Below are 144179 nucleotides of genomic sequence, written 5' to 3'. Positions count from 1 at the left end.
AACACATTTTTTAAAACAGGGTTTCTCTGTGTAGCTCTGGCTGTCCTGATACTCACTCTGTAGACTAGGCTTCCCATCTTATTTCAAGCTCACAGGCTGTCTGTCTGTCTTCTGTCCCGGGCCACATGCTGACTGTATGTTCTATGCCCAGGGCCAGTTGGCAAAGTGGCATGTGACTGCAGCCAAATTCTCCAAATGTCCTTTTCCTTCTTGATTCCCCACCCTGTTTGTGTATGACCATCCTAGGTGATGGGACTTCCTCGAAGATCCCTCACTACTATAGCTCCTGTCCCACTCTATGGCTGCTCTAGCTCTGCCTTCCTTCCAAAAATTCTCCGTGTCTTGTGGAAAGAATTTTGCCTTAGAACTCAAAGTTATAAAAAAAAAAAAAAAAAACCCAAACATTAAGTAATCCAATTAATGAGATGAATAGGTTTCACAAATGAACAAATGACAATAAATACAGGGAAAATGTTTACTGGGATTCAGTCTCAATCTGGTCAGAGTGGCTATCCTCGGAGAAACAAGTGACAACAAATTCTGGCAAGGATGTGGGAGAAATGAGACCAGAGGGTGAGATTGGTACGGTCATCCCAGAAACCGGTATGAAGATGCTGCAAAGATCTGAAAACAGAACTCCCACATGGCCCAGCTAAACCAACAACTCCTGGCAGTGGTCGCCTGAAGCAACCTAAGTCAGCATTCCACGCCTTTTTGCTGTCATAGTTAAATGTTTATTTCATGTATTTATTGATTTGTTTGCATGTGTGTATGTGTATGTGTGTGTGTGTGTGGTGCATTCACAGTGGTATCTGCATAGATGCCAGCAAATCAGCTCTTGAGAATCATTTCTCCTTTCCAACCAGGTCTGCCTCAGGAATGGAACACAGGCCTTCAGAGTGGCAGCAAGTGCCTTCTCACACCGAGCCACCTTGCTAGCCCCACATCTATGTCTTTACAGCATCTCCTACAACAGCCAAGTACCAGAGAGCCTAGAACCCCATCAACAGATGATCAATGAAGAAAATGGAACATGATTCATCCACCAAGAATCCATTATGCCATCTGCAAGATAGTAGGTGGATCTGAACACCATCGTGTTAAACAAACTAGACAAGATTCAGAAGGGCAAGTGTTCTCAGATGTGGAATCTAGATTTTTTTTTCAGTTATAAAAATAGAAAGGAGGGGCTGCAGAGAAAATGACATGGGCCATTGAGAGGGGAGGGAGAGGAGAGGGTGATGGAGACTGAAATACAGTCAAGTGTCATGCACATAGGGCAATGTCACAGGCTAACTAATACCCTGTTTATGAACATACACTCACACAGATGAAAACTGGATGACTCTGTGCTAGCTTAAGTAAGGCCTATAGTCTGGAAAGACATTAAAAACTTTGTCATAGCTCTTGCTGTACAGCCAGAACAAACCAGGGTGACAGGCCAATTCATTTTTGAGCTAAATAGCCTTAAAAAAAAAAAAAACCACAGGTAAGAATTAAGAGCAGGTGAGAGCTAGGGGTGAGCAAGGATTTACTCTGTGCCTGCCTCATTTGGCCCTTTGGCAAGCTCTGAGCTCCACAGGGGAAATTGCTGGTATCTCCACTCACAGCAATGAAAACTGGTGCTGGGTGAGGCACAGTGACTTGCCCACATGGTGGGCCTGTGAGCTGAGAACCAGGCTTGAACTTCAAAGGTACATGGCACAGCCTGCGTATTCAGTCTGACTAGTTCACGGATGATGAAACCTTGAGGACAGTGTCATGCTCCTTCTGTAGAACCTTAAGTGGGGCAAAGGCAAAGCTGCTGGCACAAGAGACTTCTGCAAGCACGGTGCTTTAAGTTGCACATTACTGCATTGCCTGGGTGACAACAAGAAGCGATTGCTCCGGGTCACTGGTATCCCTCCTCTGTACGATCATCCAGAAACCCAGGCTTCTCCATCCTAGTCCTCTTACCCCTAAGGGCCCTGTGCTCTGTGCGGCTGAGGATAGATAACCCTGGGTTCAGGCTCCATCTGGAAGGATGGCGCCACGTTCACTGTGTTAAGCACCCATCTGCATTCTCACTATGTTAAGCACCCATCTCTGGGGAGAACTTGGTCACCTAGCCATATTTAATTGCAGGGATTTAAGTCTCCCTGGGCAGTCCTGAACTCAGCCACAAGTCCATTTTAAAGTACGGCAAGGGAGAGCAAGAAGAAAGGGCTAGTGATAGAGCTCAGTAGGAGAGAGCTGACCAAGCACACAAAAGGCCCTGGGTCTCATCATTCCTACTGCAAAAACAAAAAAGTAAATACAATAAAGCAAATGGGAATTTGGGTGGGGAGTCACCTGCCAACCTTCTACTCATCTGTGCTAGTCAGTATTCTCTTCAGCACTTTGATGGGATGTGTGTCATTTGGTCATCATATTAGAGAAAGGTACCCTATAAAGAAAACATGAAAATATCTTAGAGGATCAAGGGAACTTTTATTTTTTAACTCATCACTCCAGGCAATGGCTTCTTCTAGATAGGATACCAAATATATAAGCTACAAGAGAAAAATCAGGCACAACTGAGCCACACTCAAACTGTGTGTGTTCCCAAGGGTATCATCAAAAAGAAAAGAAAAGGGATGGGGGAGTTAAGTTGCATAAGGGCAGGGGATTTTTATATGTAAGATAAGTGGCTCGTTAGCAAATGGCTTAATTTTCAAGTGGGTATAGCCTGTCTGCAACAGCCGTTTCTCTCTTGCTGTGACCTGACAAGAAGCAAATTAAGGGAAGGAGGATTTACTTGGCTCACAGTTTAAGCGACTACAGTCAGTCCTTCATGGCAGAGAAAACATGGTAGAGAAGGGAGTGTGTGACCGGGATGTCTCACATCTCCTTGGGCCAGAAGACAGAGATGAGGACCTGCTAGTCTCCTGTCTCTCTTTTTATTCTTTCAGAGAACCTAGACCTTGTGATGGTGCTACCCATATTCATTGTAGGTCTGATCCACTTGTTTAATCTGACCTTGAAAACGAACCCAAGATGTGCCTCACTCACAGCCTATGTGTATCTAATCAGGGTGGCTATCTAAACTAATCCCTATGCTGTCTGAATAGATCTCTAAAGCTTACATTCAAATGGCCAATCCTGGAAGATGCTCATCATCATTAGCCATGCAGAAATACAGATGAGGGAGCCCTTCACACCAATGGTGGTGAGGGCCTATTAAGAAAAGAGTTAAAGGATACTGGGGAGTTAAAGAGTTAAAAAGGAATTCAATGGGACAAGCACTTGCTGTACAAGTATGCTGTGATAAACACCTGTGATCCCAGGAGACTCCTGAGGCCTGTTCACAAACTAGTCCAGCCAATCAGAGAGCTCCTGGTCCAAGAAGAGAAAGTGTTTCAAAAACTAAAGTGGGGAATAATAGCAGAAGGGAAATACTCAACCTCTAACTTGAACACACACATACATGCATGCACGCACTCACTCACACACACGATGAATAAGTAATTATAGTATTCTGGAGGCTAAAGGAGTAGTTTGAGGCCAACCTGATCTACTTGGGAAAGCCTTGTCCCAGAAGAAGAGAAGAAGATGGGTAGAGGGAGAGGAGGTTATGTCATAAGAGGTGTTGGATATAGAAAAATTGGAACCTCACACACTGACAATGAGATCAAAATGGTGCAGGTCTTTAGAAAAAGTTTAACAGAGATTTCTCATGTTCTATACTTTAATTTGCACCCCTAAAATGCATTGTGCTGGCTAGTCTTATGTCAACTTGACACACAAGCTAGAGTTATCTGAGAGGGGGGAATCTTAACTGAGATAATGCCTCCATAAGAATTAACTGTAACTTGACAGCAACAGGATAGCCAAGACCAACTCTAGTGAGAGCCCATTACCAGTGGTGTAGCAGAAGCCAGACCAATGACTTGTGGTAATGAATGCAAGTAAACTAAAGGGTAAACTATGGGACTCAACAGGCCACAGTACAGCTTCCAAGTGAGATTCTTCTCTTCTTTGGTTTTGTTTTGGTTTTGGTTTTCCTTCTATATTTTGTTTTGCTTTGTGTTGGCAGGGGCAGGGAGGTTCGGAGGGCAGAGCTCAGATATGAGGGGACAGGGAAATAAGTGGGATCAGAATGCACAATATGAAATCCACAAAGAATCAATAAAAGTTTAAAAAAAAAGATTCAGCCATAAGGCATTTTCTTAATTAGACGGGGGAGGACCTAGCCCATTTCCCGTGGTACCATCCCCAGGCTAGTGGGCCTGGGTTCTATATGAGAGCAGGTTGAGAAGCCATGTGAAGCAAGGCAGCAAGCAGCTCTGCTTCATGTCCTCTGCATCAGCTCCTGCTTCCATGGTCCTGCCCTGTTTGAGTTCCTGTCCTGATTTGCTTCAATGATGAACAGTGCTGTGGACTCGTAAGCAAATCAAGCCCTTTCCTCTCCAACTTTCTTTTTGGTCATGGTGTTTTGACACAACAATAGAAACCCTACCTAAGTTGCACGTGTTCACATAAAAACATATACAAATATATTCAATAGTATTATTTCTGTAAAAAGAGAGAAACGGCTCAGTATTTAGTTGTGGGTGTCAGCTTCTGTTTCCATCAGCTACTAGATGAGAGCTCCATGATGGTGGATAAGTTAGTCATTGATCTCATTATCAGGGAATGGCATTTATGGTAGCCTTTCCACTGTTGCTCAAATTGTTAGCTGGGGTCAGTCTTGTAGGTCTCTGGACATTTCTCTAGGTTCAGTTTTCTCTTCAAACCTATAATGGCTCCCTCTTTTATTCTCTCTCTCTCTCTCTCTCTCTCTCTCTCTTTCGCTTGTCTATTCCTCCCTGACTTAATCTTCCTAGTCCCACATACTTTCCTCTCCTCCCTTTCTCTTTTTCCTCCACTCCACTCACTGCCCCCTCCCAATCCCAATATGCTCAGGAGATCTTGTTCCTTTCACCTTCTGTGAGGGACTTTGTACAAATCTCTTAGGTTCCTCCTTGTATCTTAGTTTCTCTGGCGATGTGAATTAGTTTCTCTGGCTGATGATCCTTTGCTCTATGTCGAAAATCCATATATGAGTGAGTATATAACATGTTCCTCTTTTTGTGACTGGGTTACCTCATTCAGGATGATTTCTTCAAGTTCCATCCACTTGCCTTCGAATTTCAAGATCCCATTGTTTTTTTTTTCCCACAGAGTAGTATTCCATTGTGTAAATGTGCCACATCTTCTTTATTCATTCTTCAGTTGAGGGTCATCTAGGTTGCTTCCAGGTTCTTGCTATTACAAATAATGCTGCTATGAACATAGTTGAATACATGTCTTTGTTGCATGATGTGAATCATTTGGGTATATATCTAAGAGGGGAATTGCTGGGTCCTGTGGTAGACTGATTCCCATTTTCCTAAGGAACCACCATAGTGATCTCCAAAATGGATGTACAAGTTTTCACTCCCACCAGCAGTGTAGGAGTGTTCCCCTTTCTCCACATCCTCTCCAGCATAAGTTGTCATTGGTGTTTCTAATTTTAGCCATTCTGGCAGAAGTAAGATGGTATCACAAAGTTGTTTTGATTTGCATTTCCCTGATAGCTAAGGATGTTGATGACTTTGTTAAGTGTTTTTCAGCCTTTGTGATTTCCTCTATTGAGAGTTCTCTACTCAGTTTTGTACCCTATTTTTTAATAGTGTTATTTGGTGTTTTGTTGACTAGTTTCTTGAGTTCTTTGTATATTTTGGAGATAAGCCCTCTGTCAGATATAGGATTGCTGAAGATCTTTTCACAGTCTGTGGGCTTCCATTTGGTCTTGTCCACTGTGTCCTTTCCCTTACAGAAGCTTCTCAGTTTGAGGAAGTCCCATTTATTAATTATCGATCTTAGTGTCTGTGCTACTGGAGTTATGTTCAGGAAGGGGTCTCCTGTACCAATTTGTTCAAGGGTACCTCTCACTTCCTCTTCTAAGAGGTTCAGTGTGGCTGGATTCGTGTTGAGGTCTTTGATCCATTTGGACTTGAGTTTTATGCATGGCGACAGACATGGGTCTATCTGCAGTCTTCTACACACCATCATCCAGTTGTGCCAGCAACATTTGTTGAAGATGCTTTCCTCTTCCCATTGTATATTTTTAGCTGTTTTGTCAAAAATCAGGTGTTTGTAGGTGTGTGGGTTAATGTCAGGATTTTCAATTTGATTCCATTGGTCTACTTGTCTATTTTTGTGCCAATACCAGGCTGTTTTCAGGACTATAGCTCTGTAGAAGAGCTTAAAGTCAGGAATAGTGATGCCTCCTGAAGTTCCTTTATTGTACAGGAATGTTTTGGCTATCCTTGGTCTTTTGTTTTTCCATAAAGTTTATTATTATCCTTTCAAGGTCAGTGAAGAATTGTGGTGGGATTTTAATGGGGATTGCATTGAATCTGTAGATTGCTTTTTGGCAAGATTGCCATTTTTACTGTGTTTATCCTACCTATCCAAGAGCATGGGAGATCTTTCCATTTTCTGGTATCATCTTTAATTTCTTTCCTTAAAGAGAGGAGGACAAGACCAGGCTACAGAAACACATAGAGACAGCTGACCTGAACAAAGAGGAGCTAATGGGCCCTCAGACTGATAGTTGGGAGTCCAGAATGGGACTGACTCAGACCCCCTGAACATGTATCTCAGCTAGAAGGCCTTGGCAGTCTAAATGGAACCAGGATGTATCCCTGGTGCACAAAAGGACTTTGGGAGCACATTCCCCATGGAGGGATACTCCCTTAACCTAGAGACAGGAGAGAAGGTCTAGTCCCTACTCCAAATGACTTGACAGATTTATATGACCTCTCCTGGAAGGCATCATCCTCCCTGTGGAGTGTGGGAAGGGGGAATGGGAGAGGAGGGTGGTGGGGGGCATGAGAGAATGGGAGAGAGGGGAAAAGGGAGGGAGGGAGGGAAAGGGAACTGGGATCATTATGTAAAATAAAAAGAAAAAAGAAAGAAAGAAAAAAAAGAAAGAAAAATAATCTCACATGAAGAGATTATTTGGCAAAGAAAAAAACAAATCATGTAATGACACTTTCGAGGTTGGATAAGATTAAGTGAAAGGAGCCCGTCATATAGAGACATACTGCATGGGTCCATTGACATGAACTCCCAGCATAGGTCCAGAGAAAATAGAGGCATATTTGCCTGAAAATAGGAGTGGTGGCCTCTGGGAATGGAGTCAAGAATTACAGGGTGTCACTGGGGATGGTGAGATAGTGTTAAAAAAAAAAAAAAGATTGTAAAGGATTGTAGATGGCTAGAGTGTGTAGTGAGTATGCTAAACACACTAAATGCCCTCGTCTGGTTTTGCAGTTTTAGATGGGCTGATTGTCTGATTGGCCTCAGTCCTGTGACTGAATGCAGCATATCAGGTCTGGCTGACTCCTATTCTTGGGAGACCCCATAACGATCACTGATGCCAAGTAGAGCACTGTTGGCTGTGAAGGGAATCTGCTGTAGCAGTTATTTATATGGCAGCTGTGTGGACAAAATTACAAGAGAGGAAATGAGTGGAGACAGCGGGGGAGAAAGTGGGTTTGAGAAGAAGAAAACCTGAACAGTGCAGAAACGGTGGTTCTGAGAAGCTGTTCATGGTGCTTTGCTGTCAGTCAGTCAGTCCAGCAATACCCATGAACCCTGCTTCCTTTTCCCCTTTTTGTTTCCAAAAATAACTCAAGAGCAGCATGAAAACCAGAGTCAGGGTTTAAATTACCTAATTTCTGACATCTCAATGGACGGCAACAACAGCAGAAAACCAGCAACTGTGCATCTTCTTGCAGGTCTCCATGGGACCGCATCTGACACAAAGGAAATGGGTATCCATCTTCTGGAAACTAGTAAGGAAGCAACACATGTGAAATAATTTAAATGTGAATGGCAAATGTCAATGTTGATATGGAAAGCACTGAGGCCTTCATCTTACCTTAATTGAATAGGAGTTCCAGAAGGAGAGTACCACAATTGGAAATAAATAGAGTCAGAGCTATGGCCTGGAGGTGGCCCTTCTCAAGACTTCTGCCCAGGCTGCTCCATAAAGAGGGCTCAGAGTGTATGCCACCCAAGCAAGGCTGGTATGGTGCCAACAAGGCCAGAGGCAGACACAGACAGGAAACTGGCCTCATTATAGGACAGCCATCCCCCACAACAGATGCAGCCCCACCCAAACAAGAGTTTGGGGACAAAGGAGAGCTAAATCCCTCAGCCACTCCCAACCCCCTACCCTTCCCCAGCATGGCTGGGGCCTCAAAGGGGCCAGGTGGCACCCAGGACAGTGATGCCATCCGCCCCTGGGAACAGGCATCTTCAATCTGCTCAATCAGGAAAGTGAGGACTTCTTGTTCCCCTTTGCCAGCCTTCCTTTTGGTGGGGGGAAGGTACAGACAGAGCATGCGTCTGTGAGAACTTGACACAGCTGAAAGGAACGATGATCTCTGACTGGGAAACCTTCAAGGTGCCAAGCTCTTCTTCCTGACCCTTCCGTGGGTCAGTCCTACAGGTCCGTCTATGCATCTATTTCCTTCAACACTAAATGAGATTAATAATAAATAGCATCGACTTTTGAAGAGTTAGCCAATGTGTGTCTAGTGCTTATTCTTGGTGTCTGACATGTGGAAGGACCTGTGTTACCAGTGATGACAATGACCTGGCTGATAGTATTTCAATCTCTCTACTTGGGATTTCTAGTCTTCCACTCCTTAAAGCAACATCTAGGTGTCTCTCATTGTAGTCTGGACTTGAGATGTCCCCCTAAGGCATGTGTGATAAAGACTTGGTGCCTAAGGAAGTGCTTTTGGAGATGTGGACCCACTAAGAGATGGCATCTAGTGGAAGGAAATTTGGTCATTAGGGAGCCACAGCCAGTTGAGAAGTCTCCTCTGTCACACACCCTGACACAGTACTCAAGCCACCACCTGCCCAAAGCAGTGGGTTGAAACAACCATGAACTGAGGCTCCTGAGGTCATGTCGCAGTGCATGCCATAGTGTCATTAAGCTGTCAGAACACATCTCTTTTGGAATTTAAAGTAGGAAAAGCTCAAATACACATGCGGAGAAACACTCCACACACCACTGAACCTTTCTGGAAGTTCAGTGTCTAGTCCCATCACTTATACTCCACCTTACCAAGGAGAAGCAGAAGGCTGAGGGAGCTATTTGTACCACCCTGCAGCTCAGCCTCCTATTCCCACTGGCAGCCAGAGCCTTCTCCCACTTCTGCAGCTCAAGACTGACCGGCAAACCATTTGTAGCCAAGAGTTATGTTTAGAATAATGCCCTCCTAACATGTGCTTAGCTAATCCACTGCCATGTGAATGGGCTAGGTCAAAAGGGGGAATTAAGGGTGCTGACAGAACACAAGTTGCTAATCAGCTCAACACAATATGGGGCATTTCCTGTGTGTTGCTGGCACACTATGCAGGGGTCTTAGATTGGAAAAGGGCAGTCAGAAGGATGTGCTGTCACTAGTTTTGGAGACAGAAGAGAGTCTATTTTAATTTCTTTCTATTGCTGCAATAACATGCCTCAAACTGAGTTATTTGTAATGGAAAAATAGTTTCTCACAGTTCTGGAGATGTGAAATTCAAGATCAAGGCATGAGCCGACTGGGTATGGATCACTGGGTTTCTGAGATAATGCCTATTTGTTGTGTCCTTACAAGGTAGAAGAGTAGGTTTAAATGCTCTGTCTTCATCTCATGTCTTTCATTTCCGTTTAGCTTTGGCCCGGGAAGTGATAGCAGGGTTCACTGTGAGCGATAGCAATCCTAAACTTAAGCACAGAGGTTTCCCTTGGACTTGCTAATGGAAGGAATTGACTAAACACGAGTGTCTTAGAACTCCTTTCAGGGGCCTTGTGTTTCTGATCCAAATAGTACCCATGCTTCCTGCTCAGGGGAGAGTAAACTTGAGAACTACTTTGGGAAACACACTGGCATTAGAATGGCTGGTGCTTAGATTATGCTCATGTTGTGATCCAGAATTCACACTCCTAGGTCCACACTGAAAAAGCTCTGGATGTGTGTACCCATTGAGGTGGGCAAAAATACTCACACCACATCTATAGCAGTCTGAACTGGAAACATCACTTTTCTTTCTGAGATGTCATCATCTCCTTCTGGGACCAAAGGGAGTGAAGTCCATGATTATCACCAGGGTGTAGGCGTGGGTGGACAATTGTTGTCTTTGATAGATTATGCCCTTCACCCAAACTTTCTCACAGTACTGCTTAAATCAAATAGTAAAAGAAATCTAGAAAGAATTAATATGCCCTTAAGATACAGTAAGACTGTCCTCAGAAACTCCCTCACACTGAACAAACACACAGCCAGGAGGCTGACAGAGTAGAATAAGCACAAACCCTGGTCAGGAAGTATGAGAAGGCAAAATCCCTTTGCTTTAGCAGGTGACCAATGGTTTGAAGGGCTCTATGTGCTTTGCGCCAGCAGACTTTACCTTCAGCACCAAGGCCAGCGCACCTGGCTAGCAAGGCGTGTTCCCCCCTCACTCAAGACTACTTCGGAAGTTCTATAAAACCTTGGCTTTTTGCCAAAGAAACGCACTTTGCTAACTTACAAAGCGGGCTGCACCAATTAATCTTCCCAACGTTGATGCCAGCAGGATATGTCTGCTACTAAAGATGAAATGATCGATTTATTGGTGAGCCCCCTTGCATGTGTGCACACAGACACACCAAATCAATGGACTGAACTCTTCTGAGGCCACTCCTCTGGGCCACCCCTCCTTGCACAAAGAGAGAGATAAGAGCGCCTCTTGCTTCCAGGCCTGTTAAGGAGTGATTTCTGTATAGAGCCAGGGAAGTAGGAACCCAAATGTTTGGGGCTTTGATTTTCTGGGATGTCTTTTTCCCAAAGAGCTTATACTTATGGTTTGTGTATCACTTCTGATTCTAACAAATGATGAGGTTCTACCACAAAGATTGACATTCCTAGAGAAGATATCAAAAGTTCCATGAAGAGACAGATCAGACATTAGTTATCTCTTTGTAGATTAAGACACTGGCCCCCAAAGATTGTTGGTGGCCCTGAAAGTACAGCGAGTCACTGACCATGATAAACCCAACTGCCAGATTTCCAGAGAATGCCCACCCCCGAATAAAACCAGTGCTTTTTTGGCAAAGTACATAGATGTACTACTGTCGCTGGGGGCCACAGTTTTTCACCCCTTGTTTCAGTCCAATTGCTTGAGAAGAGTTAGAAAATGGCAAATCAGATGGGTGTCAGCTGGGAAGTAAGACTATAGATTCCTGCTTTTGAACACCCATTTTTACAAGTGGAAACCCACCCTGTGATGGCTGGATGGCATCCCCTAGCCTTCATCACAGCCCTGGGCCTCGGCGGGGGTCCACGTAATCTCAGTGCAAGCAGCTGCCCCCTTTCGTTACAGGATCTCCTGCCTCAGAACTCGGACCAAACTTAGAAGAACAAGGGTAGTCGCGGTGGCAGAACCCGTGCCAGAGACTCCCTGCACAGAAAGAGGACACTTCACACTGGCGGGCTGCTGCTGCCGCCAGTCTCAGGAAGCACGGGCAGCCATAGAGCTCTGGGGCCCAACTCCAAGTCCAGAGCCTGGACAGTACAGGGAGAGGGACATGGTTGCCTAACCCCTCCCGAAGTGCGTCCGGGCGTGCATCGATCTCGTGAGACTGTTTCTTCCTCTGGTTAGAATGACAGACAGTATCTTTCCAGTCACTCACTAGGAGAAAAAAAAAATTAGTCTTCAAAGGAAGAGAGAGAGAGAGAGAGAGAGAGAGAGAGAGAGAGAGAGAGAGAGAGAGAGAGAGAGAGTCGCACTGTAATTGTGAGTTGTAACAAATGTGGACTTCTGGTGCCTTCCTCCGCAGCATGTAAGACAGTAAAAAATGTGTCTGGTCTAAGCGCACCCCCTCCCCAGGCCCATTGTGAAGTCAATCGCTAACAAAGGGGATTTGTGAATATTCAACACCGAGTCCTTCAGTTGTATTTTTCCGGAATCCTTGACTTGGCTTTTTTTTTTTTTTTTAATTTAATGGGCAAATACCTGTTTTAAGTTTTTAAAGAACATGGAAATCGCCCGCGAGCGACCATATAATTTGATTTGCCAGGCAATCTGCAGAGCGATCGCACATCATTTATAATGTTCATTGAGCATTTTGCCTAATTGTGTCTGTCTCTGAAAGGGCAGCGCACCCCCTCCCGACCACGAGCGGCACAAGTGGCGACATTCCCATGGAGCGGCCGCGCCGCAGCTTGCTGTATTCAGCACGGCTGCCTGGACGTGTGCTGCTGGCCCCAGCGACCGAGAGCTTGACAGTAATAGCTCGCGGCTCAGGTACGTGCGGGCGCCACATTCAATTCACAACCGGCCACGCTTGCAGGTGTCGCCTTTTGAAACTGCCTTTCAGGCGGCCGCTGTTCACTTCTGGCTGCGCCGCGGGTTTTGTGGCAGCACAAGAATGGGTCTGATTATTCCTGTGCCCACATGCAGCCCCCCACACGTCCACACCCCCGGCAGACTTCGGCCTTCCCTGAGCCAAAAAGCCATTTAATTAGTTCTGGGACAGCGGAGAGCCTGTGTGGGCGACAAAGCCTGGCTCCCCAGGTAACCCCGGTTCCCTGCGGCCCCGGGAGGGGGCGCACGGAGCTAGAGCCTAGCCCAGGACGCTCACTCTGTTCCTCCTAGCCTGGGTACTTCTGCCCTCTAGACAACTCGCTCCAGCTCATGGCTTGCTTGCCGAGCTTGGTGGTTTCAGCCTGTGTGCCAAAAATCCCCAAAGCTGCCAGATCTCGGACGCTGAGTGTCCTTCCCACTTGTCTCTGAAGCCCTGACAGCCTGGGAGACCTGAGCGCTTGATGCACTTTCTCTTGCTCTTGTGACTCCTGTGTCCTAGAGACACTGGGACACTTTTCACTCTATCGCCTCTGTGTTTCAGCCAGTGTCTCCTGCTCTAAGTCCGGGGACACTGTTGGGCCCAATGGGTGGCCTAAGGCCAACTGTAACTACTGCTAGCCATGCCCACTTGGCAACTGTGGCTCAAGAGCCAGTGCTTGCTCGGAACACACTCATTTATTAATAGACTGGACTAGACAACATGAGCCAGAATCCGGGCTGCCTCCAGTGGACATCGCGCCCCACCCTTTTGCTGCGTTGGGGTCCAACACGCCCAGGAGCGAAGGGGACAGTGGAGGTGTAGTGCTACTGGGCCAGGTGCGGGAGATGTACCTTTGGGGAAGAGAGGGAGTTGGCCACAGAGGGTCCCGCCCCGCCTGATCGCCTGATTTCCGCGAGCGCCTGAACACCGTGGCACCCCATTCGTTCCACTCGCTGCGCTCTGTGAACCGACGTCGAGCGGGCAGGAGGCCGGGCTGGGGGAGGGCCGGGTGGTCCCCACTCCCCGCCCCCCGCCCCGCCGGCCTCGCCCCAGCACATGTGTTGTGATTCCCACGGACTGGCGTGCTCTGCGGCTGGAGGCCCGGGTGCCCGGGGCCCCGGAGACGTGGGGGGACACAGAGGGGTTTGTACACACGGTGACCTCCGCGCTCCGACTCTGAAAGGGCCTGAAAGGAGCCGTTTATGGTGCATTACCAGTCAAGGGCTCAGGTACCAGCGCCTTGTGTCGGGAAGCCCGGGCGGCCGCCTGTGCTGCAGGTGCCTGCCGCTCGCCGCTCGCCGAGGGGGTGGGGAGAAGAGCGGCTCGCCTCACCGCTCGCTCTACAGCTTCAGCTTCTCTGAAGCCAGGACTGCAGCCTGAGGCTGGGAGGAGGAGAGAAAGCCTAGGCAGCAGGAGAAAACAGTGGGAGGGGATTTGAGCTTCTGCCTAGCTGGGTTGAGAGGAGAGGAACACCAGGGGCAGAACGTTAGTGATCAGCTTGGGAAGAGACACCTTTGACCTTGCTTAGACCCCTGGTTGCCTGTCTGGACTAAACTTGAACTCTTGCTCATCTTTCTCGCTGTGCTAAAATGGGCCCCTTCCCTGTGCGGTGTGTTTGACAGCTGTACTTAAGTAGTCCAGGAGTCCTTTCTGCAGTGTCAGTCTTTCTCTGTCCAGAGAAAACTAAAGGAGGTTCAGGAACTGAAGCAAAGGTTGTAGTGACTCATGGTGAGTCGCTCTTGTGTCCTTTGGTGCCCTCAACAACCAACGACCTCAAAAGTCACGAACCCATTCCTTAGATTTGACTTCTAAAGCAAACCTCAAAATGCATTCTTCTCTTAGCAAGGGGATTATAGATGGTGTTTATTTCCTAGGTCACAACATTCCTCCCTCCAAAAAGAAAAAGCTTTTACGAGATTCCATAATTTTTAAAAATTACACACAAAAGTACTGCTATGGCGACATGACACTATAATAAAAGAATGAAATGTTTAACTGCTTTTAGGTCTAGTGTGCAAAAAGGAAAAGGAGAGAGCAAATGTTAGGTGTCTAAAGGAAACCTCCAAAGATTCTAGAAGGTTCCATACTGTGTTTGTTTATCTCTGGAGATGTCAACACCATCATTCCTTTCATGTGTTTTAGAGTTATATTATGACTGAGTAGAACTGAGTAATTTTCTTGACACGCTGCAAGTGAACCCCTTTCTGGGAAAGATGATTGTGTGTATGGAAGGGTTGTCTGAGAGGGAAATGAAGGGATAGAGTAGAATCTCTACAGGATGTAAGGCTGTCTTTAAAGGGCAAAGAACGGTATCATGCCTCATCTTATCACAAAGATTTGTCTTAAATACATTCCCAGAAGCAGCTCTTCCTGTTTTTGTATTACCAGTATCCTCAGTACTACATTGTGAACTAACACTCTTTGATTGAAACTTTGGCTAATCCCTTTCATGAATGACTTCCTTGTCCCCAAATGCAAGCACAATTCACAAACTGTATCCTTCCTAAAATTGCAGAAGCAGGTCTGCTATTCATTCCCACAGGGAAGGCAGAATCTTCATTCCCATCTTCCTTTCCTTTCTCATCTCCCAAGTTCCAAGTTCAGTAAGTCACAGACTCAACTCTCCCCCCAGGAATATGGCTCGAGTCTACCTGGGCACACAACTGGCCTCAGAAACAAATTCATAGTTTCTTGGCTCCTTTGTTTCAGTCTCCATGGTGTTATCATTTTGTTTCTATTGATTCTCCACATTGCAGCCTAAGTGTGCATACTCAACCATGCTGATCTCTTACTTGGATGCTCTCTTTCCCTTGTCTACTCTCTTTGGTTCTGCCATGATACTGGGGATGATACCCAGGGCCTCCCCCATAGTAGGTAAGCACTCTACCACTGAGTTACTTCCCCGACTGACCTGATTCCCTTGTGACTTCTACATTATAAACACATGCCCCTTGGTGCTACTGGCCTAACAAATTGCATACCCCATGAAGAATGCATGAGCAAATTTTAAAAAGAATGAGATAAAAAATATGGATGAGAGATCTCATATTTTCTTCCAACTGGGGTTTATTGGCTCTAGAAATGGCTAGCTGATATGATTCTAACCTTCATAGGGATTTCCTTGCCCTAGACTAAGGGTGTTCCTTCTTTCCTCCCTTCATCCTTAATAAAGTTCTGTCTGCCTTCAATTGTCATGATAATTAATGCCTGTCTGTTCCACATTTATCTCTACCTCTTCTTTCTGTTCCCAGGAGACTGTAAACTCTACGGGAAAAGGCTGCTTAGTTTATTGCTCTGTTATAGATGTTCATCACAGTTGTCAACACAGAACAGTCATTCAGTAAATGTGTTTTCTGTAAAAAGGCTGGAAAGGAGATAGATCTGGTCCATAGGGAAGAAAAAGAATTAAAGACATATAAGGCAATAAAAGGAGATGCAGGAGAAGTAGAGAGGGTGGAGTGACCTTTCAGACATGGAATGCTAACTGGAACACCCATGTGACTATTATGGGAAACAGCTTTTCAAAATCAAGATAGCAATGTATCTCTTACAAAGGCTGAACAAAACTGGGTAGGGATTAAAGGCTTGGAAGCTGAATAATACTGGACACACCAGTTTCTTCTGTGTAATAATGCTCATCTGTCTTCTAACTTTCAACTGTTGGTTCACAATGACCACCCCAATTCCTTCCCTTGCCTTAGCACCAACAATGAAAAAGGAAAAATAGACAATAGAGGGTTTGCCCTTCTTCAAAGGTTGACCCAAATGTACCCCTCGTATCTGCTCTGTGAGTTTCCCAGCTCCTTTAAATTATAAGCGTGGCTTAGTAAGTGTGGCTTTTATTCTGGGTGGCTATGTGCTGAACTAAAACTTCTATTACTGAAGGAAGGAGAGAGTGGAGGCCAGGGCTGAGTGTTTATTTTTTTGCCACACTTAACACCTTTTTCCTTTCCAAGGCCTCCATGTACTTGACTCTGATTCCAATCTGTGTCTCATGACATAGTCCCTTTTGAACATTTAAGAACTTCATGTTTGCATCCTCTAGAAGATTTCAAACTAGCATGCATAGTGCAATGACAACCAGGAACAGAATTCCATTTGCAACACACAGATATGCCAGGTCAGGAGATTCTGTAGTGACTGTCTCTAAACCTCAGTGGCTTAACACAGTTTTCATATAGTCCAGTCTGCCTGCCTATTTTGGGAAATTTTGAGGAAGACCTCTGACCATCACAGTTGCCTGAGGTCCCCAAAGTGACAGCTGTATTTCCACAACCATTTCAAAAGAGAGACTCAAAGGAGGCCAACTGTGTACAAGCTTCCTCCCAAAGTGGCATGCCATTTCCACTCATTTTTAAAATTAGTCTGAGTGACATTTTCCTGTGGAAGAAGTATCTCAACCACACTGCCTTCCACAATCCTGTGAAAGCCTAGGAGCTTTGGGCTAACTTCCAGTAACATTTTGAAGCATCCACAAAGTAAATGCCTAACCTGTTCAGCTCCAGAGGGAAAGCACCCCCTGCAGACTGGAAACACCAAAGCCAATGGCAGCATCAGTCCTCTTCTTAGACTGGGGAGGGAAATCTGCAGTAGATGAAGCATTTGCTCCATTTAGAGAGTCTCACATCACACTTGGGAGTCTTCATGGCTGTTCCTTGTTCTTTTTTTTTTTTTTTTCAGTGCATTTGTATTCACGTGTGGGGGAATGTCAGACTTCTGAGGGTAAAAATACCCCAAGGATTAGGAAAATGTAAGAATACAGAAAGAATCCCCCCACTGTTACTTTTTTCTGTTGAGACAGTCTTGTAGTGTAGCCCAGTCTAGGTTCAAACTCATGATTGCCCCTGTTTCAGTCTCCTAAGATCTGGGATTACTGGCATATGTCACAGAAGTATCTTTTCCTATGAGATAATTCTAAGGAAATAGCCTGATGAAGGATAACTAAGGCTTAAGATTCAGGGCACACTAGAGATCACATACCTGACAACCCCCAGACACTGTCAATCAAATTCAGTAAATTTTAAAAGGCTCCGTTTTAAAATTTGACTCCCTGATTTACAGCATCACCCAGTATGCAAACACTGGGCTGGGGCCAGGCCGCTGGGCTGCTGTGTGCTGCTGTACCTTACAGTGCAGCTGTTTCCTCACTGCCTCTTGCTGAGATCAATGGCCCCGAAGTAATTGGCCTTTGAAGAGGGCAAAAAGGACAGTTTTGAGCACCGGGCCTTCTTTGAGGACATGGGTCTTGGTGGGTTATCCATGTGGTCATCACCAGGCCACTTTGCTCTTGGGAGGGGGTGGAGGGTGAAAAGGCTTATGGCAGAGCCTTGAGCTTTGCTTGGAGTGAAGGCTTCACTAGCCTGTGGATTTGCTTTTGCTTTCTCCTAAATTGTGTGTTTGTTTGTGTGTGTGTGTATGTGTGGGGGTTCTGTGAGTCATGTCGCACCACTGTGCTTGTTATACATCGTCACTTTGCTAGGAACACATTTCAGCCCCTCTCCTCCATGCTCAGGCTTGTTTGTATGTATATGTGCTGGAAAGTGAACTCAGGGCCTATACATGCTCCTGAACCACACCCAGGTAAACATCTCTCGCTGTAGGAAGCCTCCTATACCCTCATTCTTGTATAGACAGAGCCCCGGTTTCTCACCAGTATCTCCTACTGTACTACACCCTAATTAATTGACCTCTTTCCTGAGTCTCTAAGAATGTATTAAGAAATGCGTCTCAGAGAAGGAGACTGAATCTTCTCCGTTTCCTCTCTTTTAACACAGGGTCTCAAATAGAGTTGGTGCTAAAAATGTGTTTCTTAATAAAATAACTTAATAATTAAGTCTTTAAACACTGAGTATGTGTATGTGTGCATATGCATACACACATAGACACGTGGAAGCTAGACAACCTTAGAGTTTTTGTTTTTGTTTTTGTTTTTTTTTTTTTTTTTTTTTTTGAGATAGTATTTTTCAATGGGACTTACTGACTAGTCTGAATGGCTGGCAGAGGAGCCCAGGGATCTTCCCGACTCTGCCTCCCCAGTATTGGTATTGCAAGAATGTACCACTATCTTCTGTTTTTCAAACTTGGGTCCCCATACTTGTGTAATAAGCACTTTACCACTTGAGACATTTCCCAACCCTCAAATGTGTTTTTAAAACATATGTTTGGTGTATCTGTATGACTTTCAGTTTTGTATATAATGATAAAAGACAGTCATTTTAGATTTTAAAAGATCTTTATAAAGAATAAGGTCCTAACTAAAAAAGTTGTTCTATTGGAGTACAGAAAAAAAGGATAGAATTTCTATCACTTTGTTTCTCCTTTTCTTAAAATTTTCCCTTTGTGAATGTTTAAAATATATCCAATGAGAGGCTAAGGAGATGGCTAGGGAGTTAAGTGCACTAGATGCTCTTCCAGGACCCAAGTTCAATTCCCAGAAACAATTGGTAGCTCACAACTATCTGTAACTCCAGTCCTACGGGCTCCAGTGTGCTCCTTAGTGGGCACTGGAACACATGCTCTACAGACATATATACAGGCACAAACATTCTTACACATAAAATAAAATATAAACAAATACATAACACATACCCATGGATTAGTAGTTACATATACACATATACAGCACAGATTTACAAGATTACATATTTTACAAATGGCAATGATTTTTTTCTCTCCCTCTTTTGATAATATCCAATGTTTTAACCAGGAATCTGGCAACCAAACTTAAAACTAAGTCTGATGCTTCCCTTGCAGCTAGATGTGGTCATGTATTAGCTTAAACACATTGCTGCCACTGCTTGTCACCTGAATTCTACTCTATGTGCATTACACTCTAAACTAACAATATAACAATGCAACCATCTACAGACCAAAGAGAGCCTGTGTTTTAATCAGTCATAACTTCAGATATTTGCTATTTCATCCAAAAATAACAAAAGGTTGGGAGACAACTAACCTATGTTTTAGACATAATTTTGCTATGGAGCATAGGCTAGCTTCAATTTCTCAGTCCTCCTGCCTCAGAGTCCCAAGTGCTGAGGTTATAGGCATGTATATCCATACTTGATAGAAAACAACAGCTTCTTAAAGTGACCCCCTTGCATAGTCATGGCTCAAGGTGAAGCACATCAATGAGAAAGAACAATAGCTCTTTGCATACTTGTAGATTCACTCCTTCCCCCTCTTTTTCTTCTGTGCCAGACAGGCATTTAATAAACACTGAGTGAGGGAATCAGGGTGGATTCCTGCAGTGAGTGGCTGCTCCTGGAAACCAGACATGTCACATTTACAAGTCTACTCAGAACTCCTCAAGGCAACTGTTAGTTTTTCTGTCCATTGTTCTAGTCAGTAAACTGTAAAGTCAGCAATATTCATTTTTCCAGAATAAACTACAAATGCTAGAGCAGATACTGAATGTGAATTTTTGGTGTATGAGTCACGTGTGTTTTTCTCCCCTCTTCTGGTGTGTGTGTGTGTGTGTGTGTGTGTGTGTGTGTGTGTGTAAGTTACCTAGTTTCTAACCTTTCCTCTTGACTCTTCTTTTCTTATTTGCTTTAGTTTTTGATCCTCATTTTTTCCTTGATAATCCTGAAAACAAGCAAATGCTCCTGGAATTGTATTTCTTTAAAATATTTATTTTTTATTTATGTGTATGCATTTGTATGTAGTATGTACACATGAGGGGAGGTATCCACAAAAGTTAGAAGAGGGCATCAAATCCCCTGGAGGGGGAGCAACAGTTGAGAGCTGCCTGATGTGGGTGCTAGGAACCAAACTCTAGTCCTCTGTGAGAGCAGTGTGCACTCATAGCTGTTGAGCCATTGCATAAACTCTACTCTCAATATGTTTATATACTGTTAAACATGATAGATACATGTTTTATACATAGGCACAAATAATATCTATATGTACATTTAGGTAAAATAGCCATCTTTTCATAGAAAATGAAACAATCACCAATGTAAACCTTTCATGGAGCTGAGAATGCAGCTCAGTGGTAGGGAACTTGCAAAGTGTGCCCAAAGCTCCAGGTTCAACCCTCAGTCTTGAAAAATTAATATTTGTAGGCTTTTAATATGGTGTTAAAATATTATTAATGTGGATTATTTAAATATTTGCAAATAAAAAGTTCAAATCCCCTTTTTATTTATTTGTGTGTGTGTGTGTGCGCGCGCGTGTGCGCGTGCGCTCATGTGTGTATGAGGACTCATGTCAGAAGTCAGAAGACAACTTTTGAGAATAAATTTTCTCCTTCTACCATATGGGTCTCAGAGATCAAACTCAGATCATCAGTCTCAGTAGCTGTCTTCTTTGCCCACTGAACTATTCCACCGGCCCCCAAAAGAAATTCTTCATATGTGTTGCTCTCAGGTAACTGAAAAAAATACTTTTCAATACAAAAATCTGAAAATCCATAAAATTCAAATTAAGTTATGTAATATGATAGATAATATAGTATTGGTGGTCTCTGTCTTCCATCCACATTCAGTTCAGTTAGACCATCACTGCTTCCTACATGTTGAGTCATTTAGTCTTTTGTTGACATCAGCATAGGATCAGTGACTTTCTGTAGCCTGAAGTGATTACAATGGTTTGGACTACACAACCACAATCTTAAACATGAGCCTACTTAAGATTCAGGCTCCAAGTTCCATGTTGGGACCAGGTTATAAGGTTCCATCTAGTTGTTTTAAAAGATGTTCATCACTAAATTATACAATAAAATTGAAAAGCTGTCCTGAATCAATGGAAAGAAAAGCAGAGGTGCTTGGAACTGACACATTGAAAGATATGCCCCATCAGAAAATTAAACATAGTTGCAAGAATTCAAATACAGAGAAATTGCTGTGAACACAGTTGCTGACTGCGGAGGAATGAGTGGGTTGTGAGGCCTGCAGTCAACCTGGCTTCTTTTCCCTTCTAGGTGAGAAACACATACTAAACTTCTATGAGGCTAGTGGAAATGGCTGTGTGAAAGGGAAGATGGCAGCTTCCAATCAGCCTTGAACATGTGGTTAAGGAATTCCCAGGAGAGGGAAACTGCAGAGAAGTAGGGAAGGATGCTCTATCTGGGTATCCGATGAGTGATGCCATCTTGCTCTGCCCCTGCATAACTTTCTGTTGAGGAGCTACATTGAAGGCCACTTTTCTAGCTCCCACTTTGGAGACATGAGCAGTAGCAAAAAGCCAGAAGTGGATAGAATCTTGACTGTTTCAAGTCATGAGAATGGCTGAAAAGTACGCTGTGTTCAGCATCAATGGTGACTTAGGTTCAGTGTTGCTGATGTATCTATTCATATCTATCCACCACAAACCTAGGGAGTGGGCTGGGTGGCCAATGACAAAGGGAATGACTCCTGTCTGTTCACTTCCTGCCTGGGATGCACACTCATCCATGGTGACTCATGGCCCGCCTACCACTACTAAACAACCAGCAAGTCCTACTATGTGTCTGGCACTGGTTTTACGCTTTATAGCTGTTGATTAAGTCTGTTAAGTAACCAAATGAAATATCACAGATCTTAGTATCTACAGGAGTGGAGTCACAGAAGTAAAAAATCCTGAGTTATTTGACAGAGGACATGCAAGGGGGCTTATTTGTTAGAAAGCTCAAGTATGGGGTCAGAGAGATAGGGCACTTGCTGCTAAGCGTGATAATCTGAGTTCAATATCCATAATCCATAGTAGATTGAGAAAACATTTATGAAAGTTGTACTTTGACCTCTACTCCCTATGGCATATGTGTGACCTATGTGTAAAGAAATTGTTATATGATTAATACTTTTTTTTTGTTTTGTATATCTGTGCATTTTGCCTGCACAGATGTCCATATACCACATATGTGCCTGATATCTGCAGAGGCTGGAAGTGACATCAGATCATCTGGAACTAGAGTTATAGATGATTATGAGACACAAGGTGGAAGCTGGGAATCACCCCTAGGTACTCTACAAGAGCAGCAAGTGGTCTGAACTACTGAGTCATCTCTCTAGCTGCTTAAAATTTGTACCATTTTTAGGAAAATATCCTTCACAGAAGCTAATGGTTCTTCCCTATCATTGGACACATCCATGCTTGAGCCAGACATGGTATACTGGGTGCTTTGTGTGAGGGACGGAAGGTGAGGGTCACAGAATCTTAGAATCTTAGGTGTCCTGAATACTTGGGTGTGTCATGCCCAGTAGATGCTGGGATAAACCCTGGGCTTTGTGCATGCTTGGCAAGAACTTTAACACCTGAGCTACAAACCTAGTCCTGTTATACATTTCTTAAAGTGCAGAAGAAGCCAGCTAAGGTAACTCTAGGCAGAGTTTAAGGGAGCCTTAATAACAATGCTACTGCCAAGCCCAAATGTCTTAGGATCTCTGATTGGATCAAAAAATATTATGTAAAGTAGGAAAAGGTCTGAGGAATAAGAATCTTGACCTTGGCTAGAAATAAGGTCAGACTATGAGCAGAATACAAAGGCAGGAAGTGTGACGTGAACTGAGCTCCCATATGGAATGAGTGGTGATTTTGGTAAAGAACCTTCTAATCACCATTGAAGCCTATCAATAAACACTAGGGGAAAGCAGGATGACATGCTGCCACATGACAATTATGGAACACAGGACAAGCACAGGAGGGAAATACAGCAAAAGCTCAATGGGCATCACTTTCAGTCTGTGGAGCTGTAGAAAATACGTGCTGTTCATGAGCATTAATAGTTTGAGTATTATTTTAATTTTTTCTTTTTTATTTAAATTTGAAACAAAGTTGTTTTACATGTCAATTTCTATTCCCTCACCCTCAAATCCTCCCCTATAACTCCCACCAAATTCCAGCCTATCCCCTTTCTTCTCCCTAGGGAGGGTGAGGTCTTCCATGGGGAGTCTTCAAAATCTGTCATATTATTTGGGGCAGGGCCTAAGCCCTCCCCCACCTGTCTAGGCTGAGAAAGTATCCCCTATGTGGGATATTAAACTTCTGTATGTGCATGTACACATTGTTATGGAACACTTGTGGAGGTCAGAGAACAACTAGTGGGAGAAAATTCTCTTTCCAGGAATGGAACTCAGGTTGTGAGTTTTAGTGGTAAGTGCCTTCAACCATTAAGCTAGCTCACTGGCTCAATTTGAATATTCTTTTAATTAACTAAATCCCTCTAAAGTTTATCCAATATCAGTTTTATAGAGAAAGTATCATTTCTTCCAATGCTATCCCAGTTTAATTGTACAACATGAAAGAACTTGTCACTGAAGGGACTCAAAGCTTTCCCAGAGACCCAAGATCATACATTCTATTTTTTTAAAAAATGCTTATTAAATTATATCTATCTATCTACATATATATATATTCTAAAATTCAAGAGGCACAGTAGAGTTTACAATAAGAAAGCCTACACACTTACTTCCTAGTTTCTTTCTTGATATAGTTCATGTCTTTAGTATCTTGCATATCTACCCAGAGCTATTTGATTTCTACAAAAATATACCGATATGTTTAATATTCAGTATCTCTCTCCCATTTTGTGTCTCAAAATGCTGAGGGTTGAACCCAGGATCCTGTTTCTAATAGACAAGAACTGTACCAATAAGGCCTACACAAACTCTGTTGTCCTCTCCAAATGCAAGTTGAACAAGTTAGTCACTCTAGCTTCTTTCACTTAACAAAGTATCTTAGCAATCATTTTAGTATCTGTGTCCCATTCCTGCTGAATATCTCATGCCATGAATGCATCACAGGGCACCAGAGCCTCAGCTATAAACACACAATGAGAAAATGCATAAAGCTTTGGCAGGAAGCAGAAGAATAAAGCTTGCTCTTGTTTCTATCAATTCTTTCCTCTTCCTGTGGCTCAGTAGAGAGGCTGAGACAGACAAGTCTGGTATTAATGATTAGCCATGTTTGCATGACTAAAGTTCAAACATCTTCCAGAAAAATGAGTCTGAAGGATAGTGCTCAAAAGCTTTGCCATTTTCCAAACAGACCTTGGCATGACAGAAAACATTTATTTGGATACTTATTTAGGTGTTTCCTTCTTCAAAGATTAATGTTTAACAACAAGAAATGCAAAGCAGGAAAGAAGATTATGTGTCATGGCAGCCTCGTATCTCCTCCCCAAATCCCCACAGGATAAGGTCTGGCTTCACTTATGATTTTTGAAATATTTGTATGCATTCTTTGAAAATTTCATACTTGTTATACAATGTATTTTAATTATATCTACTTCCAACCCCTTAGACCCTTCTAACACATATTTTTTTACCATCTCTTCTCTCTCTCATGTGTGTGCGTGCGTGTGTGCGTGCGTGCGTGCGTGCGTGTGTGTGTGTGTGTGTGTGTGTGTGTGTGTGTGTAATCCACTCAGCCTGATTAGTGCTGTAAATGTGGGGCTTCCACTGGAGCATAGGCAATCTACCAATAGCCACATTCCCCAGGAAAAGTGTTTCTTTGTCTCCCAAATGAGCATCCTCAGAGAAGGAAGTATCTCCCAGGAAACCTTCCCATGGTGCTGAGACTTCCACCCCACTGCGTTGGAAATCTATTCATTTCTTGTCATGGACCCAAAATGTCAGCTATGTCACTTGGACCCAGGTAGTTAGCCACTGGGAATCTTTTAATTTGGAAATGATGTTCTAAAATTTAAAGGGAGACAGATCAGTGAATGAAACATTGTGTGCAAACATGAGGGCCAGAGTTCAGATCTCCAGCACCCATGTAAATGTCAGGTGGGTATGGCAGACCAACTTGTAATCCCACAGGAAACAGAGAAGAGTAAATCCCCAAAGCCACGTGGCTGGCAAGACTGACCCAATTGGTGAGCTCTGGGTTCAAGTGAGTTGTCTCAATCTAAGATGGTGAGTGACTTAAGAAGGCAGTCAATGTTGGTCTCTGGCCTGCACGGACGTATGCACTTGTGTGTATGCACACTGCACACACATGTGCCACTACATATGAGAAGACATGCAGTTGCACATGCACCCAAGTATATCACATATACATACACATGCAAAAGCAAAGAGCTATATTAGGAGTAGATAAGCCGATCTATGTGAAAATTAGCTGCAATAAGATAGAAACAAAGAATGGGCAGAACAATATATGGAACACTCATATGATTGTTGGATTCGGGTTCCTTTTACTGGAGTCAAAGCTTTGGATAGAAGGCCCACTCTCATGTAGTCATTTGTAGAACAAATAGGAGCTCCCTTTAGTTTGAAGAATTATGAAGATGATTGAAAACTGTATTTGAAAATCCTCTGTAATAAGGTCTTTAAGTGAAACAGGACCTCACAGCCATTTGAGAGAAGAGTCAAGGGGTTCTCAGAGGTCAAGGCACAGTATTATGGCATCTGAAGGCATAGCCCTACTCAGAAGATGATGGTCCAGGGTGGGGAGCACAGTGAGGTACTGTTGTGAGAAGTTAAGGATGAAGTTGGGAGGCTGCATTCATTTAAAGCACAAGGCCCCAGGTTGTAGCATGAATTCTAATTGGTATTAATAATAAAAATCCAGAGACAGATATTGGGGTTAAAGCCAAAGATCAGAGAAACAAAGTGGCCAGCCAGTAGAGAATTTTCACCTCTACCAATGCTCAGACCAAAGGGGCAATCCTGTCCTTAGATTGCTTCTTCAGACTGCACCGCTCTCCACCAAATCTCAGACTGCTATGAGCTCCTGTGTCCTCCCACCTTATAGTCCTCTCTGCCAGCCAAATCACTGGGATCTCCACTTCCCTAGTGCTGGGATTAAAGGTGTGTTATCCCAAGTGCTGGGATCAAAGGTGTGAGCTGTTTTGCTTTTAGACTGATTCACTCTCATGTGGTCCAGGGTGGCCTTGAACTCACAGAGAGATCCATCTGCCTCTGTCTCCTGAGTACTGGGATTAAGGGTGTGTGCCACCACTGCCTGGGTGGCAAACTAGTGTGGCTAGCTTTGCACTCTGATCTTCAGGCAAGCTTTATTTATTATATCATAACCAAAATATCCTCACATCGGGTTCTATTCCCAACACCAACATAAGTAGTTCAACATCCCTAAGGGCTTTCATGGAAAGAGGTGTTACATCAACAGGGTGAGTCTTCTCTAGATGAAAATTCCCCTAAGCTACAGAGTGTGGCACCAGTGGTCAGAGATTTTTGCTGGTTCCAAAATTGGTTTTAGCATCCTATACTATGAGCTGGGAGTGGCACCATTGGGATTTCTTCTTCAGATGTCACTTATAAGATCAGCAGTGATCCAGATAGCAAATACAGGGTGGGTTGGAGCTTGGTGAGTACTGATCACTTGAGCTGCTTTAGAAGTAGCCTGACTGGGACAGCATTGCACATCAGTACCAATGCCCCTGGTGGAGTGAAGCCAGGAGAGTTGGTACTTGTTCTTACAGCCAGTGGATCTGACATCAACCTTAGGGAAGTCAATGACCCTCACTGAACCTTAGGAGGCTTTCATCATCAGCTCTGATTCTACTTTCAAATCCTAGTTTAGGGGTGTAAGGATTTTTAAAAAGCAGACACTCCAGTAAAGAAAAGAAAGTCACTTGAGATTAGGGATCTGGGTGTGGCAAAAAGAAGGAAAGGGTCACAGGAGAGAACAACCACACACCTGCTTTTACCCTGACATGAGGTGGTCAAAGGGACAGTTTAAACTACAGGAATAATTGGGACAATTTTAGAGGCTGGAGGTACACTGAGCCCCACCTGCAGGAGCCCCATCCACAGGCACTTGCTTGCAGGCACTATAGAGGCATATGGGATATGGTGGACAGAAAGGTTGGATCTGGTTTCTGCATTTTTAGGTCACAGAAGGGCACCTGTTGGCATCCTGTGTGGCTCCAAAAACAAAGTAGGAAGCCCAAAACTCCATCCTTACTAACATCTCTTACCCAATTCTTTCCGGGGAGAGTCAGAGACCTTTCTGTCTTGCTCTGCAAGACACGGGGAAATGACTGGGAATGTCTGATAGGAAACCAATGAAGAATTCAGATCCAAGCCTCTGGGAGGAAATGAGAACTGAAGGGATGAGGAGGAGACCCAGGCTCAAGTTCAGTGGCCTTTGCCAGTGCTTTTGGAACTGAAAACCCAGGAGATGGGCTGAGGCCTGTGAGTAGTGCCAGGTTAGGAGGCCCTGTTGAAAGATCTGAGAGTCCAGAGACTTCATAAGAACTTGGCAGTGGGCTAGCTAGGGCTCATTCCACTGTCCTCCATAGTATGCAATTTTCTAGTGAGATGGAGGTCCGTCCCTTGTAGGGTTGGGAAACATTTCCTATTAAAACAGAGTGGGGAAAAAGGCAAGTTCATCAGAGAATAGTGTGACCAGCATTCTCTCTATAGCAACTGCCTGTGTATTTTGATAGTAGGTGTGTGCATGTTCACTCAGTGTCTAGGGGATTATGAATTATGGAGAAAGGATTGGAATATGGATAGGGGCATCTCACCTGCCAGGACAAGGTTCTATTTCAGCCTTCTCATTGAGCTTGTAGCTTTGAATGGCAGAAGGCAGCCATCCACACAGTTGTGACCTCTAGTGACTCAGAGAAAATTCTCTCTGTTCCTAGAAAAGTCTCTCTCTCTCTCTCTCTCTCTCTCTCTCTCTCTCTCTCTCTCTCGTGTGTGTGTGTGTGTGTGTGTGTGTGTGTGTGTGTGTGTGTGTGTGTAAGCCTCATCTCTAATTCCTGACAAGACCACTCTGTAGCCAGCCAGCAATTCCTTAAGAGGAAAAATGAAGACAGAGTAGGATGAACAGGATGGACAGAGGGTTATCTACAAAACAAGTGAGTGCTTTTTCTTCTGATCCTACTCTCCTTGCTTGCTTTGCTGGCCTCCTAGACAGTAAGGCCTCTCCCAGGAGTGGAGTTCCATCCACTTACTTGGCTGCCAAAGGTGCATTTCTGAAACTTTTCACAAACACGACACTAATTAGGAATGGTTTCCCAAAAGGAAGCAGATTTATTAGCAATCTCATTGAATACAAAGATACTCATATACACTCACTCTCAGATCTCTGAGCATCCCTCTAAAGTATCAAGGAGTCAAATACAATTTCTCAAGCATCACTTGATATTTGTAGGTTCAAATCCAGTATTCCCTGCTCTGATTGGACATCAGTATTTTGGATAAGGTTTGAAACCTGGTTATTTATCCTTCTGGTAAGTCCTCGGGTTGATCTACTTTATTTTATTCCAATTAAGTAAGGTAAAGAGAACATTTTGCTCCCTCGTTCATCCTTGTTTAAGACAAGATCAGCTTTGAATTCACAATCCTCCTACCTTGGCCTCTGGAGTCCTGAGATAACAGGCATGTACCACCATGTCCAGGCACCGAGTGTTTTTCAATGTAAGAAAGTTGGGTGTGTGTTTTCCTCCCTGTGAAATCACACAAATATCTAAATGAGAAAATATTCCAAGGCATCCCCCTCCATCGCAGGGAACCTGTCCACTTTTGCACACTCTTATTGACGATCACCTCAGTGTGAAGGAAGCACAGGAGGAAAACCTAACACATGAAAGAACCCACAGTGAAACAGTGACCTCTGGGTTAAAATGTCTGGAGCTTTCAACAAGTCCAGGAGGCTCAGTTTCTGATCTAATAGTATATATTGTTTGGCCCTAATGCCTAGACCTTGGAATTCTGTTTTGACTACAGTGAAATGCCCGAAATGAAATGAAACATGTTTAACTTGTGGACATGAAGGAAGTCTTAATAACGCAGGACTGTTCTGCAGGACAGCTGTCCGAAAAGAGAAGTGCCAGCCCCGGGAAAATGACAAGTCCAGCTCTCTGTTGAGAGATTGCTGAACTGGTCCTGGTAGTTTACTCTCAAAGCGAGGAACTGCCCCGACCTTGAACAATGTTTCTTTGTTGCCCTTCAGTCTGTGAGAAAGTGTGTCTTGGGGCTGGTTGATGTCTGAAAATAGGAAGTAAGGTCGAAAGGGCGAGGAAGGGGGGGGGGACCACTCAAAGATGGTCCGGTGGCCAGTCAGAAAGGTGAAACCCGGGCTTTGAAAATCATTTACACTGCCCTTTAACTACAATGGCACCTCCCAACCCCCACTCCTGACTGCTCCATACTGGACAATTCAATTGACTCCTTTTGTAGCGGGTTTATTGCTCAGAACCCCTAGGGTCTGGGTTTGCTTGTGGCGCTGCTCTGGAGCCTGCCCCTCCTGGCTCATCTCCTTTTCTTGGGCCTGGACAAGGCAGCTGGAGGCAGACCAACTCCGTGTGGCGCCCTTGGACATGCACCTACTCCCTGCGCTGCATCTGGAACTCTTAGGGAGTAGGACTAGGTCACTACCGGCCCACTGCACAACCTTCCCTAACTTTTAAGAGTCCTGAAGGGTCTGATGATGCCATGGAAGCCCCAAATCTGATCCAGGCTAGAGCACACATTCTATGTCCCGAGTATAAAGAGACATTTCCAACTTTGGATTGCTGGCTAGAGGCTGGTTGGCTAGAACTCCAGTCCCTCACGCCTAAGACCTTCTGTAACTGTTCCAGGCCATCGGAGGAAACTCGGAGCTCATCACTGAGGACCAGAAGAGAGCATCGCAGGCTGTAGGTAACCCCGGGAGCTGAACGCTGGGCAGGTACCAAAGAAAGCCGGAGCGGGAGGAGCTACACCTCACTTAGCCGCGGGAGCTGGGAACTGAGGACAGCGCCCCCGCCGATGCTTGTCCTGCGGGTCCCCTCCCCGCCCGCTTCCCGCGCACTGATTGGCTGGCGCGCGGGGTCCCTGGCACGCGCCTGTGGATGTAGTTATAAGAATCCTCGCGTGCCGGCCCTCAGCTCCAAAAAGCGGGTCCCAGCCCTCCCCAGTGCAGACCCAGCGCCAGCCAGAGCCAGCAGCCTCGCGCTTTTCAGGGAGGCCCTGGGGCGGGGACCCGTGGCCGCCTAGCCTTCTCCAGAGCCAGCCCCACGAGGGAGGGGCTCGGGACCTGCCCGAACTGCCACGGATTATTCACAAAGCCTCACCCGGAGCAGTCCAACAGTCCCTCTGGGCCTCAGTGGTGGCCGTTATGGACGCCGTGCTGCTGGAGCACTTCCCCGGGGGCCTGGACACATTCCCCTCTACTTACTTCGATGAGGAAGACTTCTTCACAGATCAGTCTTCTCGGGACCCGCTGGAGGATGGCGACGAACTGCTGGGGGACGAGCAGGCAGAGGTGGAGTTCCTCAGCCACCAACTCCATGAATACTGCTACCGCGACGGGGCGTGCCTTCTGCTGCAGCCCGCGCCCTCGGCCGCTCCGCACGCCCCTCATGCGCTTGCCCCGCCGCCTTTGGGGGATCCCGGAGAGCCCGAGGACGGCGGCGGCTACTGCTGCGAGGCAAGAGCGCCTCTAAGCGGCTTCCCCTACTCGCCTGGTTCGCCGCCCTCGTGCCTTGCCTACCCATGTTCTGCGGTGCTGTCCCCCGAGGCGCGGCTCCGTGGTCTGAACCGGGCAGCGGCAGCAGCGGCTGCACGACGACGGCGACGCGTGCGCTCTGAGGCGGAGCTGCAGCAGCTACGACAAGCGGCCAATGTGCGCGAGCGGCGCCGTATGCAGTCCATCAACGATGCCTTCGAGGGGCTGCGTTCGCACATCCCCACGCTGCCCTACGAAAAGCGCCTCTCCAAGGTAGACACGCTGCGCTTGGCCATCGGCTACATCAACTTCCTCAGCGAGCTGGTGCAGGCGGACCTGCCACTGCGCGGTGGTGGCACAGGTGGTTGCGGGGGCCCAGGTGGCAGCCGGCTACTGGGTGGTGACATCCCGGGTAACCAGGCCCAGAAGGTCATCATTTGCCACCGAGGCACCCGTAAGTGCATCTGTGTCTTAGCATCAGCTGAGGGGGACAGGGACAGAGACAGGATGCTAGGAAGTCTGGCACATGGGGTGATTGATGAGGATGGGCCGTGGGTGGGCACTAGGAACCTTGAGGCATGACCTTTCAATTCTATTTTCTGATACTTGACCCAGGCTTGGAGGACGTGGGTCCTCGCCAGACTTGTGCCTCCTTTGGTTCCGGACAGAGGGCGCAGAGAGTTTAAGATGTAGAGTAGAGAAGTGTCTCAGTTGCTTCAGAGGGGACCTGAAAGGACCATGGGTGATTTCTGGGAACACAGTTGGGTGTTCACAATCTATTTTCTCTTTTCTCCCTCCCAGGCTCCCCCTCCCCCAGTGACCCGGATTATGGCCTCCCTCCTCTTGCTGGACACTCTCTCTCATGGACTGATGAAAAACAGCTCAAAGAACAAAATATTATCCGTACAGCTAAAGTGTGGACCCCAGAGGACCCCAGAAAACTCAACAGTAAATCTTTCGACAACATAGAGAATGAACCACCCTTTGAGTTTGTGTCCTGAGAAAGCTCACACGGGAGCCGACTGTGTCTCTGTACATATTGTACGGTGTACATACCTATAATGTAAATGTAATTTAAAGATCACATCTTTCTAATGGCAATCAACTGTTTGTTATTTATCTATTTATTGTTCTGTTGGTTTAATGACATAGATTGTCTCTTTTTAAATATATAATTTATATAATTTATCATGATGTTCTATAATATGCAACAGAGGGTGATTTTCCCCAGCACCTTTGAATTATTGGAAGAACTCTGGCCAGAAATTTCCATGCTTATTTAATGCCAGATTTGGCTTATTTCTAAGCGTTGTTAATAAATGCTTTTGGCTCGTGTTTCTATAAACTATTTGTTTAGTCAATCATAGGAGTAACAGTATCTTCAAAAGTATTAACGTGCCTAAAAGTGACAGAAACAGGCTCAAATCCTAATCATCTAGGAGTAAACTAATTTTCATGTAGGTTTGGTCTGAAGGAGAGTGGGTATAGGTGGGAGTATAAATCCCAGCTCTCTGACAGACACTAATCTGTCACCCTGGTTCTCAACAGTAACAACTTGCCTGAATTTGTATCCTAACTACAAGACACCCCACAAGATAACTAGGCCATGGGTAATTTATTATTTCCATTTTCCAGAGCGGGAAAGCTGAGGTTTAGGAACAATGTTTGGCATGCCTCAAGTGACTGCCACAGTGCCTAAACAGAGTCTAGATTCCTGGCTAGGCAGGGGAGATCCCCGGAAAGGAACTGCAGTAGTTGACCTAGTCAGAAATCCCCGCACAACCCTGTATAAGGCGGAAACAAGCTTACTTCCCACTCCCACCTGGCCAGTTGCGTAATTTTTTAAAACAGTGCGGGAGTCTTCCTGTGCCCACAACAGGAGAGAGACCCGCCTGAGGCTGAAGTAGCGGGATCGCCCTCTAGCGAACCGAAAGAAAAGGGGTGGAGGAGTCTAGGCCCTCAGTCAGAAAGCCCAGGAAGGATGGGCTGGAATTGTCTCCCCTGGGCCACGGTGGACTCTCAACCCCCCACCCCCGACGCCCAGTGGTGTCTAAGCTCTTGGTGGCTACTAGAGGGGCCGGCGCGTGGGGGGCAGGGCAGGAGACGCTCCCTCACTTTGGCTTGGAACCTTTGACTCAGAGCTAACGCTTGCCGGTCAAGGTGAGTTGCTTCTCCCAGCAGCAGAAGCCTGAGGAGTCAAGGTGCTATCGCCAATCTCCCCTTTGCACCCCCCTTCTTCCCCGCTGCCCCGCGCGCCTGGCCAGAGGACAGCGTACAGACAGCATGCTAATCGCTTTAACCTAGTTTCAGACCCACCGAGGGGTTCCCCCGCGCGCGCCGCGGGTGCCATGGACTTCATCCAAGAGTAATTAAAGCGAGGCTAGGAGCTGGACCGACCCCGCAGAGCAGCCTAGCCAGACACGCTAAGATTCTGGGTCGCGACGCTCCCCAGGAGGCCTTGAGCCTTGGACCCCCTCATCTCCTCCAGCCTTCTTTTCTCACACCTCCTCTCCTTCTAAAAGTTGGTTTTGCTCTGGAGATGTTTGAGAAGGAAAAAGAAAAACAAAAACAATTCGATTTTGCCCTGTATTAGGGCCTCATTAAACACGAAAGTTGCTTTTGTACAAATGCTCCCATCAGGCATGTAATCTCATTACACTCATTAGAAAGTCAAATGTTAGACTTCAACTTCCTTATAAGTTATGAAAGTGTATCTTTTTCCCCCTTCTGTGCAGACCTGCCTTCCGATTGGATGGGGCAGTGTGGCACTTCACAGTTCAAACACTACAATCATTGTGGTGTGGCACCTTTTATTTCGAATGCCACTTTTTTGTGATTCAATGCATCAACACATCCTTTAGTACTGTGCAGATGAAGCGGAAGAGCCCAGTTAAGCCTGCAAAGCACCGAGGTCTCTATCTTGTCACTCTTGTGTCCTGACTTGGCAAGTCCCTTTAAGCACAATCTTCAAAGAGACTGACAGTTTCTTTTTATTTACTCATAATCTATTCATTCCAGTGTAGCAATTCTTTTTCTTAAAATATACAGCAGTAAAAGCAGAACAAACGTATCATTTCAGAGTCTCATTTCAGGACCTCCTTTGGCACCATGAAGCCCGAGCTGTGCTGGGCGCAGGGGAGCCGGGCCGGGGAGTCTCTGGCCTGAATCATCTCTGGCCCATAAATACAGCCTGGCACTGGGAAGACCATGTGGGGACAACTTGAATGATGGGTATTCAGCAATCCTAAGTCAATACTCCTCTACCCCACCCCAATTTAGGAAAAAAAAAAAAAAGGCTTATGAAAGTAAATGAGGTAGCCAGATTGCTGGGTGGCTATGGACAGGCTTTGCCAGACGTTGCTTTTCTGACTCATCAGCCCTTGCCCTGAACCCCAGCCTGCCACCACTACAGGGAAAAGACTTTAAAGTTCACCCTGGTGGCCCTCATCATTTAGCATAATAAAGAAGCTGTGAACCCAGCCAGGATGTTATGTATTTTATGATCTTTACTTCAGAGCTGGCAAAATCTTTCCTCAGTGGTCCAGATTCCAGTGCTGGCCATGGGGGTGGGGTAGGGAAGTGCTGCAAGCCATGCAATGCTTTACTCAAAGTGGGGTGTGCAGTGGCATGCCCTTCTCTTTCCAATTCCAGTCTACCCTGCTCTCTCCACTCCAGAATTCTGAACTGTTCTGTCTTCCAGGTTGAGCACTAAGGACAATATTTAGTCAAAGCTCCTTTTCTCCACCCCTCTTGTTCCCTCACTCTTCAAGTGGGAGAGCCATGGGGTCTTCTTGTCATGTTGTTAAGAGATAAATGCCACCCTGCTTCCAAGAAAAAAGGTGGCTTCCCATTATCAAGGCCTAGAAAACACAGCCATCATGTCCTTTTAATCCTCTTGATGGAACTTCCAGTTTTGAGATGAACACGGGGTAGGGTGACTCTTAAAGTGAGGAAGGCTTAAGGTCCAAGGAAGACAGGGGAACCACTTCTGCAACCTGGGCTAAGCTACTTCGGGAATGGAGCCCCCTGCTGGAGCCTCTTCCTGTCCATGGAGGATACACTGTGGCTTAACTAAAAACTCTGGGAAGGAGCTGAATTCTGTGGGTCTGAAAAGCAGAAAAATTAGATGGGGATGAGAGTGAGTCTTCCACCCCAGGCTGGGAGCAGAGGGCATAAAAGGCCTTGTTGGAGCTCCTGTGAAACAGTCTGCCAGCCATTCCCAGGACTGCTCATCTGCCAGTACCAGGATTAACGCCCCTCCATGGAGAGGGTGTGAAGCTCTTTAAATCCACAAACTCATCCTATTTCCATTAATGGGCCTTTGCGATGGCACCGAGTACCAGCTGCGAGGTTGAACAAACACCAGTTGAGTACTCCCTGGCGAATCTCTCTGGGAAGAGCCTTTTCCCCTCCCTCTCTCACTCACCCTCCCCTCCCACAGCCTTTCCAAAGCCTTCTGCAGCCTGTGGGAATGGTCCTAAATAATTCCACAACCAATTGCATGTTTTGAGATCTGGAATCACTGGTAGGAAAGGATTCCCACGACAGGATGTGAGGTCTGGCCAACAGGTGTTCAGATTTGGCCCAGGGAGATGGAGAAACCCAGGGAGAGAGACAGGGCTGCCAGAAAGCAGACAGTTCAGGGCCTCACAGCTTTACAGGCCGTGGAAGCCGCAGACAATCGAAATGATATCTTTATTGCTAGGTTCATGTCCTGGGCTATAACATATCAATCCCTGTCGTGGTTCTCTGGGATGCACCTGGTATTTCAAACTTGTTCTTTTTGTGCTTCTGGGTCCTGGACTGCAGCTGCCTAAAACAAGCAAAGAGAGAGGCCCTTACAATGTCTCCAAGACGTGTTGGCATGGCCTGCCTGTCTTTAATGTACCATTAACCATTGTCTTTACACAATATGGGAACTGTAAAGCATGACATGTGTTATAATAAAACACATTTTCAATGATACACTTGGACTTGAGGCTGGGGTGTAGCAAACAAACAGGCCCAAATCTTGTTTTGTCTCCCTTGCTAAGCCCACTGGCAATTAAACTTAAGACCACTGTTTCCCCCACTCCTCACCAGCCAATTAAGTTTTATGTCTCCTAATTTTTCACATAGAAAAAAAAAGTCTCAGTGCTGGCCCCTAAAGACATTGATTTTCTTGCTATCACCTGGCGCTCAGACCTTAGTTCCATTTATCAAGAAGGGAACGTCAGGCGGTACATAAAGTGACTCTGTTACCATAAGGCTCTCACCATCCCGGCCCATTGTTTTCCCTTGTTAATAACTCATTACCAGGATTTAACAAATCAACCATTACATATGTTTTGTGTCTCCATATTTTGATCCGTACGATTAAGCAGATGTTACGATTGAAAATTGAAAAGTCCAAGGCTACTCCAGTCTGAAAGAAAGAGGGCAGCCTCAAACAACGAGCTAACAATGAGATTCAGAAGATCTTCAGAAAAACATTTACCACCAATAAACAGACTCCAACCTGCTCCATTTCAACCATTGTGTGCTTTGGGGGAATAATTAAGTTTAATAGGAATAGGTCTGGAGGGTTTTCAATGCCAAGACCACAGGTGCGGGGTGGCATGATGAATGATTTGCCTGATTTTTGCCAAGCTCAAGGGCTCTTCGCTTGGACTTTCAAGCAGATAGAAAATATTGTCATTTCTTTTAATTCACAGCATTACTTTCAAACCGAACAAAGGCCGGGGCCGGGGGGAGGCGGGGGAACGGCTCGGCTGTGCTGAAGCGCTTCGGAGGCGGAGGTGCAGCGGAGGAGGCTGAGGCGGCGGCTGAGCGCGCTGCTGCGTTTGTGCGCAAGTGACACTCCTGTGCCACACACAAAAGGCCTTCTTCTCCCCACCTTCTGCTGCTTTTCAGCTCTCGGTCCCTTGCCAAACCGGCTCCTGGGACTCCGGGGGGGCTCCTGGCCTCCTATCCAGGGCAACCCAGCCTTTGGGACATCCGTCGCTGCCAAGGCAAACCTCGCCAAACTTTCCCCAAACTCGGCCGGCTGGGGAGGGACCCTGGTCGTGGGCGCGCATGCGCCCCGTCTGCTCTTGCCTGTTGCCAGGGTTCCGGAGAGCCAGGATAAAGTCGGTGGTGTAGCCCAGGAGGCCCGCCTAGCTCCGGCTACCCGAAAAGTCGGGGTTCAGATGTGGTCTGTCCGTCCAGGAGGCTGGAAGCTGCTGTCCCGCACCAGCTCTCCTCCGTTGTGCTATCTTTGCGCATGGAAGTCTCCAAGAAGGGATGCCGGAAGCGGCGAGTCGAACTGGGTCCAGCCGCCGGGAGGAGGCCCTTAATGGGGACCCCAGGCTTCCTCTAAGGAGGTCCTAGGTCACTGTCGCCCTCTGGCTCGGCGGGGAGCCTCGGGTAGCCTGGCTGCCAAGAGCTGGGTGGCCAGGAGCGCAGATTGCTGGCGGGCTGGTTTTGCTTGGTGGTCCCAGCGTCCGCGCTAGCGGCGACAGTGGTCGGGGCACAAGCTTCTAACTGGCCCCACTTTCGGACTCTTGGGGGTCTACTATTGCTTCTCAGAGAGGTTTGGCCCCTGGATGATCCCTGCAGATTAGTGCCAGCAGGTTTCCTGGCGTGTCTGCATTAGTTCCAAACAACCTGTTGCATTGGCATTGTTTTGGAGAGGCTCAGGCACTTTGCTCCGGGGAGGCAGGCTGTGTGGCGGCCCCCCACCCCCTGTCTTCCAGGATAGGCTTTCGTGTTCTCTGCTGAGAGGCACCTCTTTCCTCCTGTGACACCTGGAAAGCTTCACCCCTGCCTGTGTCCTAGCAACCCAAGGTGCCCTGGGTACCCTTGTACCTTGCCTCCTCTAGGGTCTGTCTCCTCGTCTGATTCTTTATACTTTGGGTAGTAAGATTAGACAAAGATCCGGATTAGAGAGACACCCCCTCACTTCCGCAGCTCGCTTCCCTCAATCCTTCCCTCCCCCTCCCCCCTGCAGACAGATAGAACTCTTTGGTGTATACGCGCAGAGAAAACAAAGTTAGTGTTTTATTCGCGCTCCTGTCTTAGAAGGACTGATTCGTGAGGGGGTTCTCCTCAAGATTTTTTTTGTTTCTATTTGCAGTTTCCAGCGGCTGTGTAGGCTTCCCTTTGCCTTCTTTTATGCTGAGTACCAGGTCCTCTCCCCAAGAACTAGTAACCTACAGCTGGAATATAAGAAAGACATTGGAAACCTACTACTGGTCTACCTAGGAGATGTCTCTAGAAGTTTTATTATGAAATCCATGTGAGCAAGCTTTTACATTAAAAGAAAAACAAAACTAGGCATGCTCTTGCTCTGGATGAACTCAGAAGAAATTCCTGGCTAACTGATCTGAAATAAGAATTGAAAATTTTAAAACGAGCCACTTCCAAATGAAGGACGTTTGGCTGTAAACCTACAAAGAGCACAAGTGCATACAATTAAATATTAGGGCTCACCAATTAGCATTTGTGGCAATAGCAAATGTGTGACTCCTCACAGTAATTATTTGGAAGTTTTTCCATACTTTTGAAAACATACTTGACGCCTCATTTCTTTGATGACTGCTCAATAGATACCCTGAAGCAGTAGCAGAGCTGCCCCCTCCCCAGCGCTCCTCTAGCTTGCAGGGCTTTCATCCAGGGCTTGAATTGTGTTGTCAAAGTTTAGTAGACAGAGGAGGGGGCATGAGAATGGGAGGGTGTCTTGAAAAGTCTTGGAAATTGGTATATTTTGCAGGTGTAGAATGTGCCTAATAGCCATGGCTAGTGTGTGCTCCCCAATGGTGAGGGTATGACAGGGACAGCTGGCTAGTTTTCAGTGTGAAAACACCCCCTCGGTGGACCAAACACAACGACACTGACCTTTCTGCAGGGGGAATCAGAGATGTGCCTTTGACTGAATTAGCCACAAAGACGTCTTGCTATGACTTTTGTTCACCACGAAAGCAAAGAAATATTGCGTTTAATATGAAAAGTACTGTTCACAGCTTTTCTGTGCCTTGTAAGAAGTATTACAGTGCTGATTTACTAGCCCCTTCTCCAGAGCTGGCTGGCCACAAGGCGTGCTGGGGGTGGAGGGGATGGGACAAGGGAGAGCAAGCAGGAGGAGGCGGAGTTGGTAAGTTAAATTGCCTGGTTCTGTTTCCAAGTTCTCTCTTTGCAGCAGCAAATTTATCAATCTTTTCATCTGACAATACTTTGAAATATATCATTGTCATCCCGAGTTGTTTGATAGATTATCTGTAGGCACACAGCCTTTTCAAGGTCAAGTTGAAGATTCTTGTTTGCAGTTTAACTGGGTTGTTTAAAAGCTCAGAACAATGCCTGCCTGTTAAATTTTCACTTGTTCTCATGGGACATTGGAAAGCAAGCTTTCCTATTGACTGGGTCTATGGATAGATACTTCATCTTTTTGAGTTAAGTTCAGCAAACAGGCAATAAGATCAACAGTAGGAAAAATGAGATTTAACCTTACCCCTTGCAGATCAGAGGAGATTAAGCAGTCTTTCATCTCTTGTCACAGTGTGCACTAATTTTTATGTGTGTTAGAGGCTGGTTACAGCCACACACATCATGTTCAACTTTATCATTTTATTCTAGTGAGAAGGTACAAATACACTCAAGAGCAGAAAGGCACAGAAATTGTAGCCACTCCTGTGGGGTTTGTTGTTGTTTGTTTGACAGAGCATAACCTGTTGCTTTAAGGCTGCTGTAAAAATTAAAGTCAATTCAAAATCACCATGTTTCTGGAATAGTTATTTCTGGTTTTAATCTCAAGATTGTTTTCCCAGTTTCCTCTATATCTGCAATGATTGATTTTTTTTTATTCAACTAACTTTTATTTACCTTGCAATAATGTTCTGGACCAATGTGATAAATTACAGATATGCAAATTTCTTTGAATGGTGTTGTAAGTGTGTCTAGCTGGAGCTGAATGACTCCTTGCAAGTCAGTCTGTGCGCGCTCAGGACCCCAGGGAGCTGATCAAAGCACCCATTCTCTTTCATCCCCAGTATTCTCCTCCAAACTATTTCGATACAATATGTTTCCATGATGCACTTAATGTGCCAGGGACATAGAACTCATTACAACCTAGCTAGTTCTGCCGACCTCTTTGTTCCTCAGCAGAAAGTCAAAGAAAAAAGGAAAAGCCCTGCCAGTTGCCAGCTTTCTGAAATGCTAAAGCGTGCGTCATTTTTCACCAGGTCTGGTCTTGATATCCTCAAAAGACAAACTATGAAACCGGCCTCAGCCCTTTCTGGCATTAATTACACTGCTGTCCAACCGATCTGTTTTTCCTATTATATGCATTTCTCAGCGGGGATTTTTTTTTTTAAGACTAATGCAGCTGCGAGTTAAACTATGAATGCATTTTTATCACTATGGAAAAAATTTAGTGAAAAGGCTGCAAAGCATACAGCAAAAACTTTTGAAAGCATTCTGTTGGGTAACAGATTTAGGGCGGCCCTTAGGAGGGGGTTGCAAGGTCTCTAAATCCAAAGTTAACCGGACTCTGAAGTCTCCAACTCACTTAGCCTCTGTGGTGACACTTGAAATTCCATTTTGGTACCCAGATAAATCTTAAAGGTTAAGAATGTCCAGTAAAAGTCTGAAATGGAAGGTCTTAACTACATCCAATCAGAAGGCAACTCCCGTGGAATTTTGGTACAGGATAATGGCACAGAGAATCTAAATTTTATGTGATCTCCTTCATTTCTTGGAGGGTTGATTGGTTGGTGGGAATGGCTGGCAGCCAGTTCTGGGAAAGATTCCAGACCTGACTCCGATTAACCCTCTCTGGTGAAACTCTGCTGGAAACCAACTCACCAGCAATTGCCATTAATCTACTTACTAATTAAGCCAATTCATTTCTAAAGGAGAAAAATTCCTTTCTTTAGCCAAACTGATGGGAGGAAATTTGAAAGAAGCGCCAAACTGTGTAACTGTAATTCAGCCAAGGACTGCTAAAACAAGGTGTTGATATATAGCAGCAGATTTAAAACAAGTTTCTAGGGCAACACTCCTTTGGAGGCGGTGGCATATAGTGCACAGTAGATGAAGCTCGAATAATGCTCCACCGCGCCATGCCATCCTATGTACTAGCATTCGAAATAACAAGTCTCTTTCCAATTAAATCTTGTTCCTTTTACGCACAAATAAATCGCCTCTCCAGCTTTCTTTTGGACCAGTCTGTGCCAGCTTTATGTGACAGCTACTCCAAATATATCACTTGTGTCCTGGTAAGTAGCCTTAGAAATTTGTTGCCTAGAGCCTAGGATCAGGTACGAGGCAGAGAGCATTGAAGTTCAGGGACTAGCATAGACAAATTTGAACCTTATGCATGAGAGAGAAGCAGACTAGCTCTGTGGTAAGTGGCACCTGGGCTTGTAGACAGAGCGATTATACATTAACCTTGGTCTCCATCCTTACCAAGAATCAAACTCCAAAGAGTTTCTTCACTTACTAAAGAATCATGTATTGCCTTTAGGATGTCTCTAAAGGTCCCTGTGAGGAAATGAGGGCAAAGTGCACTTCCCCACAGGAAATGCAAATCCTTTTGCCTCTTTCTGATTCATGTTCATAACAGACATTAGACATGGGTCCAGGAGGAAGCAAGATGACTTGACTTTGAATAAGAGGCAGAGGGTGATGGTGACTTAAAGAAATGTAGGGTCTCAACTTTTATTTTGTTATTATTGAAATCTATTCGTGTCCACCCTTAGGCACCAGGACAGGGCTCTGAACCCCAGAAAGGATGCCCTGGAATTTTACCCTGGAGGGTTTCACCTGGGCTTGAGAAAGCGCGCAAAGGCGCACTCAAGGCACAGCACACACAAACACAGGTCCACCAAAGGTGGGATTCGCTCCTCTTAATTGATGAGAAGAAGCTGAATGGCAAGTTTAGAAACGTCTTGGAGTCAGTATCACTGCCAGGAGTGGGCAAGTCTCACACCAGCCAGGATGTGGAGCATCTTCATCTGAGGCTGGCTCTGTGGTATCCAGGTTACTGTGCCTTTAATTACGTGGGTCTGCTCGTCTCACAGGGATGTGGTGGGCCATGAGTTCTTTCTCCAAACCCTCTTTTTGTGAAGCAAATGACCTCACTAGAAACAAGGAAAGAGAACAGACATGAACTTTTCTTTTGCCAGCCTCATTCCACCTTACCAACAACCCACTCCCCCTGCACAACATTTTAAAATGCCCCTTGCCCAGCTGGGGGCTTTTTAAGTCACCAGGAAGGTAAATTGTCAGTGGGTAAGTAGGTTAGGGGGATCAGATCATTCTTGGGCTTCAAAATAGGCTGTGTCAGCCAAATTTTCCTCTGTAACAGCTTTCCTGCAGCCTCAGGCTCTAGAGATAGATGGTCTTAGCTGTATGTGACAAGGCCAGTACTTCTGCTTAGAATTATGAGCCATTATAAGAGAACGGAAAACCGGGGTAGGGTAGTGGAGACAGTTCCCTGGATCTGGAGATTCAGCACAGAAATTTACCTAAAGTAATTCCAATTCCCTTCTGTGTGAGATAGAAAGTTAGGAATGGGAAACTAAAGTTAGGAAAGAAAACTAAAGAAGGGCCACTGAGGCAGGCAGGCTGGAATCTAGTCTCCCTTAGGTGAGATTTTGTCCTCTAGGGAGGGTTTTTTACCTGGTGTGTAAATTATGAGTCAGGTTCTGAGTCAGGAAAGCCACAACATAAGATGTGACATTACAGCTTTGAAGGAGGACAAAGGTCTGGAACTGAGCTCAGTGAAAACCAGGAGCATGGAGAAGGCAACAAAGACTTTCAGCCTATAGTCACCAGTAAGTGTCAATGTGGACACTTGCAGACTGGGCAGTAGGCGAGGGGAACAGAGAGCCAGGCTGTCACTTCCAGGTTCAACATGAACAAAGATAAAAACATGACAACCTTTATTTTCAATAGTGGCAAGGTTCAAAGTGGAGTGCTTCCGAGTCTGTGTAGGTCAAGTCTTTTCTGAAAAAGGCCTTTTTTTTTTTCTTGCCAACTACTAAGGAGAGTAGCCCTAAGGGCCTTTGTTAAGGTAACTTTTCTGTCTCAAAGATTTCTTCAAAGCAATTGCACACTCCAAGATGCAAAGATGGTACTCTCTAGATTTGTGAGGACAGTGTAAAAAGTACCAGGTTCTGCACCCAGAAGCCTCAGGGGGCTGCAACAGTGTTTATGAGCTTGAACAACCTACCTAATTTTTTCTTAGCATATTCTTTCACACAGATTACCTTTTGTCAAACTATATATAGAAGATGAGGATGAATCTACATGTCTACATCCATGGGTACCATAGTTTTTAAAATAGCCACCTCACGAAAAGACTTAAAATGTTAACATATTACTGGGAATTGGGTAGAGCTAAGAAAGCCAGAGATTTCAGTATCTCTGTTAGACATCAGCAAGCAAGGATTTGCCCACATAATCTCTCTCACTTTCTATGAAAGATAATTAGGGATTTTCTAATGCATCTCATTAGCAAAGATTATGTCCTGGGATTAGTAAATGGGCATGATAAGAAGTTCTGTTTTCCCTAAGAACTCCAACACAGATGCATTCCCCCCATAAATTCCATGTGTAAGACAAAATATAAGTCAAGAAAACCCATAGTATTCTGAAATTCTAGTTTTCCTTAATCAAAGCAGGTCTCTCAAATAATAAAAAAAGAGATGTAAATATCCTTAAAAGACTAATGACATTTCACAGGTAATGCAATTTAGAAAGAAACACTTCCATGTTTTCTTTTCCAACAATGTGCATTTTTGTAAACTGCTATAAATTGCAATTCAAAAGCAGTGATCTCACCATCCCCAATCATTTTTTATACTGATCAAATGAATGCAGATACTCCCATTTGGGAGGGGCGACATGACATTTCACTTGGCAGTTCTAAACAGGTCACAGACCTTTCACAGACCCTAAGGCAGTGGGAGGGAGCTCTTTACTAAACCGTGTAACCAAATCAAACCAATGGTTACCCCTTTTCAAAACCATTGGAATGGTTTGCACAATGCTATTCACATAGCAGCACAGAAACTGAAAGGATGGTCATCCAATGGAGATTTCTTTCCTTTTGTTTAAACTTGCAGAGCTCAAAAAGTAATACTCAGCAGACAATTACATTTGCCATGATTAAAAAAAAGTCATATACAGTCCACATGCATTCTTGCTGGCACTGCACAGCATAGCTGTAACTAACTGTTCATATGTATGTGTATATATGCACACATATGTATATGTATGTCTATTTATGGGGGATGTTGCTTTGTTCGAAACCATAGGCACAAAGACACAACATGGCTGCCCTGGAGATGACCTATTGCTTTCAAGTTGCTTGAACACATCAGAATTTCCATTGTTAAGGTTGATTAATTGAAACTGATAAGTTACCATGGATAAAGATTGTTTTTCTGTTTAATGTGGTGGGCCTGATTTGGTAAATGCCTCATTCATGTAGCTTTGCAGTGGAGCATATGGGCAAGAGTCATTCAGTATCACAAACATATACAATTTATTATGCTTGTATGGACACAACTAAAAGGCCTTTCTGTTTTAATGACAAAGATTCAATAAGAAATTCCATTTAAAGAGTCACTAGTAACATGAAACATGATTTTATAATTTATTCTTAGAGTTTCTGTGGATAATTTAAAAGATAATATTTAAATTCACACACATATACACACAAATTATACCTTAGCATTAGTTATTGGGGATAAAGCATCACTTATCTTAAATGTGAACAGACACATTCAGAGATTTGAAAATGTTGCAGTATCATGGTACTTTACCTACATACTGTTGTTAGGGTTACCAAGGATATGCCCCCAGGGAGAGTTCATGCACCCCAGTTACCAGTAGGAAGGGAAATGGTTTGATGAATAATAAGCCCATTTCAGGAAGCCTGTTTTTCTTAATGAAAGAACAGAAGACATTTTAAAAGTCATCCAGAGAGTGGCACATTGAACAGTGAATATATCCATATTTTTATAAGCTAATTCCTTCTTGTACTTGAAAGCACTTTAAAAAAGCATTAACTATATAAAAACTGAATATTTACCACTAAATATAAGATTGCTATTATTTTTAAACTATTATACATAAACTTCTTTTGTTTTTGCCTTTACATTTAGGTTGCTATGCAATCACCAGAGAAGAGTAATAGCAGACTTATGAAAGACATGTTAATGAACTAAAGAACTGACATATCAAACCATCAAAGAGACAGTTCCCATATTTAGCCTTTAATGTCTCTTCAAATAAATTCTCTGGTCATTCATGTCCAAGAAGCAGTTCAAGTTCACCCAACATTCCTCATTTACATTAGATGGGTAGTCACAGTTCAGTTCAGGGAGTAATAAACCACATTTGTCACAGCTGACCACCGCTAGTATGTATGTTTTTTTTTTTTTTTTTTTATAAAGGGTTGGATGTCCATTGCAAAGCTAGTCCACACACCATCACTTGTAAAATCTCCTCCTGCATTTTGAAGTGATAATCTGTATCTAATTTTAAAGAAAAATGTACTTTCCTTTCAGGTTTTGAAGACCAGTTTCTTTGCAGGACCTGAATAAAGACCATGGGCAAAGCAGTGCCAAACAGCTCTGGTGTGTGTGTAACAAAACCCCACCTCTTTGTAGAACATAACAAATTATGCAGTGCTCACAGATGCAGTTCACATTGCCCCTTTTGTGAGAAAATGAAGCCCCACTCTGTCCCCCTTCCCCCCAAGAGAGGCTGGACTCCTAATGTGATCTTTCCTCGTAGCAGAGAACAAGAAATTCCCTTAATATGAAAACTTTTCATGAGTTCTTTTGAAAAGCTTTTCATTTGGACTTTTGATCTACATAATTTTTGCAAGTATGAATTCAAAGTTATAAGAAGCTATTTCTATAAACAAGTGAACAGTTTGGGGTCTCCAGGATTACACTGTTGCCATTCCCATTGTGGGGAGGGGGCTCAGGATAACACTGTTGCCATTCCCATTGTGGGGAAGGGGCTCAGGATTACACTGTTGCCATTCCCATTGTGGGGAAGGGGCTCAGGATTATATTGTTGCCATTCTCAGAAGGGCTCAGGATCATATTGTTGCTATTCTCACTGGGGGGGGGGAGGGGCTCAGGATTATATGTTGCTATCCCTACCTGGTGCCTATCTTTGACTTTTAGATATTTATATGAGCAAACAAACGTGATTATTTTCCTAATGACAATGGTAAAAATATATTCTTAAAAACTGACTCTTTTTTCTTCTTCATTTCAGTTCTGGGTTGCTCTTATGGGGAAGAAGCTATTGATAGGCAATCCTAGGTAGCCAGGGATGTTGATAAGCAACCCTGAGTAACCAGAAAGCAACTTCTGTGGAAATGATGTTGAATACAGAGAATCCTATACTACCTCCTGGGACCTTTGTAAACCTGATTTCTACTGAATGTGCTGGTCTTGGTGACTGTCTCACAATATCAATCCCAAGCTCTGGAAAATTCTCTGTGCCCTTAGTGCCTAGTCCCTGGCTTTGATTATAGTAGATGCCCCTAAAGACTATGGGGTGAATGGATAGATGAATGAATGAATGAATGGAAAAGGTGAAAGTAGAAGATAATGTGGCCCCTTAGAATCTACAGCATTTGTGACTTTCACCCACATTGATCCTAGTCTTGGACACATCAAGAGAGTAAAGGGTGAAGCCAATAGAAATTTGAACAAGCCTTACACATGGGTTTGCTCTCTTCTGTTCTTGAGAACCCAAAGTCCATCCTGAACAAGCCTGAATTGGCCTATTGAGGATGAGAGACAAGAATCTTATTGCTCAGTAGTTCTGTAGACTGCCCCTGTGAGGCTGCTCATGGTCAGGTGAATACTAATGAACTCAGCAGCATTGTAGAAGACCATAATTAGATAATAACATCTACAGAAGCCCAGAAGCCCAGCACAGCACGAAAACTGCAAGGTATTTGCTAGGACCAGCTGCAGAGCTCATGCAGAGGAGAAGCAGGAGCTGTGAATAGCTCTCCTTGCTTAACTGGAACTTGACTTCTGCCTGAAAGCCATAGAGATCTATTAAAGGAACAAATGAGAAATAACAAAGCATGAGGTTGGGGAAGCCAGAGAGTGAAGTCCTTGATGAGCCTGACACCCAATGCTCATAGCAAGGACAATTCAGAAGGTAACAGGAGATCCAGAGCCTGTATGCATATAAATACCGGACAGAGAAGAGACAGAGGTTTAGTTTTTCTCCTAGGTTGGTTTCCATAGAGAGATGAAAGGATGATAGGAGCAGGGGCTTGATGAGGGGGAAGGAGGGAAAGGTGCTTGCACTTGCTTTCAGGAGGAATCCACCGTGAATGTTCTCTTTAGTAAAAGGACAGTTAGAGATATTGAGAGAACATAACCTTGCTATATCAAATAGAAACTCAAGGTAATGAACTTGAGACTCATTTTTTGGGGGGTATGTGTTTGGCCTTGTGGGTACACAGGCAAACAAGTATATACTTGTGTTGTTTTTAGTAATGCTACCCACCTCCTTTGAGATGGGTCTGTTATGGAGCTCACCAAGTAGGCTGGGCCGTTTGGCCGCTGAGTCCTGAGATCCTCCTGTCTCCATTTCCTCAGCTCTGGGATGGCAAGTGAAAGCCACAGTGCTGAACCTTTTTATGAGTTCTGGATTTAAATTTGGGTGCTCCTGCTTGCTAGGCAAGCATTACTAACTGAGCCAACTCCCCAGCCACTGCAGTTCAGTTCTGTCAAACATTTGTTAGTTTACTAGCTGCCTGGGATTCAGCAAACACATTCACGTCAGAGCCGTATCCCATTTTAATTCTTATTATCAAAGAAAGTCTTGAAGCTGGGGAGCAGTAGTGTTCTAAATACACAAGAGGCAATGGCAGCATCATGGCAGGTACCATGTGGTGGGACTTCTTGCCATCTCTTGTGAGGTAAAATGGGAATATTAGATCCTTCAACTTGGTTGGTAGAATATAATCTAACTATCTAACGTGGGTGTTTCACATTGTTACAATGTTATCCTGGGTTTGATTCATGCATTTGTTACTTTCCTGTTGTTGTAATACATTCTAATAAAGCAACTGAAGGAGGAAAGAGTTTATTTTTGCTTAGAGTTTCAGAGGGAGAGAGTCCATCTTGGTGGGGAACACATGGCATTTTCATTCACACACAGAAAACAGAGATAGAGATAGAGAGAGAGAGACTGCAAGCCTCAAAACTCACCCCCTCATTATTTAATTCCTCCATCAACTCTACCTAGTTTCTGCAACCTCTCCAATAAACAACTCCAATGGGGTTGAAAAATACATTTAATCCAACTCCAAAGTTTCCACAGTTTTTAACAGTCCCAATACTGTTCGAAAGCTTCTTCTAAGTTTCTTCTAAGACTGAAGGTAATTTCTTAACTATGCCCCCTCCCCCCCCCCAGTGAAATAGGGCAATTTATACATCCCCAGCACAGTGACATGTTAGATACATTACCCATCCACAGGAGAGGAATGGAAGTGTAGTGGGGAAAGAGGTGGCAACAGGAAGGCAGGCAAATACCAAACCCTGCAGCTCTATGTCCAGTATCTAGGGCTTTGGTTTCTGGGGCTTAGGTGGGTCTGTTTCCCAGCTTTGCTGCCTGAGCTACAAACCTCTCTATATTGGACCATTCCACACCCTGTGTGTCACTTTCTTTGGTAGATGGTGTCTTATGATTCTGGCAGCTCCAATGTATACCACAACTATATCAGCTTTGTTCAATGGCCTCTCAGGACATCTTTGAAGGAACTGTGACCCTGTCACTTGTTTACTGGCCCTGGTAGCTTCCTGAAACTTCACAGGAAGAATGCAGAACTCCCTCAGTCTTGCATTTTTCTTGTATCCAAAACCAGTACCTCATGGATGGTACTGTGAGTTTGGCTGCCGGCATGGGGTGTAGCCAGGCCTCGTAGACCATAGCTGCACCAACATGGAGATACTGAAACAACTGTTTCCTATGAATAAACAGCCCCTTAGCTCTCATCTCTTTCACAAGATGGAGACTTAGTCAGGTGTGGTTTTGTCTTGAGGGTACTTTCTTATCTTTCCAATGAAGAGCAGCAGGAGGCTTCTCTTTGATAGTGCTAATCTCCTTAATAATCATAGTCTCTCTCTCTCTCTCTTTTTTTTAAACACAACTGAGTTGGATTTTCTTTGGATCACCAACCAGTTCCCAAATAAAGATACAGAGACTTATTATAAATTCTCAACCTTAGCTTAGGCTTGTCCCACTAGATCTTTTAAACTTAATTTAACCAGGTTCTATTCATCTACATTTTGCCCCAGGGCTTTTTACCTTTCTTATTCTGCTGTCCTACACTCCTGCCTCCCTCATGTCTTTCTGGCTGGCCCCTGGAAGTTCTTTTCTCTTCTTCCCTTCCCTAAACTAAATTCCTCCTTCTACTTATTCTCCCTGCCCAGAAGTCCTGCATAAACCCCCTCCCTTTGGATATTGCCATTCAGCTTTTTTCTTAGAACAATCTGCTGCCTTAGGCAGGCAAGGTAAAAAAATAATGCATCTATACACAGTTAAACAAATTCAACAATCATAAACAAATATTTCACAATGCTCAACTATGGCTGTAATGCTTCCTAATGCTCTTTTCTTCTTCAAACTGCAGTTTTCATTTATTTTTGTCTGCTTGTTGTTCGTTTTCATTGTACATCTGCATAAGGCAATCAGTAACAACCACATCAGAGACTCAATGCTATGCTGTTGTAAAATTTCTTCTACCAAATACATTAGCTCGTTGTTTTTAAATTTGGCTTCAGGTAACTTTTCAGGACATGGGCAGATGATAGCCAGACTCTTTGCCAAAATACTACGTGAATAGCCTCTATCCCAGTTGCTAATAGAGTTCTTGTTCTCTTATGAAACCTCGGCGTATCTGGGGTTTCACTTTTCACATAGCTCTCAAAGTTGTGAGTCTTCCAGGCTCCAATGAGAATGGCCAGGTAAGCTCTGCTTACAACATTCAGTGCTTTTTCTAGTCCAACATTATAAAATCTTCCTTGTCTCTAAAGTCTTCCTCGTCCCTCTTAAAACCAAATTGGTCAGATTCTTCACAGTAACAACTTCACTTTCTTGGTTCCAATGTCTGTCTAAGTCACTTTTCTGTTGAGACAAAATATTCTGACAAGAGCAATGTGAGGAAGAGTTTATTTTGTCTCATGAGTCTAGAGGAAAGGAGTCCATCATGGTGGGGAAGGCATGGCAGCAGGGACAGAAAGCTGGTCTATCACAGTTTTATCCACATACGGGAAGGAGGGAGGTGGAGCACAAACAGGAAGGGGTGAGGCTACAAACCCACAATGCCCCCCCCTGCAGTGTTGTACTTTCTCCATTAGGGCTTCTCCTTCCAAAGACTTTATAACCTCCCCAAACTGCCACCAAAAGGAGTACAAAGTGCTCAAAACACAGTGAAGGATAGTTATTCAGATCACCACATTTCCCAAGCTGGATGGCTTAATACATATGTATTCTTTCATAGTTCTGTAGTCTGTAAGTCTAAAACCCAATCATCCCAAGTCAGAGAGCCATGCTTTCTTTGAGACTTGGTGCATGCCCTCTCTGCCTCTCCACAACTGCTGGTGATGGCTGCCAATCATGCATTCCTTACTTGCAGTTTAATCATGCCAATCTCCCTCCCATGATTTCCTCCTTTCTACCTACCCTTTACTTTCCTTTCTTATTTCTCTCTACTGTTTTCTTTCTCTCCTCTCCCACAGCCCAATTTGTCATAACTCAGGGCTGTCCCTGCGAGTCCTGGATGTTTATATAGTGTTTTCTCTAATATTGATACCAGATAATAATTTGACATAACCAGAGATTTTAGGTAAAAGTCTGAGTTTAGAAGCACCAACAAGCTAGGTTCCATTAGCTGTCTCCTATGCACCAATTTAAAGAGACAAGTGATTGGGAAAACCAGAGGGAGGAGATTTATTCAAAGTGGCCACGCTGGGAAGGAGAGGTAAAGGGGTTCATTAACCCCAAGTACATCTTCAGGTTATAGACACGAGCTATATGTTTTAATAGAGGAAGAGGAAGGTGTGTGCCAAAGGGCAAGAAGTACACATGATAAGCAGTCTTGATAATGGTGCAGTGTCCTTGAATGTTCTCAGTTCTGATGTTTCAGCGTGGTCCAAAGAAGTCATTATTGCTTGAAGGGATAAGGCAGTGGTCCTTAAATGATTACTTCTGCTCCCAGATGCAGCCTCACCCTCACTGTTAATTGTTCTCATTGGTGTCAGAGGCCCCTTTTTCCATTGAAATGTTGCTGTGCCTAGAATCGAAGTTCCCTCAAGAGAAAAAGTTAAGGGCAGTGACTTAACTCTGTGCCTTCTGCTAAAGTGAGACAGACAGCCACAAATAAAGATGTGTTACGCTTTCAATCTGTTTTAGTTACATATAGATCCAAATGAGGATCCAGCAGCTTTTAGAAAGAGCAAAAAGTACCAATTTCATTGCTACCCAGATAATAACTTCATCTGAATTTGATTACACCTGCAAAGACCCTATTACAGCTAAGAAGATCTAATTCACAAGAAACAAACTTGGAGTTTCATTGGTTACATTGTTATTGTTTTGTATTGGTGTAGGGGTAGGATTGCACATACTTCAACCCACACATATTCTTTTCTGAAATATGAACCATATTTCACACAAAGCAGGTACAAAGTCTTATTGTAACAGATTTATTGTGAACATGCACACACACACATTGTGTGTGTGCATCTCTCTGTCTCCCTGTGTGCATATTGTGTATGTGTCTATATGTCTCTGTGTGTGTATTCTGTGTGTTTGTGTGTGTGTGAATTCTGTGTGTTTGTGTGTGTGGGTCTGTATGTCCATGTGTTTGTGTGTGTATCTCCTTGTGTGTACTCTCTGTGTGTGTGTGTGTCTGTGTGTGGTACTGAGTAGTGAACATACACAAGGTGAATGATCTGATATTAACCTGAGTTCCCAGCCCTGAAGTTAAAAAATCATTTAAAAATCTTTTAAAAACAGATATTGAAGGTATAATTTTGATGCAGAAGACAATAATGACTATGACAATTGACATCCATAGGATAGGATGTAGAAATAAAACTTAAAACAAAGTTTCCTTGGTGTATAATGTGAACAAAATAGATTTGAATATATAGAATTATTTGGGTAAACTGGAGGGGGGAGCATAATGCTCTAGTGAATTCCTTATTTAATATTTCACATGAAAGTTATAGTAAATTTTAAAACAAAAAAGACATACTACATGAAATAAGGTAAACAATTTTTAGAAAAAAATTTAAAACAATAAAATAGTCAGCTGTAGACTGAATCCTGTTGTCCTAAAAAAAATGTTGAAGTCCTAACCCCTAGTGTTTGAGAGCTTTCTTTTATATACTATGCAGTACTTACTACACAATACCCGAGGAGACAGCCTGTGAAGAAGGTAAGCTTATTTTGGATGTGGTTTCAGAGTTCGCCTCTCATCCCTTGGTCATTCTCTTTTGAGTTGATTATGGGGTGTTGTCAGGATAGGGAATGTCTACTGGAGCAAAGCAATTTGTCTTCTAGTCAGAAATGGATTAAAACAGCCAGCAGCCCACAGTGTCCCCTAAGGACATGTTAACAGTAAAGCAAATCCTCCTTCTAAGTCTAGTCTCCCCTCTCAGAGGTTGACCACTTCTCAGAACACAACAGGCCTTTAACACCAGGACTTTGGGGGAACTTTCCAAATCTAAACCTTAGCACCCCAGTGCCTACATGTGACCCTATTTGAGATAGAATCATTGTAGGCTATCAAGTTAAAATGATGTTACTGTGGAGAGAGAGGAAGAGAGAGAAAAAAAGGGGAAGAGAGGCTGGAGAGAGATAGATGGAGAGAGATGTTTATAACTACAAATGAAAATTTCAGACTAAACACTGGTTTATAATAGAAAACAAACAATAGTAAGATAATAATTGTCACAACATATATTTGCAGATATTTCAAAGTAATGAAATAGCATGAAAATGGCTTAAAACATGTATTTATGTTTAATGAGATGATTGATAATGTACATTAGAAAGAAAAACAAAATCATGTTCAAAATATGCCAAAACATATATGAGAGAATAGATACCAAAAGCCAATGAAAAAAACAAATGTCTTGGAAATACAGAAGTTAGGGATTAAGACATGGTTTAAACTGGCACAGCTGAAGAGAGAAACTGAAAACTGCAAAAACAGTATTGAAGCTTAGACCTCCAACCACAATAGAAAACGAAAGGCTCATGTGGGTTCTGAGACTGCAGAATAGATTGAGAGATAAAATAATTTAGGGTATGTTGCATGTTGGAAAAGCATTATTGGAAAAGCCAATGGCAGAGAATTTTCTAAAAATAAACGAACATAAATCATCTTATCTCAACCATATTCTCTCTACTGACAGCAACTATTATAGAGCTGAATGGATTGTAGAGGTAATAATCACAAAAAATAATGAGTAAACCATAAAAAAGTGGAGAAAACTCACAAGCTATTTACAAGTATCCAGTAACTTCCCAGAACCCTGTGCAGTGGCTCAAAAGTACTGACAAAATGGCAAAGTCTGGAGGGAGAACGGCTGCCTGTGGTGGCTATTATTGCTTGGAGTCCCATAGGAGATGTGCCTCCAAGAACAACTGAGACAGACTATGGAGAGTAAGTAGGTTATCTGGGGCTGAAGCCCCTCCTTACCAACGAGGACGCCATTGCACGGACCATGGCCCTGGACTGATGAAAATGGAAGTGATCTGAGCACTGTGGACACTCTCCTGTTCTCACACCTTCAACTCCCCTTAAGCCCTGCTTCCACAGTTTCCCTGCTGTGATCAACTATATGCTCACATCAAGCCAAACAAACCCTTTGGTTTCTTAAGCTTTCATCGTGTTTTGGAGTATTTTGTCACACCAAGGAGATGAAACTAATACATTGACAACCTGGGATTTCACATCTTGTTAAACTTCCACCAATAATCAGTAAAAAAAACCAAAACAAAACAACAAACAAACAACAAAAAACAAACACAGAGTCTGCCATCACCAGAACTCTTACTAAACCAAGTATTGAAGCAGTGACACTTTAAACATGCACACATACTAAACATGTACACATATGCCAATGTATATACTTAAAGAAAATAAGTAGTACCTCAAGTTTTCAAAAGCAGAAAGGGGGAAATAATACAGAAAATGTTATCAATTTAAAAAAAATAGTGAAAAGCACACTAGATAATATAAATATCAGGAAATATAAAAGACGATAGAAATGAGTAAATGTCTACAAAACTCACAATTTTAAATGTGATATTCACCTATTAGAAAGCAGTTATGAGGGTTCAGTTGGTAATGTGTTTGCTTTATGAGCTCAAGGACCAGGGTTGGATGCAAATGACTCACATAAGACATTGGACATGGTGGTGCATTCTTGTAATGCCAGTGCTGGTGAAGTAGAGACAGGGAGAGACGAGCTCCCTGTCCAGCCAGCCTAGGTTACTTTCTCCAAACTATTTAAAGATGTTGAGGAACAACACCTGAGATTGTCTTCTAGAATTCACATACACATGCACAGCCACATATGTACATATACACCAGCACATGAACACCTGCACATATATACATGCATACATACATACATACATACATACAGATGACACACCCTAAGTAATTATTGGAGATTGAGAAGAGGACACAGTGCAATCATATTTTCTATGTGCATGTGTTGTATTTTGTTCACATGCACATGTGTGCAGGTGCACGTGTGCCAATGCACAGAGGCCACAGGGTGATAGTATTTGTCCTACTGTCACTCTCCACCTTGAGACACGACCTCTCACTGAACCTGGAACTAGACAGGTAGCTAGCTAGCCCCAGAAATCCTCCTGTCTTTGCTTTCTCCAGGCTTACAGGAACATGTGACCATGTACAGCTTCTTAAATTTGAGTTCTAAGGATTTGAACTCATGTTTTCTCGCTTGTGTAGCATTCTTAGGTTCACATTTCCCAGCCACTGAAAAATGAAAACATTAGTAAGAACACTACTGTCTTATTAGCTACATAAAACAATATAATTTAAAACATCAAAGAACTACGACACACACGATGATTCTCCAGTAAAGTAGTAATTTTGGCTAATTTGATATATTCTTAAAATAAATAAGACAAAAATGTTCTGAGCTACTTAGAAAAACAGACAAGCCCTCAGGCATGGTGAGATATTTCTGGGGTGCTCTTTTAGAAAAGCAAGATATTAAGTATATAGTAGAAAGCAGAGAACATTGGAATTACTAAATTAACAAGATGACCTAATAGGACACTACAGAATTCTGCCTCAAACAAATAGAATGTACAGATTATTTTTTAATTCACATGGAATATTTACAAAGTTCTTCAAGAAAGGGTTATGTACAAATTTCAAGGATTAAAAGTCTTGCCACATTTCTGACTTAAAGACAGTGAAACCAGATGCCATTAATTAAAGATAAAGCAATTCTGAGAAAGTGCTTAGAAAAAGCCACATGTTAAAGAGCCAAGAACACCATACCTCTGCTCAGAGAATACCCTGCTGTAAAATTGTCCCAGAGTCTCAAGTTAACATGGATTAATGGAAGAAGGCATACTTTGGCCTTATGCTATGCCAACCAAGAGGAAGACAACACATAAACTTCTTTTTCAATAAAAGTTTTTATTGTTATTTAAAGTACAGGGGTTTGAACTTAGGGCCTTGGGTCATGCTAGGTGGGCACTGTATCACTGAGATACATACAAAGTCTATTTTTTTACTCTTTAGTTAATTTTTTTTTTGCAGTGTTGTGAACTGAACTGCATACATGCTAGGCAAGTGATCTACTAGTGAGCTGTTTATCAGTCTTTACTTTTGAGATAGAGGCTCGCACTCAGGATCAGTATGTGGCACAGGCAAGCTTTGACTTACACTCCTCCTGCCTCAGCACCCAGAACAACAAGGATTACAGGCCTCACCTAAATCTGTGTTTTCAGGGACTTTCCTAAAGCTCATGTAAGCTCAACAATCCCTACATAGAGCAGAAGCAGCAATAAACTATGATGAAAACTAAAGCAAAAGCTGCCCGCCACACTCAGAGCCTGGATAGAGATAGCATTTATTTGTGACCCAAAGAAGCCTCTAAATTTGAAATATTCTGCAATTATTTCAAAAGCAAAGACATTGGGAACAGTTCAACTTAGGAGCTGCAGATAGAACTGAGGCCAGCTATGCTGGGTGACAATAAAAATCAATAGCAATGGGGCAATTCAGAGACAGGTGGCCCAGACTGCATGGCCTAGGATCTCTTTCCACACCAGCTTTGCACTCCTTGATTGTGATACCAGAGGCACTGAGTGGACTCTACTTCATAACTGTCCCAAATGGTAGTTAGGATTTAATTTATGCATATAATAATTTTTTTAGTTGAGAACAATTAGTGATTGCAATAGATAAAACCAGTATTTTAAAGAGAAGCAAAACAAATTTGACCCATGCACACCAGAAAAGCCCTCTTAGGGCTGGTATACACATGATAAGAACTGTGCTCAATGGCTTTCATCAAACAAAATACACATATTTCTACAAATATCGGTAAAATTTGATGAATAATAGATAGTCCATCAAATTAATGAAGTATAGTTCTAATTAGTTTTGAACTTTTTATAATAAAGTTTAGGAATATTAGCACTTCATTTTCTTTATTTTTTAAAAGCAAGATTTTAAAATTTTTATCCATGTGTTTGTGCTTGCATTTGCTTATGTATACCACATGTCTGCTATGGAGGCCAAAGGGCACTGGATCTCCTAGAACTGAAGTTATTGGCAGTTGTGAGCCACCTGATGTGGGTTCTGGGGAACCGAATCCAGGTCCTCTGGAAGGACAGTAAGTGCTCTTAACCCATGAGCTACCTTTCCAAGTACTTCACTTTCAAAAACAAAAACAAAAAAAGGCTGCTTCTCCTTTTCATTTGTCTTTTTTGTATAGTCATGGGGCTTGAACTAAGTAAGGACCTAGTGAAAGGTCCTAGGGAATGTGATGTCTTTCAATACTTTCTTTGACCTGTGGACAACTCTGCAGGAAGCCTTTTAATTCTGTCATAGCCCCTTTAATACAACTGGCTCCTGGACTCTTTTCTATGCAATCCAGAACTTACAGCATTGGCAAGGATAAACTAAGATTACTGATGGCTCAGGTTTCAGTTCACTGTCTAATGCGCTAAAGGTTATGATCTCAAGGAGAAAAGATCTCTCAGTAAATGTATGAAAAACAAGGAAAATTCTCACAGAAAGAGAATCAGCTCAAATCCCTAAGACAAAGATGACATGTAATTTAGTTTTTCAATAATGGAGAATTGGCGACAGTAAAGGAAACAGTATAAAAGTTGGTAGCAATGACAGCGTTAACATTTACAGTCTCTTTATACTCTATACCTAGAAAAGCAGGTTAGTCCCGGCACTAAATATAATTCACAGGTTAATTCCATCTAAATGTGTTGTTGTTTGAGACAGGGTCTCACTTTGTAGTCCTTCCTGCTTGGAACTTACTTTGTAGCCGAGGCTGGACCTCAAACTCAGAGTGATTCTCCTGTTTCATCTCCCAAGTGCTGGGATTATAGATGTGTGCCCATTCCCAGCCCCTGTAAATGCATTAGTGTTTATAGCCACTAGTTAGAAATTAAAAGATGCACTGTATCAGTTTTACATGCAGTTATATTTTAAAATACACATTTGAATGTGAATTTGACTAATCCTCAAAATTCTATCAGTTATAGCTGAGAGTTTAGAAATGATATGTAAACTAACACCAACTTGTTGGATTTTAATTTACATAAGCTTAAAATTGCTTATTTTTTATCCAAGTTCCAACTTCTTACTTCTTGTGTGATTTTTTTAGTGTATGCATTTTAAAAAATAATTTATTTTTATTTTTTGTGCATTGGTGTTTTGCCTACATGGATGTCTTCTGGAACTGGAGTTACTGACACTTGTGAGCTGTCACGTGGGTGCTGGGAATTGAACCCAGGTCCTCTAGAAGAGTACCAGTACCTTAAACTGCTGCACCACCATCTCTTCAGCTCCTTGTGTGATTTTTTTTTTAAACCCATTTTTTTTTTGTATTTAAAACAGCATCAGGGTCAACTGAACTAAACTTTTAATGAACATTTAGTCTTGCCAAATGGTGGGAAAGAGTCTTGGAGGACTGTTCTCAGGCCTAAGATTTTAAACGGTGAAAAAGATCCTTTTTTTTTTTTTTTTTTTTTTTTTTTGTCAAATATATTATGGTCATTCTACTATTCTTCAAAAACCTTCAGGTGACCTATTGGGTATTTCTTTCCTAGAAATCCCAGAAAATCAACCATACAATGTAATCTGGGCTTCAGTTTGGGTTTCCCCTGACACAGATACTGATGTTTGAACCTTCTCTTCCTGACAAGGTGCTTACACAACCAGTTACTTTGAGGTTTTATCTATGGGATTCGTGTCTTTTGGGCTCATTAAGAACATTTCCAGAGATTACAATGTCAATAGCACCTAATTACTGGGCTGTGAGAAAGGTCTGCTTGAGTACATAAACTGGGGGCAGTGTGGGGCACACAATGGGAGGCTCACATCCCACATTTTATCACAGGGAAGTTGCAAACAAATTAATAATCTCACTTTTGCTCTCTTGGGATAATTACTACCATGTAAAAAACTGCTTTCAGATTTTGCAGATAATGTTGTGCTTTGTTTTTTATTTTCTTCTATTAGTCAGATTTTTTTTTTTTAAATCTCTTAACACTGGCTACTGCATGAATGAAGCCCTGTGGCTCTCTTTAGAACTCTCAGACTTCATAACAAAGGAGTCATGTGCAGCCTGCTTAAGCAGGTCATCCCTGATACAACATTGTTTTGACTATAGATTATTCAATTCCCTTTCTCATTGCATGCACTAGCCTCAGATTTCAGTTTTTCTCATGCCTGATGGAAGACTAGTTACTTAAGAAACAAAGATAAAATTATTTTAATTTATGTGCCTACTGCTTACAGACTTTAGTTTGGGGTTCCATTAGAAATGGCTCAAGAAGAGAAGCAAATGGAAGAATGAGCTCCATATGTCTTCCAGGAGACTATTTTATTTAATCCTCTTAATGAGAGCACAGGGTAGGGTTGCCCCTGCTCTTACACAGCAGAGGAAAGCCACGAGGATCTGCCTAGGGATTAAGGGTTGAACTGAGATTGGACCTGGAGTCTGCCAGCTTCCCAGGCTTCCTGATGCATCACAAAATGTCTCCTGCACCTTGCTGAAACAAGATTACTCCTGGTCCTGTATGCATTTTGGGGTCAGATAACTCAGTTCAGGGGTGCCTGGCACAGATTTTTGGGCCACTTGATTGAATCCCCCAGTTCTACTGTTGGTATAACCTTAACAGTTTGCCAACTCTTGATGTACTTATATACGCCACCTGTTAAGTGAAGGAAATTAATAAGGGAAATCCTACCTCAGGGGGCACTAGAGTTAAAACTTGAGAAACACTTAGAATATTACCTCTTCCTACTACAAGGCATCTGTATACTCTGAAAGAGCATCCTGTGGTGTGGAAGTGCATCCTAGAAACTTAAATCTTTGAATTGCCGTAGAACATTGTAACAGAGAGGGTTACTGTTTTCATGTTCAATGGGGCATTTTAAGTCTTAAAATTAATTTGAATATTTTGAACAACAGCAAAAATAAACCTGCAACATCAAAGAGTCCAATTTCCAGTGCTGTAGACTTGAGCGAGTAGTTAAGAGAACCTGTTTGGCAAGCACAAGGACCTGAGTTCAAATCCCATGCACCAGGTAAAAAACTAGGTGTGACTGCATGTGCTTGTAATGCCAGCATTAGGGTAGAGACAGGTGGATCTTGAGAAATTACTGACCATCCAGCATAGGTAAGAAGACAAGTTTCCAGTTCCATGAGTGACTCTGTCTCCATTCAATAAAGCAGAGAGTGACAGAGGAAGACAATCTGGCCTCTGAGTGTACATACATGGGTGCACATACACTCACAGTCACACTCACAGAATATTCCATTTATGGTTCCTTGCCAGATACATTATTGTGAACACCTCTCTTTCTTCATGGTATATAAAGTGACACATATTAACTGTATAGCTAACACCATATTATTATTTGTGAATTAGTGCTTGAAAATACTGGTAACATTGAATTATTTTCTGGGAGCCTCAAAGGTTATTTTCTTAATCCTACAAAGTAGCTGGGGAGCTTAGAATGATTTGCTTGGTGGTGACAATGTTGTCCTTTATCAATGTGTTACGGATAATATCCATCCACGAGATACTGCCTCTAAAAACTGTATTCTAGAAGATTCATCCATTTCTCAAATTATTAAATTATTAATTTAGATTTTTTTGTTCAATCAATAAAAATGAAAATTTTGATTTTAGCAAATTTTGGCTCATTTGAAGCTAATTAGCCAGATGTGTTGTCTAATTGGGTTATTTCTCAGCATTATCATCAGAGTGAGGATGAAGATGACATGTGGAAATTTTATTAGAGATTTGCTTCTTTTTCTTTTGTACAGAGGCATTATGATGCAAATATTTTCACAGTGTGGATTAATAGCCAGAATTACCAGCTTTATGGATATCTGGGAACTCATGTTCACATACAATATTTATATTCAGTCTGATTTGTGTGACAAAAAAGTGAAATAATGAGTCTTTGGAGGACTTTTGGCAGACTAGGGGAGATAATTCTAAATTTTGCATTTCCAAGGATGAGGAAGGCATGGTAGTGCTTGGTTCAGCCAGAGCTGCTTTCCATCTGCAGTTACTTGTGCTATTTCTACTTTAAGTGAACCTTTGAAAAATATTTTCTCACCCTTGAAAAGTCAACTAAAAATTGCATAGGTGTGTGTGTGTGTGTGTGTGTGTGTGTGTGTGTGTATAAGACAGAACCTTGAGAATATAAGACAAAGACTCTCTACTGAGCTGTATCTGCAGTCCTGGAAAGTCAACTGTGGATGCAGTGGGTTGTTTGGGAATACACTGCTGAGGTCATAGTTTCCTAACTCAAATTTCAGGTAAACAACGAACTCTAAATTTACCAACCCACATTTACATATTTTGAAATAACTTGTGAGTTGGGATTTCCAATTTCACAGATGTAATTCATTATTTAAATACTATCATCTTTAAACATTGCTGTTTCCTAAGCTATGAAGTCCAATCTGAGCACAGCTGTAATTTACTGTCAGTCCTGAGGAGGCGTCCATCACTGTGAGTGCTCAAAGATTCCTTTGTCCCCCAGGAAGACAACCATTGACTTTATAGCAGCAGTGCATACAACCACAGGAAGCTTTCCCACTGCACAGATGTCTAGGAAAGGAGACCCCTTACACTGTCTGCAGAGGCCAGGATTTAAGCTCTTATCACACACATTGCCTGTGCAGAAAGTTTCATTACCTAGTCTACTTTTAAACATTTCCAGATATGCCAAATGAATCACTCATTCAGTGATCAGTCATGATCAGTGCTCATAATTCAAAGTAACAATGCTATATTTTGTTAATTCTACTTACTTACTATGTTCTACAAATTTAGAAGCTTGAAATAATGAAACATCTTTCCCCAATCCTAGAGATTGAACCTGGGTTCTCATATTCACTAAGAAAGCACGCTACCATTGAGATCTACCCTCAGCCCAGAAACTTCTCTGAGAACATGTATCTGCCCTTAGCCTGAACACTCTTACATAGATTTATTTTGGTTTCCAAGGTCAGAGAAATGGTTTACAGATATATAAACAAAATAAATTGGAGTGTAAGTACACATTCAATGAGAAGCTCTTTAGGGGGTCTATCAAAGTAGAATTTGCAAGAAACAGTCTTATTTTTCTGCTAATCATTGAATTGGATAAAATGACATTTAACTAGAAATTCAGGGTTGGGTTTTTTTAAATTATTCTTTTTTTGCAGTCTAATAAAAAGGTGTGAAATTTTAACTGAGATAGTTTCTGAGTTTAAAGAAAGACAAGATTCATTTTCAATTAGCAGCAGTCAGAATACAGAAATGCACAAAGTTTATAAATTGGCTGAAAAGTCCCAGTTTCATCCATACTACCAGATACCTTAAACAAACAAGGAAAGCAAAATAGAGGGATGATTTCTGTGAGGTTTGAGGCCAGCCTGGACTACAGAAAAGGAGAAGACAAACAGTTTAACTTGTTTTGTATCTTTCTTCTCAGTGTGAACCTTTTCTCCGAACAATGGTAGTCTTACCTTGTTTTCCTTTGGTGATGTGATGGCTGCTAGGGCCTCAGTATGCTAGGTTGGCATTATGGGAAACACCCCTACTCTCATTCCCTAGATTCTTACCTTTTGGCAAGTGTGTATAGGTCACCTGGTCACTGGGTATGTCCACAAACTTGTGCTCCATCTGCACATTAACCAAAGTGTTTCATTAATAAGTGTCAATAATATTAACTGATTAAATGTTTAGTAGAGAAAAACAATTGACCTACCATGGGTGAGTGAAAAACATTTGTCGGAGAGGATGACTCTGACATGTGCATTGTGGAGTGCACATACAAAGGCTTGACTTTCTGAAAGATACAAACAGTAGGTACTGTGGGCCAAGAGGACATCATAATCAAAGCAGAGGGACATGGACAAGCTTTGTATCAGTCAGGCTTCTCTAGAGTAGCAGAGCAGATATAGTGAACCGAAGTATATAAAACTTATTTAGATTTATTAGAGTGGTTTATTTAAAGAATGGCTTTCTCCCTATGGAAGGTTCAAGAATCCAGTAGTTGTTCAGTCTAAGAAGCTAGATGTCTCAGCTGTTTTTTGGTATATGCTAGAATCCCAAAGAAGTAGTCTGTCATGCCAGTGAAGAAATGAACTTGCTAGAAAGATCAAGCAAGCAGGCTTATTCCATGTCCTTTATGTAGGCTGCCACCAGAAGGTGTGGTCTAGATTTAAGGTGGATCTTCCCATCTAAAAAAAAAAAAAAAAAAAAAAAAAAAAAAAAAAAATCCAGATTTAAGATGGACCTTCCCATTTCAATGATTTAATCAGGAATCTCTCATAGGTGTACCCAGCTGCTTAGCTTTTAGTTAATTCCAGATGTCGTCAAATCGACAATGAAGAATACCTGTCACACTCTTTAACTCCTCAACCATGACATGAAAACTCTGCTTCTAACTTATTTTTTCAAATACAGAGGGAGAAATCCTTTCCTGTAAATCAATGGTGGTGTACATCTAGAGTCCCAGATACTCAAGCTGCCAAAGCAGAAGGACTGTTTAAACCCAGATGTTTGAGACTAGCCTGGGTAATGTAGAGATGCCCCAACTCAAATCAATAACACCAGCACCATCATCAACAAGTAGTAGCAAAGGTTCACTGCTTTACTGAGGCGATTTTGAGAGACGATTCAAGAAAAATATTCTCTTAGGAATCTAAGAGATTCATACAAGGTCTTTCACAGAAGGGGAAAGGAACAAAATCTCCTGAGCATGTTGGGAGTAGGGGGGCAGTGAGTGGAGAGGGAGCTAGGAGAAAGAGAAGGGACGGAAAGGAAAGCGCGTGGGACTAGGAAGATTGAGTCAGGGGAGGAATAAACCAGAGAGAGAGAGAGAGAGAGAGAGAGAGAGAGAGAGAGAGAGAGAGAGAGAGAGAGAGAGAGAACATAAAAGAGGGAGCCATTATAGGTTTCAAGAGAAAACTGACTAGAGAAATGCCCAGAGACCTACAAGACTGACCCCACCTAACAATTTGAACAACAGTGGAAAGGCTACCATGAATGCCCTTCCCTGATAATGAGATTGATGACTAACTTATCCACCATCATAGAGCCCTCATCTAGTAGCTGATGGAAACAGAAGCAGACACCCACAGCTAAAAGCTGAGCCGAACTGGAATCCAGATGCAGAGAGGGAGGAGTGATAAAATGGGGACGAGACCAGGCTACAGAAACCCACAGAGACAGCTAACCTGAACAAGAAGGAGCTAATGGGCCCCTAGACTGATAGTTGGGAATCCACCATGGGACTGACTTAGACCCCCTGAACATGGGTCTCAGTTAGAAGGCCTGGGTAGTCTAAGGGACCTCGGATAGTGGAACCAGGATGTATCCCTGGTGCACAAAAGGACTTTGGGAGCACATTCCCCACGGAGGGATACTCCCTTAACCTAGAGGCAGGAGGGAGGGCCTAGTCCCTGCTCCAAATGACTTGACAGATTTAGATGACCCCTCCTATAAGGGATCACCCTTCCCTGTGGAGTAGGGGGGGATCGGATGAGAGGGTGGTCAGGGAGCTTGGGAGGGTGGAAGAGAGGGTGGGAGAGAGGGAGGGAGGAAGGGAGGGAGGGAGGGAGAGGGAACTGGATTGATATGTAAAATAAGAAAGAAAGAAAAGAATGCTGTCAGATGAAAGACTTAAAAAAAGGTGGACACCACATTTCCCATCCTTTAGCTCCATTTTGCTTTGAGGACATTTGCCAAACTTAACAAATACATGTAAGAGTAGTCAAAGGCTCATTTAATCCAGAGGTAGAAGACACAACCCAGAATCCACTTAGAATGTGTGATTTAACAAGACCCCCTTGCTTCATGATGATTCTGGAGTCTTAGTAAGGCAAAGTGGATGTATGTATAGGGCTGAGGGGAGAAGGCAGTGCCATATGTACAATGTATATAAAGCAAACCTGTAGGGACAGAAGTTTTTCAGACAGCTATAGCTGCTAGCTCACCACAGAACATAACATTAAAAGTTAAAGGGGATCCTTATCATTGAATTGTTTGCAGCAGATATGATAAACCATTGGTTAAGAAGACTTAAGAAATACAATCCAACAAATAAAAATCACAGCATTATATTTTTAAGGAATAGATACAATGATTATACCCCTCCCCCAAATACTAAAAATGTCTGATTGAGTGACAGCCTTCTCATGGAACTTTCTATTTTGTTTGTCAGGCTGGTTAAACATCTAACATGAGGATAATGACAGGTGAAATTTCAAACTTCAGCGAGAGGGAGAAAAGGCAGGAAGAAAGACACTATGTTTTCCTTTATGTAGACCAGTTTTGGAATATTTCAAGGGACAATTGTTTGTTTTTAAGTCAGGGTTTCTTTGTGTAGTCCTGGCTTCCTGGAACTTGCTCTGTAGACCAGGCTGGTCTTGAACTCACAGACATCTGCCTGCCAAGTGCTGGGCATGCGCCACTACCATCCTGCTTAGGAGACAATTCTTAAAACTCTCAGGTTTTTAAATAGATTTTGGTAAAAATACTGTCCTGACCAGGTACTTCAGAATACTTTGTAGTAACTTATAGCTAGAAAAGGAGCTCAGATAGTGTGAAATGCAGATGGATAAGTAAGGCTGTTAAAGTGAGAAATGTTGAAAAGAACTAGAAAGAAAATTATTTTAGACTATATGTCTCTTATAGCAATACCCTACAGCCTGTTTTTTATGCCCTGTTTTAAAAACAAAACAAAATACCTGACTGATCAAAGAAAACAGCACAGCAGCAGAGGGTTAAAGGAGTTGCTACTCATGCTGACTTGTCAGTTGAAATTTACCAATCTGTCTCTAGACTGGCCACCATTCCTTTCATAAACAGTACTCTTTCATTAAGACAGGGCAAGTGATAATCTATTGCTGAGTTACACTTGATCTACAGGTCTATGCTACGGTCTGAATATGGTAGGTTGTGCCACCAAGGTTAGCATATTGGAAACTAGATCTCCTCTTATGACACTAATAAGCGATGGAACCATCAAGAGGTGCTTACTCATGGGAGGTCCTTATGTCACTTTGGGCTGTGCTCGAATGGTTGTTGCATGGAGCAAGCTTGGCTTCTTTGTTCCCTCTGCTCCCTGGCTCCGGATGTGACAACTTGTTCTGACAGACTCTCCTGCCATTGATGTTTGTCATGAAATGATACAGCCCTTGTCAGCCTATACTATGTTATTTGGACTTTGAAGCTCCAATTGTGATCTAAGTAAACTGCTTTACCTCAAAGGTCTCAGGTATTTTGTTATAGGGAATCTGGTATGTACGGTTTCTAATCAGGATGAATGACTTGGTGCTTACTCATTCCTCCATTTGAAAGTGACTGGAGACTTGGACTTGAAGTTGGATACTCCTAAACAGAACATCCGTGGGCAAAGATGAACAAATGGGCAGACACTACTATCCAGCACAAGAATCCCATCCTCTGGATCTGCACTGACCTCTATCTCAGCTCAACCATTATGCTGCATTGTAACAGCCTTGCTTACACATTTGTATTTCACACTAACTGAGCTCCTTGGGGCCCTGCACTTTGTTCTATGCCCTCAGGACCTTGTAGAGTGACTGTTGTGTATTATCACCAGAGCCTCTCATTCAATTGGAGTTCAATAAATATGTGTCTTTCATAGACACAGGTGCATGTATTCAAAGTACTTACAATGTAATTGAAGGAGGTGTCAGCAATCATTGCAAACTGCCGGAAAAGTGTGTGTCTAGTGAACATCTCATCCTTTAGGACATGAAAGCTGAAACAAAAGAAGTGATATAATAAGATGTATAGATATTATAGGATAAGACCAACACTTATGTGGGTAGGGACCATATGCATTTCTTAAATATTGCCAAGTAAAATATAAAATTATGAATTTAAACTTTCGTCTTCTTTAAAAACTGAATTTCTTAGAAGTAACAGCAATGACTACCTCTCAGACTGTAGGGTCTCATGGAAATGAATGAGGATGCTTTTGAGAAATGGCTGTTTCTAGATCTAAGGCATCAAACATGCAAGGGGAGTCCAAGATGTGTTACTCTACTAGAAATCAAGGGAACCATCAAAGGTTAGGCCAGTTGTGCAGTCTTTATCTGTGGAAGGCTCTCGCTGACTTAAGATTCAAGAAATTAAGCATCAGAAATAATAAGAACCACAACTTACCACTTAGGAAATGTTTAGCTTATTCCCAATGGGAGTGTGGCTGGACATGCTTTTTCTAGTGATTATAAGTGAACAACAAATATTACAGCAATATGGGGGGCAATATCTCAGTGCTAGAATACTTGCCTAACATGAATTCCATCCCCAGCACCAGAAAACAAAACAAGCAACAACAATAAACAAAAACAGCCAGTAACATTTTAAATATCCTCTCATGTCCTCCCTTTTTGAATGTGAATGTTTATAAGTATTATTGATAGCTATATCAACACAATGCCCCACTTTGCATTTGGGAGAAAATGGGCTTATTCATAGCTTTAGGAGCCCATAATGAATGAATTTGTGGCCGGAACCTCCCTGATTCCGAATTTAGTTCATGAGAATTGAGACTTTGAGATAAGAACCTTAGAAAGGGTTTAGACTTGAGCTGACATGGTCATGGGCAGGGTGAAGGGAGAGACACAATGCCCTGGGATAGCAAATCTTGCATATAGGACAGGTGTACTGATACATTGTTTATGATCTAATAAAGCACTGAAGGTCAGAATGCGAAGTTAGCCACAACCACAGAAGCTGGGTACTGGTGGCAGGCATCTTTAATCCCAGGAGACAGAGGCAAATGGATCTCTGTGAGTTCTAAGCCACCCAGGGATACATGAGAGTGAATCAGTCTAAAAGAGTAATGAGCTCACAGCTTTAATATACACTAGAGAGGTATATAAAACACGGGAACCCAGTGTCTCATGCTGTATTCTGAGAGTTAGTTTCCAGCTACGGTGAGGAGAGGATCTTTGCTTCTCTGAGCTTCAGCTTGAACCCCAGTATCTGTTTCTGGGTTTTTATTATTCATGCTACAGACAGGCATAAATATTTTTGGAGGGCAAAATAGTGGCCATGGTAAACTGAATATTCCTCAACACAAAAATTGCTCGTTTCTTCCCCATTCCCTTTTTGTAATGTGTATAGTCTGTGTGCCCATGTTTAGGTGTGCTCCGGTCCCCCCTCATATCTATGTTCTTCACACTCCCTGTGTTTGTGTGTGTGGACATGTACATGCTACAGAGTGATTGTGGAAGTCGGAAGACAACTATGGAAGTCATTTATCTTCTTACAGCACAGTGGGTTCTGATGGGAGGATTGTTGAGAGTTCAAGATCTACCTGGGCATTAGAGTGAGATCTTGTATAAGACAGCCCAAAACAAAAAGTATACATGTTTATAAAGCACAAGAGTTACAAGCAGATATGCAGAACAGAACAGGAACACAAAGAAGACATTTTCCCCAGAGAAGGGCACTTGTGCTCCCCATCTGGCATCATTTCTGGTGTCATGTGAGACCTTGGTTGATAGTCCTATTACAACATTGGGTGTAAGATTTTTGTACATGATGGGTATCATGTGCTTGTGACATGTAGGGAAAATGTACTATACTATTGCCCTGCAGAGCAAATGCAATACGTTAATGTCATGCATAAGCTTCAAGCTTGGCCTGCACTGACCCACATCAGTCCATCACTGTCCTCCACTATTAAGTTTCTTGCAAAGAAACTTACAATATGTGATAAACAAGAAAATGTGGTAGGAAGTTAAGTGAGGAAACAAGTGTTCTGGAAATGCATTTTTAAATGTTCATATGATGGGACAAAGGAGAAAAGCAGCAATTACTCTGCATAGCATTTATATTCAATACAAACATTAGATACTGTTAGTAAGGGTTTTAATTCCTTCTTTCACTCCCTCCTTACTCTCTCCTCCTTTCCTTTCTTTCTATCCTTTCTTGTTCATGTTTTCTTAAGACAGTATTTCACTTATTTAGTCCAGGTTGTCTCTGAGCTTAAGATGTAGCCAAGACTAGCCTCCTATTTTTAGCAATCCTCCTTCTCCATCCTCCAAAGTGCTGGGATTACAGGTGTGTGCTACAATATCTGGCCCAGAATTTCACAGATACACTCTCGCCATTAAAAAAAAAAAAGCAAACATAATTCAGGGAGAAGAAATTAAATGACTGCGTGAGTAGATAAAGGAACTGTGGGGAAAGGACCTGGTGTATGAAGTCATTTGTGAAGATGCAGACCACTTTTCATGATTATATGCAAACTGCTGCTGAGGAAGATACACGATAGGTGGGATTACACTCTTTCTTTTAAGTGATTCTGAACACCTTGCTATTTTAAACCATGTTGCAGTTCTTATTAAAAGTATGTGAGATCATCTAACATTAACTGATGTATAAAGAAAAACATAAGGGTCACAGTTGTCTCAAAAGACTAGTGGAGCATTTCTACAAATGGAACTCGTCTGTATATCTATACATACACTGTTTACACTATACCTGTTCCTGAGGATGAAGAACTTCCTCTCCCAGTTTTTGTTGATCTGATTAGCTTCCTTTCTAAACCTGGAACACATTTGCATGTGGTCAAATAGTTTCTCAGCTGCAGACAGACAACATGTGAATCATTAAAGCCCATTACCTCTCATTCCTTAACTTTTCCTTCTCCAATCTAGTTGTTAATGTCTTTATTTGATCCTGCAAAGCTTTTCTGTCTTCATCCTTTAAACAGAAAACACAAAAACCCAGCACAAGGTTAAGGATGGATGGTACCAGTCCTTTCTCCTAAGGCTATTTCGGTTAAGAAGTAATTGAATCTTGATTAACACCAACAGCAAGAAATGTTGGTATTGCCTTGAGAGAATAATGAGATTGACTTGAAAATCCCTAGAGATGAGCAGCTTTATGATTTCACACTCCTCTTTTTCTATAAATGATCGGATTTGGCTTTGTTACTTCCTAGGAAGAGTTGTAATCCATGAGTAATAATGAGGTTAGTAATGGGATTTGTCATTGTCATACCTTCAACAACTGTAATTTTAACAGTAGGTCTTCAGGCATCATTTGAGGTAGTAGAAATGTAACCTGTGAAGAGAATAAATGGTAGTAAAGACAAAATGTCAGATTAATGCATCAACATAGTTTTCCTTTCTATTTTTGTTTGAAAAAGGAAATAGAGTCTTGAAATTTGCCAACTGTAGCCCAGGGGTCTTCACTGCCTCATCTAATCCCTAAAATGCAGTGCACACATAACATACATGCAGCTGGCCAATGGCAGCTCTAGTGACAGGTAATACTTTACCATTACACTTCTAAAAACTTCTTAGAAGATGATTTATTTTATTTACATGACTATTTTACTTGTATGCATACCACCTGTGTGCCTGGAGCTCAGATAAGTCAGAAGGCATCAGATCTCCTGGAGCTGGAGTTACAGATGATTGTGAGCCACCATTTTGATGATGGGAATTGAACTCAGGTCTCTTTGGTAGAGCAGTGGGTGCTCTTAAATGCTTGAGTCATCTCTTCAGCCCCACTCACATCACACTTTTAAAACCGCAAAGCAGGAAGTCATTTTCCAATGAAGTAAGTTTTTTAAGTACTTGAAAATTTCCATTGCTAGGCTTATCTGTACAAGGGCCAGCAGGTTATTTGGAAGGAAGACAATATATTGGGTACAGGATCTTGGGAGAGAGTTGGTAAAGTGCATGCCTTACAAGCCCTAGGACCAGAATTCCATTCCCAGAACCCATTTAAGAATTTCAGGGCTTGGTGGCGTCAGCTTATAATGGTGGGAAGGATGAGATGGGTGAATCTTTGGTCTTACTGCCCAGGTGAGTGAGAGATTCTGTCTGAAAAAGGAGGAGGAGGAAGAGAAGAGGGAAGAGGAGAATGAAGAAGGGAGAGAGTATGTCACATGGTTCCGGAGCAGTGACAGTTCAACGAATTCTTATGGGCATGTGTTCATACCTACCCAAATTCACCAATATGCAAATATACACTGTGTTGAAAACTCTTTTCTGGGCTAGAAATATAGTTCAGTGACAGAATACTTAGCTAGTTCACATGAGGTTCCAGTTCCATTCCCAGAACCATCACTACCACTGCACCACCACCACCCCATACACACCTTGGTTAATGAATGTTGTTGTATTTCTATGTGGTAAACAAAGAAGTTCCCCATCAACACTACACCACATTTTGCAAGTAGGTTCTAATTTCTTCATAACCTCATGGTCCATTGCCCTTCTTGGTAGAGTTGGCTGTGTCAAAGAAGGGGTTAGAGAGGGCTGAGCAGTTCTGCATTCTAAAGAAAAAGAGCTCCCCCAGGTAACCAAAAGTAAGAGCTGAGGTGAAGATAGGCCAAACTCAGAAAGTGGGAGGTGCCTGTGTTTGAGGGCAGCTAATGACAAATACCCTGACTGATAAGTTTGGAATGGCAAATTTGGAATAGCATCTTGTTGACTCAAACTCAGTCCCTTATCTGTGTAAGTTTCCTCAAACTCATACACAAAGGTGTAATATGTGCAGGATGTGTCTGGAACTGTGCAGAGAAATTACAGTGCCAGATTGCATTCAAGCCTGGGTTTTGATGGTTAATTTATTTTAAAATTATTTTTATTACATCTTTATGTAGTTTATTTGTCTGTGTGTGTGGGAGGTGGGCAAACATGGGCCTCTGGGCATATGTGGTGATCAGAGAACAATGCAGGGGTGGTGGGGGTGGTTTTCTACTGCCATGTGATCTCAGTGATTAAACCCAGGAGGTCAGACTTGGCAGAAAATCCTTTTCCCAATTCATGGGGTGAATCTTGTCATTTTGACTGGATTTAGAAGTGCATATCAGATTATCATTTGGAGTGTGTGTGTGTGTGTGTGTGTGTGTGTGCGCGTGCGCGTGTGTGCGCGCGCACATGCGTGTGCACATAGTGGTGGGGTCTTCCTCTATCACTCTTATCACTCTTCACCTTGTACTTTTGAGATAGGGTCTCTCACTGAACCTGGAACTTACTGATTGTCTAGGCTGGCTGGCCAGCAAGACGCAGGGAGCCTCTCAGTGCTCCACCTCTCAGTGCTATGATTACAGGTACATACTGCCATGCCCAGCTTCTCAGAGGTGCTGAGCATCTAAACTCAGGTTCTTGTGTGTACACAGCAAAGCACTATCCACTGGGTGATCTACGCAGCCCTGCCTATGGGACTGCTAGAACACAGTTCTGGGTGTGTCTGAGAGAGGACATTTCCAGAGAGGAATGACTGAGCTATAAGAGCCAGCTTGAATGTGTGTGGCACCGTTCTGTAACAGCAAGAACCTGGAAGCAACCTAGATGCTCCTCAACTGAAGAATGGATAAAGAAGATGTGGCACATCTACACAATGGAATACTACTCTGCAAAGAAAAACAATGGAATCTTGAAATACACAGGCAAGTGGATGGAACTTGAAGAAACCATCCTGAATGAGGTAACCCAGTCACAAAAAGGGGAACATGGTATGTACTCACTCATATATGGATTTTAGACCTAGAGGAAAGGATTACCAGCCTATAATTCACACCGCCAGAGGAACTAGGATACAAGGTGAATTCTAAGAGATCCATATAAGGTCCCTCACAGAAGGGGGAAGGGACAAGTTCTCCAGAGCACATGGGGAGTGAAGGGGGGCAGTGAGTGGAGAGGGAACTAGGAAAAAGAGAAGGGGAGGAGAGGAAAGCATGTGGGACTAGGAAGATTGAGTCAGGGGAGGAATAGATGAGAGAGAGAGAGAGGGAGCGAGAGAGAGAGAGAGAGAGAGAGAGCATAAAAGAGGGAGCCATTATAGGATTGAAGAGAAAACTGAACCTAAAGAAATGTCCAGAGACTGACTCCAACTAACAATTTGAGCAACAATGGAAAGGCTACCACAAATGCCCTTCCCTGATAATGAGATCAACCACTAACTTATCCACCATCATGGAGCCCTCATCTAGTACCTGTTGGAAACAGAATCAAACACCCACAACTAAACACTGAGGCAAACTAGAATCCATGTTGCAGAGACACATAGAGACAGCGGACCTGAACAAGGAGGAGCTAATGAGCCCCCAGGCTGATAGCTGGGAATCCAGCATGGGACTGACTCTGACCCCCTGAACATGGGTCTCAGCTAGAAGGCCTGAGCAGTCTAAGGGACCTCAGACAGTGGAACTAGGATATATTCCTGGTGCACAAAAGAACCTTGCAGGCACATCCCCCAATGGAGGGATACTCCCTTAACCTAGAGACAGGAGAGAAGTCCTAGTCCCTACTTCAAATGATTTGATAGATTTAGATGACCCCTCCTGGATGGCATAGCCCTACATGTGGAGTGGGGGTGGAGTGGGAGGGGTGCATGTAAAGATGGAGAGAGGGAAAGAGGGATGGAGGGAGGGAAAGAGGATGGAAGGGAAGGAGAGGAAACTGGGATTGATATGTAAAATAAAAATAGAAAAAAAGATAGATATCTCATGAAAACAAACATAAAAAAAGAAGCCAAGAACATGAGATACCTGATCCAAACCCTGACCACCAGGAACAGTAATGCACAGCACTTAGGATATGAAGGTGAAGGATTAGGAGTTTGAGGATCTTGTTGGTAGTAGTTTGAGGTCAGCCTGAGATAAATAGAGATTCTGTCTCCCAAAACAAACAGACAAATAGAACAATTAATCAAAATTACAGGTTCACTGTGCCTAGAGGCAGCTTTTTATCCCTGACTTTTAATACATTAGATCCTGTATAACCATTGGGAAAGCTGGGGAAGAATTAACAAAATGAAAAGGGAAGAAATTCTCAAAGTGACACAAGGCAAACATATTTAAGGATCACTCCATCTATTTGTCCTCAACAGAGACAGTCTACTTGAATGGTCTGTCTACCAAGGCAAGGGGTACTGGGCGAACTCAGTGCCCTTTGGTCAACCGTAGGCCATGGAGATCATGGCACAAAAACTCCAGACACTCTAATGCTTTCACCACTATGCTGAAGAAAAGGTACCCAAAGTTTTAAAAACTCAGATAATTAGGAAAACAAAATCAAAACAAGGTGCCATATTGGAAGACATTGATGTCTTACTTCATACCATCCAAATTGTATCAGCAATTAAAATTTTATTTTAACATTCTGCATTTGAATTTGTAATGAAGTTCATTATCAATTTATAAGGTTCTATTTTTCTCATAAGATGGTCAACCATGGGACTAGAGATAAGACTGCCGCAGCAAATCTTCTGTAATGCAAATAACTATTCAGTCTTCCCAGAAGATAGTTCAGTTGTGACAATGGAGATAGCATTTCTTTTCATAAAAAGCAAAACAAAGGAAAGCAAAGCACCCCATATTGACTACAGTGTTTGTTCCTTGTCCCAAGTCAAATTTTCCACCTTGCTATAGCACATTATATTGAATCCTGGCTCTGTCCACATGAAACTGTCATTTTGTTTTTCCAGCTGCTGACATTCCACTTTCTCTGGAATACACAGGCTGGTCTTTATGTGGTCACTCCATTGACAGGTGCAAACACTGGACTGCCAAACAATGGATGGAAATGAATATGAAGGGTGGTGCTAATGAGACAATACTTAGCTTCCTGAGTGGGAAAACAAAAATTAAATGACTGTACTTATACTATGAAGCTGTGATTATGAACCAATTTTTCCAAGTTTGTTTCTCTTTTGAATTTATGACTAAAATTTCATAACAGAGTATTTATTTTAGGAGCTGGAGAGATGGTTCAGAGTTAAGAGCACTGGCTGCTCTCTCAGTGAACCCAAGTCCCATTTGCAGCGTCTACATGATAGCTCATAATCATCTGTAATTCCAGTTCCAGGGAATCCAATGCCCTCTTCTGGTCTCTTTGGGTGCCAGGCACACAAGGAGTTTCCAGACATACATAAATGCAAGGAAAACATCCATACACATATAAAATAGAATTTAAAAAATAATGAATGAAAATATTTTATGCTGTGTACAGTGTGTGATTATATGTCACTATGATTGGTTTAATAAACAAGGTCAACAGGATGAAATTAGGTGGGAAAGTCAAAATGAGAATGATAGAATGAAGAAGGACAGAGTCAGAGGAGATACTCGTTAGCTGCCAAGGGAGCAGGATGTATAGACAATGAGTTAACAAGCCATGAGCCATGTGGCAAGCACAGATAATGAATATGGGTTAATTTAAATGTAAGAGTTAGATAGCAACAAGCCTGAGCTATTGGCCGAGCTTTTATAAATAATATTAAGTTTCTGAGCAGTTGTGTGGGACCAGGCAGTCAGGACAGGAAAACTGTGGCTACAGTTTTATAATAGAACTCATGCTTTTTGAATTTCTTAACACTTAATATGAAAAAATTCTTAAATTTGGATTCCCCTAAAACATGCCAAATAACCCCAGGGTGCACCCTCTCCTCTGACCTCCATAATAGGGCCCACACCGTAACAGCCTTAAAGGAGGCTAGGCTGGTCCTAGGAACCCCAGGTAAGACACTGCATATCACCCACAAAAACCCTTTAAGCCTGCCCAATAACCCCAGACTGCACATCCTACCCATCTACTTCCCAGCTCCATACCCTGGCCTATAACTTCTGAAAAAGACCTCCACTTTACCAGAGGTCAGTCTGGCTCTAGGGACCCCAGGCCTACAACTTTAGAAGTAGACTTTAGTTTTACCAAAGCACAAGGTAGATCTAGGGACCCCAAACTGCACCCCCTTTCCTGGGATCCATATCTTGATCTACAAGTTCAGAAGAAGACTCCATCTCTACCAGAGGCCAGGCCATATCTAGGGACCCCTGGCTCAAAACCCTAGAGAGAATATGGCATGAGGCCTGAAGACAAATTAGTCATCAGAACTCTTGGCCATTTATGCCAGAAGACCAGAGAAAGAGAAATCAAGGAACAGCATTTCCATCTAACAAAGACAAATGCAGGAATCAACACCTAGACCTATAATCATTCCAAACCCAGATGCCTAAACACCAGTATAAGAATACAATCAATAACACAGAAAGAGCAATATGGCATCACCAGAGTCTAGCCATCTTACAACAGCAAGATCTAAATAATTCAATGTAGCTGAAGCACAAGAAAATGATCTTTAAAATGACTTTATGAAGATTATGGAGGTCTTTAAAGAAGATATGGAAAAAAAACCATTAAAGAAATTGAGGAAAAGACAAACAAAAAAATTGGAGGATATCAATAAATCCCTAAAAGGAAGCCAAGAAAAAACAGAGTTGAAGGAAATGGCTCAAGACCTGAAAATGAGAACAGAAGCAATAAAGAAAGCACAAATGGAGGAAATCCTGGAAATGAAAAATCTGAGTAAGCCAATAAGAACTACAGATGCAAACATCATTAACGGAGTATAAGAAATAGAAGAATCTTAAATGTTGAAGATAGAGGAAGTAGATCCAGCTATCAAAGATCATGTTTAATCCAAAAAATTCCTAACACAAAACATCTAGAAAATCTGGAACACTATGAAAAGGCCAAATATAAGAAGGAGAAGAAACCCAGCTGAATAACCCAGAGAATGTATTTGACAAAATCACAGAAGAAAATTTTCTTAACCTACAGAACTTGTCTGTAAAGGTACAAGAAGCATGTAGAACACCAAATAGATTGGATCAGAAAAGAAAAACCCCTCACCACATAATAAGTAAAACACTAAACAAATAGAACAAGGAAGGACATTAAAAGTGACAATGAAAAAGACCAACTAACATATAAAGGCAGACCTATAAGAATCTCATCCAACTTCTCAACAGAGACCCTACAATCCAGAAGGGCCTAGACTGACATCTTGCAGATTCTAAGAGACCACAATACCAGACCAGTCTAATACATTCAGCAAAACTTCCAATCACTACAGATGGAGAAAACAAGATGTTTCATGACAAAGTCAGATTTAAACAATATATAGCCACAAATTCAGCTCTGCAGAAGGGACTAGAAGGAAACCTCCAACTCCAGGAAGTTAACTACAATCACAAAAACATAGGCAATAGATAATCTCACATCAGCAAAACACAATGAAGAGAAACACACACACACACACACACACACACACACACACACACACACACACACACACTATCACCATGACCAACAAAATAACAGGAATTAACAATTATTTCTCATCAATATCCCTCGATATCAATGGACTCAATTTGCTAATAAAAAGGCACAGGCTAACAGAATGGATACATAAACAGGATCTATCATTCTACTACATGCAAGAAACACACTTCAACACCAAAGACAGACATTACCTCAGAGTGGGGGGGGGTTTCCCAATCAAACAGATCTAACTAAGAAGCAAGCTGGTGTAGCTATCCCAACATCTAAAAACAATAGACTTCCCACAAAAATTAATCAAAAGAGATGGAGAAGGGCATTTCATATTTGTCAAAGGAAATATCCATCAAGATGATGTCTCAGTTCTGAACATGTATGTCCCAAATCTAAGGGCACCCACATTGTAAAAGAAACATTACTAAAATTTAAATCATACATTCAACCCCACACATTAATAATGGGAGACTTCAAAACCACTTTCTCATCAATGGACAGGTAATCCAAACAGAAACTAAACAGAGAAGTACTGGAACTAACAGATGTTATGACTCAAATGGACCTAATAGATATCTACAAAACATTTCATCCAAACATGAAAGAATATACCTTCTTCTCATCACCGCATGAAATCTTCTCCAAAGTGGATCACAAACTCAGCAACAAAGCAAGTCTCAACAGATGCAAAACATTGAAATAACCCCCTGTATCTTATCATCTCATCATGGATTAAAGCTGAATTTCAACAAAAGAAAGCCTACAAACTCATGAAAACTGAATAGCTCTCTACTGAGTTACCACAGGGTCAAGGAAGAAATAAAGAAGTTAAATAATTCCTAGAATTCAATGAAAATGACTGTATAGCATACCCAAATTTATGGAACACAATAATAGTGGTGCTAAGAGGAAAGTTCATACCACTAAGTACCTTTATGAAGAATTTGAAGAGATCTCATACTATTGTCTTAATAGAATACCTGTAAGCTCTAGAACAAAAAGAAGCAGACAAACCTAGATAACAGGAAATAATCATCTTGAGGGCTGAAATCAATAAGTAGAAACAAAAAGAACATACAAAGAATCAACAAAGAGTTGGTTCTTCAAGAAAATCAACAAAATAGATAAACCTTTACCCAAGCTAACTGAAAAGCAGATAGAGAATATCCAAATCAACGAAATTAGGAAAAAAGGAGACATAATAACAGACTATGAGGAAATCCAGAGAACCATTAGGTCATCTATCAAAAAACTGTACTCCAAAAATTATAAAATCTAATAGAAATGAACATTTTTTGATAGATGCTACTTACCAAAATTAAATCAAGATCAGATATACAATTTAAATAGACTGATAATCTCTAAGGAAGTAGAAGCAATTATCAAAAGTCTCCCAACACCCCCCCCCCCAAAAAAAAAGGCCAGGGTCAGATGGTTTTAAGACAGAATTCCACCAGGTTTTCAAAGAAGAGCTAATACCAATACTCTTCAAATTGTCCCTTAAAATAGAAACAGAAGGAATATTGCCAAATTCTTTCTATGAGGCCACAGTCACCCTGATACCCAAACCACACAAAGACTCAACAAATAAGGAGAATTATAGACCAATTTCACTCATGAACATTGATGCAAAAATACTTAATAAAATACTGACAAATGGAATCCAAGAACAAATAAAAAAGTTCATCCATCAAGACCAAGTAGGCTTTATTATAGTGGCAGGGATGCTTTAACATGCAAAACAATGTAATACACTATTGTTATGAGTAAGTTTTCCCTCCCCGCGCCGGTCAGATCCCACTGCCATGCCAGCCCCAAACAACACACTGAGATGTTGTATTAGATATAATTCTGTTGGCCAGTTACTAGTGTTTCTTATCGGCTAGCTCTGTCTTAAATATTAACCCATGTCTATTAATCTAAGTATTTCCACGTAGTCTTATCTTACCAGAGAGAGGGCCCGGACCTCTGTTCTCTCAAGTCTCTCCATGTTGACTCTCCTCCCTACCACTTCCTCTCTCCTCCTAGTCTCCTTGTCCCCCTATCTTGCTTTCCTATTGGCCAGAAGTATTTTTATCCATTAACCAATAAGAGAAACACATTTACAGAATGACATATCCCATCACATTATATAAACAAACTGGAAAAAAAACATGATAATCTCATTAGACGATAAAAGTCTTGGAGAGAACAGGAGACATACCTAAACACAATAAAAGCAATGTACAGCAAGACAATCGTCCACATCAAGTTAAATGAAGAAAAACTCAAATAGTAAAATCAGGAATAAGGCAAGGTTGTCCACTCTCTCCATACCTATTCAATATAGTACTTGAAGTTCTAGCTAAAGAAATAAGACCACTAATGGAAATCAGGAGGATACAAATTGGAAAGAAGTTGAAGTATCGTTCTTTACTGATTACATGGCAGTATACACAATCGACCCTAAAGCTGTTGTGGAATATTTAACTATGTAAAGATGTGTTGCATTTGTCTAATTATGCAAACATGTGTTGCTCTTTTACCTTGCCTGCCAAAGGCACCTGTGTGGTTCAATAAAAAGTTGCATGGCCAATAGTGAGGGAGGAGGTATAAGTGAGAATCCTGGACAGAGAGAGTAAATAGGAAGAGGAATTTAGGCTCCAGAATGGGGGAGGGGAGATGCCAAGAGCCAGCCAGCCAGACACAGAGGAAGCAGGAAAGTAGGACATATAGAATGAAAGAAAGGTTAAAAATCCCTGAGTCAAAACATAGATGAATAGAAACAGGTTAAATGAAGATAAAAGAGCTAGTGGGAAAGTCTAAGCTAAGGCCAAGCTCTTGCAATTAGTAATAAGTCTCTGCGTTTTTATTTGGGATTTGGTTGGTTATCAAAAATAAAATTTCCAACTACAAAAGTTCTATCAGGGAACTTCTACACCTGATAAAAAAGATTAACTGGCTGGATACAAGATTAACTTAAAAAAATACTAGTAGCCTTTTAAAATATAAACAATAAATGGGCTGGGAAAGAAATCAGAGAATTAACACCATTTACCTTAGCCTCAAATCTTATAAAATATATTAGTGTAACTCCAACCTAGCAAGCAAAAGGCCTGTATGACAAGAACTTCAAATCTCTAAAGAAAGAAATTGAAGAACTTATCAGAAGATGGAAAGGTTTCCCTGGCTCGTGGATTGGTAAAATTAACATAGTAAAAATGACCATCTTGCTGAAAGCAATCTACAGATTCAATGCAATACACATCAAAATGCCAACACAATTCTTTACAGACCTTGAAAGAACAATACTCAACTTTGTATGGGAAAACAACTCAGGATAGCTAAAACAACCCTGTACAATAAAAGAACCTCATGAAGTATTACCATCCCTGATTTCAAGCTCTATTATAAATCTATAGTAATAAAAACTACATGGTATTTCCAAAAAAAACAGACAGATGAATCAATGGATCAAATTGAAGACCAAAATGTTAATCCACACACCTATGGAATCTGATTTTGGAGAAAGAAGCCAAAATTATACAATGAAAAAAGAAAGCATCTTCAACAAACAGTGCTTGTCTAACTGGATGTTGGCATGTAGAAGAATGCAAATATCTATCACCCTGCAAAAAACTCAATTCCAAGTGGATTAAAAACCTCAATATAAATCCAGATACAATGGACTTAATAGAAGAGAAAGTGGGAAACAATCATGAATGCATTGGCATAGGAAATAACTTCCTGAATAGAACACAATAACACAGACATCAGCAATGAATCAATGGGACCTCATGAAATTGGAAAGTTTCCATAAGGCAAAAGACACCATCAATAGGACAAAACTGCAGCCTACAGAATGGGAAAATATCTTCACCAACCCCACATCCAACAGAGATCTGATTTCCAAAACATACAAAGAACTCAATAAACTAGATATAAACAAAGTAAATAATCCAATTAAAAATTGGGGTACAGATCTAAACAGAGAATTCTCAACTGAAAAATCTCAAATAGTTGAGAAACACATAAGGAGATGTTCAATATCCTTAGCCATCATGGAAATACAAATCAAAACAACTCTGAGATTCCATCTTACACCTGTCAGAATGACTAAGATCAAAACCAGAAGTGATAGCTCATGCTGGAAAGGATGTGGAACAAGGGGAACACTCCATTGCTGGTGGGAATGAAAACTCTTACAGACACTTGGGAAGTCAGTGTGGCCAGGTTTCTCAGAAAAGTGGGAATCAATATACCTCAAGACCCAGCAATACCACTCTTGGGCATATATCCAAAGAATGCTCAATCATATCACAAGGATACTTGTCAACTATGTTTATAGCAGGCTTATTCCTACTAGCCAGAACCTGGAAACAATCTAGATGTCCCTCAGTTGAGGAGTAGATAAAGAAATTGTGGTACATTTACACAATGGAGTATTATTATTAAGCTGTTAAAAAACAAGGGCAGGAAATATGAAAGCAAATGGATGGAACTAGAAAAAAAAATCATCCTGAGTGAGGTAATCCAGACCAAGATAAACATGGTATGTACTCACTAATAAGTAGATATTAGCTGCAAGATAAAGGATAACCATGCCACAATCTATAGACCAAAAGAGATTAGGTAACAAGGAGGGTTCATGGGTGGTGGTGGTGGGGATGCCCAGATCTCTCTGGAAGAGAGAAATAGAAGAGATTTTGTGAGTAGACTGAAGGAAGGTGGGGATGGGAACATGAGCACTCAGGTTGGGGAGTGAAGAAAGGGAGAATAATGAAAGAGACTACTGAAAAGGGGGTGCATTTTGGGGTTAGATGAAAACCAGGTGCAAAATCTCCCAGTAATCTACAAGGATGATTCCAGCTAAGACTCCCAGCAAGTGGATAGGTAGTCTAAACTGCCCATTTCCTGTGACCAGATTGGTGCCTAGCCCAATTGTCATCAGAGAGGCTTCATGCAGCAACTGATGGAAACAGATGCAGACCCACAGCCAAACATTATGCAGAGTTTAGGGAATACTACTGAAGAAATGGAGGAAGGATTGTAGGAGCCAGAGGTGGTGGTGGGGGATCAAGGACATCACAAGAGAATCCACAGAATCAATTAACCTGGGCTCATCAGAGCTCACAGAGACTGAACAGACAACCAGGGAGCCAGCATGTGACTGACCTAGGCCCTCCGCATATATGTGACAGTTGTGTTGCTTCGTCCTCTTGTGGGAACAGTAGGGAAGGAGGCTGTCTCTGACTCTTTTGTTGACTTTTGGGACCTTACTCCTCATACTGGGTCTCCTTGTCCAGCCTTAATACACGGGGAGGAGCTTAGTCTACTGCAACTGGATATGCCATGTTTTGTTGACAGCCATGGGAGACTTGCCCTTTCCTTAACAGAAATGGAGGAGGAGTGGATTGTGGGGGTGGGAAAAATGGGGGGAGGGTATTGGGAAGAGAGGAGGAAGGGGTAGCTGCAGCTGGGATGTAAAATAAATAAATTTATTTTAAAAATTTGGAGTCAGTAAGGTGTATAACAGAAACAACATTATTATGTGCATTAATGGCCATAAAATTTACCACATTCCTTATAATATTCACATATACCAATTTTCTTTTTTCTTGTCAAAAGTTCTTTTCTGCTGGGTAGTGGTGGCCTTTAATCCCAGTAGCTGGGAAGGAGAGGAAAGCAGATCTTTGTGAGTTCAAGGCCACCCTGATCTAGAGAGCTAATTCCAGAACAGCCAGGGCTACAGAGAGAAACCCTGTCTAAATAAAATAAAATTAAATTAAAAAGCCCTTCTTTCTCTCCTAATTCCTTTAAACACTTAAATGAATCCCTATGAAAATCATTTCTGACACACTGTGATGGCTAGTCTCAATTATCAACCTGATGAGACAGAATTACTGAGACAATGAGTTTCCAGAGACACCTGTGAGGGATGATTCAGCCTCTGCGGAAGTCTGTGAGGATCATTTTGGTGAGAAAGGAAGGTCTACCTTGGAAGGCAGTTTTGTTCACCACTATATCACCAATGCTCTCTGGGAAGGTCTACCTTGGAGGCCAGTGGCATTACTATTTACATTTGGGTCTTGGTCTACGTAAGAAAGAGAAGGCCAGCTGTGCGCCCGTGTTCATTATTCTCTACTTCCTTGCAGTACACATAAAGTGACTGGCTGCCTCAAGCCAGTTTCCACTGCCAGGACTGACAGTCTCCAGGAACTGAGAACCAGAAAAACTCTCCTTACTCCAAGTTGCTTTTGTTGGGGCATTTTATCACAGCAATAGGAAAGGAAACCAAAACATTCTGGAAAAAAATGAGTTGTTTTCTGTCTAAACCTTTACTAACTCACTTTCATATGAACATTATTAAGGTCTTCTTAACAAATAACTACCTTCAGATATCAGTAATGTACCAGAGGGTAGCCATGGGCCAGGCAAAGGAAAAGGGTTAGAAGTACATGGAAAAGTTAAGTATTCATGAACAGAGCATTCCAGGGTTCTGGAGCAGTTCAGATTGTTGAATGGACCTGTATTTCTGTGCTGCATAACAGTTTTGTTAATGGTGGGCTGCATCTACATCAAATATCAAATCATAAACCCAAGAAACTGTATAGAGATAAATGTAAATATGAAGAGATGGCATTAGGGTTGAACAACAAACACCCCAAGGCATGCAATCTCTCTATTGAAAAGCAAAATAAAAGGGAAACAGCCTCCAAAGACTACACAGGTCACATCCAGGATCTCTCTCTGTGTGACTCAGTCTCTGGCATTCCCAGCTCCACACTCCACAAAGTGCTGGCTTCTCTCTGTGCTCTGATTTACCAGGCTCAGGCAAGGGGGAAATGAACGAAATGGAGAAACAATAAACATGTTTCTCCCCTTGCACAGTTTGTTTTAAACTTTGTGTGCCATTTTGCCAAACAAAAGAGTTGAATGGTGAAGACAATAATTTGGTAGATAATAATAATTTGGTAGATAGTAAAAATTTGGTATCATACAGTCATATTTTAAAAATTACTAGCTTGCAGGATGATTGTAGTCACAACTGCAAACTATTGCAAAAATGTTCTACTAGTCATAGTGAAATGTTACAAGTATTTTATAGTTTCTGTTCCTTTGTTTTTTGGAGGCTTTCCCCCTTCCCCCGCCCCATGGGAATTGCTTTGTATTGTGAAAAGAAGAACAAGATTGGCCTTGTCCCTTGTCCTATTTCCCACACAGAAGGACCCACAGCAGATCACTGCATATGCCATATGGCCTGTCAGTATAGACCAGGCTACCCCGAAGGAGGCTCAGAAGTCTTCCAGAGAAACATTTACTGGGTGTGACCTTAATTAACTAATTACTTGGGGTGGGGTGAGGTGGAAGGGAAACCTGGGAATCCAGTTTAACCTTGATCATAAAACCTGAGTATTTGTACTGTTTTACAGCAATCAAAAAATAAACTTTACATAAGTACCCTGTACAAATACAAATTTTACATTGTGAAATCGTTTATAAACTTGTATCTGAAGGCAATGCGTGTGTCATGGTTTTTCAGACTGGCTAAACACTGCCTTTATCACTGTGTGCCTCCCCCAGGCAGCATGTGCACCGTTCCCACCAAATGACACAGATTTCAAAAATAAGTATGATTAATTAGGAAGTGAAATGGCTGATGTAAAGTTCCGGCAGCGAGCTTTCCATGTGGTTGTTTGCACATAGTGGATATTAGAAAGTCCTTTAAAGGTTATTTAAAGAGGTCTATTGACCCTCTGAGTTAAGCAATTAAAGGTAATCCTAAGCAGACTGGTACTGATGGAGTTAATATGCAGCAGAAAAGGGAATCACATGGGAAGGTGGCCAAGGGATTATGACTACTAATATAGGTGACAGCAGTGAACCAGAACATGAATTAAAAATTGAATAAATTACTGTGACAGTGAGAGGAACAACTTAGGTCCCCATGCCCACCTCTTGCCCTGTTTGTGCCTTTTTTTTTTTTTTTTTTTTTTGTTAAACATTAACTTGAGAGTTTCACCACTTACAGAATGTTTCATGAGGTTCTGGAAATGTCCAGGAGAAAGTGTAGTTCTAGGAGGAAAGCCAACTGAAAAACCATACTTCTCAAAGACCCTAAGTCCACCTTCCTCTCCCCCCCCCTCTCTCTCTGTGTGTGTGTGTATGCTCACGTGTGTGAGGGAGTCTTGTGCCTCTCAATGATGAGAGCTCAGCCTGTACCTACTGTATCCATATTGAAGACACAGCTTCTGAACCAGATATTTAGGATTCAGCTCCAGCCTTGGAATCATGAAGGGGGCAGGGATGCTGCTAGTGCAGTTGCCCCCTGCTGCTGGGACCTCAGGATAGAAGCTCAGCTGCTGGACCTGGCTGTTGACACCACTCTGCTCTCCTATTGCCAGTATCTGGGACCTCAGACCCCAGACACTTCTGAAAGGTACGGCCCTTCACTGTCCACTGACACCTTCAGGAATAAGTAGTCCTGCACATCTCATTAAGGAATCCTAACATTAAGGCCCCTTGGATTTGGCTAAATGGCCATAAGTTCATTCTATTAAAAAGCCTTCACAATCTACCCAAAGATAGTCAAAATCTACTTTCCAAGGATGGACATTTGTAAAGTGAAATTTACAAGTCAGTTACCTTGTGAGGTCTTAAGGTCATCTCTCCTTGCCATGTAAAAACTCTTAACAGATACAGAGAGGCATTATGGCAGCCTGAGCCCACCCCTTAAAACCCTAAGACCCCCCTCCTCTGTCCAATTGAGCAGGATCTCCTCTATCTCCACAACACTAACGAAGGTGACAGATCTGTACTCCTAAACGTCTGTCTCAATATGTGAACCTTCCTCTAGTGAAAAACTTCTTTTGAGAGGGCTGGGGATGGGAATCTATGGGTCCAGGCATGGTAGGCAAGTACTCTACCACTGAGTTACATCTCCAGACATTCCTAAAAATCTTTTTGTTTTTCAAAAACTAGGTGGCATAGTATTGCTCCATGATCGTCTGACAAGGAACCCTTGTTCTTCAGGATGATTGGTCTCCCTGTTCCTGCACTAACCACTCAGACAGGAATTTTAGTTTCTCACCCTGCCTTGCCCTCTCACCCCCTCTCTTTCTCTCACATAAACACACACACACACACACACACACACACACACACACACACACACACACACAGAGAGAGAGAGAGAGAGAGAGAGAGAGAGAGAGAGAGAGAGAGAGGGACAGACAGACAGACACACAGACGTGAGTACCTGCTCAAGCAGTCAACCCAGAGGACAGAGGAGGGCCTCGGATGTCTAACTCTACTCAGCTTTCTTCCCTTGGAACAGGGTCCCTTACTGGGCAAGACTCTCTGGCTGTCCTGTCTCACCTGGGAATGGTAAGGGTACCAGCATAAGCAGCCACACTTAGCTTTTTACACAAATGCTAGGCACTCTATCACAGGTCCTCATGCTTGTACAGCAAGCACTCTTAACCAGTGGGCCATCTTCCCAGGCCTTCCATCAGTTTTTTTTTTGGTGGGAACTAAACAACACACTTCTCGATATCTGGATTATAAAACAGTCACTTCGAGAACTATGCCACTGCTCAGTCATGTGCAAAATCTCTTCCTAGGAGGTTCATGCATCCTCCCACTTGACTCTACTTCCTAATTTTTATAGAGGAAACATTTCTCTTTCCTTCCTTCCTTCTTTCCTTTCTTCCTTCCTTTCTCTCTTTCTCACCTCCTTTTTGTCTCTTGGTTTTCTTTTGTTTTTGAGACAAGGCTTGCAGTGTAGCCCTTGCTGGCCTTAGACTCATTACTGTAGTTCAGGCTTGTCTCAGTCTCATAGTGCTCTTCCTGCCTCTGCCTTCTGAGTTCTGGGATCATGCAGGCAAGCACCGCTACAGGAGAGAGAATGCTTCTTCTCACTGATTACTCAGCAGAGAATGCTTTTTCTCACTGATTGATGCTTTGTTCCAAGTAGGCTGACTCCCTGCTAGAGCAATACTAACTCTCCCTCTTTCTCACTCCTTCACTGGAGAAAGGACTTATCTACTTCTCCAATTAAATAGCTTAAGAGGCCTGTAGCCTTTCTGGAAGCAAGGTGTACAAAACTGTATAATTCTACTCTGTTTACAGTCCCAGGGATAGGCAGATTCTGCCACCTGGAGGGGAGGAAGGACATAGGACCTGGCAGAACAAAACTCAGGAACACAGCAGATTCAAACATCCAAGTGGACACTATGTGAATTTATTACTGTTGATACAGAATTAACTATGCCAAGGGCTATCCATTGGCCCAGTGAGTCACCAGTTGAACCTAAGTTCTTTGGAGGTCATCCCAGAAAAGAATCTTGCTTAGTTACACAATTCAGTGTGCTTAAAAACCATGTGCACCAACAACCATCAATATCCTCACAACTAAGCACAAAGAAAATTATCCCCAGGATCATTACAAAGGCCAGTCTTGGGGAATATGCTACCCAATAATAAGCCACACCCATTTGCTACTTGTTACTGTTGTTATATGCCCTTCACAAAAGAAACTTAGGGGAGAAAGGGCTTTGACCCTTAGTTCCAGGGTAAGCCCCATCATGGTGAGGTCAAAGCAGCAACAAGTTGCATCAGTTAGTCATATTGTATCCACAGTCAGGAAGCAGAGGGAGAGTAATGACTGTACTCAGCTAGCTTTCTCCTTTGTGTGCAGCCTAGAAACCAAGTCTAGGGAATAGTGCCACCATAAGCCACCAATCAACTGAACTTCAGAGAACTGATTGTTAACATAGTTAAGGAGAGTGACAGCTTACAGTTCGTGTATATCTGTTCTTAATAGTGTTATTTAATCTAGCTGTTTAATCTAGACTCTTATGTGACCAAAATGACCAGATCCTTCCATGTCCTTCAGGGAGACATCAGTAATATAATACCACACTGTAAGGAATTAGAGATATGTGCCCTAACAAGCACTTAGAATGCAGCTTCTCAGATTTTGCTAATCCAATAGAGATTTACTAAGACTCGCTAACCTATACAATGCAGCTAGCTATGGGTAACAGTAGTATTATTTGAGGAAGCTAAGAGACTTATCAAGGCCACCCTGGTGAGCTTCCAGAGCCCTTATCCCAATGAGAGAGTCAGGCATGTTAGACAGTGAGCCTGGATGATGCTAGACAGGAAGTGGGAGGCATGAGGCTGCAGCTGAAAAAGGCTAACAAGACAGATCAACAAGACACAGGAAGTATGTGAAGTTCAGCAGGGGGTGGTGATGCTCATGGTTCTTACATGCTTTTCCTTCTCCGACCGTGCGAGGAAATCGGTAATAAGAGTAGGAACAGGAGTCGTGACAACAGTGCCAGGAGCAGAAGGAACTGCAGCAGGACCAGTAGCTGCATCAGGAGCAGTAGTGTCACTTGCAGTAACAGTAGGAACAACAGCAGCACCAATATATTTCTTGGACATCTTCTTTTTTAGCTTAGGAGACACGCTGAGGGAAGCAGAAGGTGGCCTTATAAAATGTGGAGACTCAGTGAATAGTGTCACACCCTTGGACTGATGACTTGAAGGCCGTGAGTAGAAAGCGGAGTCTCTTCCCCTGGCTATTCTCTGCTCAAAAGAGTCAAGAATTATTATTTCACCCCTTAGATTTGTACCTCTCCCTTACTTGCCCTCCCCTGAGCAGGAGTCCCAGAGAGAGCAGTTTCATTCTCTGGGGATGTGTATCTGCCTTTGCTCCTAGTTCCACAGCCCTCTCCTTTGCCTGCCTTGATTAGCAGCTGAGCTGAATGTCCCTCTAACCCCTTTGTTCTAGGAAAAATACACAGAAACAGATAGACATTTCTTGGCAACACCTGTAAATACACAGTCCTTGTGAAGCTGGTGAGGTGGCTGAAGGTGGGAAAAGGGAAAGGAAGGAGAAGTGGGGAAGAAAAGAAGGAATTTGTGCCTTTGGGTCTGCAGCAGCCTCTCTGAGAGGTGGCTTGCTGGTTCCACTGTTCAGCTCCCCTTCCTACTTTTCTCATCTTCTATCTCCCACATACCCATCTTGTTTCACTTTCAACCGAGTCTTTTTAAAAGACTTATTTTAAGTGTGTGTGTGTGTGTGTGTGAATGCTGCTATCCTCAGAATTTAGAAGAAGATGCTGGATCCCCTGAAGGTAGAGTTGGAGGTGGTTGTGTGCTAGGAACCAGGCTCTTCTGCAAGAGCATTGCCTACTCTTGATATCAAGCACTTTTTTTTTTAATTTAAAATTTTCTATTTATTTTTCATACCAACCACAGTTCCTCTTTCCTTCCCTCCACTTGTCCCTCTCCCTATTTCCCCTTCCCCAATCCACTCCTCAGCAAGGGCAAGGCCTCCCATAGGGAGTCAACAAAACCTGGCACATCGGACTAAGCAGGACTAAGCCCCTCCCCACTGCATCAGGGCTGAGCAAGGCATCTCAGCATAAGGAATGGGCTCAAAAAAGCCAGCTCATGAACCAGGGATAGATACTTGTCCCACTGCCAGGGGCCCCACAAACAGACCAAACCACACAACTGTCAACCACATGCAGAGGGCATAGTTCAGTCTGATGCAGGTTCCTCGGCTGTTGGTCCAGAGTCTGTGAGCTCCTATGAGCTTAGGTCAGTTATCTCTGTGGATTTCCCCATCATGTGGTCATGAGTCATGATCCTGACCTCCCTTGTTCATAAAATACCTTCTCTCTCTCTGACCGGACTCCTAGAGCTTTGCCCATCAAGCACTTTCTTTTAAATTCATATATGAGAAAGCAATTGTATGCATAGATTCTTGAGTGAAGAGAGATAGCATAGCAGTAGAGATAATAGATGATGATAGAGTCCATACAACCTTGGTACTTAAACTGGCATACTTTCTTCTTATTTCTATCTCTTCTTTCTGTTTATTGATCTGCAAAAAACAAAGGTCCATGCCATCTGTTACCATAGGCATTGATAAGAACTCACTAGAAATGTGTCTTATAACATCTTGCTATATGAGAGAATAATTACTGATGCCTATGAAGGCCTATATCAAGTAGTATCAGTTACACCTAAAGTGTAAAGTTAAACCTAATATTATAGTTACACCCTTTTGTAACAGTTTAAAAATTGTTTTCTTCATTAACTTCAACATACCTATTGCCAAATTCAATCCAGTTTTCACAGAAATTCAAAAGTTCCTTCGCATTAAAATATAATATTCAAGCCAGGCAGTGGTGGTACACACCTTTAATCTCAGCACTCGGGAGGCAGGTGGATCTCTGTGAGTTTGAGGACAGCCTGGTCTACTGAGTGAGTTCTAGGACAGCCTCCAAAGCTACAGAGAAACCCTGTTTCAGAAAACAAAAACAACAAAACTTAAAAAATATAGCAATGTACATTCAGATCACTTCATAGTGGACTATGAATTTGGAAAAATTCAACAGCCATTTGTGATAAAGAAAAAAAAACTTTCAGGAAACTAGTAATAAAAGAAAACTCCTAAATTTGACAAATGCTTGCCACAACAAAACAGAAAAAATATATACTTATTGATGAACTAATAAATGATTCTTTCACAAATCTAGGAACAAGGCATCATTGCAATTTAATGTCATACTGACAGTCTCAGCTATTGCAATAAGACACTAGAAAGAAATAAAAAACATAATGATAAGTATTTTTAAATCATGTTAACATACCAAAATCTAAAAGATTCTACAAAACTATGACTGTGGCTAATAAATCAAGCCATCAAGATTTCAAGATATAGCACTGATATAAAAGTCAATTGTGCTTTTATTTTATTCGTTGTTGTTTTTCGAGACGGGGTTTCTCCTTGTCTTAGAATTTGGTCTTGTAGATCAGGCTGGCCTTGAACTTACAGAGATCCACCTGCTTCTGCTTCCCAAGTTCTGGGATCAAAGGCGTGTACCACTACAGCCTGGACAATTGTACTTTTCAATATTAATACTAAGAATTAAAAATTAAAAATCCAAAAACATTCTGTCTACAACAGTTTCAAGCTACAAAATAATTAAAAATAAATTTAACACAATATCTAAGATCTCAATACTGAAAATGACATATTTTTGGTGAGAATTAAAAACCTAAATAAATAACTATATATTCCCATTTATGGATTATATGATTTAATGTAGGATATTTTAAAATACCTATCTTTTCAACATAAAAATTATTTCTAAAAATCTGTATGAACACAGAGCATCTATGAATTTTTAGATGATTTTTGAAGGATAACAAAGGTATAGAAATCTGAAGAATTACAAAGCTCTAGTACCTAAGACAGTATAACACTTGTGTAGGGATTGGCACACCATAATTTTATGACAGAATAAAGAAATCCAAAACACACATTAGATTCCCTTAAAGACTCCACCATGATAAATCCAAAGAAAGAAACAGTTTTTTTTCTACAAATGATATTGTAATAAATGGATAAGCATTATGAAAAATAAGAACCTTCACCCTTATCAACATAATACAGAACAAATTGTTTAAAGTGAATAATATTCAACAAAACATAAAATCATCAGTGTTTAGAAAACTTATGGATTATCTATCTCCCTGACTCCAGGGTATATAAAAGCTTTTAAATGTGCCCAAACAGAACAGAAATCCACAAACTGGGCTTTAAAAAGTCCAGACATCTGGAGTTGGTAGAGATGATTCAGTAGTTTAGAGCATTGATTCCTCTTCCAGAAGACCTGGGTTCAATTCCCAGCACCCACATGGCAGCTCACAACTGTCTGTAACTACAGTTCAGGGGATGTGACACCCTTATACAGGCAAAAAACGAATGTAGAAGAAAAAAAAAGTTTAGTCATCAATCACTTTATTAGTTCAAAGTGGCTCAACACTGCCTGTAACTGCAGCTCCAGGAAATTCCAGCACCCCCTTCTGGCCTCCTTGGGCCTGAAATGTGTACTCCCCCATGAACAGTATTAAAAAATTTTAAATAAATCTTTTATTTTTAAATGAACAGAAAAAGTACAACTGGGCAGAAGATATCTAGAATTATATACTAGAAAAGGTTGCCATTTAAGAAACAGTTTATAGGTTGTATTGTAATTACATGTTTGATTTTTATTAACTACCAGATTGTGTATGGTTATTCATGTTGCCAACATTGCCTCACCAATAGTTAATACTGGGCTTTAAAATGGACAGTTATTTTGAAATAATTGGAGATTCATGTGCAACTATAATAAATAAATGTGAGATATTCTGATATGTTTTACCTAATTTCCCAAATGGAAACATTTTGCAAAGTATAGATAGTATAATTCCCCTACCAGAAATTTGACATGAACACAGTGGAGACAGGCTTCACTGTCCCATCTGACCTGCAGACATGGCAAAGCCAAATGTTTGAGACTCCTGCTTCTCAGACCATCTGTTTCCTAATTCTTTCTAAAGTGAGTGTCAACAAGGCATAAATCCACACTAGCCAAGTGACCCACATTTCTTTGACCTTATTCAGATGTTTTACATGTTTGTGCATGTTTGCACATGTGTGTTTAGTTCTATGAAATTTGATCCCATGTGTAGGTTTGCATATCCTCCACTACAGTCAACAGTACAAAGTAATCCCATGACTCTGGGTTACCTTTTTATAGCCATACCAACCTACCTACCTGAGCCTCTCCCCCTTATCTGCAAATACTGTTGCAGTTTGTACCCAATTTTTAAATTGTATATTTTCAAAATGTTATAAGAATGGAATAGTACAAAGGATATGTGTATGTTACCTTAGTGGCCCTGCCTTTCTATCTAGCAGGATTTCTTTGAGGTTAATCCAAGTTTATTTCTGTTCTTTGTGAAATTGTACTGTGTGATATAAAGAGCTCATAGTTCAATCATTCAACTATTAAAGGATGTATAGGGTGCTTCCAACTCTTTACTAAGAGTGAAGTTAAAGAATATTTTTGTGCATGAATACACGTGTTCATTTTCCTCTGTGGAAAATTCTTGAGTATAATTGCTGGATGGTATAACTACATTTAGTTTTTAAGAAATAGCCAAACTTTCCCTTATGTTATTGAGTTTTTCTTCATTCTTGCCCACTATCCACAGTTGTTTTTAAAAATGAATAGATGAATAGTTTAATAGGAGTGTAGTGTTATCTTCTTTTGTTTTTAGCATGGCTTTCCCTCCTGGTTAATAAAGTTGGGCATCTTTTCCTTTAAGGGAATATCTGTGTATGTCTTTTGACTGTTTTATAATTGGATTTACTATTGTGTTTTGAAAAGTCTTTATGCATTCTAGATAGCACACCTTGGGTAGATATATGGCTTGAGAGTATTTTCTTTTTCAAATATACAGTTTGTCTTTTCATCTGCTTTATGTGTTCTTTCACAGAGCAAAAGCTTCTAATTACACTGACCTGGACTTGAGCATTTATGTTCCTACAAAGTTTGTTTTGATGTAATACCAATACAAATGTGGTATTAGGGATGAAAGCTTTGAGAGGAGATTTTATATATATATATATATATGTATATATGTATATATGTATATATGTATATATATGTATGTATATATACATATATGTATATATATGTATGTATATATACATATATATGAATATACATGCATACATACATACATACATATATGAATGAATGAAGAGGATTTATTAGAATGGCTTATAGGCTGTTATTCAGCTAGTCCAACAATGGCTATCTATCAATGGAAGATTGAAGAATACAGTAATTGCTTAGTCTACCAGACTGGAAGTCTTAGCTGGTCTTCAGATATCCCAGAATCCTGAAGAAAGAGGCTCTAAACACAATGAAGAAAATGGACTTGCCAGTGAGAGCTAGTAGCAAGCAAGCAAGCAAGCAAGCAAGCAAGCAAGCAAGCAAGCAAGCAAAGAGAGCAAGCTTCCTTCTTCCATGTTCTTTATTGAGATTTCCAGCAGAAGACGTGTTCCAGATAAAGGTGGATTGTCCCACCTCCAGATTAAAAATGAATCTTCCAACTTCTTAATTAAGAAAAAATCCTACACCTGGCCTTGGCGGTGCATGCCTTTAATCCCAGAACTCGGGAGGCTGAGGTAGGCGGATCTCTATGAGTTCCAGGCCAGCCTGGTCTATAGAGCAAGTTCCAGGACAGGGTCCAGAACAATACAGAGAAACATTGTCTCAAAACCCTCCCTGACCAAAAGAAGAAGAAGGAGAAGGAGAAGGAGAAGGAGAAGGAGAAGGAGAAGGAGAAGGAGAAGGAGAAGGAGAAGGAGAAGGAGAAGGAGAAGGAGAAGAAGAAGAAGAAGAAGAAGAAGAAGAAGAAGAAGAAGAAGAAGAAGAAGAAGAAGAAATTCCCCAGGTGTACCCACACACTTGGGTTTTAGTTAATTCTATATGTAGTTAAATGGACAAACAAGAATAGCCATCACAACTGTTTTGTAAAAGTTGAACTAACTTACACACTACAAATAAGCCTTATTTAACCATAATTCTTAATTCTTTTTATATGCAACAAATTTCTATTTACTAATATTTGTTACTGTCTCTATTTAGATTTGTCTTTACCAGAATATATAGTGAGAAGTTACAAATGTTTCATAGAAATGTCTTGTGAAAACATCTAACCCTGGAGTTTTTTCTTTACAGGAATTGCTTCAGATTTTGTGAGTGGTGGCTTGTTTTATTGTTGATGTTGGTTTTCTTTTGTTTTGTTTTTTGAAAGTGTTTCACTGTGTAACTCTGGCCTGGATAGTCTGGAAACTTCTGTGTAGACCAGAATGGACTCAAGTTCATAGAAAACTGCCGGTCATGGCTTTCCAAATTTCCTCAGTTCTTAACATTGACAAATCTGTGAATATAGAATTATTTGTTGTTGTATTCCTGATTGTCTTTCAAAAAGAAACTTAGCTAATAACTTCCTACAATGTATTTTGATCATATTTACCCTCTTCCCCTTTTCTACCCACTCAACCTATGAAGTCCAATTTGTGTTGCCCATAATTTCTTAGAGGTGTGGCTTTCAACTGGAGCTTGGTTGACTTACCAGGGGCAACATTCTTAAAGGTAATGGACTCTTCCTCTTCTAGTAGCTCAGCTCCTCACCTTTCCATGCTAAGAGTGGGTCTGGCTTCAGTTTGCACTGGGCATGTGTATGCTATCACAATCACTATGAGTCCGCATGTACAGTGGCCTGGTTGTTGAGTAGTCTGGGGACACTGTTCCCTTTTATTCATCTACTGCCTCTGTCTCTTACACTGTCTGACCCTTCATTTTTGCAGTGACTCCTGAGCCTTGGGAGGAGGGGTTGTGATAAGATGCCCTGTTCTCTTGAAGTTTGAACGTTCTATCTTGACATCTCATTTCATCCTCATTTTGGAGTTTCACCCATCTTTTTATACATGTGTTAGTCTCGGTGGAGATTTATCAATTGTATTGATTTCTTTCCAAGACTCATCTCTTTGTTGACCAACTTCTGTTATTTTTCTATTTTCAGTTTTAATGATCTCTCCTATGATCATTAGCAACCATTGTTGTGGGAATCTCTAGAATAAGCATTCAAATGACACCTATGACAGTGGAGGAGGAGATGGCATCAGTGGACAGAAGCCACAGTATCTCCTGAAAGGCCTGAGTCTTAGGCCCAGTCTCATTTTATACTCCAAAACCGCAAAGTGAGATCAGCAAGCAAGCGAGATTTTATAGAAAAGCTTATGGGGCAATCAGCAGGTTGTTAAGGGCAATCACCCATAGTTTCAGGTATTTCTCTGGACCATTCTGTTCCAGGTAGCAAATGAAGTCAGGCTTAGAAAATAGGCAGCACAATCAGTACTTTAAGTCTCTAAACAAATCAATAAGTCTGTATCTAATAATTGGTCCTTTCTTAGTCATTCTATTTCATAACAATTGGCAGGGTGATGTAACAACACAGATGAGCCTCACTCACAATACAAGGCAATAGTTGCAAAATGCAAAAGAAATAAGTGTGTGAAGCTTCCTAATGACTGAATAAGAGCTCTTAATGTAATAACTGAACATGATCAGATCAGAGGGGAAAACTGCATGATTATATGAATAGATGCGTATAAAGTATTTTAGAATAATAACATCTAATCTGCTTCATCTCACATGCACCCATTCTGAGGGCTAAAGTGTAAACCCTACAACAAATATATGTAATGGTGAACCACAAAGACCTTTTTAAAATCAGAACCAGGCAGAATTTAATTGCTGTGGCTCATCATTCTTAGTCACATGAAGGCTTTGACCTGAGCAACAGAGTAAAGAAATCCCAGCATAAGGATCAGCATTCATGTTCCACTAGGAAGGAGCTGCCTGGCCAGGGACAGCTCTCAGAAGAGCTATCAGTATAGATGGATGCCTGGCAGAGCTGCAAGGGACTCACTTTGGGCCTGCTGAACATCTTACCACTGAGTTGCTGGATGGAGAAAGTAAGAGCAGATGCTGGGCCACAGGCCCATCTCCTCACAGTCATGTGTGGCAGCTCTGAGCTTCCTTAAGGAGGGAAGTGGAGTCTATACTCTTACACTTAATAGTAGTTATGACTAGAATGTAAAATGTCCTCCACAGGCTGTGTATTTGAACCCTCGTTCCTAGCTGTTGGCCTTGAGAGGTTGTAGAAACTTAACAGTGATTCTCAACCTTCCTAATGTGGTGACCTTCAACTATATGATTATATCATTGCTACTTCTTAACTGTAATTCTGCTACTGTTATGGATAAGAGATTCCATGGGGTTGAGGTATAGCTGAAGGAAGTGGAGGAGACAAGAGGTTGGTGTTGAGTTCCATCATTCTCCACCTCATTCCATTTAGACAAGGTCTCTCACTGAACCTATAACTTCCTGATTTTTAGCTGGATTGGCATCCAGTAAACCCTGACCATACTTGTGGCTCTACCTCTAATGCCCAGCACTGGAGTTGCTGGCATGCATGAAAGCACCTGGAACACAGGTCCTCATGCTTGCTCAGCAAATTCTTTTACATGATGAGCCATCATCTCTCTATACCCATATCTGGAACTTTCTGCCTGAGCCTAACATTAATGGCACAGCCCATTGAGATATATTAATGTAGCTGGATGTGGCAGAACACTGTGATCCTTGGACTTGGGAGGCTGAAACAGGAGGAGCACAAGTTTTAGGACAGCCTGAGCTAGATAGTAGGAGCTTGCCTCAAAACATAATAAAGAATAACGAAAAGGAGTGAGAGAGATATGAATGTACTAATTGACATTCTAACAGCAGTGTGCCAAGGAAAAGTTATTAATAGATACATGCATTGGAAAGGAAGAGGATCAAAAGCACAAAAGAACAAAGACTTCCTTCGTGACCGACTAGGTATATTTTCAACTTAGTAAGTAGTGTAACAGATATCAGAATGTGGTCCAAGGATCTTCAGAGTCCTTAAAGCCATTTTAGATTCTGTAAATTGTAAATTATTTTCATACCTATGAGGTGTTAATTATCTTAAAACTTTCATAGCTCTCATGAGTATACCGTGGAGATTTTGAGAGGTCATGTGAATAGCAATGAATGGAGGGAGCTTTTTCTGTCACCAGCTTTGCCCTCTGTCATTTTTTTTTTAATTGTGCAATTAGGGGTACATGTTGAGTAGGACTTTCAGCTGTCGGGGACTGCAGGGGGCACACTGGTCTGATCATGGGTAGTGAGAGCATGAGAGTAGAACTCCTCTGACAGCCTGGCTTACAGCGAGGAGTCACTCACCAGCACTGCTCATTTGGTGCTGGTCTTCCCAGAATTTTGAGGTCAGTGAGGTTTTACTCAGATCACTGGAAACATTGGTTTCCCATCTGGTCAGCCAAATATTGCCATATCACACACAATGGGAGTGGGCCAACTTGAAGGATGCCTTAAAGAGAATTTGGACTTCTGGAACCCAGTTACAGAAGCAAGTAGACTTTGGGAGTCTGTTAGTGCTGTGTCCCCAGAGTGGCACTAGAGTACAGATTGTACTCCCTGTCTGTCGTGACCCTGGGCAGTTCTGAGAAAACAGAGAGAGAGAGAGAGAGAGAGAGAGAGAGAGAGAGAGAGAGAGAGAGAGAGAGAGAGATTTGGTCAAGGAAGGAGCTCAGCCAAGCTCCTTTCCTAATGGGAAACTTGTTCCTTTGTGCACTTGAAGAAAAATGAAAAACATTCTCTTAGGAACTGTGGGAAGATGCAGAACTCTTTCTTGTGCTTGCTCCAAGTTCCTTCTAGGGATACAACTTCTCCATGTCACTGCAGGGACGTGATGTGCACACTTGTATATATTAAAGGTTAGATCTGTAGAAAATGGATCCAATTATGGAGAAGCTATTGGGTCATTTGTACTCTGACCTAATCAATGGGTTTGTATACTACTACGGGACTAATAAGTGGCCAGCATTATTAGGAAATAGTTGAAATTTCAAGGTGATACCTTAGCTAGAGAAAATAAGAAGCATGCCTTTAGAGACTGTCTTGTCCTGGTTCCCTCTGTTGGCCTTTTGTTGATACCTTGAGCCCCACCATTTCTGACCCCAGATGTTCTACCTCATCACATGTTTAGGAACAATGAATCTAGAGGGCCACAGTCTGGAACCTTGGAAGCCATGGGCCCACGTGACTCTCTCCTCCTCTGATTTCTCAAATATTTGTCTTGTGACAATTCTAACATAGCACATGTGATTGCCCATCTATTATGCTTGTGTTGTTGTTGCTTTTTATATACACATTTACTTTTTCCACAAGACTCTTAATAGGTCAGAAAATATTTTGGGAAACTGTAATAGAAAACCAAAGAACAGAAAACCTTTAGTGAAAAATTGGATATTTATAAAATAACATCCAGTTCCACTTTCTTCCACTCCTTTTCAACATACTCCTACACTCTGGTTTATGGACAAACACAGCATAGCATGAAACAACAGTGCCAAAGATCCCTAAAGTTACCTCCCTCTAATGAGCATCAATTCCTGGGGGAGATGGAGGGAGGAAAGTCCACCATGGCAACTTTGCCTGGGAAGATGGATTTAAGCTCATGCCCCTACTGAAAAATGGAACTCCCCAAACTAGTTCTAAGCATACTAAAAACTCTAGTATTGTTCTGGTTTGTTTTGTTTTTGTTTTATTTGTTTGTTTGTTTGTTTTGTTTTTGAGGCAGGCTCTTGCTGCTTGGCAACAAGCTTGGGGCTCAACAAACTTCTAAACAAGAAAATAAAGCGGGATTGGTTCCCCTGTGGGTGATACAATAGCACCCGTTGAACACTTACAGTTTTTTAAAAAGAAAAGGTCATGGGGTCTACTCCCAGCACAGGCACAAAATTCACTGCTGGATGGCTGCGGTTCTTCTCAATTGCTGCTGACAAACTAACAATGTCACATTTACTTCCCACCCAATAAAAACACTTCCTTTTAATCACTATGTGTATGTTAAGGTCTTTTGGAGGCAGAGGCTGTACTTCTCTAGAAGAGCAGAAGACAGGCTGTGAGAATACCAGAAATCCACCAAGTGTTCTCAAAGGAGGGAGGCTTTTTATATGCAGGTATTTAAAAGTAAAGGACAAAATAATGCATTTGCTAACACGTGGTGTTTGTGAATAGTGGGTCTTAATCCCACCCCCCCCTTGCCTGCATACCCAAGTTGGTTTAATAGAAGGCTTCATTGTAATCCAGGACCATTGTTTTGCATTAATTTCTATGACAAGAAACCCAAAACACAGGGTGCCCGGGAGTAACAAAACAGAATTGGGGAGACAGTCACAACTTGGCACAAGTGTGACAAGCTGTGAAAAAGCAAATGTTTCACTATCTGAAGTGGTGTGGCTTTCCTGGAGCAACCTTGTCTCCTGCAGACAGAGTCATATTCTTTCCAAGCACATTGGAGACTCAAGTCAAGCTGGGTTTTATGTTTTATTATAATAAACGCAGTTTACTGTAACAAAGACATACTAGTGGCGATCAGCTGACAGCCAGTACAGCACCAGGAGCTGGTGCTGAGGGCCTGGGGGTGGGGAGTCAACTGATAAAAGGCCAGCCGTCTGGAAAGTTCTCTTTAAGACCATGAAAAGGCAGTGTTGTCTTAGGAGACTACCACAGAATGCCAAACTATTGAGCTGGGCTCTCTTCTTGTTGTCAATAACTGCAATTTGTAACTAAAAATAGCAAATCCTTCAAAATCCTGGGCTCTCAGGTTTCATTTTGCTTTTAGATTTTCAGAACGAGATGAGAATACTTTGTACACCATTTTAAGTTGTCATACTGTTTCTTACCCAGAGTTTACCTCCAGCTTATCAACAATTCAAATTCTTCCTCCAAATGCCTACTTAAAAGTTTCTACAATTACACGGACAGTTAAGATTTTGATGAAGGAGAAACTGATGAAGGAGAAACTGTTCCCAGCAAAGTAACACACGAGCACCAAACACATTCAGGTGAAACTAATGTCTCACATTCAAATTCCTTAGAGGGAATATAAATCATCTTACCATGTCTTGAACGGCTAATTTTTCGCAATCCAACTCATATCTCAATCTGTCTCTACTATCCATTAACTGTAATAGAGAAAAATAATGACATTTTGATTAAAGGTAAGAAGACAACACCTAAAATGTTTTCCTCAGTAGAATGTGATAAAAATACATTTTCATATGGGAGGAAAATGGATCCTAATGTGATCAAAGGAAAAAAAAAAAAAAGAATTTCCTACGGATTATTAAGGTCTCATAATATTATATAACAAAGCTAATATAAAAAAAAAAAGCCAATGTACTTGCAACTTTCCTTGCTGCATCAAATGTGACATCATGCAATCCAGTGAGTCAGTCTATCCTCCATTACAGCTTTGTTTAACTTTCCATATGGCACATTCTCAAACAATATTTATATTTACTGAAAATACTCCTTAAAACCACACAATTTACCTCTGTCCTTATGCAGTTTTTTTTTTTTTTTTTTTTTTTTTTTTTTTTTTTTGTAGTTGAAACTCTGTTATATAGGTAAAATTGAAACCTTTATTTAGACCTTTGTTCAACTCAATCAATTTACTCAATTGTATTTACTAATCTGATAAACATCTTTACAGTCACTGCTCAAGACTCTATATTGTCCAATGCTTGTCCAAATCACCTATTGGCTTGTCATCCTGGCTCAGATCCCCTCTCCCCATTTCATATTCATCAGAAACACAAGTCCAAGCCTAACACAGTGTCCAGGTTTCTCAGGCACTCAGAAGACATCTAACCCCTGGCCACCCTCCCTTGCTCAGCTAGTGAAACTACACACCTTGCCCTTTAAGATGTGGTTTCTGACTTCCTTCCTTCCTTCCTTCCTTCCTTCCTTCCTTCCTTCCTTCCTTCCTCTTTCTTCCTTCCTTTCTCTCTCCTATCTCTCTCTCTCTCCTTCTTTTTTTCTTTCTTCCCCCTGCCTAGCTCTGTCTGACTTGTGGGAGGCAGCTCAATACCTTGCCTTCAGCCAGCTTTGCTCTCCTACCACCAAAGCAAGGCATACCTCCTGCAGCCTCCTCAGCTTGCAGGGCATCACATTTGTACAGTCCCCTCTGTCTCCTGGTCTGCCCCCTACTAGAATGACATTTCAAGAAGGGACTGTGAGGTGGAAGCAGATGGAAAACAGGCTTAGAGACCTTTTGTTAGACCACTTGAATTAAAACACAAGTGCTACTGCATTCCATGCTGTAGGATGCTTATCCTGGACAGAAGGTGAGAGTCGGCTCACTCAAACTCAGACCCATTTTCAACTTGTTTTTGTTTATTTATTTTATTATATCTACTGCTTAAAGAAGGGAACTTGTGCTTTAGCTGAAGCTTTTGAGTTTGTTTTTTCTGTATGTTCTTGTTCTGCCTGCCTCTTCCCCATGCTTTAGTCTTCTCTGTATTCCACAACAAATTCTCACTTTGTCACTTCAACAGGTCCCTACTACATGAGCCAGCCATGCCACATTTCTGAAAGTCCTGGAATATACTTCACACCACTCATCACACACTCACACTTGACCAGCTTCTGTGTCCTCTTGTTCTCTGGAAAATAACAGCCCAGGCCATCCTCCCAAGAGGACCATGACAGAAAGAACATGGGAATGTCTATGAAGGTTTTCTAGAATACTCCAGATGGAGCTGAGCCAGCTTCTTGTCTCTGTGTTGTCACCCTGCTCTGTAGTTTTGGTCTGTGACTTCATGTGTGTTGTGTGTGTTAGTGTCCACACATTTAAATTTTTCTAGCAGTAGCATAGTGTGTGACATTCAAAATCACTTTATAAACACCATTGAATTAAGTTGCTGAAGGGTATTGAGAACAAACTTTAACGATCTAGTCCTTCTTATTCAACTGCTTCCAGTTGACAAATCACTTACACACACTATCTCTACTACATACCCAGTAAGCCTGGGAGACAGGGGGAGGGGGCAAGAGCTACTCTACAGGGACAAGCTAGAAATAAAACAGGAACCTAGGGGTGTAGATTTTATTTTTCTTCTCAATAAGTGAGTCCGTTTCTTGTCTACATTAAGTTCTAGTGACTGTAAGGAAAAGCAGAAGAAAACAGGACTTTCAGAGAAGGAATGAGTTGAAAGAGATCTGCTATACTGTAGCAGATTATACTGAAAGGTTGATGGATCCTTTCCTAGGGGTTGCATATCAGAGATACTGAGTATCAGATAATTACAGTTATGAAGTAGTAATGAAAATAATCTTATGGTTGGGGGTCAGACCACAACATGAGGCGTGTATTAAAGGGTTGCAGCATTAGGAAGGTTGAAAACCACTGCTGTAGTTATCTAGAATAGAGCTGGCAAACACAAATAATTTAGTCATATATGTAAAACATGATATTAAAACTATATGTTTATCTCTCCCTATATATACTCCAAATTAACTAATAAATATTAGAATTATGAGGGAAATATTTCATCTTTTGAATCAATTTTTTAAACACACACACATATGTATATATGTCTTTTTTCAAATACAGGACAGATTTGAGAGCTAAATTCTTATCTATGCAGATTTCAAAACACAAATAAGAAGGAAAATTCCATTATGTAAATTATTGAAGGTTTTTTCCATTCATTAAAAAAAAACTGTTTTTCCATTTAAATTTAACATTGTTCAAAATGAATCCCCTCAGTTGAACTGGCCATGTGGTCACATGTCCAGTGGTCATATGTGGCTGGGAGGGAGACAGCCCTGGCCATGCTGCAAATGTTCAGTCACATGTGACCAGAAGGCAGTACTGAGAAATTTCAGCTCACATAGGGCATGGTTTGCACCTTTGAGGACATACAAGGGACATTTTTGGCTTTAGCCACATACTGTATTCCATATAGACTAGGAAGCCTCTGTAACTCATTCTCATTGGAGGAGTGAGGACGAGTGGCCTGCAGAGCTTGTTATGAAGTATGCTGCTCTTGTAGGCAAAGTAAAACCAGAATCTGTATATTTCCTTCTTACACTAACGAAACCAATCCTGAGAATCCCGAACTGTCTGTCCACAAATGCCACTGTTATTCTGTAACAGTGGGGTTTACAGTACTGCTGGAGGAGATTGGGTAAAGCTCAAGAAGATGAAATCATTTCATGGAAACCTGCCTAGCAGAGGAAATCATGGCCCAGTTCTGGTCTATCACTATGGTTCTTAAAACCAGTTTTATCTAAACTCCAAGAATATCTTGTACTGCAGTCAGACCTGGTTGGCATCTGACCCCAAACTAGTTGAGTCTAAGTGGCCACCATGCTTTTGAAATGTGACTTATGTAATTGAAGAGTAAAGGTTTTGTACACACACACACACACGCACACACACACTTTGATTATTTTTTAAATATTTATTTTTATAGTTATGGTTGTGTTGCTTGCATGTATGTCTGTGTACCAAGTACATGCCCTGTACTTAGAGGCCATCAGATCTCCAGTAACTGAAGTTATAGCTGGGTGCTGGGTGCTGGGAATAGAACCCAGTTTTTATTGAAGAACAGTCAGTACCCTTAACCACTGAGCCTTCTCTCCAGCCCCAAGATCCATGCTTTTAATTTTGTCTAGTTTAACCTAAAGATGGATAATTGGTTGAGTTACTGGAAAATACATTTGTTTACTAGAGTAATTTGGGGATTGGGTCCACCTTTTCATCTGTAAATTTTATGAGTGTTAAATGCATCTTCATTCTATACATTGCTGCAGGAGTGTATTTCAGGGTTTCAGGCATGGTCCTCCACACAGATGAGATAGTGTGCTGTCTGCACTAGGAATCACAGTACAGGGAAGACTGCACAGGGGAGGAGCGCTGCTCACAAGTCTTTAAGCAGGGCGGCTCACCAGCAGGGGGCTGAGGAGGAACAACTGCCATGCTCCTGTGTGTCAGATGAACTGGGATTCTTGATTTTCATGATACTGAAACTTTTCTTGCTTTAAATAAAGACTGACCTACCAGAGTAAGCCAATTCACTCTCACTAAGAATAAAAGAGCATCAACCAACATCCAACCTGAAAACAAGATGTGGCAGTGTAGTCTCATTCTTACTAATAGGTGCTTACAAGCAAAGGTTGGAAACTTTCAAAATCGTGTAACTTGTTGGTTCCTTATAACCAACAAGATAGATGCTCATATAGCTCCAAATAAGAGATGATCAACATCCAAATGAGTTTTTTTCCAGTCAGAATTCTTATTACTAGCCATATTATTCCAGACAATAAGGAAATATGTTGTTAAAATGACATAATGGGGAAATGTATAAGCCAGCTTTCCATTTGAAGACACCCTGGACATGATGTCATTTCACCAATGGTGCTGATATTTCAATTTAAAAAGAGTCATTTATCAATGTAAAAGATGCACGTACCTTTTGAATAGTTCTCTGATCCTGGTTTGACATCTCTTTCAGACACATAATTTCATCCTCTGTAAACAAAAGAAGAGAGAGGCCAACCATGAAATTACACACGTATGCCCCTGTATTCAAACTGCCCGCTTTGGGGCAGGCTGTAGAGGCACCGGCAGGCATGGTGTTCACACGTCCTAGCAGGATTACGACCTTCACAAATGCCCTTGACATTCACAGCCTTCTTCCTGCTGTTAGGTTAGCCGGTCAGATAGGGAGTAAGAAGTAAGTTCAAGATCCAAGTGTGGCTGAGGGCTAGATGCTTTTCATCAATACTAGCAGTGGACATTTTTTGCTGTTAGCTACAGCCAATACAAAGTGCTTTAGCAGGTGGCACTTTATGATTTGCTAAGAAAGACCACAACCTGAGAAAGCATTGTCCTACCACATCCAAAGAGAAATGGAGTCACAGGGGCATGGCATCATCTAGCACTAAAGGGACACTGTATTATGACTCATTTCACCAAGGCTCACATCCACGTTCTTAATTTTCGCTCTGCTTTCATACTGTAGGTTACCAGAGCATCATACAAAGAGCAAAACAAAACAAAATGCAAATAAACAGCAGCAGTTAAAATCTAACGGCACTTTAAAGCAGCATACTTCTGGTGATAAAAATGCAATGCCTCTCCACAAGTGTGTCTTGTCACTTTCCCTTATGTATGTTATAGTTAGACCGTCAGCGTGTGAAAGAAAGTGGGCACACTGTGTCTAGAACAAACTGATTGCCCCCCCCCTTTGCTAAGGCTAATGTGTATGTTTTGTTTTGGTTTTTTTGTTTGTTTGTTTAGAAACAAGTGCTCTGAGTTCACATGGCATGGCTCAGAAGGGCAAATACAGAAACATCCTATGCTCCAAGCAAGGAAAGCTATCGTAAAAAGAAAAAGAGAGCTATCAAACCGACTTCTTCTAGGTGTAAGTAAACGCATGTGAGAGGAAAAGCCAAACAGAGGAATGGGTCTTACGTGTGCCGCTCCTCACAAGGGAAGGGTTGTAAGTGTTACCTAACATTGCATTTTCTTTCATGTTCACTTGCACTTCTTCTTCCAGGACTGAGATCACTTGCAGCAGCCTCTCGTTTTCCATCTTGTATTCCATAATTTCCTTTTCCAAGAATAGCTTTGGAGAGCTGGGCTCCTTGGCCAAAGAGTCCTGTGAAGAGAAGGAATCCCATATTTCTAAGCAGGGAACCAAGGATTTAAATATGCAACTCTAGGACAATGCCCATAAAGAGGCACTATCATATAATTTTCTGAATTCTATTACACACTTATAATATGAATAGCAAGAAGGAAGGGGACTAAATAGAACTGGCTGGAAGAAAGGCCACAGTACATTCTGTACAAAGACCCCAGCACATGGGGACATTTTATTGACAGGAATAATGCATATCATACTGTTTGTGTGCCCTCATCATTCAGGTCAATTCATTATGGAGGCTGTGTCCAGGGAGGCAGCTGGGGCCCCCTCCACCCACACTTCCCTCTGAGTATCTGAAGTGCTGTCCCTTGTAACTAGGCAGGCTGGGGAGGCCATGGATGGGCAGCGCCAGGGGGTGGCGAAGTGCAAGGCTAAGGAGGGGGGCTTGTTGCCTTTGTGGCATTTCCCAGTGTCAGTGCTGCCAGTGCCGGGAAGAGCCCATCACATGTCAAAGGGGTGACGTGTGCAGGCTGGGAGCCGCATGGAGCCCATCAGGCGCGCAGATATCCACACAGTTGGTTTTCTGCTGGGTGGGGGAGCCACCCAGAGGCAATTCATATTCTGAACATTAACATGGCTTTGCATGCCTGTCACAGGGGCTGCGCAGGCAGTTAACGCTATTGAAGACTAGGGTTTCAATCTCTATGCAGAGTGATTACCTTGTAAGAAGGTTTCAGGATAACTTACAACAAAGGACTTTAAAGTTATAGTTTTAGTAAAGCAAACTCATTTACATTTTTATTATGTGCGTCTTTTGTTTAAATCTTGCCATGTCCATTATGACAGAGGCTTTTTCCTATGCAATGAAAGTTTATTTGGGAAGGCTTCTCTCTTTTTCTTCTTCCTCTTGTCTGTTTCAAAGCTATTGAAAACATCTGAATATACTTGCCTATGGTTGTCTATGTTTCATGGACACACTTAGGAAAATTAAGATGTCATGGACCAGGGAAGCTGGTGCAGAATTTTATACTCTTTTACAGATCATGCAATTTCAAAATAAGGGTCACATTATTATGCTAAAATAGGAAAACAATTCTACATGTCTGGCTTTGAAATTCCCATGGACTTGAAAATACTTTCGAACTTCAAAGTAATCGTAACTGAACTATGAGTTGGTCCTTTTACAGTAATTCCATGATTGCAAATAAGTAAGAATAAATAAATACTCAAAAACAGAATGATCTTTCTAACATACTGGTTTCCTTCTGGAACTGTACCCTGATTTTGTTGCAGAGGAATGATAGAGTAAATTATTGAAATGTTTCTCCCTGGGATTGTAATGTTTGAAAAGAAAAACAAGTGTTAGAATGTTTCATAGTACATTAATAAAACCCTTTAAAATCAGCGAATTGTCAATGGGATTATAATAATCTACAATGCACTTAATAGCATTTGAATATGCTATTGTTTTATTCTAAGCTTGGGTACAAATCTTGAGCTTTTAATTCTTTGTTTTATTTAAATTACCTCAAAATTTCTAATTTTGTTTATTGTCATTGAGATAAGCAGGCACTGCATAGCCTGGCTCTCCCAGTGAGATTTTTTTTTTGTTATTTACTTATTTCTGTGTATGAGTATTTTGCCTGCATGTATGTCTGTGCACTACATGTACACTTAGTGTTATTGGAGATCAAAAAAAGTTGTTGTTGTCAGTTCCCCTGGATAGATAGTTATAGACAGTTGTGAGCTGCCATGTGGTGCCAAGATTTGAACCTGGGTCCTCTGGAAGAGCAGCCAGTGCTCTTAATCACTGAGCCATCCCTCTAGCCCTTGGTCTTGAACTCTTCACCCCCTTAACTAGGCAACCATAGTGCTCAGACTCTAACATGCAGAAATAGAGGAGCACTAACTGGTCTAATGATCAGGTAAGAAACGGCATGATTTTCTCAACAAAATAAAGGGAGACTCAGCATTCCCATGTTTCACATCACCAAAGCTGAGATTACAGAATGTGTTTATTGTTTAAATATAAACAACATGGATTTGAATCTTCTTAAGCCTGTATTTCCCACCTGGCAGTTCATGGCCATCCATAGAGGATTACATGGGTGTCTGTTACCATTCATAACCTAAGAATTATTTGAACAAATAAGATATGATTAAAGTGGGAGCAGCTCCTAGCTAATATGTGTCCTAAGCCTCTGTGTGGGAAAGCAAGTCTCAAGGAAAACCCATTAAAGTGAGGCACTTTTATCTGCAGCCCTGATTCTCCAGAGGTTAGCCTTTAGCTCTGTCGCCACCATCTGTCAGATGAAGGAACTGCAAGTAATTAACGATTCAGACACCAGGGCAATAGGATACTTCATTAGCAAAGGAAACAAAGCCTTTGTCCTGGCTGCTGCTTTGCTCTCTCACACTCAAGTGGAGAGTTTTTTGGTGATGTTCCTTCTGCCATCTGCCCCACACATTGCTTGCTCTGTCTTGCTTAAACCACGAATCTCCTTAAAAATAAACTGCATTCATAAAACAAGGTTAACACGAAGCTGGAGATCATTAAAAGAATGTTAGCTGGGTATTTAAAGGCACAGTATAATCCAAGATCCCGTCTGCAATCATCCTGGGATTTTAAATTCATAAAGGCACTTTCTGCTATCTTGCTTTTCCACCATTTTATGAAAATGAGACCTTTAATCGGTGGGATAGATGCCGTTTCTCTTGTGAATAAGCATGAGGTCCACAATATGTCTGATGCAGGTCTCAGAACTCCAAGCCGAGTCTGGAAAGAAGAGCTTCCTAAAAGCAGGACCATGCAGAACCTTCCTTCTCTCAATGTGCTCTTGACTAAGTGCCTAGGCATCAGTTGGGATTCTGCTGGAGATGTGGGGTCTCAGGTTCCAGTCCAGACCTCCTGTGTACGTCTCTACCTGAGCAATTTCAGCAGGTGATGCATACGAACTGGGGTCTGAGAACTTCCTGCCTCAGAGCTCTCTGTATGCCTTCTCAGCAGTTCTCTTCTGTGATATTGGCTGTGGATGGCACTTGGACATCTCAATTTGTGGATGGCACACTGGGGTTGGGGGTTGGGGGGTAGGGGTGGGGGCGGGGGCGAGGGAGCAGACAAGCATGATTCTGATGCATGCCCTTGCCTTGTGACAGCCAAATAGACGAGCAGGTGCTTCCCCAGTGAGTGACAACCAGGAAAGTGGCACCCTAGGATAGCGCAGCCCTGCAGAGTAGCCATTCTTGAATGGCAGCTCTGTCGCAGTGTCGTTAGAAAGAAGCAGATCTGTTCATCAGTGGAGGGTGGGGAGATGATGGTTGCACAGCTTGGCCATATTGGAGTAAGAAGGAAAAATGAAAAGCCCATCTAATACAAGAACTCCAGCTGAAGTTAAAATCAATATGTGATGTGCACAAGCAGGCAAGAGTGTGCAAACACACACACACACACACACACACACACACACACACACACGGTACACACAGGTACACAAGCACACTCTGATGGGGTAACTTTCTTTACAATTCTCAGAGACAGTGCTCAACAGACAGCATGGCAAACCAGGAACCACACAAGTTTGCAGCTAAGTCCCACAGATTTCCCACAGAATAAAAACTGGAATGAAGTCGCTCTCAGAGAAATTGACACCAAGAATGTCATTGGAAGCCCAGGTTTCCGTTACTTAAACACTCCACCCCTTCTTCTTTCCCTTGACCACACATGCCATTTAGACTACTTGTTTATTGAACTTGACATCCTCTAGCCAATCTCACCAGCTTTCTCTCAGAACCAAGCCAGGAGAGACAGCATGACTTCATTAACATAAATAAGTTATTGATACAATCTGAATACGAGAAGAATCAATCACCTCTTACATAGACTAAGCAAAGCTAGTTTATTTTCCATGTTTTCAAAAATATTCCTCTTGAGATTTCCCCTAAATATTTATTCATTGGTAATATATATAAGTGTTTATGGTGAGGGTGAGGCATGAATGCCCTGATATGTGTGTGGAGGGCCAACAGCTTTGTGGGGTTGCTTCCCTCACCTTTAAGCTCTAGGGATGGAGCTGAGGTCATCACACATATATTACAAACCATTGTAACTGCAAAGCCATTTGCTGGCCCTCCTCTTGGCATCTTTACTGTTTCTCTGCATTCTGTGCTCCAAATCCAGTTGCAGGTTAACCTTGTGAGAAGTCTCAGAGGGATTTTTGAGCCACTAGAGGGGGCAGCTATCTATGATGCAACAGTTGAGAACTTACAAAAAAGGAGTTTAAGGGAGGTTTGTTCCTAGAGAACTTAGTAAAATGTTTTCACAGGCTGACTGATAGGCAACTATTCTGAAATTCAAAATAAAAATCTTTAATCTGACACCCTTCTGGTTGTAGGTATTTTTCACAAGGGAGATTCAATCTGGATTAGTGGTCTGTGTGTGTGTGTGTGTGTGTGTGTGTGTGTGTGTGTGTGAGTGTGTGTGCGTGCACGTGCACGCACTTTCTAGCATCACCTATTCACCCTCAGTCCTGTAACTCTCATTCAGTCATCTTCTTGCTCTTAGAGATTCAGGGTAATCCAGTCCTGCTTTGGACTGCTTCTGGGCCCCAGGCAGCTGGTAGTGCTGAGCTGATAGGGGATGAGAACAAACCTGCCTTTCTCGAACATTCATCGCAGACAGAACTTCATGCTCTCCTTTCTGCTGTTCACTCTTCCCTTTTGCGTTCCCACTGGCTCTGGGCCTAAGAAGGAAGGTTGTGACTGGTTCTTTTTGCTAGGGAGACCATCAGTATGGAAATCTGAGATTTTCTTTCTCGACATCTTGTTTTAAAAGTCATTCTGTCAGCTGGGAGAGGGGCAATGACACAGTTCCACAATACTCTGGGCAACATCTTGAAGACTTCCCTTATCCCCCAGGGCTTCCACTGTGCCAAGCCAGATCCTTGATCAGGTCACGAAGAAGGTCTCCAGAAAGTTCTAACTTGCATCAGAGTTGGAGTGCATTCAGAGAAGAGAAAATGTAACTTATATTTGAACACGAGGGTTCTAACAAAAGAGGCATTTGGGGAAAGAGTAAGAAACCCCAAGTGAGGGCTCAAGTGAGAGTCACAGTTCATTCACACGCAATTGCTGCAAATATGACTTTACCCTTATTCTCAACTGGTTGCCAAGAAAAGTGAAGGAGACCACAGGGTGGGTCTTGAGATCTGTGAACAGGATTACACCTGATAACTTAAAACTCCAGAAGTTTGGATATCTTCACTGAACACTAGCTTGTTTGTGAGACTCCCAGAGAAGAACAAGATCACAAAGGTCATATGTCCACAGGCCTGACTCCTGGCTTATTAATATTTTAACATATTTACCTGGAAATACAGTCTCCTTTCTTAAAACAAAGGTGTGTGTGTGTGTGTGTGTGTGAGAGAGAGAGAGAGAGAGAGAGAGAAAGAGAGAGAGAGAGAGAATCTGTGTGTGTGAATGTGGGGCTTCATTCATCTCCTCAGCCCAGTTCTCATTCATTTTTAACTCAGGGTTATTGCTATCTACAATTCTATTTACACGATTTAGCATTAATTATGATCAATTTTTATAAAAGTGAAACAAGCTTACAATCTTGCCAAATCCAATCTCTTCATATTGTTCTAGTTCATTTCTTAAATCCTTAAGAATTTGTTCTTTCTCCTTCAGTTTTTTTGACAAAACGCTCACTTTCATGTTCGTGGCATCCTGCAGTGCAGCTTTTTCTTCTTCTATTTCAAAGAATTTCTGGAAGGCAGAGAGAAGCATTACCAATCTGACCAGAAATCGTTTTATTTCAATTTGATTTCTTATCTTGTAAACCAGGTTATTTTGCAATTTTCCTACATTTCTTTGTAAATAACTCTAAATTAAAACATACAATAAGGCAATCCAGTACCACGGTATCTGATAAAACACAAAACATGGTGCCTTGTTCTAATATTATCTGTCATATAAAGAGGGAAAAAGAGGAAGACGGCTGATCAGGAAGTTTCCCACAGAACATGGGTTTCCCACAGGCATGCCTCCCACAGCCACAAGCATTTGGTAGCCATTTGTTGAGACAATTGCCTAAACAGCTAGGAGGGTGCACAACTCTGGTTGACCCTGACGAGAACTGTTTTGGGAGGGTAGGTATGTACCAAGTGGCAGACTCAACAGTAACAGGTCTGACAATAATCATAAACAGACTCATTGCACTGAGGACTTGGCTATAAACTTTTGGTTTTGGTCCCATCGCTGATACCAGCCACCAACTAATTCAAGAGGAAGCATGCTTGCCCATATTTCTGCTAGGTAACAGGTCCACTGGCTTGTTATGGCTGCAGATCTTGAACTGGCCTTGAAATCCATCTAATGCCTGCCTCAGCTGTGATTTGAGAGCAGTCTCACCTTCCCAGGAACTGAGCAGGAATCATATTGCTCTGTTCATGGCCTTGTTTTTAGCTGAATAGCAAACCCTGAAATTCCATGGAACAGCACTAGCTGTAACTTAACAGTGGCCGTTCACCAAGGGATCTTCGGGAAGTGTGTGTCTCCTTGCCTTCAGAGGAGGGTCTACTGTTTCATGTCCCATTGCAAAAGTAGCCCTGAACATCATTTCTATCTTATCCCTGCCCCAGTACAGAAGCAGTCCTGCCCATCAGGAGATATGCTCACATAGGCCTCCTAAAGGAACCCTTCAGCCGTTAGTTCAGTTTCCTGTTCGAGGAAAGCGCTGTAACCCAGCTTCAGCCCCATAGAAACTGTGACCCAGGGGTGCCTCTGAATGCCCAGCGTCTAGCAGAACACAAGTTCATCTGTGTCCCTGGTACATGACTGTAGTGGTCAGACAAAAATATTGAAAGTAACTATAGCTATAGTAAATAGCAGATGAATAAATAATTTTTACAAGAAATAAAGTATGACATCAATAGTATAAAATATTGGATGAATGAAAATATTAAAGTGTGCAGGGATATATATATATATGTATATATACATATACATATACATATACATATACATATATATATATTATATATATAATTTTCTTATTTTACATATCCATCCCAGTTCCCTTTCCCTCCCTCCCTCTCATATCCCTGACCCCCTCCCATCCCATTCCCAACCCCCGCTACACAGGGAGGGTGATGCCTTCCAGGAGGGATCATCAAAATCTGTCAAGTTATTTGGAGTAGGGTTGTGCACCAGGGATACATCCTGGTTTCACTGTCAGAGGTCCCATAGACTGCCCAGGCCTTCTAACGAGACCCATGCTCAGGGAGTCTGAGTTGGTACAATGCTTATTTCTCAGCTGTCAATCTGGGGGTCCATGAGCTCCTGCTTGTTTTGGTCAGCTGTCTCTGTGGGTTTCTGTAGCCTGGTCTTAACTCCTTTTCTTATCACTCCTCCCTCTCTGCAACTGGATTTCAGGAGTATGGCTCAGTGTTTAGCTGTAGGTGTCTGCTTCTGTTTCCAGCAGCTACTAGATGAGGGCTCTATGATGGCATATAAGTTAGTTATCAATCTCATTATAAGGGAAGGGTGTTTAAAGTAGCTTTTCCACTGTTGCTCAGATTGTTAGTTGGGGTCATCTTTGTAGGTCTCTGGACATTTCTCTAGAGTCAGTTGTCTCTTCAAACCTATAATGGCTCCCTCTATTATGGTGTCTCTTTTATTTGCTCTTGTTCTACCTGTCTATTTTTGTGCCAATTGGTCTACCTGTCTATTTTTGTGCCAATACCAAGCTGTTTTTGGTAACCCATTCAAAAAAAGACACAACTAAGAAAGAGAACTACAGACCAATATCCCTCATGACCATTGATGCAAAAAAAAAAAATACTCAATAAAATACAGACCAATCAAATCCAAGAACACATCAGAGAAATCATCCACCATGACCAAGTAGGCTACATCCCAGGGATGCAGGGATGGCTCAACATATGAAAATCTATCAATGTTATCCACCATATAAACAAATTGAAAATGAAAAGTCATATGATCACCTCACTAGATGCTGAAAAAGCCTTTGACAAAATCCAACACCCTTTCATGATAAAGGTCTTGGAGAGATCAGGGATAACAGGAACATACCTAAACATAATAAAAGCAATATACAGTAAACCAACAGCCAACATCAAACTGAATGAAGAGAAGCTTAAGGTGATTCATCTAAAATCAAGAACAAGACATGGCTGCCCACTGCTCCATATCTCTTCCATATTGTACTTGAAGTTCTAGCTAAAGAAATAAGACAACAAAAGGAGACCAAGGGATACAAATTGGAAAGGAAGAAGTCAAACTGTCAGTATTTGCAGGTGATATGATAGTTCACATAAGCGACCCAAAAAACTCTACCAGGGAATGCCTACAGCTGATAAAGACCTTTAGCAAACTAGCAGGATACAAGATAAACTCAAAAAAATCAGTAGCCCTACTATGTATAGACAATAAAGGGGCTGAGAAAAGAAATCAGAGAAACATCACCTTTTACAATAGCCACAAATAACATAAAGTATCTTTGGGTAATGCTTACCAAACAAGTGAAAGACCTATATAGCAAGAACTTTGTGTCTTTAAATAATGAAATTAAAGAAGATACCAGAAAATGGAAAGATCTCCCATGCTCTTGGATAGGTAGGATAAACATAGTAAACATAGCAATCTTGCCAAAAGCAATCTACAGATTTAATGTGATCCCCATCAAAATTCCAGCACAATTCTTCACTGACCTTGAAAGGATAATAATCAACTTTATATGGAAAAACAAAAGATAAAGATTATATATCATTTAGTTACATTACTATTTAAAATTACACCTCTTCCCCTCAGCTTTTGAAAACAGCGTTTTCTATGTAGCACCAGTTGGCCTAGAACTTAAGCTCTCCCTACCTCGGCCTCTTTAGTACTGGGATGCTGGCATGGCTACCATGCCTGGAAACAGGCTCTTTTAACTATGAGGTATCTTATATGTGCTTCATGTCAACCACAGATGAAAATTTCAGAAATCATCTAGTAGGCACACAAAGATAAAGAGGAAACAACAAGAAAGCCTTGGACTCAAAAGAAGGCAGGAAATCATAAGACAAGTAAGAAAAAAAAGAACCACACACCAGGGTAATCAACAGAATGGCCACAGGAGGACCTTACCCACCAGCAGTTACTTTAGAGTGTAAATAAATCAAAGCATCTAACCAAGGGTAGAACAGTGAATGAATGAATGAAACAGAAATAAAATCCTACAGTGCACTGCCTGTAAAAGACTCATGTTAGCCTGAAGGACACACATGGGCTGAAAGCTTAAGACAACACAAGCTTTTCCCTGCAACTGGTAACCCAAAGAGAATGAGAACAGCTACATTAATAGCAGACAAAACAAATTTTGATTAAATTGTTTTCGCAAGAGACAGAGGTCATTGCACAATAATAATAGAGCCAATTTACATAAAAGAAGCAACAGTTGTAAACATATAAACACTCAGTATTGAAAACCTGAAACATATAAAATAGATATTGAGAAAGAATAGCAATATGAAATCTGGGTGGTGGCGGTGATACAGGCCTTTAATCCCAGCAGGGGCAGGTGGACCTATGTGAGTTCAAGGCCAGTTTGGTCTACAAAGCTACACAGAAAAAACCTGTTCTGAAAAATAAAAATAAAAATAAATAGCAATAATGTATAGGAATTTTGGTAACCCACTAATTTTTCTGTCAACCCTAGAGTTAAACCTAGGACTTTGCACATGTTATATAAGCAGTCTACCATTGAGATAGACTGCTAACCCCAGCCTAACATTCCACTTTTAATAGTAGATCAAGCATGAGAGTTCAGTAAGAAAACTGTAGAAATGACTACATGAGAATCAGAAAAGAAAATAATGTGTGAAAACTCCAGGGAGGTGGCTAATAATTTGAGGTGTGCAGAGGAAGGCAAAAGACCGCAACAAGCTTGGTGTTGTTAGAGGATGAAGTTTTGGATTAGATGCAGGATGACAGAAGTGGGGGAGAGGAGGTGACCTTCTGTCTCCTGACAAGGAGCTTAGACAACCCTACATGTATGGAACACTACTTAGACAATGGGATTAGTGACCCTTTACAATAATAAGGGGGGAGGGAATCCCAAAGCAAATGCATCAGCAAGCCAGGTGCTCATCCCCAGAGCACCCTTGGGAAGACACATTCTCTTCCCCTTGACAAGTCAAGGGACACCTAGAAGTGGAACTAATGGATTCGAGGTGTGGTGAGATGTTCTAAAATTAAATGTGGTGCTGGTTGTATAACACCATTAAGTTGTACACTCTCAGTGGGTATATCTTATGCTCTGTAAACTGCATTTAATAAAACTGCTAAGTGGTTTCACTATACCAATGTTTTCAGTATACACCAGGAATAAGATTACACCTTCTAAAAATAAACTATTACACTTAGGAATAACTTGGCTGTATAAAATATCTACAACTCATAGAAATATAGAAGACAGAAATGAACCAATAATCCAAGATAACATTCTTGAAAAGGGAAATTGAATACTATAAAGTGCAAACTGGGAAGCTTTGTTGAAGATTAAATAACCCCCCCAATTATCTTAGTTTATTTGAAAGAATAAAAAAACTGAAAAGATCATGAAGAAGAGATAGAATAAAACTAAAATAGACATACTATACATTGATAGAGCCCTTGTCTAGGCATAAGCCCCTGGATTCCATCCCCAGCCAGCAACACACACACACACACACACACACACACACACACACACACACACACACACACAATTAAAAGTGGTATAATTCCACAACTCAGAGTAAATGGATTGTTTCATTTGTTCATTTGAGTAGTGTCTCATTAGGTAGCCCTGTCTGGCTTGGAACTAGCTATGTAAACCTGGATGGCTTCAAATGCACAGAGATTGCATAACCCCGAGTCTGGGATCCAAAGTTTATGTCACTTCACCAAACTAGCTTTTTTTTTTTTTTTTTTTTTTTTTTCTCTTTAAGATAGTTTTTATATAGGGCCACAGAATGTCTAGACAGACTTGAAATGAATCTAAATTTATCAACAAAGAAAAGATAAAAAATCAAGGGAAAATGATGCTTATTAGTTTGAAGGCTGGTAATGGTCCTCTACTATCCATCTATTGTACAGATTTTGTAAATACCTAAGTCCTTGTATTAAAATCCCATTTGAAATACTGAGAGGTTTCATTTTTTATCAGAAGTATAGATAAACAATACCTTTCTGCAAGCTAGAAATATAGGAATTATATTGCTTTTTAAAGTTTTCTTTTTTTGAGTAAAACAGAGTAAAATCTCACACAAATTACTTAAAAGTTAAGTAACTTTAGAGCCATGCTCCAGGGCAGGGAGAAGTAACTACATCCTTAACTGGTCTGTAGGGGGCAGCAGAGAGCCAGTTACACTTGTCCTCTGCCAAAAGACAGAGACCTGTGGCTGTTGTTATTTCCAAGACTCAACTGTCCTATGACTAATCCTGAGCAAAGTGGGTAGCCAGGATTAGCTGGGCTTGTGAGGTCATAAGTCAAATCAAAGCTAACAAGCCCAAGTGAAGATTCAAATAATGACTTTAATTTAGCCTAATAGGAACAATATTTTTAATCTGACAAAGCAGCTAACCACAACTAGCGTAGGCTTGGTTAAACATGTTGCACTAGCACATGTTTATGATGACTTGGTAAGAGGCAGAATTTAGCCATTTCTGCTTTACACTCCCAGAAATAGAGATTGCACATGTGAAGAGAGACACTCATTGCTCTGCTATATTTTTGAATATTTGATGTATATTAAAATCAGAATTCCAGGAATTATTGAAGACACAAATGGTTATTAAAACCTATTCTAATAAACAATAGATTTCTGAATTACCACCTTACTGTAAACAAAAATTCTGGAGAATTCTTTGTGCATGTGTGTGTGTGGGGTGTGTGCACACAGGTTGCATACAGATGCCGAAGAAGGATACCCTGTGATCACTCTATCATTCTCTGCCTTGTGGCTTTGAGACAGTCTCTCACTGAACCTGATGGCCCACAAGTCTAAGCAATCCTCCTATCTCCATTCCCAAATGCTGGTGTTACAGGTATACACAGCCACTCTGGGATCCCAGATATGTGCTCTTTCCCATTACACTATCTATCAAGTCCTGTCTGAAGACAACTTCTATTGAGATGGTTTCCAGCTTCACTATGTGAGAAAATGCAACTAGGTATTTGTCAGATGTCCTATTAAAGGTGAGACAACACAGGGGCAGAGCCAGCCTTTTCTGTAGGAAATAACCCCCTTGAACTCTGCACCCAATCCCACCACATTGTGCTAGAATTAGAGCTTGCCTGGAAACTGGCTATGAGAATAGAGAGCAAAAAAGAAGGAAAGTATTCTCCTCATATTCACACATCTGGGTAGGCTCAAACATTTCAGCTGAGAATTACATTATAATCACCATAGACCCGCAGAGTTGCCCAGAAGAAAATGCAAATATTCTTTGAAGAAACCTCCCACTATCTGGGGGCTCAAAGAACTCTGAAGAACATGAGTTCATAATTAAAAATGATAAAACTCAAAAGCAAGTGTCATCACATGAGTGAGGGCTAGTACTTGGGAGACAAAATTTCCAGAGCCTCAAAAACAAAAAATGTGTAAATTATGCAGCACAATCTATAAGTTTATGTAAATGTAGTAATGCATATTACAAGTGATGTGAGTGCTGGGGATAACTCAGTAAGAGCTGCACAGCATGAGGACTTGAGTTCAGATTCCCAGCACCGATGTGAAAGCCAGGTATGGTTGCATGCATCTGTAACCCCTGAGTCCAGATCCTCAGGACCCATGTGAAAATCAGGCATGCTTGCATGTATCTGTAACCCCAGGGTAGAGGCACAGACAGGAAGAGTTCTAGGACATGCTGGCTAATTCCAGGTTCAGTGAGAGATCCTGTCTCAAGGGGTTGAGCAGAGGATGATAAAAGTAGAACTCTTAACATCCTTCTCTGGCTTTTGCATGGGCATATACACTCATGTTCACACATGCATACACACAAGATAAGTAGATAAAATTAAAAAGTTAATTTGATTTTCAATCATGTCTATTTTTTTTTCTGATGGAAGATTTATTATCAACCAAAACAGTGATACTAATAGTTTGCTGTCCACTCATCTATTTATGTATTTGAGTATTCCTTAGGGAATCCTACACAGTTTTATTGAGCTTGAAAGACTTCAGACTACCTGTGTAAGAGTTAGAGATGTTTCTTTACACAGTCACAATGCCACCATCATACTTTTCAATAAATTAATAATCCATTAATATTAACCCCTAATACGCCATTCCTTCTGCCTTCTCTACCAGTCCCCATTTCCTTCCCCATCCCTAGTTATTAGTACAGAACTAGCTGTACATATGGTATCTGAGAAACATCTTTAATTCTTTTCATTTAAAGTAGAAGTTTTCTTCCTCCTATTTACCACACAAGTCAATACTTAAGCCACTACAGATCATGCATACCTCCCCTTGATTCTTTTCTGTTCCTCTTTCTCCATATTTTCTCCAATATTTTCCTCCATAAAATATTCACTAAAACATTATATTTTTCTGATCACTGTACTAGGTCCTAAGGGACTTTTGTGAACAAAAACTTTCATGGTGTTTCCCTTTGGAGGTTACCCCTTTCTCCTTTTGTCCAGTGTGTTGTTTGAAATAGTTACCCTGTGGTCTATAGAATAACTGTAGAGACATAAGAATTGACTCTCAGCTCTATCACTAGCCACCCCTATGACTGTGAGCATTTTGCTTAACACACTGTGTCTTGTATTCTTCAGCCACAATATGCAGATGCTGATGATGCCTTTCAAACACTCTCCACAAGGTAAAAATGGGTAGAAGAAACTTCATCCCAATATTTAAGGTAAATAACCAGGATAGGTGCAGCTCTAGATGCTTAGGCATGTCTGGGCTTAGCATCTAGACCGCAAGAACACTCACTTCTAGCTGAGATATATACCTTCTATAATCTATTAATAACACCAAATATTAGTAACACTACTTTGAGAGACATATAAGGAGTTAAAGAGATAGAAGTAACAGACTGAATTTGTCACGTCAATCTCAGAAGCCACATGTGACTAGTAGTTACCACATGGGCCAATGCCACATCCAGTGACTGTGGCAGTGTACAAGTGTCTGGTGAGGTCCCAGCTTCTCTTTCACATTGTATTATGTGGGGACCCACTTTGCTCAATCACTTTTACTTAAGTAGCATCCCTCCTTCTGGGTTGGCCTCTCCAACATTATGTCCTGGGTTGGGTGTGGTGCTGGACTGGCTTGAGGAAGGGGCTGATACCAAGTAAGTTATATTTCTATCACCTGCCAACAAAAAAATATTCCTATATATGCTAGTATAACTGTTTGCCTAGACTCCCATTAGATTTCTTGCCCGCCTGCTCTGAGCACTTTATTCCAGAATAACTATTAACTCCTCAGCAAAATCTTCACAAAGTTCATGAGCAGAAATAACTGTTCCTTTGTGGTATTCCCATAAATCCTACTTATTTGCTTATCTGCACATACCCACTATATTTTGTGATTTGTTTATGATCGCCCTCTCTGTTTATCCTTACCCATTTCTATAAAGTCTGTATCCAGAGAATCATACCACAGAGCATTCATTTAAAAATGTTGTATGCCAAGATTTGTTTTATTTAAAGTTACATTTCTCATGTGATTTATTGTTTTCTTTGCTTTAGATTTATTAAAAATATCTGTAATTATTTAAGCTAGGTCCCACATAAAAGAGTTATTTGACCTTTTGATTCCCTAAATGGGAATTTCATATGATTCAACATAACAAATGTAAATGGTAGTTATGGAGGTTGTAAGGGCATTTTATCATATTCTCAGTCAGTAGGCAGAAGGTTGTGACCCTACATGCTAAGCCAGGATCACGAGAAACAGAAAAGCACAGCAACACTAAGACAAGAGTACTGTGTGTATGTGAGGCTGTCTATTTAACACTTAGATTTACCTGCTGTGGTCTGGTTCTAAATGCTTTGCAAAAATCAATTGATCTAAACTAGACTCCCTTAATATATGGTTGGCAATGGTGTGACTGGGACAATATATGAGGGCACTGGCAGTGGGTCCAAGACCTAACACTAATGCACAAACTAACTTAGTGGAGCATATTTGATATGGAGAGATACCTTGCCCAGCCTAGACACAGGGGTGTTGGGGTTGGGGGGGTGCCTTTGTCCTGCCTCAATGAGATGATGGGATAGAGTTAGTAGACTTCCTATGGGAGGCCTTGCCCTCTCCATGGAACAGATGGGAGGAGTGGAGAGTGGAGGGAGTGGGAGGAAAAGAGGGAGGAGGAACTATGATTGGAATGTAAAAAATAAATTAATAAAAAAAAGAGAGAGAAAGATCAATCAGTCTTACTCTTGGAGCTTGCCTGTCTGTGTGGTATGGACTATTGCTATCTTCATTTTATAGCAGAGAGACCCGAAGCAGCAAATCAAGTACTTTTTTCAAAGTTACATAGCAATGAAGTGGCAAAACCAGGATTTGAACCCAGGCTGTTTACCTCTGTAGCATTTGCTCTAAAACATACACTCTGCTGACTCTTAACTAATCTGTGCAAGTTGAAAACCATGGGCAAAGCACTCTATCTGATAAGTGCAACCAAGAAATTGCATGTTGCTGTGGGCAGAAGGATCCTGTCCGATTTATCAGCTAATGCATAACACAGCTTCCCAAATGCAGCAACATAAGACACAGCTGTTTATTATGTTGATGTGACATTGTAGGGGAGGGAATTGGGGCAGCAATAGCAGAGTTGTTGTGTAGCAGAGGATGCACAGGTCCATAGCCTCTCTCCCTAACTGCTTGTAGCTGATATCATACGGACATTTCTCTACCCATGCAAGTGATGGTGGAGATTAGAGACTAAATATCCAAGCTTAGATGAGCCTGGACCAGTACCTGCAGCCAGACTCTCTGTATGGGTTAAGCTGAGCTCAGAGAATGTGCAGAGAGCCCTCCTTTTGAAGAGTCTGAAGGTAACTTTCAAGATTTCTTCTGGCCTTACTTCAGAAGCTCTGCAGTTTCTCTTCTTTTAGGTCTTGCTTATATCAAGCCACTAAAGCCACCTCTGACTACAAGTAGGGAAACCAGGCCCTGCCTCTGGTCAGGAGGGAAGCAAAGCCATATTGCAGAAGAGCAGGTGAGTGGGACATAGCCACACGACGTCATCTAGAGACATGGTTGGCACAGAGGCCCAAAGACTGTTTACAAAGCAGTTGTCTCAAGAAGTTTGTACCTGCAAGTAACTGAGCATCCAGCTAGCAGTGGCTAAAAGATGAGGGTTATTATCTCAAGCAAAAGGGCAAGTTACACCAGTTGCTTAGTAGCATTACTTCTATCGTTCAACCTTGCCACTTCAGCACTCACAATGTGTCTCAGTTCCCTGGTTGCTGTAAGCACTCTACCTATCAGAAAGTGACATAGCAATGTTAAGCAAAGTAAAAGGAGGACCTGGGCCAGGGAAGATGGATAAAGGACTTAGTGCAGAAGTATGAAGACCTGTGTTTGGATCCTTTGCATGCTCATGACAGCTGAGTAGAGCTGGATGTCAGTAATACTCCCAGCCCTTGGGAGAGTGCAGACAGGCAGATCCTAGGAACTCACTGCCAATCTACTCTAGATGAAGCAGTGAGGTCCGGATATGGAAGAGTGAAGAGCACTGAGTATTACTGGATCACATAAGAAAGCAAGCTGAGCACGCCATGGAGAGCAAACTAGTAAGCAGCACTCCTCCATGACCTCTGCTTCAGTTCCTGCCTCCAGGATGTTGCCTTGGGATCTTGTCCTGGCTTCCTTGATGATGGAAGGTAAGCTGTAAGACTGAATAAACACTTTCCTCCCAGATTGCTTTTGGTTCTGATGTCTGCCACAGAAAGCCTTCATCTAGAAGCAGATACCTACAGCTAAACACTGAGCCGAACTCCTGGAATCCAGTTGCAGAGAGGGAGGAGTGATAAGAAAAGGGGTCAAGACTAGGCTACAGAAACCCACAGAGACAGCTGACCTGAACAAGGAAGAGCTCCTGGACCCCTGGACTGATAGCTGGGAAACCAGCATTGGACTGACCCAGACCCCCTGAACATGGGCCTCAGTCAGAAGACCTGGGCAGACTCAGGGACCTCTGACAGTGGAACCAGGATGTATTACTGGTGCACAAAAGGACTTTGGAAGCACATTACCCATGGAGAGATACTCCCTTAGCCTAGAAACAGGAGGCAGGTCCTAGTCTCTACTCCAAATGACTTGACAGATTTTGATGATCCCTCCTGGAGAGCATCACCCTCCCTGTGGAGTAGGTGGGGAACGGGATGGGAGTGGGAGTTCAGAGGGCATTAGAGGGTGGGAGGGAGACAGAACTGGGATCGACATGTAAAATTAATAATAATAATAATAATAATAGAAACCAAACGAAGGCAAGTTTATTCAATCAGCATTTCCTTAAGCCTTACAGCAACTCATCTGCTGTCCCATGGGTCAGGTCACTGTTTAAAGGAAAGCTAAGCTGGAAATAATGTTTTCATAGTTTATAAAGTTGGAAGAGCTTCTGTGAGTTTAAAGAAGAGGAGAGGATGGGCAGTTGGTGAGGATGGGTGGGAAGCAAGCAACACCAAAATTTACAACAGGCTCTAGAAAGCATCCACTCATGGGTACTAACTCATGCTCAGCCACGTGTCATGCATAGAGCTAAGAGAAGGGCCACATCAACGAGAAAGGCATCATCCTTGTCTTCTAGCATGGAACATGCAGTTACATAGTTAAATGAAGGAGTGCCAAATGCCATGCAGTGATCACTGAACTGGTCAGCTATAAGTATAAATAACTATGCATTGAAGGGTATGGAAGTGAAAGATGAGATTGTAGTTGTAAATACAAAGAGAGGCATCGGGTGTTTGCTAAGTCTAAAAATTATCTCCAGAAGTGTGCATTTCCCCACTGTGTGAGAGAGTGAAGCACAGCAGTATCTGTCATTAGAGAGGCCATTGGTGTTAGTGACATGTCTTTTGAACTCTAATCTTATCTGACTGTTTTCTATCCAGTTGCATCTTCATTACAGAACTTCGGATGATTTGGCTACTTGCCCAGGTGCCAGGGAAATGAGCACAATTTTCCAGTTTCTAAAAAGTTTTACCTGCCATCATATAGTGTTATTTTGGTATACTTAATGTGAACATGAGCAGTCCAAGCCTGAATTCTCTGAGATGACCTGAAATTTGAGGGAACCTACCTTCAAAGCCAAAAACAGTGACTTGGAACTCAAAGTGAGCTCTATTCTCTGCTCATGCAGGAGCCAAAACTTGCCTTGTCCTTGGCAGAATTAAAAACCCACCTTGTACATTCCTCTGATAACGGCTATGGCATCACTTAACTGCTGTTGAAAACTTTTTCTCAAGGTGTCTTCAGCCTGCAAACCAAAAATAAATGTACTAAGCATCATTGCACTTCCGAATCCAGCCCATATCTTCTGGGAAAGGAGGCATAGCAACGATTCACCATCCAACGCATCAGCCTCTTAAGAATTTCAATATATCACCATTTCTTCTATACTGAAGCTATTGTAGCATGTTTAATTTTTATTTGTGATTATCCAAAAGCAATACAAAGATGCTGTGGATAAAATACAGATAACCTGACAATGTTTCATTGTACACATAAACTAAAGTCTTATAGAGTGTTCCTAGAATTACTTAGAAAAAGAATAAGATTACTGATATTCACATGTGCTTGTAGTCCATATACTCTTTTGTTTTTAATTGTAACTGTTTTTGTGTGTATAGGTGACTTTCTGGCATTTATGTTTGTGTACCACATATAACAATAATAATAATAATAATAATAATAATAATAATAATAATAATGATAATTTTGTAAAACGGATACAAATAGAAAAAATAAATTGAGATACCCTTGATTTGTAGATGGTATGATTCTATACCTAAAAGACAGTAAAGATTTCACCAAAAAACTCCTAGTGTCATCATATAAAAATGAGTAGCCTTCCTAAATTCCAATGACAAAAATACTTAAAATAAATCAGAGAAGTAATTCCAGTAACAATAGCCTCAAAACAAATAAATAATAATGAGAAAGGAAGGAAGGAAGGGAAGAAGGAAGATGGAAAGAAGGAAAGAAAGGAAGGAAAGAAGGAAGAAAGAGAGAAAGGAAGGAAGGAAATCCCAGCCCAGCTTTGGAATAAAGCTAACCTAGGAATTGTTATGACCTTTAAGCACTGAAGAAGGAAACTGAGGAAGACAGTAGAAAATGGAAATGCTCATGGGTCAGAAGAATCAAACCTACAAAAATGGTATTCCAAACAAAAGCAAACCTAGTCACTGCAATCCCAACCTAAGTTCCAGCCTCGTTCTTCACAGTCATAGGAAAAACTATCTTAACATTCACACGATGTCCATTAAACCCTGGGTAGCCAAAACAATCTTGAGCTAAAAGAATACAACTGGAGGTATCATCTTGTCTGGTTTCAATTTATTCTACAGAGGCACAGTAATACAAACAGCATGGTACTGGACAAAACCAGATGTGTGTGTATCAATAGAGTAGGATAGAAAACTGAGATATAACTTTATGAAACTACAGCTGTCTGGCTTTTGACGAAGGCACTAAAAAACACACATTGGAGGAAGGAAAGTATCTTCAGCAAATGATTCTGGGAACACTGGATATCAACATGTGGAAGAATGAAACTATACCTTTCTTTGTCTCTCGTCCTGCACAAACATCAACTCCAAATGAATCAAGGACCTGGCACTCTGAAACTGATGGAGAAAAAAGTAGCATGCATGCCAAGATACAGGCATAGGCAAGGACTTTCTAAATGGGAAGAACTTCATCCTCTGAAGAAATATGATCAATAATTAGCAAATGGGATTTTATAAAGTAAAAGCTTTGATAGAGCCAAGAAAACTGTCAGTTGAGTGAAGAGGCAGCCAACAGGGCAGAAGAAAATCTTTGCTGGTTGGACATCCAACAGATGATCAGGATCTAGAATTTGCAGAACCCTGACAAACAAAAAACCCTCAGGAAACCAGACATGCAGGTAACAATCCAATTTTAAAACAATAAAACAATAAAAGCCACAAATGGCTAATAAGTGTTTAAAAAGTCTCTAACATTACTAGCCATTATGGGCAATGCAAATTAAAACTACTTTGAGATTTCACCTCACCTTAGTCAGAATGACTATCATCAAGTAAGCAAAAGATTACAAATGCTGTCCAGGGTGCCAGGCAAGAACCTGATGTTGGGAGTCTAAACTGGTACAGCCACTTTGTAAGGCAGTGTAGAGGGTTCACACAAAGCTAAAAATAGAGCTACCATATGACCAAGCTATACCACATACCCAGAGGACTCCAGTCCTCTCACAGAGATTCTCATTCATCCATGTTCATTGTTGCTGTACTAACAATAGGAAATGGAATCAGCTTAAATGTCTACCAACTGATGACTAATAACGAAAATATGCTGCATCTACACAATGGAATTTTATTCAGCCGTAAAAAAGAAATAATGAAATTGACATGAAAGTGGATGAACTGGAAAATACACTATTGAAGTCACCCATACCCCAAAAGATAAATAACATGTTTTCTCACACATGTGCATCTTAGCTTAGCTTTGAATTTTCTTTTTATTTGTTTCTTCAACTTGCAGTGTCTGCAGTGGTTAGGAAGCTAGAGAGGTCCTGTGGTAGAAAGAGAAGAAGAGGACTTAAGTTGGGGAGAAATGCAGAGCACATGTGACATAAATGTAGGGCAGGGTACCAATGTGACTGGCCAAATGTGAGCTGGGCAGGGTTGACACCAATGGACACGCAGAACTTGGTGGGGGAAAAGCCTATGAGCTAAGAGACCTCAACCATACACAAGGCTATAGGCAACCCAGGAAAACTGGGGATGGGGGAGGTGATCCTCCCAAGGAAGAGCACAACAGTTGGCTGTCCAGTGTCAAATGGTCAGCCCTGAAAACATGCATACAGGCAACAGTATATGGACTAATAATAACAATTAATGAAAAAAAGAGGCCATTAATTTGAAGTAGAGTAGGGAAGGGTGCATGTGAGGGTTTGAAGGGTGGAAGGGGAAAGGGAAATATTGTGATTATAATTTCAAAAGAACAATAAAATAGTGTAGGGAGTTAAAGGCTTGAGCAGGGGCATGGGGGTTCAGGCAGGAATGTTGGAAAGTGGCTTAACCAAACATGAGGATGTGTGAAGAAACTTTATGAAAACTTATTTCTCTCGCCCCCTCCAGTGTGTGTGTGTGTGTGTGTGTGTGTGTGTGTGTGTGTGTGTGTGTGTGTGTGTGCTTAAAGAAGGAGTGGACAACTGTATCAGTGGACAACTATTAAGTGAAAATCTCAATGTCAGATGTGGGACCTCTTGCTAAGTGAGGCTCCAGAGGCCTCCAGAACAACACAGGCTAGTGTCATTGCTCTGACCTGTCCATTTTAACTATATGATGAGGCCCTCACTCCTGGAAACACAGAACATTTTGTTTTAGTGCATAGAGAAACCAAGCTGGAACAGACTTGGAAACTTGTTCCCTGCTGATTAATTTTCATAATGCCAAAGGACACTATGCAGGCCACTGGGGGAGCAAAGCCATCTGTGGACTTATCCAGTATTAGACCCTGCAGGTGTAACACTGACCTGCCAGGAAAGATGTGAACATGGCTCTAATCACAGAGTGGCTTCTATGAGGGTAATTTCTTTCTTCATTCTTTCTTTCTTTCTCTTTCTTTCTTTCTTTCTTTCTTTCTTTTCTGATTAGATTTGAATCTGGTTCCACAGGAAAGAATTCATGCTAGGTACTATAATTCTAATCAAAAGCCAATGGCTTGTGACTGAAGAGATGGCTCCAAGTAAGCGTACTGGCTGCTCTTCCAGAGGACCCAGGTTTGATTCCCCAAACCCACACAGATGCTTAAAATCACTGTAATTCCAGTTCCAGTGGATCTAACCCTTCTTATGTATAGGCAAAAGAACCTGTTTCCATATCAGTAACAATCATACCAACTGCACAACTGTACAAGGTAAATGTGAGGATGACTAAGGTAACACATGAAGCCTTCACCCAAGTTCCTGACAGTATTAGCTCCTAGAGACACATTTTACATAATTGCCAGCATCCTGATAAAAGCCTACCTCCAAACCCAAACACATCCAACATAGAATCAATCCATGTGGGAGAGGAAACGAGAGAGAACCTACCTGTCGATAATATTTTTTCATTTCTGAAATCCTGTCATGAAGCACATTGAGGATTTTCCAAGACTCCTCTTTAAGTCGGTCCTCGAACTTCAGTTGAACCAAATCTTTGAGGAACCCAAAATCCACCTGAAGTGATGTAATCATCTACAAAATCAAAATCATTTATCAGTGTCGAGAGTGGGGCTCTGGGCACCAATATTCCAGCAATTCCTTGTTTTGGAGCATTAGACCTGGTGCCTGGTTTACCTTTGAAGATTATCTCTCTGATATAGTATTTTGGAGAACTTCAATAATTCTCCCTTGCCATGTCCAAGTCTTCAGAATGATATGCTAGTGCAGTGGTATGGTTTGAGGACAGCCTGCTCCTTCCAAAATTTGGTTAGAATTTAATCTCCATCATGAAACATTAAGGCAATGTGAAATCTTAGTGTGACTATGGTGTTTACAGGTGGGAACTCGAACTCAGGGATGTACTTAGGATTAGATAAAATCCTGGGGCAGAAAATAGAGGTGTGAGAAGCAGGGGCCAGAAATGGAGGCAAGAGCAGGCAAGCCAGTGCTTGTGAACTGCACAACTGTACAAGGTACAAGGTTCCCAAAGCTTCCTGCCACCACTGCCATCTAAATCTTCCTGACAAAAACTTAACTCGAGCATACCTAGCTACTGAGAAAGAAAATCATAAAGATGCTGCCAGAACATATGTCATTCTAAAAGAAGACAATAAATTGACTAGCATGTGGCAAGGCAACGTCTTCAAAAGCTCTTAGTGTAAATTGGTAATTTTCAGCAGGGCAACTAGGCAATGCCCTTCAAAGTGACTCATGTACATATCCTCTGACTCACAAGTTCTCTTTTAAGAATTTACACCACAGACTTACTGGCACTTGAGCTCATGCAGGATTAATCATCACAGAGAAAGATTAGAAACTACCAAATGTCTATCAACACAGGGAGGGGATAGTGAATATATGGTGTATGTATAACTTGTAGTTGTGAAATAAATAAGATACTGGGTATTGAACCCAGGACCTTGTCCAAGCTGGACAAGCACTCTATCCCACTAAGCTCCTTCTCCAGATGATTTTTTTCCTTTTTAATTCTTGACACAGTGTTTCATGTATTTGACCAGGTTGGCCTCAAACAAGTTATCCTCCTGTCTCAGCTTCCTGATTAGCTGGGATTTCAGGCATGTGTTACCCTGTTCAACTATATTTACGCATAGATATGGGTGGAAAATAAAAACAAGGCACAATTTGTAGTAGTATCCTGCTTCTTGTGGTAGTATTTATTTATTTATCTTAGTTTACATATCGATCCCAGTTCCCTCTCCCTCCCTCACTCCCTCTCTCCCATGCCCCCTGAACACCTTCTCATCCCATTCCCAACCCCACTCTACAGGGAGGGTGATGCCTTCCAGGAGGGATCAACAAAATCTGTCAAGTCATTTGGAGAAAGGACTAGGCCCTCCCTCTTGCCACTAGGTTAAGGGAGTATCCCTCCATGGGGAATGTGCTCCCAAAGTCCTTTTGTGAACCAGTGATACATCCTGGTTTCACTGTTAGAGGTTCTTTAGACTGCCCAGGCCTTCTAACTGAGACCCATGTTCAGGGGGTCTGAGTCAGTCCAATGCTGGTTTCCAGCTATCAGCCTGGGGGGTTCATTAGCTCCCCCTTGTTCAGGTCAGCTGTCTCTGTGAGTTTCTGTAGCCTGATCTCATCCCCATTTTCTTATCACTCCTCCCTCTCTGCATCTGGATTCCAGTTCGGCTCAGTGTTTAGCTGTAGGTGTCTGCTTCTGTTTTCATCAGCTACTTCTTGTGATAGTTTTAATAACTCAATATCTTATATTTATGAAATACTCTATTTTTTCAGTCTCAAAAGATCCGAGGGAAATGATACGATTTGACAAAGCTATACCATTAGCAAGTTACTCAATATCTCACTGTCTTCATTTATCTACATGTAAAATACTTTCTGTTTCTTAATGTATCATAAGCAGAAAGAATTCACATATGTCAAAAGAATGGAAATTTTACTGAATAGATTCACATATGTGATGGGGAATGTTCTTCTGTATATATGTTTATCTTATTGGTTGATAAACAAAACACTGATTGGCCAGGCAGGAAGTGACATAGCATGGCAGATACTGCCATTAGCTAACCATAGATGTCTGGAGGTCTGTACAGACAGGCAGGAAGTGACGTAGCTGGGCAGAAGAATATAAGCAGGGACAAATAGGAAATTGCTCTCTTTTCTGCAGAGATGTAGCAGGCAAAGGAGATGCAGTTCCAACATTCCTGGTAAGCCAAGACCATGGGGAAACACTTAGATTGATAGAGATGGATTAATATTTAAGACAGATGTAGCCAATAAGAAATGCTAGTAACGAGCCAACAGCTTTATAAATAATACAGCATCTCTGTGTTATTTTGGACTGACATGGTTCTGGGACCAGGCTGGAGGGAAACTGCTCATAACACATACGTATGACATAAAAATGACAAGTATAAGTCATAACTTAGATCAATTATAAAGTACAACTGGGGGCTGGGATGATGACTCAGTGATTTATTGTTCTTGCAGAGGACTGCCTTCAGCTCTCAGCACCTGCATGGCAGCTCACAACCATCTGTGATAGCAGTTTCAGGGGATCTGATCCATTTAGATCATTGAGAGCACCAGGCATACATGTGGGACATAGATATGCATGCAGGCAAAACACACATGTACACAAAATTAAAATTAAATCTTTAAAACTTAAACAGAATATAACTGTCATCCTGCTCAGTTTCACAAAGACCTTATTATTTTGAGACAATCTCAATCTTTTCAGTTTTGCCAATAAAAGGCATATAAAGCCACAGGTGTAGGGATGTTGTTCACTGCTAAGTGTGTGTTTTTTTTAATTATCATAGCATGCATAAAGTACTGGATTTGATATATAGTATACCAACCCTTCCCCAAACAAAATTTATCCTGTAAAGAGAAATAATATACAAAGTTATCTTAGAAATTACACCCAGGTCTACCTGCATTAATTTTTCTGTTGATTGAGTCAAATCTTTCAATGGCAAAATTTCACTGCTATCTGTCTGAGTAGCGTGGTCTGAAGAGAAAAAGCCAACCTTTAAATTATCCGAAATAGTAAGTCTGGAAAGAGAATAGAGAGGTAAGTAAGCACACCTATTTGGAGGTAAATTCGATTATATTTATGATACTGCAAGAGATCATTCAATACAGAAACTTTTGGAACATCTGGTTATGCATGAGATGGATTTGACCCCATCTTTGTGTGCTTTCTCTAATTTCCTGAGATATGATGTACTTAAGTCTATTATCGTAATATCTTATCCTGTGCTATTGCTACAGATGATTATAATTTATAGATGGGTATATCCAATGGCAGCACATCAAGATGGAGATTCTCCTGCTGTGAGGTGAGGACTCTTGGGGTTCCAGAACACGTGTGGGGGAATTCACAAGAGGAAACTTAGTTTTTCATAGTAATACTAGGAGTTTTCATTTTCTCTATAATTATCTCACAAAAGTTCACTGGAGTGCTCCCTGGCTCCAGGCTGTGACTACTAGCATGAAGAAGCCACTAGGATGAGTCAGCTGCCTGCCTTTAAGCCAGGCATAAAGAAGGATTTGCAAAAAACAGTAACAATTTTCACCTTAAAATTTAAGTTCTGAAAAACATGGCTACCTTTTCTTTGAAGTTTGTTATTTATATTAACACATGAATTTTAATTATTATGCTAAAGAAGTCATAATTATATATTTAATTTCTACTTCTTTTTTTGTTTTTTTAATTTTGGTTTTTCAAGACAGGGTTCCTCAGTATTGCTTTGGAGCCTGTCCTGTAACTAGCTCTGTAGACCAGGCTGGACTCAAACTCACAGAGATCTACCTGCCTCTGCCTCCTGAGTGCTGGGATTAAAGGAGTTTGCCACCAACGCCCGGCTTTAATTTCTACTTCTTAATTTTGACTACGACAACTGTCAGTAGATGTGATGAATGTAAACCAAAGCTCTCTGATGCTGTCAACAGTTTGAAGAAACTCTAACAGCCTCTAAAGCCAGAAGGCTTGAGCCCTACTTTAGACAATCACCATCCTGTAGCTGACTGTCAAACTCTACTCCTGATGCATCTGCAGAGGCCAGGAGCCAGCCTTTGAACATTCCTTCCAAGGCTCTATAATGGCAAGCGTCTTAAAGTTAGTAAGGGAGGTCACTTTCTGCATGTACCCATCAATTTGATCAAACTTATTACCACCTTTTGTTTCTAAAATATCAGCTGTGAGAGGGGATAGGGAAGAAAGGGAGGGAAAGGGAGGGGAGGCAGGAATAGAGGGGAGAGAGGGATGGGAAGAAGGAAGAAAGGAAGGATGCAAGTATGCAAGCAAGCAAGCCAAGAAAATCCAATAGAAACAGAGGCTCCGATGCACAGTGGACATTGCTCTTACTCATTCTCTGCTGATCAGCAGGGGCAGATCCTGCTAGGGGCACAATGGCCTTCCCTCTCTTCTTGCACAGTGGCAGAACTGTAGATGACTCTGCTGGGAGAACTAGCTATACAAAAACCTGCCACACCTCTGCCCTGTACTATCACATAATGTGTATTTCCTGTTGGCAGTTTTTGTCAACCATAGTGGAAGCATCTCAATTGAAACTAACTTTAGGGAAATTAGTTAACTTTTTCTTGCCTCAATTCTCTCCCCCCCCCTCTCTCTCTGTGTGTGTGTGTGGTGTGTTTTGCTTCATGTATGTCTATGTACTATGTGCTTGGTTCTAGAAGAGGATGTTTGATTTCCTGGAACAGGAGTTACAATTGTGAGCCTATACATGGGTGCTGGCAATCAAACCCAGTCCTCTGGAAGAGCAGCCAGTTCTCTTAACCACTGGGCCATCATCTCTCCAGCATGCCCCAGTTTCTTCTTATGGATATCAATAGTACATAGGATCATTGATAGACTTGAGTGTATTAATCTTAGAATCATTTTGATATCATGTTTGATATACAGTGAGCCCTCAAGGAATAGTGTTGGTATTGATGCTGAGGGGAAGAGGGGAAGTTATTATTATACTGCTACTGTCATCAGGTTTTCTTTCTTGTGCTCTCTCTCTTTGAAAAAGGGTCTCTCTATTATGTAGCTCTGGCTGTCCTGGAACTTACTATGTAAACCAGGGTGGCCTCTACCTTAAAAAGATCCACCTCTCTTTGCCCCCAAGTGCTGGGATTAAAAGCGTGCACCACCACTGCATGGCTGACAGTCAGGCTTTCAAACATCACAATTTATTCATCATATTTGAGGAAAACCATGAAAGCATGGCAGTATTCAACCATGAAAAGCTAATTTGAGATTTAAATTTTAATACTCAAAAATAATGATTTTCAATTAATCCCACCAAGTTCTCAACTGTGCTTCCATGCACGTCAATATTATGATGACAAACCGTATCTTCAGCAGTAGCTAGACAGAAATGAAGCATCAGATTTTAATTAAATTTCTGACTTTTTTTCCCCCAGAAGAAACTGTGTTTTAGATTTAGTTTAATTCAGTTTAGGAGCTTATGTATTTTCCTCACTGACATTGTGTTCTGGAAATCTCCACAGGCCCTCCTCTTCCTTGCACATTCTTTTAGGAGATGCCAAGAAAGAGAATCTTTCTGCCCACCCCTTTTAAGTTATATTTTCAGAGAGTAACCTTGAAAAATGAGGCAGCATCTTCCCCCTAGCTGGAAGCAATCTTGTCACTTATATAAAAATGGTGTCCAGACTGGAGAGATGCTTGACAGATAAAAATGCTTGATGGTCTTGCTGAGGAGCCTGGTTTGGGTCCTAGCACCCACTATGGTTAACAACTATAATAACTTTGGCTCCGGGGAAGTTGGGTCTATCTGTTGACCTCCTAGGTGCCAGGGACATGCACAGTACACTTGCGTACATGAAGGCAAAACACTTCTATGCAGACATACACAAACACTTGTAAATAAATCTTAAAAGAAATAGTGGCTCCCAATCCCTGGGAACCTCTCCTTGAGTGTAAATCCCTGCATGTAGATACATGGGTCTTTCAAGTTACCTCTTCGGGAACTGGGGGTGAGATGGAGCACTCAATACAAATGAAAACAAGGCTTTGGGTGCTGTCTTGATGGAATCACTTGTTTCTGCCCCTGGTGCCCTATGTTCTCCATTGAGGAGCGGGAGCAGTGACAGGAAAACCTGTTAGTGACTCAGTAGGATGATGTTTCAAACAGTCCCTGACAAGCATTCGACCCAGGAAGACCAGTGAGTGTGGTGGCACGCACCTGGAATCCTAACACTTGGAACTGAAATATGACTATTGTACATTCAAGACCAGCCAGTATTGAATATTCTCCTTAAGACCAATTTATGGGGATCAATGACATAATCATCAGTATTTAAGGTTCTGCCCCCTATGAAATCTATAGCTAGCTATGAAAATATTTATGAAAAACACTAATAGAGTATGACTATGTGAGATTAACCATGGTATTGCCCTGCATTGTAGAAATGAATAAGTTAAGACACTCAGAATTAAACATTTTTAAATGCTTTATGACACCATAGGAGAAAAGCAACTTTTAGAAATGATGACAGTATTTCAGGAAAATATTCTTTGCACTTCAAAGATGTCAACTATTGATGATAAATTGTTTTTCTGAGAAAAAATGTACTTTAGAAATTTAAGTTCTCTTTTTAAAGTCATAAAACAAAAAAGTCATGACATTTTTAGTTGTGTACCTTCAAATTCAGATAATCATGTAGAGTTTTCCTAACATCACCACAAATCTCTAAACCTTTCCATTTTAACAATTTAAAATTTATATTTATTCTTCCATTTACTTATGCACATGTATATATACATGCCACAACCCACATGTCAAGGTTGGAGGGCAACCCACAGGAGTTCTACCATGTAGGTCCTGGGGTTTGAACTCAGGTCTTCAGGCCTGATGGTATGTGCCTTAAGCTATTAAGGTGTCTCTCCAGCCCTAAATGATTCAGAAGAAATCTATCATTTTCATTGTCTCCTGAGATAGATATCTTGCTAAAATTTATACCATGTCTCTACCATTCCACGAAGGCCTTTGATGTCTTTCCTCATCAAAAATAGGATTAAATGCAGTCTTCTTTTTCTAACCTCCAAAATCTGCTTGGGTTGTCAGCAAGAATAATTACAGTGGACAAGGAGAGCCCTTGCTCTTATGGCACCTACATTCTAATGAACCACATACCCAGTGAACAAAAATTCAGTATATATTCTGAAGAAGTAGTAAGCCTCATCTCTCAGAGACCCCCATGTGCCCTTCTCATCTGTCACCTGGGTGTCCCAAGATTCTTTTCCACTCCAGCTACACACTCCATCTGGGCTTGAGTCTGTCCAGTTCTACCCACTAACCTCATTGGTACTCACCTTCTTTTCCACCCCTAGTTTCTTTTCTAGTTCCTCTTAACTTCTCATTGTGGAGGAGTCAACAAGGTAGACAATGACATGGGGATGACGAAAACAAGTTGGGAGGAATCAGAGAAGGCCAGGGCACCATGTAGCTAAGGATACAGATCCGATGAGGAGAAACAAGAAGAGACAGGAAACAGGCGTGAGGACTACAAGATTGGGAACACTGAATGAACAAGTAAGTGTACTGAAGATGATAAGTGATGACTTTTGGTCTCTGAAAATAATATTCCTAAATGTAGGGAGGGAATAGGCTGGAATGTACCCTGAGACAGTGGAATGAAATTAGAAAAACTGCTATAAGCTCATGGTTTTACAAATATATGCATGTATAAATACATATATGCACCTAGTTCTACAAATAGTTACTAGGGAATGTGTGTTTACATGTGTGTGAACATATATCATTTAGGTACATACACATTTGTTTTTATTTATACACAACTAGAGGACCTACAAGAGTGATACATCAGTAGCAATGAACATCCTGTTAGTGTAGGTTAGTGTAGGTGCTACTTGATAAATGTCCTAAAAGGAACCATGTCCTTTTGGAAAGAGAATGATTCAAGAGTGGTATAAAAGTATAAAATAATGTACAAACAGAAATGTAGAATGAACCCATTACATTTTCATATGGCAGAAAATCAGAAAATAATAAAGGATGATGAGTTATATGAAGGTTTGAAATAATGAGGAAGAGTCTGGAAGAGTCCCACTGGTCATACTGAGGACAATATAAGCATCAAAACAAAAGGTGTAAGTACTAAATTATAAAACACTGAATAAGTCATGGAAGGTATAAAATTATAAGCAACTGAATAGTTAAGATTTGTATTGATGTGATGAATAAAAGCTGAATAAAGTATAATAGGAGACCCTTAAACGTTTACAAACATGGTGAAAACAGAACCAGTTCTTAGCAACCTCCACAAGGAAAGAAGTCATCCATGATGGCTGAGGCCAGTCAGTATAAATTCATTTAGGTAAAGGAAAACTTAGACCCACCAACAAGACAAAACTCAGTACAAAAGGAAGAATGGCATATTTAAGTTAGAGATCCTTGGACAACACTAACCTAGAGAGATCAGTGTTATGCTTGTTTGTTTGTTTTCTTTTCTAGACAGGGTTTCTCCTGGAATTCACTTCGTAGACCAGGCTGGCCTTGAACTCATAGAGATCTGTCTGCCTCTGCTTCCCAAGTGCTGGGATTAAATGCCTGAGCCATCAAACTCAGCTCAAGATTATTGTTATACTGACCAGCTTTGTCAACTTTGAATCCTTGAAGAGAGTAAAGCTCCTCTTTGTAGCTTTTCTGCTGTAAAAACATAACCTTAGTCTCACCGTGTAACAACAGATGTGCCTGAGTTATAGCTGCTTATTCTACAGAATGTCCAAGTGTCACATACAGGAAAGGCTGAGGAACTTTCCTAGACTAAATGTATTCTATGGCCTGTGTGATATTCTGACCAGCTGACTGAAGAAGAAGCACTCAAGCCTAATCAACAGATGCACCTGACACCACATGGTCTCATACAGTTCGGCAAACCCATCCAGAAGTGATCATGAATGAGAGCTAAGAAGGAAGATTTTCCCATTGTTAACACTTGGAGCAATTCCTAGTCTGATTTTTTTCTGGGTGAAGGGCCTGGAGTAAATGTCTAGGTTAATTTGTGAGCAGCCACTAAAAAGCTCCATGGATGGCCAGAAAGGCAAAGATTGGAGGCAAGAGTATCTAGGGAAGAGTTACATGAATGGACTTTTAAGAATAGGGACAACCTATAAACATTCCTGTAACAAACAATGAATGACTCCATGGAGAGCCATGGAACCTGGTTGTTTTGTGATCCTTATGCTGCCAACCAAAGGCATAAAAATGGATCACTGTACTGCATATGATTGGAATCTGATTATCAGGGGTGATAGGGTGATTGCCATCACTGGAGAATCAAGGAGGACTCTATGCAACCCATGGGTTCTGTGAAATGCCTCTTAGTTTTCCCATGCTCAGTGATGAAGACCAATTAAAAACATAGCAGCCAAAACAATAAAAAAAGATCTCCTGGTTCTGTGAAGAGCTTTGGCCTGATTGCACCTTTTAGTGTTCCTTACTCAGAGAACATGCTATCCCTGCAGACCAGGGCTGCTTGCAATCTCTGCTGAGTCTCTTTGCCACCTTAGCTTGAAACTTTGAGTGTCTCCAATGTTGTCTTCAAATAGGTATTTATCTCAGTCTTCAGCATTTGGGGGCATTATAAATTGTCTAAACCCTGGGTGCTACATCAATGTAACAGATAGAGCCCATCATCCAAATGTACCATTCTCTGTAGTTAGCACACTGTATGTTTAACAGACCTCTGTTTACTCTTCCAGTCTAGAGCTGTAATCCTTTACCTTCCCTGAGTGCTAAGTGGCTCCTTTTCTCTATTCAACTTCATTTTACCTTAGGCTTGAACATTTGTCTTCTTTTATTCCTTCCTATTTTAGGCAAAACATTTTTGAGTGGTAAGTTTATAGAATGTGGATAATTTTGTGTGTGTGGATAATTATTATCAATTTATTTTTTCAGATTATGATTTAGAAACAGCGTAGTATGTTTGGTTATTCCTTCTGTTACTATAACAGGACAATGATAAAGTATATAATTTTACAGGTAAACCCTTTGGAGTGTTTAAAAACAATACACCTATTTATAGAGTAACTTGCCCCAGAGGTTTTGTGAAGATGTATGCTTTAATCTACACTTTTTCTTCTTCCAGTAATTTTTCAATATCTTGTTTCAAAGATGTGGAAACTGAGGTCTAACAAAGGTAAACAGCTCATCTAAAATTGTAAGCCAGGGGTCGGGGACAAGCCTGGGATTGCAAGGTTCCCCCACCCCAGTCTTAACTTTTTGTATGGTTGATTTAGAAAGATCTGACTCACTCAGAATCTAAATAAAATATGAAGGTTTATTCTTCAGCTTCTCTTCAGATTTGAAGGAGTTCTAATTTTAGATGCTAACTGAACTGCCTAGAATGGAAGCCTGCATCCCAAGACCTTAGCTAAATGGTTCCTACACAGTTCTTATTTATAGTCTGTGCAATTCTCCCCAATAATAGGTTGCTCGCTATGCGTAAAGCATGGTCTTGGGAGATAACAATTATGTTTAATAAATTAGACACAAATTAATATGCTAACTTAACATAAAACAGACCCATGAACATTTATTAATAGATTGCAGCAACACATCCCACTGAGTCCTAGAATAGTCCGTCCTAACAAATGCTGGTTAATGAATTAGTCAATGAAGATGACATTAGAGGTGCTAAATTTCACTGTGGTGAATGGCTCAATATTATTCAAGGAAATATTCTTTTATTGTTTTTTGTTTCATATATATATATATATTTCCTATATGATCTCATCAAATCTCATAGTTTACTGAACACAGTATCTCTTTACAAATTAATTCCAAATTGATTCACCAAGCTGGACCTCTGTTCCAACATTCAGACCTTACTTCGACTGAACTGCTTAAATAGATGTCACTGCTGACATTCTGTATCCCAAGTGAGCTTATCACATGACCCCCATCCTGTTCCTCACATTCCCTTCCCTAGCAAAGTTAATGGCAACCCCATTTTTCCAGGTACTTAGGTCTGTAGAAACTGACCTATGCATGGCAGTCCACGAGTAAAGTTGACTGATCAATCCCCTTTTTAATGAGTAGCTAGCATATGACATCTTCAGCACCTCCAAAGACTGCCATCTGCTCCCCACAAACATCTTTCTCCATGACACCACTTCCAGAAGCAGGGTTATCTGCTTGTGGCCGAGCACGGGAATGGGTGTACCCATGCACTTGCCTGCAAGTAGATGCATGTGGAAGCCAGAAGTCAATGTTGTGACTCCCTCTATTGTGCTCCTCCTTATCTTTTTGGAAAGGGACCACTTGAAGAATTCAGGTTTCAAGCTGTATCTGCTAGACTGGCTGACAGTGAGCCCCTGGGACCCACCTGTCCCTCCCACTATGCTAGTCTTCCAGTTTTGCTTCACCATGTTCAGCTTTGTGCATAGCTGGAGATACAAACCCAGGCCCTCACAGCAAGGGCTGTACCCAGGCCCCATGACTATCCTCCTTGATAGATACTGTAAAAGTCCCCTAACTGGTTTCTTTCTCCACTCGTGCCCTTGTCCCTGTTATAGTCTATTGTCAAAATAGCAGAACAAACCCATAGATAGGTAAGTCAGAGAATACTAGAACTCTGGGTCAATTGGCTTCCCACCTCTTTTGAAAAAAAAGGATGGGGTCTTTCTGGTTATTTAAGACCCCTGAAATCTGGCCATATCTCTTCTGCCCCACCCCATTCCCACTATATGATAGCCATATTGGCTTCCTTGCTATTCTGCTAGTCTTATACCCATATTCCCTACATTCCATTTCTTGTTTTCTCAGTTAGGATTTTGGCTCCAGATAAATCTGGATATATCTGCCTGGCTCTTCCCTGCAGTTTTCTTCTTAATGTCATCACAGTGAAGCCTTTCCTGAGAGCCATATCTAAAATTACAATTCCTCCCTCCACTTGGTGACTTGGGGATGTGTAATATGCACACACAATTAATCCTGCTGCCCTTTGCTGCTGTTTCTTCTTCCACATGTAAATGCTACACGACTCATAACATAGTTACTGACTTAACTGGTTTGCCATTGGTTCTTAACTAGAATGTCTACATCACCAAGGCTGTTTTTATGTGAACTGCTGTCTTCCCAGACCTAACCCAGCAATGCTCAGATCCCTGGGTAATGGACAGTGTACAATTTCTCCTACTCATGTCAGAGCTGCAACCTGGCTCCCCAAGTCTTTGGGTGGAGAAAAATTGTTTTGGGCATTAGTGGTTCCTTGGTTCAAATCAATGTGTGTTAGTACAATACTTGGTGGAGGTCAGTCAGTCCCTCGAGTCTGGCTGAAATGCTTTGTTGGGAACTTATTTCACTGTGGAATGTCAAGGAACCCAGAAGAGAAAAGGACTCTTAGAACAGATTAGACACAGCATTCCACTGGTGTCTGCCAACAACTGCCCTGTGATGTGTGCTTTTGACAGCTTATCAGGGTCAGTGTGTACCCTGACATGGTTTAACCAATATACCTATTATTTAATACAGCAGGACTGTGTCACAGGGTCAGGTCCACTATTGGACTGGTTCAGCTATAGTCACCCCTACCCCCAACATGGAGCTACCTTAGAGTTGAGCTTGCCTGGAACCAATTGCCTGGCTCCCTGAGGCCCCTGCCTATAGAATTTCATCTTGTAGCAGTTAATCCAGGGCTATGTGCTTACTACTTTGAAAAAGTGTTTTAAGGAAAGTGTTATTTTTTTCTCTCAGAAATGTCAACTCTACAATATCCAAAAAACAACAGTAGGGCTTAGGTTAGGCCTAAGGATCCCAAAGAGGGAGGAATAAAACCCAAGGACCCTGAAGTAATGACTCGGTTAGCAAAGGCATATTTCTTGCTGTCTCTGTGTGTTTGGGGGTGCTCCAGTTCTAAGAAATCCCATAAAAATGTCTTACTTTCCAAAACGATGGCTTCCAGAGGTGGGGTCAAAAGAGATGATGTGGGGGTCTCAGATACAGGACTTTTTTACCCTTATAAAAAGTCAGGGTGGTGGTAGAGAGTGGGGAAGTTGGGAGACAGCTCCTCTGCTGGTCCCAGGAAGGACGTGTTTATGGGAAAGGATCCCCAAACAACAAATCAGCATGTCCAGTTCTTGGACTTCCAGTCTTAGAATTGCCGGAAAAAAATTGTGATTAAAAGCTGGAGTCTGTGGCATTTTCTTAAAGCATCCTTGTACCGTTTCTGTACGGCTGTCTTCTAGACCATACCTAGGTGGGTACATTTAACATGCCCTGTGGTCTATGATGAATAGGCACAGTTGGCCACTGTCCTAGTTCCCAGCTGAGATTATAGAGGCTTAGGGAAATAAACCACCTAAGTCAGGGCCTGGGGAGAAGCTAAGCAGAATTGGAACCCAGACCTGAGTCTGAGCTTTTAGCTTATGGTTTACTTAAGAAATCAAAGGCCATGAGGTTGCGGGTCTGCTCTGGGCGCAGCGGGTAGGTCACCTGGGGTTGTATTGGAATTGTTCAATAGCCCCATCGAGGGTCTCGAGAATCTTCCGGCATCCTTGGATCTTCAGCCTGCCCTCCAGGTTCTCAATGTCAGACTCTGCCATGCCCTCTGGGCTGTTTGCCTGTGGTCACCACCTAACTGCTCTCTTTGAGCTCTGACAGTCTGCATCCCAAAGCTAGCGACCGTTGCTATGGCGACTCCCAGAGAAACCTGAGAGGATGGGTGTGGATTGGGGGCGGGGCGGAGAGCGAGAGGCGGTGGGGTGTGTGACGTGCGTGCGGGGTGGGCTCCGGAGGTGACCCTCTGTCCCGCCATGCCACCTGCCCTGACGCCCACAACCCAACCCGCTCCTAAAATGTCTTCAAGCAACTCTGCACCCTGTAAATAACTCTGCTGCGGCCCACACGCCTCCGGACCCTTTCTGTTTCCTTCACCCCCAAGGCTCTGAGCTCAGTCTTCTTCCTGGTAGGACTTCAATTTTCTACATCAACGCCCCTCCCACGTGCCTGTCAGACCTGAGGCTTGTTCTCTTTTGCTTGGCCTGCTACCAAGTGTCACCTTCTGAAGGATGGAAAGTAGTAACCCCATTTTTTGACTATGTTCATGACTGTCAGCATGATAAATACTGACAGATAAAAAACACACACTAGGACTGTTGCTGAGTAAAGATTTTCTTTGCAATGATTAAACAGGCCTACATCCTTATTTAATATAAAGGTCAGAATGTAAGGCATGGCATTTTACACTATACCATGTGGTGTGGAATTCAACTCACTATCTACCATTATTAAGAGAAGCTATTTTAAGTGGTGAAACTATCATTCATTCTCAACTGTCATGACATCTGACAAGGGACACTTAAGCTCAGGGTGTCATCACTTTGTTTTAGAACTAAGTGTTCTTCATCTTCATTTCACCATATTGTCTGCAGAGGATACTGGCTTTTCTCTTCCTTCTCCTTCTCCCTTCTATTAGCTTGGTGTTAGGAGTACACAACAGAGAAAGAAATTCACTGTAGCATTTTCATTATCTTTAATTTTTTAAAAGTGTGTGTGTGTGTGTGTGTGTGTGTGTGTGTGTGCGCGCTCACAGTGCCCAGGGACACCAGAATTGGGCAATGGATCCTCCAGAGCTGGAGTTTCAAACCATTGTAATTTGCCTTTTGGCTACTGGCTCTCTGCAAGAGCAACATGTGCTCTTAATAGCTAAGCCATCTCTCCAGCCCCATTACTATATTACTATATTATATTTTTTGTTTTGTTTTTTAAGACAGGGTTTTTATGTGGCTTTGGAACCTGTCCTGGAACTAACTCTTGTAGACCAGGCTGGTCTCGAACTCACAGAGATATACCTGCCTCTGCCTCCCGAGCACTGGGATTAAAGGCATGTGCCACCACTGCCTGGCTACTATTTTATGTTTACAAACAAAATGTAGTATGTGGTAGCCCACACTCATGGTCCCAACATTCTGGGTACAGGCAGAAGGCAAGAAGATGCAGAGTTTAGGGACATATTAGACTACATCTGGGTCCTTATTTAAAAACAAAACAAAAAAGCAAACAAACAAACCAAGGGGGAAAAAAGGAAGAAAAGGAAAGAGGGAGGGAAGAAAGATATAAAATGTCAAACAAGAATTGTAACAATAACAAAATAATCTTTAAAGGTTTGTTTATCTTGGGGGGACAACTTTACTTTTACTCTACTGAGATTTTTTTTTTCACATTATCTTCTAGGGTTGGGCATGTAGCTCTGCAGATTTATTAAAGCTATTGGAGATCAAAATAGCAAAGCATCCATACTAGTTAGCCATAGAAGCCAGGTACACACCTTTAATCCAAGGACTCAGGTGACAAAGGCAGATGGATCTCTCTGAGTTCAAGGCCTCCCAAGACTAAATGAGATTGAATCAGTCTAAAAGAGTGACAGAGCTCAGGCCTTTAATCCCAATACTAGAGAGGTATAAAAGATAGGAGCAGGGTCTTCAGTGGTCAGACTTAGAATTATTCTCCACCCATGCTGAGGAGAGGCAGCAGTCTGAGGCTTGATAAAGAGCTCATGGAGACAAGATCAGTCCTTTCAGCTTGAGATAGAGTTAAGAACGAGTGGTGTGGCTGCTTTGCTTTTCTGATCTTCAGTTTGAAGCTTGAATCCCAATATCTGTCTCTGGGTCTTTTATTTATCATGTTACTTAGTTCAGCAGTAGAGTGCTTAGCACACACAGGTTCTTGGGTTCAAGCCCTGGCACCACATAATGTGGGTATGGTGGTACATGTTCATAATACCAGCACTCTAGAGGCAAGAGGATCAGAGGTTCAAAGTCATCCTTCCTACATAGGGGTTCAAGGTCCTATGTTAAAAATATCTAACTTCAAAACAACATTAAAGTAGGAAACTTATTATATAAAAGTATTTTTAATGTAGATATCAACAATGCACTGTCCTTTTCTTCACCATACACATTATTTTTTTAAAGATTAAATTAGAACAGAGCCAAGATAGTATAATGAGTTGTGACAAGCCCTTGGCTGTTTGGCTCAGGTAATTATAAATGGTATTTTGAAACTGACGCAAGATCTCACAGTTGAGCCCATGAGTCATTGGTCAGGGCTGCATGGCATTTGTTGGTCAGGTTGCATAGTTACACCATCCCCCAGAAACATGAACCAAACAAAACATCTTTATTGGAACTTAGCAGCAGTCTATCAAGGAGATTCAG

General features: G+C 41.7%; 2 protein-coding genes across 2 annotated transcripts; one reads left to right on the top strand and one right to left on the bottom strand.

Moving 5' to 3' along the window:
- Window positions 1–29981: 29981 nt before the first annotated feature.
- On the top strand, window positions 29982–31933 carry Ptf1a (pancreas associated transcription factor 1a). The gene is made up of 2 exons (XM_051205703.1): window positions 29982–31154; window positions 31502–31933. The coding sequence occupies exons 1-2, from the start codon at window positions 30371–30373 to the stop codon at window positions 31699–31701; spliced, it is 984 nt and encodes a 327-aa protein (XP_051061660.1). The 5' UTR covers window positions 29982–30370; the 3' UTR covers window positions 31702–31933.
- Window positions 31934–37033: 5100 nt separating this feature from the next.
- Window positions 37034–141584, bottom strand: CUNH10orf67 (chromosome unknown C10orf67 homolog). The gene is made up of 18 exons (XM_051205709.1): window positions 141457–141584; window positions 130900–131020; window positions 127868–128011; window positions 123971–124045; window positions 111167–111322; window positions 105424–105571; window positions 104381–104439; window positions 100019–100084; window positions 89417–89476; window positions 88347–88371; window positions 87850–88163; window positions 84834–84983; window positions 69527–69589; window positions 69147–69226; window positions 69005–69070; window positions 66179–66266; window positions 62241–62321; window positions 37034–37270 (listed from the first exon to the last, which is right to left on the bottom strand). Exons 1-18 carry the CDS (start codon window positions 141564–141566, stop codon window positions 37034–37036), a joined length of 2043 nt encoding a protein of 680 aa, XP_051061666.1. The 5' UTR covers window positions 141567–141584.
- Window positions 141585–144179: the final 2595 nt, after the last annotated feature.

This window comes from Phodopus roborovskii, unplaced genomic scaffold (genome assembly GCF_943737965.1).
Source record: "Phodopus roborovskii unplaced genomic scaffold, PHOROB, whole genome shotgun sequence".
Lineage (NCBI taxonomy): Eukaryota > Metazoa > Chordata > Mammalia > Rodentia > Cricetidae > Phodopus > Phodopus roborovskii.
The sequence above is the reverse complement of the archived record's forward strand: the minus strand, read 5'-3'. Positions and strand labels throughout refer to the sequence as shown.

Coding starts and splice junctions, on each gene's coding strand:
- CUNH10orf67 (XM_051205709.1), bottom strand. CDS start 141,566: ATGGCAGAGTCTGACATTGAGAACCTGGAGGGCAGGCTGAAGATCCAA. Junction 111,323..123,970: donor TTATCAGAGGAATGTACAAG/GTGGGTTTTTAA, acceptor TCTGCCTTCCAG/AAATTCTTTGAAATAGAAGA. Junction 69,071..69,146: donor GAAAAGTTAAGGAATGAGAG/GTAATGGGCTTT, acceptor AATGTGTTCCAG/GTTTAGAAAGGAAGCTAATC.
- Ptf1a (XM_051205703.1), top strand. CDS start 30,371: ATGGACGCCGTGCTGCTGGAGCACTTCCCCGGGGGCCTGGACACATTC. Junction 31,155..31,501: donor CATTTGCCACCGAGGCACCC/GTAAGTGCATCT, acceptor TCTCCCTCCCAG/GCTCCCCCTCCCCCAGTGAC.